The sequence below is a fragment of the Arvicola amphibius genome, chromosome 6 (genome assembly GCF_903992535.2).
Source record: "Arvicola amphibius chromosome 6, mArvAmp1.2, whole genome shotgun sequence".
Taxonomy (NCBI): Eukaryota; Metazoa; Chordata; class Mammalia; order Rodentia; family Cricetidae; genus Arvicola; species Arvicola amphibius.
In genome coordinates, this window is record NC_052052.2 from 155,997,851 (window position 1) to 156,142,029 (window position 144,179).

Below are 144,179 nucleotides of genomic sequence, written 5' to 3' on the forward strand. Positions count from 1 at the left end.
GAGGAAGGATTTAAATACATACTTATGCTTCAGAAACAGACCTGTAGTGAGGATTCAGAGCAATCGTCCAGGGTACCCAGAACTCCTGGAACAAAGCAGAAGCTGGACATGTGGAATGCTCTTTTGTTGGAGGAGGCTGCTTGGTCTTTCCAGCTGCTCAGCCCCGAAATAACCACACAGAAACTGTATTAATTAAATCACTGCTTGGCCCATTGGCTAACTCTTACATATTAATTTAACTGATCTCTATTAAACTGTGTATCACCACGTGGCTGTGGCTTAGTGGCTAAAGTTTGGGCGTTTGTCTCTGGCGGGGCTCCACGGCTTCTCTCTGACTCTGCCTCCTTTCTCCCAGCATTCAGTTTAGTTTCCCTGCCTACCTAAGTCCTGCCCTATCAACAGGCCAAGGCAGTTTCTTCATTCAACAATGGTATTCACAGCATACAGAGGGGAATCCCACATCACTCTTGGCAGTGGGTACAGTCGTCTTTGCAGAGTGCCAATGATGTGACATTTGCTTTCCCCCCTTAAATCTGAAGTACAAAGCCACCATCTGGCCTCACGCTGGAGCCATGCAGCACACAGCCCATCCACTGTCACACCTGCTTCTCTGAAGGAAATGTTTCTGTGTCCTGGAGCTCACACATCTTCAGTCTTGACATCTCCCACATCCCAGCTCCTAGAGGCTGAGGCAGGAGGATCTTGAGTTTGAGGCCAGTTGGGGCTGCCTTGTCACATCCTGTCTAATGAAAGAAAACATGACAAATGAGTAGGCACCTCAGAGGGGCCCTGTGTAAACTGTTTACACCCTGTTCTTCCCTCCCATACATGTTACATGCTGTCTTTATAGACTATGGATTATATAATAACCATCTAATGCGTAATAACTATGTAAAGAATTAACTGACTTTGTTTGTTTTATGTTACTATAACAAAACACCTGACGCCTCCTGGCACTTTCTAGAGAAAAGGACTTTATTATTTAGTTCAAAGTTCTAGAGGCTCAAGAGCATGGTGTGGCTGCTTGCTTGGCTCTCCTGAGGGCCTTGGGGCAAATGTGACAGCAATGGCAGGGATGTGTGTGTACAGCCCTGTGATGCGGAGACACAGGGGAGGTGGCAGCCTTTCTTATACAGCTTGTTCTCAGCAGGGTTAATCCAGCCTCACAAGACCTGACCCACCCTTGGGAGACAGCACCAATCCACTACCAAGGATGGAATGAGAACCGGAGTCCTAAGACCTCCCACGGAGCCACACCTTTTAAAGACCCACCCATCTTACCCCACAGCCTTGAGGATAAAGCTTCCTTGTGCGAGCCTTTGGGTGCAAACTCCACCCAAAGCACAGCTATAACCGGACCACTTGTTTGTTTTTAAATGCTGTAAGCTGAGCAACGCCCTCAGGAGGGGACACATTGGCTTCATCCCTGGATCCATGTCTAGTGTGCCCACTGCTGGCGGCACTGAGGGAGGGTGTACACGCATTTGAAGAATGTGTGATTGTTCCCGGTGTCTAATTAAGTCCTTATGGGTGTTGGAAAATTGTTTCACGATAGACACGCCTAACGGAACAATTGGATGTGTCCAAATACTGCCAGCATGTTAGTTAGTTAGGTGTGGTAACTCCTCACTAACTCAGAATCCTCGCCTAGGATATAGATGGACCTGGTTGGATGGATTCTCTGTGATCTCTGTCAAGTTTTCTGTCTCCCCAGCATTGACTTAGACTGAAGGAGTGGGTCTTGTTCTGGCTGATGGCGTCAGAGCCCTTCCGACCACAACAGGCAGGTTCCGCAGCTCAGCTGGGGGTTTCTCTTTTCTTTGTTCCCTATCCCGTGGAACCAGAGCAGCTTTCTCTGGTCCCTTGTTAAGGTCAAGGGATCAGAAGACAAGGGGAGCAGAGAAAGTGAACATAGGGTTCAATTTGAGCCCAGAGATGCGGCCTCTCCTGAAGGGCACTTTTGGCTGCCATCAGGAAGGTGTAGTCTTCTTGCCTCTGCTCCCAGGGAGTGACTGGCTGGCACTGGGAGAAGAAGGAACGTGTTTCCCTCTCTCAGGAAAGCAGGAGGCCTGTGAGTCACTGCTCTGATTCAGCTCTGTGAAGCAATGCTCATTTCCAGACCAAGGCTTCACTTCCTCCCTGAGAGATGGATTCAATTAGAGGCTCCCGCCTCCCCTTAAGAACTGCCGAGAGTATTCTTGATTTATTTTCCTGCAATGCAGGGTGTATTTTGGTGTTTTTCCTAAAATAAAGTAACAGTTGCCTGGAAGGCAGCATCAGTCTTCCATGAGATGATAGAGAGCTGCCAGGGAACGGGAAACACTTTGCACGCTAGCCAACAGCCCACCGGCTTCCTGAAACCTCAGGCCTTTGTCGCCTCATCCTAAGGACTATAGCCTTCTGCAAACTTCAAAAAGACAACTGTAATTCCTTCTTAAAGCAAATATGGTTTAGTCAGGATTGGCTCTGTCATGCGGCACTAACAGATATCAGCCAGACATTTCTGGCCTAAAGTACAATGGTTTGTTCCTCGCTGATAGTTCATTCCCCATGTCAGAAGCCAAGATGTACACTCTGAAATGCTGTGTTTACAGCATTTCCTCTGATACACCCTGAGCGGCTAACATCTTGATATCTTGCAGGCCACAGTGGTGCAAGGAGGAGCGGCATGCTCTAACCCTCCCATGCATCATGGATCAAATGTGCCCTGCAAGTGGCACAAGCCACCTTGATCTCCATCTCGTCACGAGAACTGGACAGAGTCTCACCCAGCAGTCAGGAAGTACAAACCACCTTCCCTGTTAGCCTGGGGGAATTGGCAGTTGCTGACAGTGACAGCCACAGCATTCTGGATAAACACCTGCTGGCTGGACCTTCCCCCTGGCCCAGGGCATCTGCAATCTCTGTCAGTCTCTTCTCAGAAGTTCTGAGGTGATGCAGGGCTGCTGGCTCTCGTTGGCTTCATTTGCCTGTGTTACTTCTGCTTCTGGGACCTGACCCTGTGTCCCCCATCTAGCTGTGAGGACATTGAGAACTGGAGCCGGAACCGGCCAGCGCTTGCTGTCAGCACTGGGGGGAAGGTACCTTCATGGTCGAGTCCTTCTCGGTCTCACATTTTCTTTCTCTCTCAGATATTCCTATGTTTTTATTCCATGTTCTTCAGTGTTCTTGTCAAAGCCTCATGGCCCCCTCTCCTCAGGTCTTGAACTTTTAACTCCAGAGCCTCCGCGGCCACATAAGTGTCACGCCCCTCACTGGAGCTAATGTTAGATTTGAGAAGATTCTAGCTCCTGGGTATGTTTTTGTGGCTCATGATTGCTATTCGCATCATATGGTTTTAGTAACCACAGAGACAAGACACTGTAGGGCCGCATGAGTACACACGCGCGCGCGCACACACACACACACACACCCCACATCCAGAGACGTTGACTATTACTTAATCTTTTAAGTTTAAAGGTGTAGATTTATCAGAGTTAAATTTCCCATGGTGAGACAGCTCACCACAAGGAAAAAAAAACAGTTATATTTATCTTGAAGTCACTTTTCTTAGACTCAACTGCAGAAGCACAGGGCTAGAGAAATGTCTTTGCAGCAGAAAACACAGCGGATACGGGAGACAGGCTAGGCAGAGCACTGAAAGCAGGCCGTGTGGCAGAGGAGGGACTTCGGTTAAGATCAAAATGCAAACACGGCTAACCCAGTGCGTGCAGACTTCTTTACGGAACATATGTGGATGACACTGTTTTGGAGGGAGAGTATGGGCAGTTACTTTCTTGTAAACATAATTTTCTGGGATTTTGGCTCAATCTTGGCACCACCGGAGAGTTTCGGGATGTGGCACGGGAAGTTTTTGCTGTGTGTGTTACAGCTCCGTTTCATAGACCATGGCCGTCCAGGAAGTCTGTCGCTCTCCTTCCCCAGTCAGGGAGTTGATCCTGAGATAAGATCAGCACAAAGGCTTCTCTGCAGGAAGAAAAGTGGTCAACATTTCCAAGACCCATCCCAAACTGGGCGCAGTTTAGCCCTTTAGGAAGGTGTATTTTTCCACCGTGCCACAAGGTGGCAGTGAACACATTCAGATAGCTATCTGCTTCCCGCGAACCGAAGCCTCGAATTGTCAAAGCATGATTTAATCTGCGGTGGGAGGTGACGCTATTGAAACCAGTATGAAGGCGCTAAAGACCCAGGGAGGGTTTCTGTGGGAATGTCCCTTGAAAACAGCTTCCTTATCCCTCAGGAGGGACATGAAAGTGAGCCGTCGCCACGCAGATGGACTTCCTGCCATGAGATCCTATGGGACTCTCTGGCTGAGACGGCAGGAAAGGCTTCTCTTCTCGGCCAGTCTTGACGTTGTACCAGGGATAGACAGTGAGCATCCTTTGGCTTGTAAGGTCGAAAACACGACGTTGTAACTAGAAGATAGACGAACTGGTCAAAAAATCCGGCAAAATATCCAGAAGCGCTGTGCTGACAGCAAGAGGTGACACTAGCCTGAGCCCATTTCGATCTGTGCCCAGGAGGAAGATCCACCTGTGTGTCACAGGCTGCACTTTAAATGTAGGTGTTTCTCCTTTGCACACTTGGGACGCGTAGAGACATGCTGGTGACTCCGTGGCCATCTTTTCTGACTCTATTAATACTTTCTGAGTTCTGAGGGGAGCAAAATGTTTCTAAACAAGGATCCAGGTTCCTCCTCTCCTAGCCTAGCTAAATTGGATTATTCTGTATGAATTATTCAGGACCCTCTCAGCGCTGGTGTCTGAGTCGGCATCTCTCCCTTGAAGGGTGTGGGTCAGGTGCTTAGCAGCACAGGGTCAATAAATGTTGACTGGAAGGTCAATATTTCACTTTAGGTCCCCAAGTGCCTTGGAGGAGAGAAGCCATGCATGTCCCTGCTCCACAAGCCTGCTGCAGGTGTCCTGTGTGACCTCAGGTGAAACATGAGAATACGGGATTGATAAAGATGCCACTCGAGGTTTTATCTGGGTCCCTGGATGGAAATGTAGCTATGTAGCTGGTGCCTACCCAGGGCTTTCTTTAATTGAGGAAAAAAAATTGTTTTCGAGACAAGGCTTTGCTGTGTAGATCAGGCTAGCCCCAAGATCATAATCCTCCGGACTCACCTTTCTAAGTGCTGAGATCATGGATGTGTGGGAGGTCCTTCTGTATATATGCGGCTTTTATTGGTTAATGACTAAAGCTGCTTAGGCCTACACCTATATAGAGGAGCAGAATGGAGTAAGGCGGGAATTCCAAGCAGATAGAGGAGGAAAGAAGGCAGAGTCAGGGAGAGGCAGTGTAGTCGCCGGAGGAGAAAGACGCCTGCTACCGGTAAACCACGAGCCTCGTGATAAAATATAAAATAATAGAGATGGGTTCATTTAAAATGTAAGAGTCATCTAGAAATATGAATAAGCTATTAGCCAAGCAGTGTTGTAACTGGTACAGTATCTGTGGGATTATTTTGGGTCTGGGCAGCTAGGAAACAAACGAGCAGCCTCCGCTTACGCGATAACATATCCTGGCTAGTGAGGCCTTCTGGAAACACAAACTCTCATTCATTTTCCTTGCCAGGAGGGATGACCTGTGTTTCTTCTCCAACTGCAGAATAATCTGTAGTGATAAGGAGCAAGCTCTCTCTTCGCACAGAGAGAGGAAGTAGATCTAACACGTGGCGACGATGTCACTGTGCCACTCTTTGAGGATTTTCTAGTCTGTCCAGTTTGTTCCTTACAACGATGATCTCAAGGCAGACACACAGAGGACACTGTTTCCATTTTACAGACAGGGAGACTGAGGCAATGACAAATTAGGAAGCTTCTCTGTTCTTGTGCCTCCTTCCAGGGACAGAGCTAGTGATGGGGACCACAGCATCTTCCCATGTGCCATTTCTCTACTCAGGGCCATTGATATTAGAACGCAGCTTCCTGGGGGGGGGGGGCCTGAATTGGTAGGAGGGGTGTGTGCTCAACTCCAGTCTCCACTAACTTCCCTGGGAAGGTTTATGCAGCATGTATCTTGCAACTTGTGTCTTTCACTGATCTCCTCTCCATACTTGGGCATAAAACGATTAAATGATTTGATAGGAACACCATGCGGTGGTCATGGAGGATGTGGCAGGTACTTGATGAGTGGGCAATGCATGAACTGGGGCAGGACCAGTCTCCCTGCACTGTTGCATCATGGTTGGCACGGGGCTCCCATGGCAATCTCCTCAGAGCAGAGCAAGAGGTTTCCAGATGGTCCCAGCTCTCACTGGACTGGGTCCTGTTCTATTGGCTGGGCCAGTTCTCAGTCAGTTTGTGTTCTTGCACCAACGACCATGTATCTATAGATGGGTGTGCTTGTTGGAGCCCCGCAAGGGGAAGCCAATAACAGTTGTCCCTCATGCATTGGGGTCTTAAAGGAGAGGCATATGGTGGTGGTGGCCACAGAAGGTTCTATTAGGTCCCACTGGGATTTTCATGGAGACCTCAGCCTTCTAATTGGGACATTTTATGGGAGCTAGGGACTGCTTCTTTCTTTTAATCGTGACTCAGGGACATTGTTAGGGAGGAGTTAAAGACAGCACACCTCTCTGATAGAATGGGAAGTGCCAGGCCTGAGAGTTATCAGTGGTAGAAAGCAGTCTTTCTTTCTCCTGGATCTTCCAGAGCCCCAGGTTTGTTAGATGGGGTTCATCAGATTAGGTTCCTGATTAATCTGTAGAGGTTGCTGATAATCTAGCATGGTCTGAAGAGGGTGTGAGCCAGGGAGTGGCTCCTTAGATAAGCCATCTAGGATTTGTTGGTTATTTGTGATATCATCTGTTGTTTTTACAACACAACTGCGAAAACAGAGTGATCCAGCCTTGCAAAGGAGACCCTTGGCTCCTGCGGGAGAAAAAGGACCCTTATCCTCTTTCCCGTCCCTTCCCCACGAGTTGTCACCCTTCGTGGGTGGCTTAAGGATTATGTCCACATACCTTATGCCCCAAACAAACATGATCTGTCTTCTGCATTTCTCCATTTTGGCTTAATTTTTAAAAATCTGCCTTTATTTAGTTATTCTGGATGTGTATTGTCTCTTTAGAGGGAGGTGAAGAACAGGTGGGACGCACAGGTGGGACGCGGTGACATCAGGAAACTCTACCCCAGCAGCCAAGCAGGAAGTGTGACCCGCAGTGCCCTGGCTTCTGAATTCTCACACACAGCACTTTTAGTGCATGCACGGTTGACTCGCTGATCAATGGGTCCTGGCAGCTATAAAAATTTTATGGCTGTCTGTGACAATATGACTCCTAGTCCCCTAGAGGAGTCTAGGCATACGGGGCCGTGTAAGAAGAGGAGTTTTACTCGTGGGGGATGGAGGGACAACTCCCAGAAGAACAGATCAAAACCAGGTGAGGGGTTCGGTTACACAAGGCCTTCATCATTCTGCAGGGGACAGAAAGGTTCCTGGTGTCCGGCAGTGTTTTCAGGCTGAGAGTGTTTATTTATTCTCAGTTGTTGCAACAATTCTGAGGATAATTTGACTAGTGTTCCTTTGGGGGCAGGGATGGGAAAGGTCAGGAGCTTGCCTGCCACCTTCTGCTTCTCCTAACCCTCTGTCTGTACCTGGGAAATCAGCCCTTGAACTCTGGTCGGTCGACACATGATCTAGGAGGCTGATAGAAAAGCAAACCCAACTGTGCATTTATTTTGTTAGAAATCTTGATTCTTTTCTGGCTGACCCTTATGAACTTTTGAGGTGTGTACTTACTTTTGCTCTCGACTAAAAAACAAATAAATAAGCAAAAAACAGAACAAAACAGCAACAAGTGTGTAACCTTAGGTTCCGCTGTGCTGTTCCAGCTGGAAGGCAGTGTTGTGGCTGCGGAATGACAACAGGAAGGAAAGAAGGGTGTGCTCTCGAGGTACACCAGCACTGCATTGTGTGAGCTGCTGCATTTTCCCACGGAAACCACGGAGAAAGCTTTAGAAGTTAATCGCTGAGCCACAAAGAGTCTGCTGATGTCATGAGCTTCCAGGGCCCAGTTAGCATGGCCGCAGCCATTGACATCTCTCTGTTCGTCTACCTGAAGGCTCAAAATGAAATGGAACAACTCCCAAGCTGTGTGCTCTGAGGAGGCCTTTTCTTTTAGTACCTGAAAGTCAAGAGTAGACGGTATGGAAAGAGAAGCGTCCTGTTTAGTTTAATCTGTTGTTGTCATTTTCTGAGATAGCAATTCTACAATTGTTATGTAACCCAGGCCGGTCCCGACCTCATGATCCTCCTGTCTCAGCCTCTCAAGTCCTGGAATCACAGGTGGGAGCTATGGAGCCCAACTCTGCACCTTCTGGATCTTTCCTTCAGTGTGTGTTTCTCTCAGACCTGTGTTATGTGAATAGTTTGGTTGAATAGGGACGCGGTGCTATGAACTTGACCAGACATCGGTGTATCTAACCTCCTACACTCAATAGGTAGTGGGGTGAACTTCTGCTCTGGAATGAGGCTCAAGCTGTAATTTATAGTCAGGCTGCAAATGTTGGATGGAGGGGGGGCAAGCCCTTTGGTTCCTCTTGGGGGTATTCTCTTTGGGGATCTGGCTTATGCCACGTTGTCCTGGCTGGCACATACAGTTGTATAAATAACAGGTTCAATTTGACTCATGCTTTGAAAAGAGACAGTGGTCAAAGAGCGAGTGCAGTGCACGACTTGGCACACAGGTGAGGAGGCTCGCTCTTCCCTTTCCTTGTTGCTGTCTCGCACCAGGCCTGGCAGGCAGGTGGCTCCTCATCAGTACGTGGATGCTGAGTGAGAGAAACAAAATACCACAGCAGACTCGTGTGTGCCAACACCGTGGGATTTTAAAATACTTACTGCATCTTTATTTATGTGTGTGTAGATGCTTGGACCAAAGTGCGTGAGCCATGTCTGTCCTAGGATTGAATTCGGGTCCTCAAGCTGGGAAACAGACACCTTTATTAGCGGAGACATCTCACCAGCCAAAGATTTTTTTTTTTTAATGTGCAAAAATTATGTGATGTAATGGCAGGTGCAATTAAGATAGTTTACCTTTATTAACATATCTAATCTTTGTAATAACTGATACAATAATTTTATTCTGATCCTTGCCTTCTAGGTGGGAAGTTGACTGTATTTGGAGATTGTGTGGCATTATCTAAATAAATCAGTGAGGGGAAGAATTGAACTCACTTACTCTGTGCTCAGGGACTGGGACTTTAACCACATGTCCAGAATGGTTTTGAGGTACGATATTGTCAATACCCCTCTTGCTGTATACTCAAGGAGGGTCACATATGAAGAGCAATTCCCTTAAAACATAGGTTATTATGGAACAAGAGAGATGGTTCAATGATGAAGAGCACTGACTGCCCTTTCAGGGGACCCTAGCTGGGTTCTGAGCGCCCACAAGGCAGCCCTCAACCTTTCCTAGCTCATCTTCTAGGCCTCCGTAATTACCTGACATTCTGATTTTAGCCTTTTCAGAGGGTGTGAAGTGTGATTGTCTATGCTCTCTGTGTCTCTCTAATGACCATGATGCCCGCCGCCTTTTCGTGAGCTTCCTATTCACGCACGGCTTTTCCCTGGAGAAACAGCCATTGCTCATATTTTCATTGCATTGTCTTTAGTTATTGAATTTTGTGGGCTTATATAGCTGTGATGTGAGTCTGTCACCCACAGCTTCCTCTTTTCTGGGGTTCTCACGTGTTTTTTTTCTTACTGTGCACTTGAGTGATGTGCCCATAGGGCACAAACGAACAGGGAGGAAACTTCTCTTGTATGAAAGTGTAATGTAGCATTGCCTTTCAACTGCTGTTAAAGATTGTGTTGTGTCTCTTTTCTCTGATAAACCCAACAGAGCTGGGACTGGTCCTCTCCGAATACCTCATTGTACAGGGTGACTTATTTGGCATTGGATTAATGTCTGAACCGGTTAGCTAATTAGTGTGAAACATGAAGCACCTTTATGTAATGGGGCTAGACAGGAAAACGAGGAGTCCAGGCAGATGCTCACCCCATAGGACCTTTGTGGTGGGCTTCCTTGTCTCTTCTTCAGTGCGGGGCAGCTGACTTCGTCGGAGGGGTCACTTCTGTTTTCTATAATTAATTGCTTCATGCAGAAATCCAAAGAGCCCTAAATTGTGGACTAATGTTGAACAATTGTATCTCATTCCAGAAGGAGACTTTTGTATGTAGCCCTGCTAAAGTCTGGATCAGCAAGGAGGCAAGACTGATAACAATGGTTTAGTGGTGACTGACTCTTTGTGAAAGAAGACATGACATGATCCTGCAAACCTCCCCAGAGACCCTTGAAATCCCCTGCAGGCATGTGATGTCCATATTGGTGTCTTAAGCTGTCATTCCAAAGACATTCCTTTCGGATGAGGTATCTGAGATTTGTCCTCCTTACAGAACCATGTAGTTTAAGAACGCACTGTATGATGATAATTTGCAAATGAGAAATCTGATCGTTTGGCACTGAGTCAAAGGTAATACGAATATTTGTTTTCACTGTGACGATCTGAGTAATTTTAGGGATTCCTGCCCCAAGGAGGACTGAATCAAGAGTGAGTCTTAATAATTTCAAAAGTCCAAGACCTTTGCCTCCATTTGTTGGGCACAAGTAGTGCTGGAGACTGCAAGTGGAGGGGTCAAAGGACCTCAGGCCCCAAGCAGGGCTTCTGGGGATGCTTGTGAAACCTCAAGTCTCCAGGGTCTTCTGTGTAGGCAAAGGCAAAGCGTAAGTCCTTCTGGTACCTTCGCTGTGCTGGCTAGGCACCACACACAACTCTGCCGTGCTCTGACATCTGTCTCTTGCTGAGTGCAGGAGAAGTTGCCTGTCATTGCTAAAACTGCCTCTCCATGGAGATCAGTTCCACTCTGTCCTGCAGGTTCAGTCCAAGGAACAAACGAGATCTGTGTACTGGGTGTCGACTCCCATATGTGGGCACTTAGGCATCTCCACTTGTCCCTTCCCTTTCCTGCCCTTTCCCTTCCGTTCCTTTCCCTCCTGGCAGACTGCATTCTGCAGCCCAGGCCACTTCTGCACCTGAGCTCTGGGGATCTGCTTCTGTGAGGGGGCAGAGTCTCAATGTCCAACTTCTTTCTTGGCCTTGGTGGCCTTGTGGGGAAAGGGGCTGTGCTCCTATTTTCTAGCTTTGCTCAGCACCTGCCTCGTTATCCGACTTCAGCCGCGCTTTCTACCCACTTCAGACACGCACACACACACCACAACACACTCACACACATACTCTACACACACACGCACACACACACGCACACACACACACCACAATACACTCACACACACGCACACATGCACATATGCTCACACACATACACACACACATATACACACATGCACACACATACACATATGCACGCACACACATGCGCGCACACACCCACACTCTCTCTCTCTCTCTCTCTCTCTCTCTCACACACACACACACACATGCACACACACACACACGCACACACACACACACACAAAGTTTTATTGTGCTGCATCTATTTTCTAAGTTGGATCCTGCATTTGTTTTCTTTCTCTTTTCATTTACCAACAATACTCAGGGAACATCCTCATAATCTAAATTTTCAGGTGTACACTTCCATTTCTGAAGGATACCACGGGCACACATACCCTGCTAGTTTGGAAAGCAGAGGCACCTACTCATCTCAATAGGTCACTCTAATGGCTAAGCGCACCGGAGCTTGCCACATGGTTTTCCAGAAGCCTGGTGACAGCTCACATGGCTCCTTGCCATGGGGAAGGATGTGCTTCCCAGTGTCTTCACCGGCAGCATGAAGGCCGGCACTTTGCACTTTGCTGTTCAGAGAGCTGTCTTTTTCCAGTTATTGGTACCTGCTGATCTTTTTCACAACTGGATCCTTTCGATGCATCCATCCGGTACCTGCCAATCTTCTGACTGAGCTGTCGTTCCCCACGCCTCCCTTCCTTTCTCCCAACACCTGGATACTTCCTTTCCAGCTTGTCATCTCATGAAGCACTTGTAGAAATAGAATGGTTTATTTTTTATCTTGTGAGCGTTTCATTCCCTGGAGGTTATGAGTCTATAAACAGCCTTGTTTGTTAAGTATCCAAACACAGGGCATTGATTGAAAATGCCTGGTGGGAATTTTTGATAAATACTAGACCACTTGCCGTATTAATGTTTATGTGTAAGGAATTTTTTTTAAAAATCTGAGAATTCTATATAGTTATAACCAGAGAACAGACATACGGCTGCAATGCCAGGTCCCAATTCTGCGTAGGAACCAAACATTCTTCTGGGGAAAATGCAGATAATAGGTCGGGGGCAAACACACTCTTTTAGTTAAGCTTCTGAAATAACGACCAGGTTTGCAGAGACCAAGAGCCTGCTCATCATCCAGTGATGTCCCCTGTGTGGTTTCTTACTTTCCCTTCCCTTTTGTAGGATGTTGACTCTATCTGTGATGGGGTCTAGCTCCATGGGCTCTGGTCACAAACTTGTGGTGCTGGTTCAGTCTCCTGAAGTGTAACACACTATTTACAAACCGATTAATTCTCTTCTTTGACGACTTTACGCGTGTATATGACGTGTTCTAACTGCCCACTCTCCCTCTCTATTCCTCCCTCTCATCCATATCAATGTCCCGGTCACTGTGGTTCCTTTCTAAGACTCACGACTTCTGGCTTTGTTTTGTGACGTACTGAGTCTAACTGGGGCCATCTGTGTAGCTGCTAGGGTACGAATGAGACTACGACCAAATGCAATGATTCCTGCTCTTCCCGAATCAATCAGCAGTCTATTACAGGGCCCGCTGAGTCCTTCCCCCAACCCAGCCTTATGGAAATGTTTTCCTGAGAGATGGTTTTTAAAGGTTGCCTTTACAAATCAGACTTTCCCTGACCCTGTTGTAACCAAATTGATAGTGAGCTTTGAAGTCACTGTAACTTATGTCCTCATTCTGCTTACGTACCGTAGACCCAGCCTGCTGAGAACTGTCTGACCTCTAAGGAAAACACTGTAATAAACATTACTCTGCTGTGGCCTGCCAATGTAATCCACCCCTACAAGCTCAGCGGAAGGTCCGGTCTCCATCGTACCACGTTTCCTACTTTTCGTTTGTGACCCATTCATGCCCCTGACTCAGAGCAGTGTGGTGTGTGTGTTTGGGTCTAAGACACTCACTGAAAGCAGAGAGGTATGTCAGGAGCAACTCGTAGGTGATGGCGGCTTTGTGTCGTGTTCTGAGACAGTAAGGACAGACAGACAGTTTTCTCCCTTACAGAGTCCCGTGAAAGACTGAGACAGAGGCTCCTCGCCCCTTTGTTAGAATGTTTGCTGTGCTGATCAAGGTAGAGCCTGGGCAGCGTTGGTCCAAGGCAATTTTAAATCAGATTTCTTCTCAAGGTCAACAGCAGAAACTCTGAAGACATCAGGCACAGTCTTGGGTCGATGACACCAAGACTTAGTCTTTCTTCTTTTATGCAGCATCCCCACGCTACTGACTGTTGATGGGCCCATTCTCGTGCTGCCCCAGTGCAAGCATCTGCAGCCGCTGTGAGCTTGCGGCAATGGCTATGGCTGTGCAGCCTTTCCTTCTGCTGGCTCTTTCATTCTTTCCTTCTTCCCTCCTGTGGTGCTTCTGAGCCTGGGAGGGGATGGTGCAATTATCATTTACAGAGGAGAAGTCATCTATCTCTTACTCCTAGCACCTTGAGCAGCCATGGACCTCTGCGTTCGCCGCTGTTTGGTGGAAAGAGAAACTTCCAGAAAGACAAAGCATGGAGGGCAGCTCACAGTTTATAATATTGTTTTATGAGATGCTTCAGATAATCTGTACCTGGCAATCACTTCCTATATGAGGAAATGCCATGATGATCATTAATTTATTTAGTCACGACAGCTAGGTTATGTTCTTGTGACAAAGAATTCTGACATCTCAGTAGCTTAACCCAATAGAAGTTACTGATGCTCACAAGAACCCGATGTGCAGTGTTGGGGTACCCACAGCCCATGAGTAGGAGGGACCGTGACTTGTAAGGCATTGTCTTTCTATGAGACTGCTGTGGGATGGTCTTTCTGTATGCTGTGAATGTGTGTGGCTATCATTGGTTGACAAATAAAGCTACTTTGGCCTATGGCAAGGCAAGATAGAGCCAGGTGGGAAATCCAAGCAGAGGTATAGGAGAAGGGCAGAATCTGGGAGACTCCAGCTAACCGCTGAGAAAGCAAGACATGTAAAAAATGCGTTGACCTCACAACCATGTGGCAACACATAGACTAATAGTGATTATTTTAGAAATGGCTGCTGGACTGGGTGGGACAGGAAAAGCCTCCAGATATAAGTGGCATACCAATGTGAGACTCAAATTTCCACAGGGCCTGAGAAAACTTTTTTTTTCTAGAACACATGAACAGAGCCCAAAACAGCTTGCTTCCTGGATGTGTTTCTCATACAGGACAAGCTACAGAAGTGCTGCAGCATGCTGACTTGATTCCCACCATGGTGCACAGAGGTGTCTCCAAGATGCACAGCATGCTATGTGGTGATTTAATCTTTGCTCATACAGACAAAAAAGGCTAAAAGATATGTAGTAAAAGAGGTCCAGGCAGAAAAACCTCCAATAGTTTTTAAAAATAAAATAAAGTCTTTAAAGAGACAGTAAAAGTAATATAAAAGAATAAAAATGTAAAGATGGAAAATACATAAGGAGTCTGGATCCTATATGTTGTTGTGTTGATTTTGAATTTTTTGATGGCATATGAGCAAGAGGCAGCTGCTGGGAGACATGGGTTTGAAAGAGAGTCTGATAAAATATATCAATGTAAATATTTTTAAAATGCCTTAATTATAAAATACAAGTCAAAAATATATTTATAAAATGGAACTTAAAAGATACATTACTTTGAAGAAGTAGTTTTGCTTTTTCTTCCACAGAAGACAAGAGGCTACGGATTTGTTCCAGGTGAAGTTGGATCAGACTGATCCTCCTGAACCTTGTCAGGTGATATCTATCAACAAAGGTTATAACTGGTCCTCCCAGGACTTGGCCATTATCTCATATTTTTTCAGGGATCCTAAAGACAACTTCATCCACAGACAGTAGGAAGCAGTTTGGAGAAAAACAATGTCCACATACTAAGAGTTTAGGGGTATGGATAGTTTTTGATTATTTGGTGAGTAATTGATATTTGGTATATTTAGGGTAATACAGGAATATAGGATAAAAAGACAGCTATTAATATCATATTTTGCATTGGCATGGATTTTGGTACAATGACACTAATTTAATTTTGTTACACTGTATATATATTTCTATTCCTGTTTAAAGGATTTTTGTATATTGATCCAAATTAAGTCTACTGCCATTATACTACATATCTGTTTCCATTTCTGTGTAAGGTATTACCTGTACAGCTCATGCCTATATAGCTTGCTTAATTATGCAATATGAAATTTTAGTTCTTAAAAGCAATTTCAGATAATAAAGAAACACAGGCTAATAGTCATCCATATCTTTTCAAGCTTATAGCCATGTTAGTTAGATTTTCAAGGTAATACAGAGGTATATTTCAGATATATATAGATAATCTTCAAATGCTTCAAAGACCTACAGAGTATGGCATGTAAAATATTTTACTAACTTAGATTTTTCTTGATGTGAAATGTGTCTGTTTCTGGCAGCACCAACTATTTCAAAAAGGATGATGGGCATGGAAGAAACTCATTATGGAGTTTGTTTACAAATGGCAAGGCTAGCCATTTGGGCAAGAAACTGCTCTTGCTTGGACTGCTTGACTGCTGTGTAAACTGGACATGCAGGACCCACAGAAAAGTGAACACTAAACTTTGTCACAACAAGGCAGGATTGTCTTTCAGATTCCTGCTTCACAGAAGAAGCTGTCTGACATTCTGCAGACACAGGAAAGCAACTGACAAACTTTGCCAATATAGGTGGGACAGTCCTTCAAATTTCTTGCTTCACTGAAAAGTCTGCCAGACACTTTGGGCTTCTATCTAGAAGATGGATGCCCTAATGTTGCAAAAGAACTTCGAGTGACTGTCCAGGCATCAAGATGCCTCTTTCATTTCTAGAGTTTTCAAGGTTGCTTACAATGCACTTCCTGTTTGCTCAGGTGTTATTATACCCTTATGGGGTCTTTGATGGAGTTGAAGACTAGATAATTATAAATATAGTCCTCCTTAGTTACGATAAAAGATAAATTAGATATAAAACTTTAGACTCATAAAGATAGGATAGATGATAGAGTATTTTCTTTAATTTTACCAAATAGAAATAGACTAGATGTTATAACTGTTATTTTTGCTTGACAATTGTTTTGTTAGAAAACCTTTTTTTTGATTAGGTAGAAAGAGGAAAATGCTGTGGGATAGTCTTTCTGTATACTGAAAACGTGTTGTTCTCATTGGTTGATAAATAAAGCTACTTTGACCTATGGTGAGGCAGGATAGAGCAAGGTGGGAAATCCATGCAGAAATACAGAGGAAGAAGGGAAGAATCTGGGGGACTCCAGCCATTGCTTAGGAAGCAGGATATATAGAAGCTGAGGTAATGCCACATCCATGTGGCAATACATAGATTAGTAGAAATAGGTTAATTTAAGTTGTAAGAGCTAGCTAATAATAAGCCTGAGCCATAGGCTAAGCATTTATAAGTAATATTAAGCATCTGAGTGGTTATTTAGGAACTGGCAGGCAGGATAGAAACTTCTAGCTACATGAGACATCCAGTGTGACCAAGGCAAAGTAGAGCAAGGAGGTTCACAGACTCCCAAGTGCTTTGGAATGACGATGGTGTGCCATACATGCTCTGTCCTGCTTGCCAAATGGAACTATAAGGCTAACCCTTCTAAGGAGAGGAGTGTGAGGGGTTTAGGGAGCCTCATGGATTCTGTGGGCACTGACCACCTCTGTAGCTCCTGGCTTTTAGGAAACTTAAGTGTGAATTAAAAGCAATGTAACATTTCCCACCTAAAAATATTATTTACTATTATTAGTTCATGTGCATTATGTGAAGTTGTGTGTGTGGGGGGGGCACATATGTGTCACAGCATATGTGCAGAGGTCAAGGACTACTATGCAGACTCAGTGATTTCCTTCTGCTCTTAATGTGGGTTCCGGGGATCAAACTTAGGCTGTTGAACTTTTATAACAAGTACTTTACCTGTAGATCACCTTGCTGGCCCAACACCCCACTTTTAACCTCACTGCCCCAACACCCCACTTTTAACCTCACTGGCCCAACACCCACTTTTAACCTCACTGGCCCAACACCCCACTTTTAACCTCGACCTCATTTTTACCAGTCCTGCAAGGAATTTTGCAGGGAAAATTTCATAGCCAAACGCATTTCAGACATGGTGTGCACTCTATGTATCTTACTGCACCTGTGAGGCACAATTTATTAAAAGTTCTGAAAAGCACAACATTCAGGAGACCTAGCCAAATGCAGAAGGTTGGAAATCAGGTGTGAATCTAATTTATTAACTGACTTGACAGACATTTAAAAACACCTACAATTTTCCAAATATTGAGGAAGACTTGGGGAAATTAGATAAGATCTTATCATTGTCTGTAGGAGATAAATCACAGGGGAGGGAGTTTAAGGTAATTCTCTGTGTGCTGCATCTACCACAGGAGACAGATATTTTCCTGTCATCGAGCACATCTTTCTATGCCAAAGTGAAAAACCTTACACCTCACTCAGGCACACTCGGCATGGCTCTGCACTCAGCCCTACAAAAGCTTCCCATTCCCAAAGGCAATGGTCCGAGTTTCCTTTCTTGTAGTTAAATTTGCTTTTTATATTATTATGTGTATGGATGCTTTGACTACACATATATCCGTGTCCTATTTGCATGCAGTGCCCATGAGGGCCAGAAGAGGGCGTTGGATCCCCTGGAACTGGAGTTAGAGATTCTTGTGGTTGCTGGGAATTGAACCCAGATCCTCTGGAAGAGCAGCCAGTGCCCTCAACCACTGAACCACCTCTCCAGCCCTCCTTGTGTTACCTTTTACTTCCTATTTGAAATGCTTTTCTGTCTTATGTTGGATGGTCTAGCCCAGTGACCCACCATCTATGGCACCAGCAAAGTTTAACTGTTATAGGTTGTGAACACATTTAACTATGTAGTGTTGCTTGGGGGAAGAATTTGTCTCAGTTTGGGGTTTCTGAGAGGGACCCCACTGTGTGAGAAATCAGCTCCTCTTTCCAGTGTAAGGTGCCCCAGCGAGCAGCTCATGGTTGGCTCCTATTTACCCTGGTGAGGATCTGTGTCCAGCATTGCACAGACCCTGGTCGGCACAATCAGGATTCAGGCCACAGTTCTTCCCTGACCCCTCAGCTGCCCTGCTTGCATTCAGATGCTTTACTCCTGAGCTATATCCTCAAGCCGCCTGCTTTCCACATCCTCCTGCAGACTTAACCAACGCCACCATGTGGACCTTGTCTTCAGGCCTGCAGGGAGTGAAGCTGAGCTAGATTCCATCTTTTCTGTGGCTCCCATCCAGTTAAATCCTCTAGTGCCCTGCTGGAATAGCTAGGTGCCTGCTGCAAGGCTGCTCAGAGTGGACCCCGTCTGGGTTGGCGGTCAGGCCTGGGTAGTGCTCGCCTTCCTAACAGGATTGTATTTTCCCCTCTCTGTTGCTGTTTTTCTTTCCATTCCTTTTTGAGAAGGGCTCGCCCCCACCTCCCTGTGACAGTGTATATTATCTGAGCAGGTTAACTGGCGGCAAAGCACTTTTCAGTAGAGGGAAAGTCAGTTTGACAGATGAACACGCTGCCCAATTAAAGGATTAGTATCACGTCTCCTGAACCCTACTGCGAGCTCAGGATCCTTGTGCTGACTTGTTTACGATAGAATTATTTGTGGTCATTTTGGAGGGAATGAGTGGAGGGTGTTGGGTTTGATATTTTAGCCTCAGAGGCAAGTGGGAGATGACACCCACACAGCGTGACCAGTGGCACATACCCGAACAGCGTGACCAGTGGCACATACCTGAACTGTCTCCAGCTTGTCAGCCCCAGGTGTTTTCCTTCCCCTTGTGAAACAAACGGCTCTCTCTTGCCCACTGGATCTTAAGGTGACCCGAGTCACCAGATGGGCTGGTCAGTCATGTTGGAGGATTGGGTCCCTGGCCCCAGCCACTGTGAATAGGTGGCGGGCAGCAGGAGGCTGACGGACGGGAGATTTGGGAGGCTGAGGCTGGGCTAACGGACTGTGTAGGAGGCCACCGCATCCAGTTTTCAGTCCTCGATGCCGTTTTGGTGCTGTTTTCTGGTTTCCATGGAAACAGAGATGACTGGGAAGGGGCGCTTCATACCCTGGCTTCATGGAGACCTTTGGTGAGGAAGATGGTGGTGTTTGTCTTAAGAGGAGGCTCAGCTGGGGTCTCCCGCCCTGTAGGCTGTGGGAGGTCATTTTCCTTCTTGAGACCTGGGTCAGCTCTACTGCAGCCAGGAAGCAGCTGAGCTGGACTGTGGACCTGGCTGCACCCTATGTTGGTTGGCTTTCCATTACTGTGACAGTCGTCTGAGTTGACAAAAATGCACATTGGGAAGACAAGAAAGCATCGTCAGTAGCTGGCGCTGGTCAGGGTGGACAGACACGTAGAGGAATGGAATTGAGACTTTTTCTTTTCAAAGGACTCTGTGGCAATTAGGCCAAAAATAACATAAGGCCTGATACCCCAAATCTATTCAAGGAGGAAGTAAGGTGTATGCTTCAGCTCATGGGCACCCAAAAAGGCCTCACTGAACAGGAGCTCGTGGTGCAAATGTTTAGACCAACAGCTGACAAAGGGCCCTCCATGGAGCCAGAGCACTCCTGCGTATTATTGGGCTGGAGAGGAAGTCTACATAACGGGGAGAATTCTTTACCGGTTATACATCTGATGTAGGGTTAGTGTCTAGAATAGATAAAAAAAACTAAAGAAAAAATAAAACACAAGAAAACAACCCCATTAAAAATTGGGGCATGCAGCTAAAGAGAAATGTCTCCAAAGAAAAACACCCCAATAGCTAAGACACACTTTTTAAAATGTTTGACACCCTTAGTCTTCAGGAAGACTCCAGTTAAAACTACTTTGAGATTTCCTCTTACCCCAGCCACAATGACTAAGAGAAGACAAAGAGACAGACAAATGTCACCCAGTGTGGTGGCCATGTCTTTAATCATAGTGCTTGAGATGCAGTTGGATCTCTGTGAGTTCCAGTCTACCCAGGGCGACATAGAGAGAGAGAGACCTTATCTCAAACAACTACAGAAGACCCAGAACAAATTACAGCAAACACTGGTATGGATAAAGGGGACACTTATTCACTGCTGGGGGGAGTGCAAACTGGAGGAGCTGCTGTAGATGTCCAGCATAGCCCTCTCGGGCACATGCCCAGAGGACTCGCTGTCTGCTACAGGGACACCTGCTCCTCCGTGCTTACTGTCACTCAGCTTACAATAGCCGAGGAGTCGGAACAGCCTGGATGTGCGGCTGAAGGACAGGTAATGAGAATGTGGTTCATATACCCTATGGATTACCAGTTACTTGTAATGAAAAATGATGTTATGAAATTACCAGCAAAAATGGATGCACGCCATCATTCTGAAGACGGTAACCCAGACCCAGAGAAACAAACCCTAAGTCCTCTTTCTCACACGTGGACGCCATCTTTGGGTGTTTACAATAGGAGTACTGAGAGGAGGTAGATGGGAGGGCAGCGTGGAAGGGGGAGTATGGGGAGGGGCGACTAACACTAAAGACCCTTGAAAATTCCATTTGGAGGCCCACTTCTGTAGTGGATGCTTCCTCAGTTAAACATAGACATAAATCAAGAGTTTAAATGGAATCACCCTATAACAGAGGGGCAACTATTCCCACAGACACCATAGGCTATCAGGTGAAGAGCCCAGAGCAAGGTAGTTGGTAGTCAGTGGTATTCTACTGATCCCTCCCCAAACCAATAGGCAGTTGCCAGTGCTCTTGGCTGCCCTCTAGAACTTGAGGGTAAGACCCTATTGCTGAAAGATACCACATGCTCCAGTCATAAGACGTGAAGAGATCAAGCTGGTACCAACACTGAAGCTTCATCCCTATTGACTAACTCAGCTGTGAACCCTGTAAGCGGCCATGAGAGCTGGCTTGGCAATAGTGGCACAACTATGGGAGCAACCAACCACTTCCTGATTGGGCCTAAGGCCTGCTCTATGAGACAGAACTCATCATGCCTGGTACTGTTAAACTGAGCCAAAGATCTGTGGGTCCTACGGTCCCAGTGCTTTATTCTGCCAAATGGGCACAGTAATAAACTGGCCCTCAGTTATTATCTTTATACCCATAGATTAGTGAACCTCTTGACTCTCCTCAGAGAAGCCTCTTTAGCAGCCGACTGTGAAAGCTGTGTTCTTACCGGTGTCTGGATGTCACTGCGGATTCAGCAGCTGATTGACAGGCATTACGAAAGGTGCATGGATGGTTCTATACTGCAATTCTGTGCTTCAGGCTCTCTCTTCTCTGTTCAGAGATGTCTGTTGCACGGCTCCCAGAGTGACAGACTCGGGGCAAAGCACAGGCACCGGTTGATTTTCCATCAGCACTGGCAGACTTGAAGGACTCCCAAAATATTCGTACCAAGGAGTATGTGTGGTTTGGCCTTTGTGCTTACTTCCTTCCCGAATTGCGTGCTTTAAGGTTGTCCTGGCTCCAGCTTTTACTGGTGTGTGTGTGTGTGTGTGTGTGTGTGTGTGTGTATGATTCCGAGCACTCACTGAAACCCCTGTGCATAGCAGTCTCTATATATTAGATGGGGACAACAGAAATGCCCACCTCAAGAGTCACCACGAGGACGTGCAAAGGCTTGCAATGACAGCTGGCATAGAAGGCGCTCAGCAGGCATGGCTGTCACGAATACCTGAGCGAGTCTGCCTGTCTGGAGTTGTGCGTGATTGAGCAGCGTAGAGAAAATGTCAGAGGATGCCTGGAAGTTCGTCAGCCTTAACTACATAGTGTCAAATAGGGGCAGGGAGCCTGGAATGTGATAAAGGCAGGAAGCAAAAGCTGAGAAGTGGAACACTTAAGACTAGCTGCCGACCCCCAAACTCCTAAACGGCACCACGCCGGATTACTAAACAGATAACCTGTGTGATAGCTAATCTTGGTTATCAAATGGATACACTAGAGGAAAGGGAGCCACAGTTGACAAATGGCCTACGTCAGTAGGGCATACTCTTGATTGCTAGTTGATGTGGGTGGTTCTAGTCCACTATGGGTGCTTCCATTCCTAGGCAGGTTATCCGAAAACTGCGTAAGAAAAATAGCCCAACTCGAGCTTGAAAACAAGCCAGTAAATAGTGTCTCTGCTTCCGTGACTCTGCTTCAGTTCCTGACTCCCCTCAATGCCAGAGTGTGACCTGGAAGTTGCAAGCTAACCCTTTCCTCCCCGTGTTGCTTTGGTCATGGTCTTTCTAACAGCAACCTGTAAACAAAAGGAGAGTATGGAAGCAGAGGAGCTGTGAGCAGAAGCAGGGTGCTCCCTAGTAGAAAACCCGAGCTAGACGGGGCTGTAGGCTGTCAGGTCCACAGTAGGCAATACAGCTATAAAGGTGAATCAGGAAGGGATATCATGGAAGTTCCAGCAGTGGTGAGTTGTTGAAGGTTAGAGGAGCCACAGAATAACCCTGAAGAGTTTGCTTTTGTCTAAGATAAAACAGACAAGAGATGGGGGAGCAAGTCACCATTTCTTGGCCCGAGCAGCAGAAATAGCAATTTATGGGTCACACTGGCTTTTTATTGTGATTTTCTTCTGTTTTGTAATATGTGTCTTAATGAACTGGCCAATATCTTCTAGTTGATGTGAAATAAAATGTGTATGTATTAATAAGAGCTGTGTTTATGTGAAGGTGAGTGCACACACAGGATCGCAGCTGCCTAGTGTGTATGTAAAATGGTCGCTGTGAGCTAGAGAAGGTTCTGGAGTGAGGCCACTGCCTGCCTGCGGCTCAGCAGGTTTCCTCCCGTTCCCTGTCCAGACACATGGAGGCAGGAAGGATTAATTCTGACGGTGCCCTTTACACATCTGAGTGATTAATTCTGACGGTTGACAGTTCTAGGCCCAACTGTTTGCAGTCCGGAAATTTTGGCAGGGATTTTATTTTTGAGGCTTTAAGTAACCAAGTATTTGCAGGAAGGGCTCTTTGGTACCTTGTTTAAATTAAGTAAGAGATTTTTGGAGAGTCATCTACCCAGAGGGGAGCTTAGAGTTTCAAAGAGTCCCTCCCTAGCAACAACAACAAAACAATACAAATGTGACCTTCCCATTAATTAGGAAAATAAGCCCTGTGGGCAGCTCTGGACCCACTGTTTTATAGAGCAGGTGCTGGGTGAATCTTAGTCTCCTGTTTCTCCTCCAGCCTCCCATCCTGCAGAACTGCCCCCTTAGCCCAGAGAACTCCTCAGACTACTGGGTCTAAAAAAATGCAAATATCCCCAGGAGAAGCTCAGGGAAGACAGCATTTAGACATTTGTACTGCGGAGAACAGAAGGCAGAGAAAAGGGATTGTGAATTCGAGGACAGAGGGAGGGACCATTGGAAGGGCAGGCGCTGGCTAGGAAAGAAATGAAGCCTGGAGTCTTGCCAGGGCAGACCATAAAAAGACACTGTGCCTCTGCAGGACACACAAAGGGGTTTTATCAATCAGCTTCTTTTGGTTTCCAGAGGCAAAACCCCCGTTCATTCAGGCTGAAGGAGAAAGGAGAGTCTAGCGATTCCTGATTGAAAAGATCCATGGTAGATTAGGGTGGAGTTTCAGGCATGGCTTGATCCAGGGGTCAAAAGATACTTCCAAAACCTGGTTTTCTCTGCATTTAGATCAGTGATTTTCAACCTGTGGGGTCACAACCCCTTTGGGAAACCTCTGTCTCCAAAAATATTTACATTACAGTCATAACAGCAGAAAAATTAAAGTTATGAAGTAGCAATGAAAATAATTTTGTGGTTGGGGTCACGGCAACATGAGGAACTGTATTAAAGGGTTTCAGTGTTAGGAAGGTTGAGAACCACTTACTTAGATGGGCTTTTCTCCCTCCAGTGTCCCTTTCTGTGGGACACCCACTGTTACCTCCCTTTGGGGTCTCTTTCTGTGGGACACCCACTGTCATCTTCTGTTGGGGTCCCTTTCTGTGGGACACCCACTGTCACCTCCCTTTGGGGTCCCTTTCTGTGGGACATCTGCTGTCACCTCCCTTTGGGGTCTCTTTCTGTGGGACACCCGCTCTCAGTCATTAGCCGTCTCCTTCCTGGTTTCTGGGTCTCCGCTGGCTTTGGAAGCAGGAGGACACAGTTGTTCCAGCTAGGACAGAGTAGAAATCTGTTCCCACATTTTCTGCTGGGCCTTTGGCTCCTTAACTTCCTTTCATGGTCCGCTCTGTGTCCTCTCCCTTGGCAGGGAGGGCTGTGGCATATGCACTGGCTGTACCAGTGTCCTCTAAGCTGACATTAGTCCTTGTGTGAATGCTAGCCGAGAAGGCTACCTTTGCTGAAGCCATCAAGGAAGCACGATCCTTATGACAGAATGCCCAAAGTACAGCATGCCTGCAAGGCTGCCTTGTGAAAGCAACAGGTGGGGACGGGCTGAGCCCAGGAAGTCCAGAGAGCCGAGGGACGCACGTCAGACTCTTGTCCCTTTCCCGGATTCTCCGTTTTCCCACAGCAAGCTTGGTATGTGAACACAGGCAGCACCCAGGTCTATAATCGCTCTCAGCTTAATGGTCTTCAGCGGTTGACACTGCTTTGAAAACAGGTCCCTCTCTCTAGATGGTAGACAAGAGCTGAAAGCAGGTTCAAGCTTGGGAATAGAGTTCCTTGTCTACATCCATGCATGTCTGTCGGTGGCCAAAGATACTCTGCCAAAAGACTGCTAAAGAGACCCAAGATGAAGGGCTGGGCTTCTCAGAACCCGGGAAGCCCTGGGAGTTAATGATGCTTACGACAAAATGCTGAAAGAGATTGCTGGGATGAAAGGCAGAAGGGTCTGCCTTGTCGGTGTTCTCAAATCTCCCGCTCCCCGCTGGCCATGCCCCTGAAAGTCAAAGAGTAGTGCGTGACAGACAGAATTTAAGTAAGCTTATTGTTGTTCTTCAGCCCAACTTTTAATTAAAGGGTTCTATGCTGGATTACCAGGACGAGGTCAGATCTCTAGAGCAAATGATTCACAGGTGTAAAAACCGCTAGACCAAGATAGCTATGGCCCTTCCCCATCGCCAGCTCGACCATGCTGACTCTTTCTGCTGCTCCTCTTTGTTGTTTGTGCTGTGCCAATCACCCACCCGTGTCCCTCAGTCAAACGGCCACCAAAACCTGGTGAGCTGGATTTCCTGCGGATTATTTCCAGGCTTGAGGGATCAGCTGCACAAGTGACCAGTGGCTCTGATGGAGACTCAGGGAGTTTGCACCACAAGGGTGTCAAGGACATCTGAGAGCAGAGACCATGACAGGTTGGGTTTCCTGGTAGACAGAGCCCCTCGGTAGAGTGTGGTGCATAGGATGTTTATTAGGGAGTGCCTCTGAGCAAGGAGAAACCACAGGGAGGAGCGCACTTGTCTTTCAGAGGCTTTGGCAATGAAAGGGTGTGGCACACTCTGAATGTGTTCGGCTGAGATGGAGTAGTGACTACCTGTGCCTGCCCCTGGAAGGGTCTAACCTTGGACAAGATGCCCCTGTGGCGGAGTTGGAGTCTGTGTGGAAAGGGGCTGGCAGTGAGTGCAGGTTTTGTGCTGGTAGTCACCCCAGTGGCGGGGGGGGGGGGAGGGGTTGATTGAGAATGCACTCCATTGGCTCAGATATTTGACTATTTGGCAGAGATTTTCTTTGGGTAGTTTTAGGCGTGGTCTTGCTGGACCACACATGCCACAGGACGCGGGCCGTGAGAGTTTAAAGACTCCTGCGATTCCCAGTTTGCCGTTTCCTGCTTCTGATCGAGATGTGAGTTCTCAGCTGTTGCTGCCACTGTGGTTGCTATCTGCTGCTACGATTCCCTGCCATGAGGGGCTATGAACCCTCTGTGACCATAAACCCCAATAAACCCTCCCTTCTATAAGTTATCTCGGTCGTGTCTCTAATCACAGTGGTAGAAAAGTAGCTAGTACACCAGGGCAGGCGGAATGCCAGGGAAGGAGCCTCCCTGAGCGTCTTTGCAAGTGCCCGAGGTGTTTTGTCAGTGATGCATCCTTTCAAGGAGTTCATAATGATTGGGTATCACTGCCCAGCGCAGCACACGCCTCCGGGTCTTGTTCCCCTGGTTTGCAATCATAGTCCCTGCTTCCTTCCAAGGATGTTCACTTCCAGTGCCAAGCAAAGAGCACACGGGCTGTTCACAGCCAGAACAGCATCTGGCAAACTCACACACAGGAGCTGGCTTGAGAGTTGACTTCCAAGCACCACTCGGACATCTATACGCTTTTCTGAGGCCCTGGTAGTATAGACAGCCTCCCTGTGATAAAGGCCCTTCACCCTTTCTGCACACTGTAGCCTCCTCCAAAGAGAAGGATCAGAAATAAGGTAGATCCCACAGGGACCACATGGCGTCCTCTGAAGCCCAACCAGACCGCCTCTCTGGAAGCATCCGCACACCTGTCTAGGGGCTTCTGAAAAGCTATTGTTTCCTTTGCTTTGCTCCCAGGCTTTGGCCTGCTCTTTAAGGGCATGTGCCTGAACTCAATGCTGCGCACTCTTTTACCAAGGCATACCAGGAAACGTCTGCACTACTCAGGACTTGTGGGCCTGTGGGAAAGATCTCTGGGCACAGTGGCGCTGGCCCCGGATGTCAGGAAGGGAAACAACAGCTGCATTGTGTTTGCTGGGAAGGGTTAGTTGGAACTCATCGGACATCTGATCAGGTGGGGGTCTTGGTCCTGATGACAATACTAACTCCACCTGATCAGATTTCCTCTCAGGCTGGTTGCTAAGCCCTTTGTCCTGTTGCTTCCTTCAGACCAGTATGAAGTGCAAGGTTTCATGGCTAATCCTTGGACATTAACCGGCAGCGTGCATACAGGCCTTCCCACTGAGTGTTTGCTGTGGGATGCTGGATAGTTCTGAGGTAATTTGTAAGGAATCAGGAAGTGCCCTCCACTGATTTAAACACAGAGAAGCCTCTGAGAACTTTTCCAAGTTCCCCGAGGAAAATAATCCCAGCTCATCGTCAGATGGTTGTCATGGGCACTTTTCTTGCCACTGCTGGTTAATTTGCAGGCGCAAAGGCTCTCTGGGAAGGAAGACACTTCTCCAGTTGGTTGGAACCGACTTTAACTGAGGTCTCTAGGGGGTCTCTGGCTCTTCTGTTGTCTTAATCATCATGCAGTAAGAGTTAAAAAACAAAAGCTATAATTAAATTTGAGCCCATTTTTGGGGACCATTTGGGCAACTCTGCTGAAATAGAAGTAGGTGCATGAGCTATGAGCAGGTCTGTGCTTTTTCCTGTCCACCGACATCAGTTAGAAATGTGTGGTCTTTTATTCCAAGTGGTGATTGAGCTTCATGTGTGTGTGCATGCATGTGTGTGTGTGTGTGTGTGTGTGTGTGTGTGTGTGTGTGTATTCAAGCACATTTGGATAGTTCTCAGTCTCAGAAAAACAGTGATGGAAATGAAATATAGTTTTAATTAGAGTGACCTTTTACAGTAAGAGAGGGAAGAGTTTTGTATATGTATATGTTTACTTCAAGAGATTATTTAAAATTTAAAAATATTTATTTTATGTGTATGAGTGTTTTGTATGTATGTACGTATGTGCGCCACATGCTTGCCTGCTGCCCAAGGAGGTCTTAAGAAGGCACAGAGTGCCTGGAACTGTAGTCACAAGTGGTTATAAACTGGGTGCTGAACCAGGATTCTCTGCAAGAGAAACAAGTGCTCTTACCCGCTGAGCCATCTCTTCCATGGTTGTTTTAGATGAAGGTGTTTTATTCCAGGTAAGATGTGATGCCATTCATATTCCATTCAGAGACTTGTCTAAAAGCAAAGCATACTGTATGCTGCCAGCTTTCCTAAGTGGGATGAAGGATGTGTGGGAGGTTTGGCTTCACTTCATGTGTTGCCTGGGATGGGAGATTTCTAAGGCAGGTGTCTTGTTCTTTCCTGATCTATAAGGCCACGTGTTTGTGAAGTGGAGCTGCTAGGGAGGACCTGGCTCTGGGCACAGGGAATGAGGAGGAGGCCTCTCCCTTACAGATGCTGGGCTGGAGAGACGGCTCAGTAGTTAGGACTTCTTGCTGGGCAACCACAAGGACCCCAGTTTAGATCCCCGCACCCATGTTAAGGCCAGGTGAGGACTTGATGTGCCTGTAACCCCAGGGTGCGGAGGACCAGAGGCAGAGATCACTGGGCCTTGTTGGCTGCCAGCGTAGCACAAAACCATGAGCTCCAGCTTCGGGGAGAGACCCTGTCTCAAAGGAAAGAGGTGGAGAGTGATGGAGAATCTATGATGCACACCTCCACCTCCTTGCCTGCACACAAGTACTCGCACCTGCTCACACACATGTGCACCCCACACATATGATAACAAGTTCAATCAGAATTCCAGATAACGGTTTTATTTTGTTTTTATATTTTGGTAATTGTTCATTGATTACCTGAGACTCAAATGTAAGGCGGTGCCTGGCATGTTTGTTTCCTATCTCTATGATCCCCACTTTGACTGGGCAATTATTTCTGTGATTAACAGTGAACCAGTCACCGAAATCTCATTGCTGTTGTTGCTATTGTCTTTTTCCTTCTTCTGTTTTTAAGAGACAGACTGCATAGAGAAGATTTAGACACACAGCAAAATTAAGCCAAAGGCACAGAGTGTCCACATCCCTCTTGAGGTCTAGCCTTCTCCTGTATAAATACTCTTCATCAAAACAATGCCCTTGTTACATTGTACCATCCATTGTCCTGTCCTAGCTGCTGGAGGCCACTGGGTAGGGCTCACTTTTATCAGGTGTGTTTTATAGACTTTGTAACCCTCTGATGCTATAACATTCCACTACTGTGGCAATACAGAGAGGAATCCTCTACTCTGGCCATTCTCCCCTCCCTCTCCTCTGACTCCTGACAGCCACGGAGACTGGTACTGTTCTTCTGTCTAGAGTGTTCCAGACTGTCCTTCTACAGAACATCATCTCTTTCCACCATGTTTTTTAACTTTGTAATTGGCATTTGAGCGTTCTCCATCTCTGGTCATCCCTTCATAGCTATATTCTTCTTTGCAGAGGTAGGACTCATACATGGATGCAGTTGTTCAGTTTTTGTTCATTCAGCTATGGAGAGACATGTTTACCCTCTTCAAGTTTTGTGCTTGGGTAAATTTTCTTGGATGTTCTATCCTGGTAAATTACTTTCCTGCTGGTGATAGCCCTAAATTTCCCAGAGATAACAAGATGGCATCATTTGCTTAGGAATTATAAAGGGAGTTGTTGTGGTTTTGAGCATCTAGCCTCCAGGTTGCTTACCTCTCAAGAGCTATGTCAGGGAAAAGGACTGGAATTTGTGTAAAGAAAATGTAGAAGAGCCAAGAGCTGCACAGATGTTCAAGCCCAGGGGTTTTTGGGAAAACACACAAAGTTGCAAGGAAACGCTGTTTCTCATTCACTAGAACAGTCATAACAGTAATTCTGAAAACAGCAGCAATTACTTTGTTGCTCATTCACTAGAATAGTTGTAACAACAATTGTGGAAACAACAGTGTGTGGGCTGGAGAGATGATTCAGCTCAGAGGACTTATTGCTCTTACAGAGAACTCAGGTTCCATTCTCAGCACCCACATGGGAGCTCACGACCATCTATAACTCTATTGCCCGGGGGTAGATTCTACACCCTCTTCTGACCAGGCATGCATGCGCTGCACATACATACCTGCAGACAAAATAACTACAAAGAAACCAAAGTCAGCAATAAAGAAAGATAGCAATCATTGGCAAGAATTTGGAGAACTTGAAGCGCTGTACATTGCTGGTGGGGATGCAGAATTAATCAATTAACAATAAATAAAACTGTGGAAACACTTTTGCATTTATTTCCTCTAAAAAATTAAACAGGGACTCACATGGAGTCTTGGAATTCTACTCTTGGATTATATGCTCGGAAGAGTTGAAAATAAGGACTCAAATAAATGTGTGCTAATCACAGTAGCTAAAAGCTGTGTGTAAACTCTTGAGGATGCCCCCAGATGGAAAAATGCACACACAGAGGATGGTACGTGCCTACAATAGAATATCCCTCTAGTAAATAAGAATGAGTTTCTGATTCTTGTGACGTGGGTGAACCTCAGGACTATGCTAAATGAAATAAGCCTCATGAAAGAATATGTATCACATGATTTAACTTATAAGAAACATCCAGCACAGGAAAGTGGATGCTATCAAGATCTAGAGCGTGTGGGTGGAAATGACTGCTTGAACGGTTTTTTGAGGATAACGAAAACATCTTGTATAAGTGATGCCTGTAGAACATTGTAAACGCACCAAGCACTACTGAATTTTGCACAGTAACACTGGCTAATTGTATGCTTTTTTTTGCCTCAAAGAAGACAAAATAACTACAAAATGATGTCCATGAGGAAATGATGCACGAATCCTGAGGAAAGAAAGAGATGCAAGGGTAAATGATCCAGTCTGGCCAGTTTATGCTCTCCTGCCAGGTTTTTCTCAGTTCTGAGAGGCAGGACCAGGCAATGGTGGGAGAAAGCAGGGGAGAGAGCTTGGCTCACTCCCAAGGGATAAACCCTTACGGTAACCAGAGTTGGCTCAAATAGGGGTCCCTACGCTGAGGCTCCCTGTGGCAGGGCAGACCCTGTGGCTGCTGACTCACAGCTGCGTCCATGGTATCCTGTGTCCTGAGCATGCGAATGGGAACAGTGAAATCTTTTCGCGTCATTCCGTGTTCCTGAAAGAACTCAGGTTGTGTGCTCACCTTTGACTGACTCTTTCCAGGGTACAACAGAGATGGGTGATCGAGGGACCCAGGGGGAGGGTTCCTGTGGTGTTCAAGGACAGGTGCTGCTTCTGCCAAAGAAGCCTATGCTCACTGCTTTATCCAGAAGACAGGACCGGGAGGTCCTTCATTCAGTAACAAGTTCTTCACATAGTGGGTCAGCAAGAGTCAGGAAGGCAAAGGGTCTCCGTTGTTTGCAGTAACTGGGAAAATGTTTAGAAAATGTAAATAAACGCACAGAGAAATTATCAGATTAATATCTGGAATGCAGAGTTCCTATGGAAATCTAGCTCTGAGGTCATGTGATAACCCTCTAAAGCATGCAGGTGTGGATGTTAGCCACCCCATTTCACGGGAGAGGACACCAAGGTTCAGGAAAATTTGTCACTTGCACAGAATTACAGCGAAGAGCATCAGAGCAAGGTGCTAGGCTAGTATAGTGTCAAAGCTGCTAGAATCCATTTTTCTGTTGCTGTGACTAAATGCCTGAGGCTGGGTGATGGATAAAGAAAATAATCAGTTCTGGAGGTTGGAAGTGCAAGAGCAACACTGCCAATCCTGGCATCTGGTGATGGTCTCTGGTTGCATCCTTATGTGATGGTTATTATATGCTGGAGAGCATCACACAGAAAGGCATTCTGAGAGGGCTAGCTTAGGCCCCCCCTCCTTTTATTTAGTGTGCGTATCTGTATACACTCATGCCGTGGTGCATGTTTGAAGGTCAAGAGACAGCTTCCGAGAGTTTGTCTTCTCCGTCCACTGTATGAGTTCCAGGGATGGATCTGGACCTCCAGGCTTACAGTGGCCATCTACTGGGTCATCTCTTCAGCTCTGCCTTCATCTTCTAAGCCATTAATTCCAACCCAAGAGTCTCACAGTCTCCTCTAACCCTAATTACCCACCAAACTTCACTTCCACGTGTATTAACACACACGCACTAAGGAATTCAGTTGACATGTGACCTTTGGACACTATCTCACCATAACCAGGTCCCAGACAAAGAAACCGAGGTTCACAGGCTGGCCACTCACACATAGAACATCTGTATTGCAGAGCCTTGGCCCCTTCTACAGCAGAATCCTAAATCCTGTGTCGTCCTCCAGACGGAAAGCACTGCCACCCATTTATGTGCGGGAGGATAGGTGTCTATCCCAGAGTGTGGTGAAATCTACAGCGAGCAGGTCAGGGCCTCCTGCGTGCGAGCTGTGGGTGGAAATCAGGAAGTGTCCATGCTGTGGAAACAGTTTGCTCAGCACTCTCTTTGGAGCTACAGAGAAAAGAGCTGACAAGATCTTGGCCCTGGGGCTGGTGACCACACATGCATGAACACTTGCACGCAGGCACGCACACACAATAAATAAATAAGTAAGCAAATGAATAGATTTTTTTTATTTTGAAAGAAAATGTTGCTGACCCAAAGCAGCACTCAGAGGCTAGATGAGGGCACAGCTTGCTGTGACTTCCTCCTGAGTCACGGCAGGAGGAAGCCTGGGCAGAAAGGAGTGCACTTTGTTTAAGAGGTGGGCTTCTGACAGTTTACCTACCTCTCAGAGGGCCTCTTTCCCCTAAGCCAACACAGGCACACGTATCCCCCAAGGAATGGGGCGAGGAGAGGACCAGCTTGCCCCTCTGCAGGCCTTGGTTGTTTCCGTCTCGACACCCTGCCCATCCTTTTGATTTCGTAGCAGCTCTGACACCCACAGGCCCCACCAACTCAGCAACCCACCCTCTGGCCATGGCAACGTGGGCAAGATTTTCACTTCATGAAATATAAACCCGTCCCTGGGCAGTCTGAACATTGATGGGAAAACGTGGAGACAGAAAGAGAAGAAAGCAAGACAAGAAAGCAGAAGTCCTTCATGTTTTACATGGACAGACGGATGGGTGGACAACAGGCTTCCTGGGCCGTTTGTATCTGTCTCTCTTGCAGACTGGGGTAATTAGGAGAAAAGAGCTAAAAACCAGAGTCTGGAAAAACAGGAAAACATTGCAAATGAGTTTGGAACCACTAAGACTAGTCTAGACTCTGCTTGGGTTCCCATCTCGGGCTGTAAACAGGAGGTGGCTTCAGGCAGCAGCTGCCAGCCAGACGTGGAACAAGCTGTTTGGAGGGAAACACTGAGCTAAATACTCGATGCCACGGGGGTGAGATGACTCAGATTATACAGATACTGGCGGATGGAGTGTCTTGAATATGGATCTCCCCTTTCCTGCTGTGAGGTGATTAAGGAACGTAAACTTGGCAAATTTATGTGTCGTGGGGACACTGTGTTGGTATACTTTAAAGAGGTTTCACAAGAGAAGTTTCTTCTTTCTCTCTTTCTTTCTTTCTTTCTTTCTTTCTTTCTTTCTTTCTTTCTTTCTTTCTTTCTTTCAGGGGAGGACAGCATTGAGGTCCAACATCTGGACCTGAATTGATCACAGTCCAATGGACTCATGACATTTTTGATAGCTGGCCTAGAAAAGAAAGACTATACACTAGTGTGCAGGTGACACCCGAGAGATCAGTGTCAGCTCTTGGTACAGGCTTGGGGAGGTGAGGGAAATCTTGCTCATTTTTCTTCACTAGGGTAAACAAGGTGAACCTTAGACCAGTTGACCTTTTCTGTTTTTGGAAAAGATGCTGCGACAGGTGAGGTCAGACCTGGCTGAGGACTGTGCCCACGGGGTTGACGCGTCCCCTCCTTAACATCGTGGGTGGCAGGAGGAGAGGCACAGCATTTAGAGCTGTGCTGGTTTAGAGGTGACCAGGGCTCTGTGTGATGGGTGCACTTCTCTGTGTGAGCTCTCTCCAAATCTCTCTGTCTGTGACCTGGGGATAGCCCCATTTAAACTCCATTTATAACACTTTGGGCTGCTGAGGTTCTTCATGTTAGTGCATCTTTCCCGATATTCCTTCCTCTCCCCTCCCCTCCCACTGCCCACCACATTTAACCTTTTCTGTTCCATTACTGACCCCTCCCCCCTCATAGCTCTTGTGTTCTGTCCCCTTTCCCTTGAATGCCCCTCCCTCAAGGCTCCTATCGGATTGGTGCCTCCTGTGGGTGCTTTTGGTTATCACCCTCACTCTTTGTTAGCCTCCAGGACTTGATAGTAAGGTTCTACTGGTGAAGACATTACATACCCGAGTCACAGAACATAGAAAATCAAACCGGTGCCAACCTGGAAGCTTCCTTTATACTGGCTAACTCTCATGGCCATGGGAGGCGCCACCAGGGAAGACCAATCAAGAAGCAATCTTACCCAGCTGTGAACTCAGCAAACTACAACCATGACTGGCCTGGCAAGAGAGGCCTCTGGTGCAGCGGTGGCATGAAGTCTGTGGGAGTAACCAATCACTTTCTGAACAGATTTAAAGTCTGTTTCTGGAAAACAGAACTTGGACCAGGAGAGTAGAGGTGGGGCTGACATCATGGCTCCTGGGGAAGGGGGTGTAAGACTCTAGTATGAGATTTGATATCAACTCTATGGACAAGTGATGCAGGATGCTCTTCTGTATGCTGCGGATACGTGTTGCTTTCATTGGTTGATGAATAAAGCTGCTTTGGCTTATGGGAAAACCAAAATGAATACAAGAAGAAAAAAGGCAGAGTTGGGGGAGACTCCAGCAGCCGCCAGGGAAGCAAGATGTAAGGTAACAAGCCACGGACCTCATGGTAAAATATAAACTAATAGAAATGGGTTAATGTAAGTTCTAAGAACTACTTAATAATAAGCCTGAGCTAATAGGCCAAACAGTTTGTAATTAATATGAAACCTCAGAATGGTTATTTGGGAACTGATGGGCAGAGAGAAACATCCAGTTATAGACAAGCAATCCTTACATAAAACCTGATAGAAATGACTTAAAACATGAAGTGTTAACCAGAAAAACAAAACATCACACTGGTCTAGGTTGACCATTATTTCCAGGCCTGGTGTCCTTAGCAAAGCATATCAGGAAAGCACCAACCAGCAGTTTCTGCTTCTGCCACCCATCCTTTTCTTCCTAAGGAGTAACCCAAGATGGAAAGACTCCTTCTACCTCTATGTACCTTTCTGTCTGGATCATGCAGGAAACTCTTTAGGAAACAGCTTCCCAAAGGGTCCTTGCATTTTGTGAATCCCACATGGGCTGTGGTGGGGTAGGAGGGGTTGTCATGGAAGGAGCTGGTGCAGGTCTGGGGGATCTCACAAAAGTCCTGTTTCTTGGGATTTGGAATTAAAACTACAAACACAAAGAACCAAGAGCTGAGTATAATTTTGGGTATGCAGAAGCCGGAGGCTGAGGTGGAATTACAAAAGGAATGTTGGCCAGGCCGTCTGCAGGCCCAACTTCCAGGGCAGCTGTTCTCTTTAGACCAGCCCTGGGCTGGGAGAATGCTGCCCTGGAAAACAGAAGGGCACAGGGGCCTCAAAAGGCCTCTGGCAGGAGGAAATAGGGGCCCTGCCATGCCCTGAACTGAACTGTCAAACTTGTAAACTTCCGGTTGAATGGGCGCTCAAGGTTCCTTGCAAAGAGGAGCCATCAGGTGGCTGGAGGGCATGCTGGCACAGCTACCGCCATCACCATTCTGAAGTGAGGCATTAGCTGTGACCTATCTGAGCAAACAGGAAGCCGATTAAAATGCTCATTGTCCCTTCCGGGCTTTTCTGAAAGGACTGTCAAAAGACCAAGTCCATGTAGCTCTTGCCAAGTCAAGAAACGCAGGGGGACGTGCAGCTGCTGGTGCCACCTGTGACTGATTACGGCTAGGAGATTTCCTCTTCAGGGCACCCCATCAGGGAGTGATGGAGCCTATGGTGTCAAGAGCAGGCAAAGGTACTGAATGAGCAAGGGGGTGGCGTGCAGCACAGCTCACGGCTACCATTGGCAGAAAGCACACAGCTCTCTCCTCTCTTTATCCTGCAAAAACCAAGAACTGGTTTCTTCCCCCTACCCCACCACTGAAATGCTCTGGCTGGGAATCAAATCCAGTAAGAAACACCTGCCATCCGCTGTGGAACCACAAGCACAATACACCACATGCCAATTGGCAGAAAAAGGCCTGGGAAGAAATGTCCCTGGTGGTATAAGAAGAGAAGCACCTGTATGGAAATTAAACTCCGAGCAAGAAGGCGAAGAGAAGAGCAAAGCAGATAGCAGAGAAGAGCCGGAAGAAGGAGAAGAAGAGAAAAGAGGAGAATAGAAGAGAAGCTCCCGAATCTCCGCTCCCTCCCCTCTCCCCTCCACTCCCCTCCCCTTCCCTCCACTCCCCTCCCCTCCTCTGCTCCCCTTTTGTTTCTTCTGCCCTCCCATCATTTTCCTTTCTGTCTGTCTGTCAAACACACACACACACACACACACACACACACACACAGAGAGAGAGAGAGAGAAACAGAGACAGAGAGAGACAGGGAGAGAAAGAGAGAGACAGAGAGAGAAGCCCTCAGGCCTCTGAAGTCTCCCCCTTGGCCTCTAAGTATGCATGTTTCTGGCTGCTTCTCTGTTAATTGGATACTGAATGAGCAAGTCAGTCTTACTTTGGGACACAGCTTTTGTGGATAAAAATGTATACAAGTTTGTATGAAGAGTAAAGGTGTGTGTGTGTGTGTGTGTGTGTGTGTGCGCGCGTGCGCATGTGTGTGTGTGTGTGTTGAGGTTGTCTGGTGGTTATAAATGTTGACCAATCTCAGGAGAGTCACCACCTGAAAAGGGAGGGAGTCCTAATCAAGATGAGAGAAGGCAAAGAGGATGCACCACTATTCCCATTTGACAGGATTCCTGCATCCGCTGTGTTTCTGTTGCAACCTCATGGCTCTTGACAGCCTGTGCATGTGCCTTGCTCATGGGAGATAGTGAAGGATCCTGGCCAGCAGTTGGGTGGCATGGGGGCTGGTACACCCTGGGAACAGTGCTTTCCTTTGCTTCAGGATGGAGCGGGGCAGACAGTGCCCTTGTTCTATCACATCACCCTTGGGCTGAAACAGTGGGTCCCTGCTCCTGTTTCTCCAGCTGGACAGGCACAGCATCTGTGCCCTTGCTCGCTCGTCTTGCTGCTGCTGGCTCTTGTGGCTCTCTGCCAGCCTTCCTTGCCCTCCTGGTCAGTGGGCCAGCCCTCGGAGCTGCACTCGCTGGCCTGTTGCAGACAGAGGGGCTCTGTGAATGTGGTCCCCAGTGGGCAGCTGGATGTTTTTCTATAGAGAGAAGTTGTCATTAGCAGAGCAGGAGGGCGAGGGGGTGGCACCTGGAGATATTTCCTTTCTCTCTACCTCCGTTTACATCCCACTCTGAGGGAGTGAGGCTTCCAGCATGCCCATGACTCCCTTGTCCTGGTGAAGGCAGTTTGACAGCTCCATAAATTACACCGAGACACCCCTGCTAATAGGCTGTCGCAGAGACTGTACTGGACCACCCAGGAGCAGCCTGGGCCCTCTAGGCTTGCACATAGATACAGTAATGCAAATTGCTTAAGCCTTTGTCACTCCCAGCAGCAAGGGGAACAAAGGGGCTTCATAAAGTCCCCTTCCCAATAGCCTGGTCTAAGTCTCCACTCTCCTCACACCCCAGACAATCACACCTCCCTCCTTTCTTTCTTTCCAAATGTCTGAGGAGGCTTGTGCCTAGGGCAGGTACAGAAAGGCAACTCCCTGGGGATGTAGCTCTTTCGTTGCCATAGGTAGTGTGGGCTGGGCCCTTGACGAGAGCAGAGGAGCTGCAACACAGTATTCACCACTGCCTGGGAGTGACAAGCCCCTGTGCTCACACCTGAGCTTCCACACATCCTCATGACTGACAGCTTAGGTCTCTGTCCCCATGCAGGAAGGAAAGTGAAGTCCTTGATAGAGTTGGGGAGAGAAACTCAAGCCTCATTTCCTTGCCTGGTGGGAAACCTTTGCTCAAGTTTTTTCCTCCGGCACTATCTGTCACATGCTATCTGGGGTATTAGCATCACTGGAAGCTGACGTGTCTTTGCTGTCCCGAATGCATGGTCCTTCATCGTCTTGTAGGCAGAATCCTTTGCCCACTGGGTCCGTCACTGACTTGATCTGCCATCTATAACTTCTCCCTTGCCCACCCAATGGCATTGAGGTAGCACACATGTTCTCTGGGTCAATCCATGAGTTTGCAATAATCCAGGAGACTGCTTCCCTTCAAAGTCCCAGTACTTGGTAAAGGAAGTCCTTTCTAAATCTCCGTGTCTGGCATTGACACAAACCTCGACTTGGCATTCCCTAATTTCCTTTCTGGATTCATTTTCCCTGATAGCACTTGATTAATTTCCAATATCTTACATCACTTGCCCCTTTGTTGTTTAATCTGAATCTTCTCTCAGAGTGGGGGCAGCTAAGCGATTTGTTCCCCCAAGTGTCCTGGTTACCTATAACATGGTTTCCACAAGGGAGGTGCTCAGTAACTATCTACTGAGTGATTAATTACTAAAACAAAAGGGTCCAAGGGACACCATGGAAAAGTAATGATACGTTAGCCTATAGGGGCTTGGGAGGCTGGCATGCACCCCGAGTTTCTGGGCCAGGGATCAGCCATTCTGCCAGGGAAGTGGGAAACAATGAGGATCACAGACCCCCTGTCTCGCGTTGCACCATGGCCTCCAAAAGTCTTCATTTCCCTCTAAAATGGTCACCCGTATTCTCTGATGGGCTGAAGAATGCCCCCACTCAATGTACCAATTACCAGAATCCTGGTAAAGGGGGTTCGCACATGAACCAAGAAACTTGAGATGGAGAAATGGTTTGATTTATCCAAATGCTCGTAAAGGAGGGACAGAGAAAGAAAGGGAAACGTGGCCACAGAGCCAGAGACTGGAACAATATTGGGCCACAAGCCAAGGAGTATATGGTGTTTCTAGAGACAGGAAAAGACAAGGAAAGGGGTTTCCCGCAGGATTCCAGAAATGTTACTACCCCACAAGCTCCTTCATTTCTTCACACTTTAGGCCTCTGGTTTCCAGGACTGTAAGGTGATGAACTCATGCAACCTTTCAGCCACGTGGCAATTTGCTGTGATGTCAGGAGGAGGTTAATACAGTATCCTCTCTGCACCATGAACATTTCCACGTCAGTTCTACACTGGTCTCAGGCTTTTGCTTTACTGACAGCATCCCTATACAGGTGGACACAACTAACCTGTCTCCTTTCTTGTCTTTGCAACGACCTCACCTGGAATCAGCCTGACAGCTCTCTGTGCCCTCTCCAGAGACAGTTTTAGGAAAAGGAGTTTTCACATGCCTTCCTCCTTGGGGTTATTTGAGTTTATCCACTCCAAATTTGTTCTCTCTCTCTCTCTCTCTCTCTCTCTCTCTCTCTCTCTCTCTCTCTCACACACACACACACACACACACACACACACACACACGCACACGCGCGCATGCGTCTTTACTATAGATGTTTCCTTGGCTTCTTTCATCGTACTGTATTTTTGCGTGTATGTGTGCATGATGTGTGTGTGTGTGTGTGTGAACATATTCTTGTGTGTTTATCTGTTAGTGCAGTCACCAATGTGACATATGCACGTGGAACTCAGAGAAGCCTCAGTGTGGTCCTCACCTTCCGCCTTGTTTGAGAAAGGTTCCCTGTTGTTTGGCACTGTGTATGTCAGGTTGGTTGGCCCTCGTGCTTCAGGGAATTCTCCTGATTCCACTTCCCACCTCCCCACAAGTGTGCTGGGATTGCAGATGTAGCTACACATCCAGCTTTACATGCTGTGTGTGTTGTTTTCTGTCTGTCTGCATGTGCACACACGCCACAACACGCACATGTAGGTCAGAGGACTACAGAGAACTCCTTCATAGAGATTCTGTGGGTCCTGGGGGTCAAACTCAGGTCATCAGGTTTGTAGTGATGGAGCTGCGGGCAGGCTGCTTTCCGCTGCCCAGCTCCCGGCCATCTGGCTCCTGCATGGCTAGCTTTACATGCAAAATAACAACACACAAATTGTATTCTTTTAAACACTGCCTGGCCCTTAGTTCCAGCCTCTTACTCACATCTTGACTAACCCATATCTAATAATCTGTGTAACACCACGAATGGTGTCTTACCGGGAAAGATTCAGCACGTCTGACCTGGTGGCTGGCTTCATCGCATCTCTCTCCCTGAAGAGAGGCACAGCAGTCTGGCTCAGAGAGCAGAGGCATGGCGATTTATTAACCTCCCTTCCCAGCATTCTGTTCTGTCTACTCTGCCCACCTAAGGGCTGGCCAATCAAATGGGCCAGGCAGTTTCTTTATTAACCAATGAAATCAACTCAAACAGAAGACCCTCCCACATCACAGGTTGGCAGCAAACTCCTTTACCTACTGAGCCATCTCTTCAGCCCAAGTGTTTAAGGTTTTTAATTCTTCATGTGCTCTTGTAGTATATCGTTATTTCTTCTGGACTGAAAAACTTCATACTGGAGGGGGGAAGGTGCCGTGGGATTATGCTCTTATACACTGGAAAGATTTGCCAATCGTATTGGTTTATTGGTTTAATGAAACACTGATTGTCTAGTCTGGTAGGGCAACCAGACAGAGAATTCTGGGAAGAGGAAAGGCAGAGAGAGTCAGTTGTCACCTAGAAGCAGAGGAAGTAAGATGAGAATACCTCACTGAGACAAGGTACCAAGCCATGTGGTTAAACATAGACAAGAATTATGGATTAATTTAAGTTGTAAGAGCTAGTTAGTAAGAAGCCTGAGCTAGTAGGACAAACAGTTTATAATTAATATAAGCCTCTGTGTGTTTCTTTGGGACTAAACAGTTGTGGGACCTGGTGGGACAGAAAGTCTGTCTATGGGAAGGAGGCTGATATGATTTAGGAAACGAAAAATGAAGGACTTAAAGCTGGTCCAGCTACAAAACTCAACAAATACACTTAAGATTCATGACGTCCCCCTAAGGTTCTCAGAGCAGTGAGTAATCGTGGAGGAGAGGGATCCTTCAGTGGATCTGCCCACAAGCTGCCCAGAGAGCTCCCAGGATATAGCTGTGTGAGTTACACATGCTTCTGGAAGTAACACCTTACCCATAGTCCTATAAGGGACCCCAAAAAACCTCATAGTTTATCCCAAAGAGAAAAAGGGAAAACACTGAAATTTCACAGAAAGTGTAACAGGAAAGCCAGAAAATATAAAGACATGGGGTGGTAGGGCTGTAGGATTGAAAGATGGGCAGTCCTATCCTAAGGACAAACCCACAGTCCTGCAAGCTTTTTTAATTCAGCAGTAGGTCTTGCTGATGACCACGATGACTTCTAGTGGGATTGCCATCTTTGGAGAAGAGTTCTCTTAACTCAATGAGTTGTGCCTAGCACCGTCTTGAGAGGGATCTCTTGTCTACAACTGAGATATGTTAGTCACATCAGAATGTAAACTTCCACAAAACTAGCGCAAGAGAGAGCGTCCTAGGATGCGTTAGTGGAGGAAAGGAGGGCCGGATGTCCACAAGCTGCAAATGGTAAATAACGCGAGACTTGGTCCACTGATGCGGTTCTGGGAGGTGAGCACTGGAGAGTAGGTTGTTCTCTACACTACACCCCCAAGTCTAGAAAAGGTAGCCAAAACAACAAACCTATGCCCTGCAACAGAAACACTAGAAACAAAAGAGTAACCTAGCAGGGCTCCTTTGGAAAAGTCGGCCTCAATATAAGAGGCAGTGGGTTGGCGCGTCTGTCCATAGAGTCCCATGGTTCAGGCAAGAGTTAATGCTTCTGGCTTCAGTGTGTTAATGCCTCTCAGGGAAGACTGGAAACTTGTGAAGGCTCTGGGGTGGGATGGTGTCTGCCAAGGATCTTGTGGTGGCAGGTGTGTCTAGCATCTGTGTTTGGATACTGTGAGGGTTGGTTTTAATATTCAACTTGATACAGTATAGCATCCTCTGGGAAGAAAATTGTAATGAGGCATTGTCTTAGTTACTTTTCTGTTGTTTTTATGAAACACCATGACCAAGGCAACTTATAAAAGAAAGTGTTTCACTTGGGACTTAAGGCTTCAGGGGGGTTGGAATCCATGATGTTGGAGCAAGGATATGGCAGCAGGAACAACTGAGTTCTCACCTCTTGATCCACATGTAGAAGGCAGAGAGCTAATTGGGAATTGCATTGACTTTTGAAAATGGAAAGCCCACCCCTGGTGATACACCTCCTCCAAATGGCCACACCTCCCAATCCTTCCCAGGTTCTACTACCTGGGTGGGAATCAAGTCTTCAAACACATGGGGGCCATTTCTCATTCAAACCACCACAGCGACTGTGTAGGTCAGGCTGTTTTCTGAGCATGTCAATCTGATCCAAGCTCCTTGCCACCTTGCACTGTATCCTTGGTTTTATCACCACTGAAGGGATCCCTATTCAGCTCAGGGTTTCTGGATAAGCAGGACCCGGATCTGGAAGGAGATTAGGACATGACTTGTCTCTTACATTTTTTTCCCAGGTGCTGTCAGATTGAGTTGTCAGTGGCCAGACAGGGAAATAAAAGATGGGGAGGGGACAGAGGGAGAGAGGAAAGGAGGGAGGGAGGGAGAGGGAGAGAGAGAGAGAGAGAGAGAGAGAGAGAGAGAGAGAGAGAGAGAGAGAGAGAGAGCACCTAGGCTCTCTATACTGGCTTTGGATATTTAACTTCAAGCTTAATTCCTTTTCCCAAACTTCGCTAACCTTCCCCGACCTCACCCTCTTGCAAAATGCTTTTAAAAGATCAAGGATCTTGTTTCCTTTTCCTTCTTTTTGATTTATGCTCCTTTGTCTGGAAAGCGCCTGTGATCAGCCTTATCTTCAGCCAGTTCCCCTCTGACAGCACCCCTATTCCACCCTCACCCCCATTCCACACTCCTAGCCCACTCCACTCTCCCAACCCCTCACTCCAAAGGTTAAACCATCAGAACTGGGCCCATTAACTACACAAACTTTCTTCCTAGGACCTTTCCTTATAATATTGGGAACACAGAATCGCTTCCTTGAAAAGCACACTCCACAGGCTCTGTCTTTTGGGAGCCTCTAACCAGAGCCATTTCTTCATTCTGGTTGTAGGAAGGCTGTGCACACAGTCCTGGAAACTTCCTTTATTCGGCTGCCACTGTGAGCCACTGGCTGGGGTGGGAGAGGTGGATATTGACAAGGAGTTTGCTGGTAAAGTAGCTGGGGCAATGCGGCCTCTCATCCCAGGCCTCTCAGGGCTGGGCCAGGCAACCCTCTTGTGTTTTTCCAATGTTGCACATTTGAACATACATCTCTGCATCTAATTCAGTAATGCCTAATGGCTTGCTTACTCCTGGGTTTTCAAGTCTGTGAGCTCTAGGAGGGCAGGACTGGGTTTGTTTTAAAATTATGCTCTATACTTGGCCTTAAGACGATGGCACAGCGCCCACTGAGTACTGGTCCACTGAATGCCAAATGGACAAATGGGTGAATGAGAAGGATAATATCCCAAGGCAGGGCTTCATCCACCTGCTACATAGGAAGTAGTATCCTGAGTGCAGAGAGGGACAGAGCCATCCAGGAAAGCCCTTGCCAATGCCTTGAGCAATATACCTGAGGCCAGAGCTGCTTCAGAAGAGAGCTAGGGAAGGTCTCGCGCTTTGGTCTCAGATCCCGGCTCAGCTGGAGGGTCATTGGTTCCTGAGGCAGCCAGGGCTCTCTGACTCCTAAGGGATGGAGTTCAGATTGCTGAATTCATAGCAGGCCTTCAGTCTGTGCTGAATTATGCTAGGTCTAACAGAATGCTTAGAGTCACCTCTAAGCCGACAATGTGAGAAATCAGGGAAGTGGGAATAGTATCAAATCCCCAGTCGAGTGTGTGGAGTTGATATAGCAAGGCTGTTGTTGACTTTGCTTCAACACCTGACCAGAAAGTCACTTAGAAAAGTAAGGTTGTCTGTGCGTGTTGCCCTCTGTTGGGAGCAACGAACCCCCAGATCCTGAATTTCTTGTAAACAACTTGTTTTCCCCGGATCTGAGTGCCTACAGCTGCTCTGAGCACGAGACCCTCAGAAGTTCCTGATGGCAGGGGAATGGTTTCTGGTGCGTTTGGCTGGGGCGTGGCTATCCCTATATAAGCTGCCCCTGGACACAATAAAGGGGGCACTCTTGGGGCATTCCTGTTTCAAGGATAACCTGTGTCTCTGTCTGTGTGTCTTTGTGTGTTTAAATCTCCAGGCCTTGCCCGGTTCACAAACTGTGTGGTAGCGCATAGAGCGCAGACGGGCATGGCATGCCACAGCCCTCAACTTCTGTGGCTCTACAATCATGAACAAGCATTGCTTAAAACAGTCACCGATTTCATGGACTCTAGAACCACAAATTAAAACTGGCCAAGATTTTCAAGGGCTTGGGAGATATAGTAAATAGAAACCTTCAGTTTAGGGAGGGGTTGTCTTGCAAGCTTGGACCTGAATCCAGTCCCTAGTACCTATGTAAAAAGGGGAGTGTGGTGGCAAGGGTTTGTCATCAACCCCAACACCGAGGAAGCACAGATATGTGGGTCCTTGGAGCTCACTGACAGACAATCTAGCCTAATCAGTAAGCCCAGGTCAGAGAGAGCTCCTGTATCAAAGCCCAAAGTGGAGAGTGTTTGAGGAGCAACATTGTATATTGATCTCCGGCCTCCAAACCCAGGCACACAAACCATATGCATATGTGCACACTTATACATAAAAGTTCTTCACACTGTATGCATAACTTTGTCTTTGTGTATTCTTTGGGTGTTTATCATCTATAGATTATAATGTGGATTTCAATAGCTTTGAAAACAAGTGTCTAGAAGTTGTGGAGACTTTATCAACCATGCAAACCCAAGGACTTGTTCTCCGGCCAATACCTGAGTTGACATGAACGTTCATCTTCTCTTATTCCTCAGAGTCCTTTACAGGTCCAGGGCCAAGGAATGGCGGGGGAGCCCAGCTGGTGCAGTGGAGGGCCTCTTTCCTCACTGGGAGAGCAGAATGGTAGCTTCCAATGTCAGGGCCCTCAAGACATGAAGGTTTCTTAGAGGTCTTTGCTTCAATCCACAGTGACCTGCCAGGTCAAACTGCTAATCACTGACTTGGTTGCAGTAATTACGGGGAACAGTTAATTCAGCTCTGGGGCCCACCTTAGGGTGAATATGGTTGAGAGATGCCTAAGTTCCTGATAATGTAACGGGCATGGATTTGAGCTTGGAGGGCACCCCCTGAAGTTTCAGGATCCTGTTCCTCTTTACAATGAATACTGACGGGGGCCTGTGCTGGTTGCTGGGGGATCTGTGGTGGTTGCCTGGGCAGATGTGAGAGATGGAAGGCTCCAGGTGCACTTGGTACCAAGGTCCTTCCTCTCTGGCATTCCAGTTGAACCCAGTCCTGCCACCTCTGGGTAAGGACTTGCCCTAATCATTGTCTGTAGGGCCTAAGAGCAGTCCCTGGATGTCCAGAGCAAGACACCTGAGGACGAAACATCCCTTCTGATTAGTTATCCTGTTGAAGACCAGCTTTGGCAAAACTCGTACGTTTCAGGGTAAGAGCATGAGAATTAGAATTGTCAGGCAAAAGGAACAGAGATATAGGAGAAATAAGAGAGAAACCCAGAACAGCATCAGGAGGGACATGCAGTGAATACTGAATACAGCTCGCTTATTTTCCACAGGCTTATATACGTCACTCCAGAAGGGGAGAGGGGAGGCAACAGACTTTAATAACATGATATAAGGAATAGACTTGAATTCACCAACCTTTAGTCCAGGTGGAGGAGATCCACCTCTATACCCAAAATACTAATTAACCACGCCCTAGGTCAGAATTTGTAGCCACACCTGTTGTCAACAACTTGAGCAAAAATAAGCTCAAACTCTCTGGCCTCCACTCAAGATGGAGCAGGCTCACATCTGTGGGTCCCCACATCACCCCAGGAAGAAGAGGTGTCAGTTAGCAAGCTAGTCTGGAATGGAGGCTCGAGGGAGAAAGGGCAGCGAGGTAAACCCTAGATCCAGGTGGCCGGGGTCCAGCCCGTGCTCCCGCACTCATTAGCTGGGTTACACAGTCTCTCCGTGTTAGTTTCCTTGGCTATTACCGTGAATATGGAAATAATATCTTCCCGTGTGGTCAGACTGATGTGTCAGTGAATAAACAAATGACCAACAAGGGGGGAAAGAGACACCTCAGGATAGACAGCAATGCTGCTGAATTATGCGCACCTTTCTTTGACTTTCTACTTAATTTTTTTTAAAGCTTTATTTGTTTATTTAGTTTTTCATGTGTCTGGGCGTTTTGTCTGCATGTGTGCCTATGTACCACATGTGGGCAGCGCCCTTGGAGGCCAGAGGGGGCGTCAGATTCCCTGAGACGCAGGCTTGTTGGTGCTGGGGATGGAACCCAGGTCCTCCGGAAGAGCAGCCAGCTCTCTAAGTCACCAAGCCATCTCTTCGGACCCTTGGTTTGTTTACCCTCACTTGTTGCTACGCCAGTCATATGTGAATGCATAGAGCCACGGTTGCCTCTAATTATATAAAAAAATAAGTCGTTTATTATTAATTGTATCAAGAGATGGAAACCAGAAGGGAAACAATTTTCATACTATGTGTACCACGCCCCTTCTGGCCTCCAAGGGCACTGCCCACATGTGGTGCACAGAACATACATGCAGGTAAAGCACCCATACACATAAACTCCTGCCTAGGGCAGGAGTGCAGTTTGATGATAAATTGTAATTTTATAATCTTGAAAATAATACTACCCCATTGGTATTTTGGATTCCATTTTAGAGAGAGGAAAAACTGAGACTCTGACAAACTATTAGGTCTAGATGCTGTGTGATCAGTTTGTGATTGGGCGCTGTCCTGTAGGTTTTCAAAGCCCAGAGTTCCCACCTGGTTTCAGCAGAGTGAATGCCCCCTTTCTAGGTCCCAACTGCATGGTGCATGGAGTATCCTGTAAGTTCTTAGTACACTGAGCACTTCCTCAGACTCCAAGTTTTTGTGCAGTTCCCTCTGCCCGGGGAATCCCCATCTGTGGAGGAATGGACGGGGGTGGGGGGCTGTGAGGTGCAGTGTTGGGGGTTTTGCCCCGGGTTGTAGCAACATGGATACCTGGGTAGGAGCAGGAAGGGAGATTGAGCAGCATTCGGTTTTTAGGAGGGCAGGACAGTGCCTGATGGGTGGAATGAAAAGGGAAGGCTGTGTGCGTGCAAGGGACTTCCTGAAGATGGCAAAGGATGGGGAGAATTCTCAGCGTGGTCCTTTCCTTTAATCAAGCTTGAGGTTATAACACAGCATCTGATAGAAGTGACGAGGCCCCACGTCGCCGAGATTCCTGAGTTTACCTAGCTCCCACTGCCATGGCCTGCACAGGAGCCAGCGTGGAGCAGCTGCGACAGCTCAGAGCACCAGGAGCCACAGGACTTTCTATTTTCAGTTCTCAACTCGAGAAACAAGACGCAAAGTTCCAGTTCCAGAAAAACCTCAAAATAAACCCCATTAGATGCTCAGCTTTTACTGTATTCCTTCTGGGACGTGACCCTCTGAATGAGTTGCCTCACTTCCTATGGGAACATTTGGGGCCACGCTGCTGAACCGTGCTGCGGCAGCGAGGGGCTCAGACAGACAGTTATTAACCACAGCAACTCAGTTTTCTTAATTGATTGATGGATGTGTGGTCTTTCAGAAAGACTTCGTGTTCCTTTGTTTTACTTTTTACTTAACATTTATTGCATTTATTTGTTAATGCATTTATTGCCAGGCGTTTTGAAAATAGAACCATAGTGAAGACAAGAAAGTCAGAAGACAGTATAGGGTGGGCGTGAATGGTCACCAGCAGGCAGTTACCGGGTCTGCATGGATGCCTTACCAGAGTCGGACCCTGTTGTATGCTTGTCATCGATAACTGTGTGGCCTTTAGTTCTGCTGATGAGGCTGTGGAGTTTAGGACGACGTACTGGAGGCATTAGCAAAGTTCTACGGTGTAGCATTCGTGCACAAGATGAGATCTAAGGGCTTGGCGGCTGTTTCTACGGTTTGGCAAATTTTCGGTGTTTCTTCTTTATGAAAGGGGAGATCTCACCTTCAGTGAGAGGAAGCTCATTGAAAACAAAAGCTTTAACTTCCCACCCTCCACGATTTCCGCACATGAATATTTGTTGAGTTGGGATACACATTCTATTGTCTGCCACACATTCCATTGGCTACCACTGCTCGCTGCAGTGGTTGGCAGTTCTGTTACCAGAAATAGTTTGTTTCCTATCTTAGTTTCTGAGCTCTAAGACCGTGTATTAGTTTCCTTCGCGATGCTTATGTCTGTCAAAATGCCTATGTTAAAGCTCTACTCTTCCAGTGATGAGCTATTTGGAGGCTTTGGAGGTCAGGAGGTACAAGGTCAGTTTCCCAGGGTTCAAATCAAAGAGGTCTGCAGGGCCTGCTTCCCATGGGTGCTCCAGGGAGCATTGGTTCCTTCCCATTTCTGGTCACATCTTCCCTGGGCTTGAAGTTTCCTTACCTGCCTCTGTTTCCATGGTTACACTCCTTCCTCCACTCCACCCCTATAACTTCCTGCCACCCTCTTCTCACAGGGAAGCTATTTTTTGCTCTAGGTCCTGCTTTAGTTCCCTGAGTTGCTGAGACAAAACACCTCAGGACAATATTTGCTTATCTTTATTCTGTGGGGGTGGGAAATCCAAGCCCAAGGTACAGCATGGGTAAGCTTCCTGTGAGGGACCTCATGAGGTTTGCCATTGTCTGCTTTCTTCCTCTGTCCTCCCCCGGCAGAGTGAGCAAACAGGTGTGTGTATGTTTTGTGTGTGTGTGTGTGTGTGTGTGTGTGTGTGTGTGAGAGAGAGAGAGAGAGAGAGAGAGAGAGAGAGAGAGAGAGCACAACACTGAGAGCTAAAGGGACCCAAATGCACATCTTCAGCAATAGGAGAGAACACGGTCAACATAAGAATTTAGGGGGGATAAAAACACAGTCCAAAGCAAAGTCAACACCTTCATGGAGTGGTATTTGAGGAAATGTTACCATAGATTGTGGTTAGCATGTGGAATGCCCCCAGGCACAGATGCCCAAGCACTTGGTCCCCAGCTAGCGGTGACTGGGAAGTTGTGGTACTGTGACCTGAGTAGCAGAAGTGGCTGCTGGGGTGGGCTTTGAAAGTGACAGCCACTGTGGGTTCTGCTCTAAGCATCTACTTCCTGTTTGGCCAGCCTATGGAGGGTACCACAACCAGCTGTTTGTCCAGTGCTCCTCACTGCAATGCATTCCGTTCTGAAATCACTGCAGAGAAACTTTCTCAAGGTGCTTCTGCCGGGCATTCGGTCACAGCTATGCCGACGCTAACTCCGACACCAAATGAACTGACTTCTTTGGGTTCAGAGATGGAGCACAGACTTACCTTTGAGAGCCATTCTGAACCTGATACAATGACCTTAAACCGTGTCCGCTGTTCCGCAGTGTGGACCCTGGTCTAGGATCTGAGGGAGCTGGAGCCCCATCAGAAAATGAATTCCTAGAGGTCTGAGTTTAGAAATTCTAGCTCCGGGGCCCCGCATGTTTTAGGGAGTCCAGCAGGGTTTCTTCTGGTTGCCGCTGCTTAAGGAGCAGGGTTTGCACTTCATACTTGTTTTTTTCAGTCGTGCTTGTCTAAAAGACTCAAGTAGAAATGGTTTTATTTAGACTTCATTCAGAAAAGCCTAGGCACTTTTCAGTTTGGCCTCTGCCTCCTTCCATGCTGTTTCAGATGGATGGGGAAGTACAAAGAGCGCTCGGTGGAGACGGTACGCTATCACTGGCAAGCGCCACACAGTACCAAGAGTAAGAAGATGGAGCAGCGCCCACTAGCGAGGACCCTCTCGGCCATCCCGGCACCTTAGTCTCAGTTCTCTGTGCTAATTTGTGAATGGAAATAGAAAAGTTCCAAGGCTTCGCATTTCCTTTGGGTTGTAGAGTTTATTTGCTTGAACTGCTTTATGTTGGGTTTAGAATCTTTAATTTTAGGAAGAATCTTGTTTTGTATTAGCCACAAATATCTACACAAAGAAAAGAAAGCATCAAAAAGATTTTTTTTTTTTTAAGTTCATGTATTTCTGTGCTAACAGAAGTTTCTGTATTTGGCAATGGACCCGGAGGGCCTGGGCTTGAGTTGATTCCCGTCCCAAGCTCTGTTCCTCACCCACAGAGGACTCTGTGGTTACTTTTCATAAGGGGCCACAATGTCAAGGCCCACAGGGCTCATGCAGATTCTGGAACGCTGCTCTCCCGGCCTTAGGAGGTTTTCCCTGAGACAGTGGTGATTGACAGCAAAGACATCCTTTTTTCCCACTTGGGGATAATCCTTTGTTTGGCATGCCTTTATTGTCACAGAGGAAGTTGACTTAGCTAATGTCCCCTTAGACCGACTCAGCCACCGCCCCAGAGCCCCACGGTGAGCGACACCTCCTTGTGGATGAGCAGATTTCAGGGGATTGTACAACTTGTCTGTACACATTTGTATTTGGGGACTGTTAAAGTTAGTCCTACACAGTCCTGGAGAACACAGGAAGTGTTTCCAGCTATGCTTAGTGAGAAGGTATTCCCCAGGATGAGATGGAAGAGGGCTCAGGCGCCCCTGTTTGTGGTGTTCTTACCACCTATCTCCGCCCGGAGAAAAGCCCAAAGCACCACGGTGCAGCTGCAAATCACACGCGTTTCTCAGTGTTAGCCAAGCGAGTCTCCACTTATCTGTCGACTCTGAGGCTCTTAACTTTCACACTCCGTGCCTACTGAGGCTCCAGGAAATGCTTCTCCCTGGTCATGTGACTGCTGCCCCTCTGGTCATGTGACTACTGCTTTAGGACATGCTCCTTGGTTTTTAGTGTCAAGTGTCTTGCTTCTTCTTAAATGTGTGCTTTCACAAAAGAGTAAAATTCTACTGACTGACTCCCTGCCCCTGTTTCTGTTAGCTGCATTTCTAATGCTGTGATAAAACCCCAGGACCAAGCCGGTCAGACTTAGGGGGAAGGGTTTTTGGGCTTTGGGTTCTAGAGGGTTAAGAGTCCGTCAGGGCAGGGAGTCATGGCAGCATGTGTCAGTCATGTGAGCAAGAACAGTAAGAGCTCACATTTCAAGCCACAAGCAGGAAACAGAGAAACTAGAAATGACGAGCATCTCAAAGCCTGTGTCCCTCTGTTCAGCAACACACTTCCTCCAGCGAGACCACACCTCCCAAACCTCCAGAACAGCATCACTAACTGGACACCAAGTGTGCAAATCCACGAACTGATGGGAACTAGTCTCAGTCAAGAAAACAATAGTGTTACAGTGGGCTCGCCCTCTTGCTGGAACAAGTTCTTGAAACAATCATTGTGTAAAGAAGAAAGGCTCGCGAGGCTCACTGCTTGAGAAACATCTGTCCCGAGTGACTGACCAGTTGGTTGTATCACTTTAGGTCTGTGGTGAGGCAGAATGGCAGAACCAAGCCGTTTATCACGTGACCGTAATGGGGGCAGGGAAGGGGGGAGAGGAGGGAGGAAATAAGACAGGAGAGGAGAGGAGAGGGAAGAGAGGAGAGGAGGAGAGGAGAAAAGTGAGAGAGAAAAGAAGAGAGAGGGAGGGAGGGAGGGAGGGAGAGAGGGAGGGAGGGAGGGAGGGAGAGAGAGAGAGAGAGAGAGAGAGAGAGAGAGAGAGAGAGGAGAAAAGAAGGGGTAACATTCCTTTAAGGACCTTCTCCAGTTGCCCTAAGCCTCCCATTAGTTCACATCTGAAAGTTTCTATTGCCTCCCAATAGTGGTAAGCTGGGAACCAAGCCTTCAGCATATGGGTTTCTGGGTCCCCATCGAAGCTATGGCTGTAGCTAACACTTACTGAACATTTATCTCACTACCTTCCAAGAGTTTTCTCTGTAATAAGTCTTTGAACCATGCCTGACTGATCCGTAGAACTAGTATAAGCTGCCCTTTGAAAGTCAGAATAGCTAGACTCCCAGAGGCCAAGTCACCTGCCCAGGGTCACAGGGACGTCTTAATTGCTTCCAATATGCTAATTGGTAGACCTTAAATTTACGATCATTTTTCTCTTGGCCAAATATCTTCTAAAAAGATACTGTTTGGGGATAATGGATAAATCTTCAGGAGAGCCACGGTAGCCTACTGTGATGTTTATTAATAACCAGACTGTGTGCGTCTTCAACCCTAGACCTGCATAATGAGATTTCAAGCTTACACAGCTGGGTTAACTGGCCAGCCAAGCATCACATATTTGAAAAAGGAAAATAAACTATCTTCCCTCCCAATGAGTAAGGATTTCATCAGCCAAATCCTATTTCTCGTTTCATGGCTCAGGTTTTCAAATCTTAGTTCATTAATTAGTGTGATTCTTCTGAATTCCTTTTCCCACCGAGTTTAGGATAGAGACCCCCCTCTTAATTGTGACTCTGCCCCACAGGCTGCCAACAACTTTAATTTGGATTTCTCATCTCCGTCCCTGATTCCCAATTCTTGGTTAGAGGCCAATGTTCTCATAACTGGTGGTCTCTGAACACTTTTGCCTCAGGTTTTAGATTCTGAGAGATTCATAAATAAAACACAGTCTTTGCTTTTGTTCCAAATGTACTTTTTAGGCTTCACTATTGTCTAGTTTTAATTTCGAGAGGAACCCCCCCCCCCTTCTTCAATCCATTTAAGTAGCTTTGTACAGTGGTGCCTGAAGTCTTCTTGGGTGACAGCGTGCATTCAGGTCCTTTCTCTTTTCACCCCGTGTCCAAGAGCTTCAGTGAGAAAATGTCTCGGCTTCCCCTGGGGAGAGTGTTCTGGCTGTCCTTCTCTTGTGTCTGTGAGCTGTCGGACAGGCAGGGCTGAGCCTCAGGGAGTGTGGACTGTCCTTCTAGTTGAGATGAGAGTTGTGTGCTTGCCTGGCTCGTGTCTGACTGCAAGAAGGAAGCGGGAAGAATGGTAACTTCCCGGGCTGAGTGAGGCTGGCCCTGTAATGCAGTCATCAGGTGCGGACATCTACAGCGGTCCAGCCACCTCTGGGGAGCAGAGCATCACAGACAGATGATTCTTTCTCAGTACCATGAGGAACCTAAACCTTACCTAGTGCCTGGATCAGGCAGCGAGAAGAGATGGTGTTTAATGGTTTTTTTTTTCTTTGAAAGAGTTAATTGCCTAGTCCTTGTAATTAGCACGGGTGTCCACTTCAGCAAGCATGTCTCTCCTGTATCTATCACGCAGGATGAGCAACCAGGCTCGAGTCTTTTTTCTCAGACTGCATGTTGCCCTTTTGGACCTAGCATGGGGTGAAGAGCTCACTCAGTATGGCTCCTTCTCTGGAGCTTGGCAAGGATATAAGCCTTTGACTGACAGAGCACCTGCCACCATGGGCTGCCTGATGCCCGCTCTAATAGCCGCTCTCCTCCTCTCCCGTATGCAAACGCTTGCTTTTCAATTAGGTCTTGCTTCATTTCCACGAAGTTACCAAAATAAATGCATCATTAGTGATCTCATAGGAAAACATTTCCCAGGTGTCCCGGCAAGTAGAGGTCACACTCGTTAGCCACCTACCCTCCCTACAGTTCTAGCGAACAAATTCTCTAAATGAAGCTATTGTGTTTAAGTGTCCTCAGGAATTTGAAGAGACTGAAATCACCTGATGCCACGGGGTTTCTGCAATGGCTTTAAAGAGCAAGCATTGCAAAGTGTGCACAGGTGGGGAAGTCCTTTAAGATGGCTCAACATTTCGGGATTCTAGATGTATAGTAATTAGTTTGGCAGGCTAGAGGCAGGTGTGTGTGTGTGTGTGTGTGTGTTTATGAGAGTGTGTAGTACAACTCCATCTGAAAAATAATTTATGTATACATAAATTATTGTGGTATATACACACATAAGTACAATGGGTATGATACAGACATACATAGAGGTAAATGTTCACCTATATATGTACCGCACTGCATTTCTTTCTTTCTTTTTTCTTTTTGATTTTTTTGAGACAGGTTTTCTCTGTGTAACAGCCCTAGCTATCTTGGAACTGGCTCTTATAGACCAGGCTGGTCTCGAACTCACAGAGATCCACCTGCCTCTACCTCCCAAGTGCTGGGATTAAAGGTGTGCACCACCACTGTCAGGCTTATATTGCATTTTTTTAAAAAAATTACATACATGCTCTATTGTACCAATGTATACCGTGCATTAAAATATGTTTAGATATAGAAAATGTAGAATAGGATGAACACTTAAAACAAAAGTGAGCTTATAAAAAATGGGACTGAATTGGTGATGTAATGCAATCGCTGATTCCATCCAGGCAGAGAGAAGCTGCTGGGGTTTGGTTCTCTGTTGCAGTGGCCGAAGCAGTGTGAGGGAGGAGAAAGTTTATATGCTTACAAGCTGTGGTCCATCATTAAGGGAAGGTACGGCAGGAGCCTGCAGGCAGGAACTGAAGCGGAGCCTGTGGAGGAGCTGGAGGGATGCTGCCTACTGGCTTGCTCCCAGGTTCACACTCAGCTACTTTCTTATACAGTGCAGGCCCACTGTGCTGGCACCGCCCACAGTGGGCTGGGCTCGTCTTCATCCATTAACAATGAAGAAAATGCCCCTACAGACATGCCTACAACTTGGAGGTGATTGTTCAGTTGTGGCTTCCTCTTTCCAGGCGGGTCAAGTTGACAGCCAAGATAAGCCATCACAGACAGTAAGTTTAAGAAAGAACCCAAGGAGATGAACAGGAGTTGGAGGTAGTTTAAAGAGATGATTACCAGACCCCAGAAGGAAAGCATCAACTCCCCAGATCCTGGATTGATGAGGGTACAGTTTAGTGTGGTTTGCCATGTTCTCGGTGCTTCTCACTAGCCATTAGTTTAGTCCAGATGTTTGATTAGTCTCTAGAGCACATTGGGACTGTTCTGTGTGGCAGGTGGGCTCTGTCCTCTACCCCAGGAGTTTCCTTCTGTTTGCTAACCCAGCTTCTCTGCGATGCTGTTACTGATCGGTGGTTTTGGGGTGTCACCACTCTCCAGGCTCACACCAACTTTCACCTACTGGGTTTGACCAGTACCGAGGACCCTCAAAACCCAGAGGTGACTCTTCATACGCCTTTTGACTAGAGTTCTTGCTGCTATGTGGTCACTCTGAGAAGCATTGAACAAGAGAGGTGTGAGCATGAGAATCTCCTTGTTTATGAGTTCTCAGCCAGACCGGGGCCCACCAAACAGTTTTCTGAGAAACCCTGCGTGTGTGAGCTGGTGATCTAACCCATGAACGGGCACTTTGCAGGGTCACCTGAGCCCTGCCATTCCTCTGAAGTCTTGCTGACAAACCTGATACTGTTGGGGAAATGGAGATCAGTTTTATAAAGAGCGCAAGACTCTGGGTCTTGCAAAGTTCTCTCCGGCAGTTATCAGTAACCTAGCCTTCTGCAAGTCTTCTGTGGAGCTCCTGAGCGCTCCTCTCCAGGCGCTGTTGTGAATTATTAGATGATAGGAAAACATGTGGCACACGAGAGAGGGGAATAATGGGGAAGGGCTATTTTTAAAAACGTTAAAAATACTCCTTTAGAATGGCATAAAGCTTTTTTTTTTCTCTCAAAGAATTCATCTAATTATAGAAACTCTAAAAGAATGGAAAACTCCCTAAATAGCACCAGGATGGGGACTATGTGTGCTCTTGGACGTGTGTCAGTGCTCAGAAAGAGAATTGAATGCTTCTGCTGCACACATCTCCTCTCAAAGTATGGCATGTCACTGTGTGCGTGTGTGCCTGCATGTGTGTGCGTGTGCATGTGTGTATGTGTATGTGCGTGAGTGCATGCATGTGTATGTGTGTGTGTGCGCGTGCGCACGCTGAGAACAACGCTGGGTGTCTTTCTCAGGAATACTGTCCACATTCATAACGATGGAGTTTCTCATTGGCCTGGAGCTAATTATTCTAGACTGGCTGGCCAGTCAACCCCCCTGTGTCCAGAGGACCAGAGGATGGATGTGCTATGCTCCATCTCCCCGAGAGACTGTGCCTTAGATGCTGAAGGACCTGTGCACGTCTTACTGTCCCATGTGCCCTGTGATGGTTTTGGGGTAGAACGTGGCAACGACAGTTAGACAAGCTTGTCAGGAACCTAGAATGCCCCTTCATTCGCATCTTCATGACAGTTTTTGCAGAAGAAACATGACCAGCTGAGGGCCTTCTAGAACCTTCAGCAGGTGAGATCTACTCATTGGTTTGCCTTGATATTTTTTAAAAATAATTTAAAAATGTTTCTTCTTTAATACTTCCAGATGTGTATCCTGAATTTTTGTGGGGTCATTTTCATCTCCAACACCGTCTCTCACTGTCTCTGCTCTCTCACAGAAACCTTTCTTTCTTGCAAGCCCCTGTTTACTTGGATCTATGCCCCAACACCATGCTTACTAATGGTTTCTGGCATGAGCAGCAGTGGAGATTTACTTGCTGGACTACGGGCAGCCTATCAGGGGCCACATGATTGACACCCACTCCAGCAGTCACTGATGAGGGGTGGGGCCTGATGAGCCCCTCCCCCAGCCATCCCTGCATGATGAAATGGTGGCAGGCCCAATCTTGTGTGCATGCCTCTGATTCTTAATCTCCTCTCTGGAAGGAGTTCCCATAATTCTGAAACCTGGCTTCTGTCTGCCTTGCCGGTTCTGTGGTCATCCTGGCTGGTTCCAGAGGCTCGTCTGCCAGCTCCTGAAATGACTGGGTTGGACATGGATGATTCCCAGAGCTACTAGTGGCTTTACCCATATGTGTGACTCCGACAGATTAAATGACCCAGTTCCTGTCACCATCAAATCTCTCTCCATGCAGTCAGGAGGCCTATTTATGGCTCCATGTGGCCTATAATCAGCTCTTCTTACCTTTGTCTCCTTTTCATCTGCACCTTTCCTTTCTCTTTATGACTTCTCTCATCTCCTTTGGTTTTATGGTCTTTCGCTGTGCTTTCTGTTATCTGTGAAAACCATCCTACACATCCGTCAAAAAAGGGGGAAGCTATAGAAACATGCATACAAATTGACTACTGAGTCATCTTACAGAATCATGACAAAAATTATAACAATGAAAACCACTTTGCAACCACAGAATATAAAATGAAGGGTTTTCGTTCTTCTAGCGCTATCCGAATTGCCCGCCTGCTGCACTGGGAAAAGACAGTCCGGTGACAGGTCCTGACGCGCCGGTGGCTGCGTAGGCTCTGTCTCACCAGCAGCCTTCTTTCCTGCAGGTTTCAGTTCTGGCTTGCTTCCTTGACTTCCTACAAACAGGCTAAGCTCCTTCCCAATTTCGGAGTTTAACTGCTTGCTTTTCTGTGCCCAGCAACCTCACTTTTCCCTTCCCTAACTCACAAGACAAGACTCTCCATACCTTAGGCAAACACTTGTTGAAGCACAACTAATAAAACTCAGAGAGAGAAACTGGGGTTCAACCTGAAGGTCAGAAAAGCAAAGCATCCAGCCACTGGCTCTTACCTCAACCTCAGTCTGAAATGGCGATCTTGCCTCCAGGAATCTCAGAATGAGACTGAGACTGAGAGCTGTCTCCTCCGTTTTATAATCTTCTCTAGGGCTGGGATTAAATGTGTGCACCACTGGGATTAAATGCATGCACCTCCAAGTTTCTATGGTAATTAGTGTGGCTACTGGGTTAAAGTGTGTGTCACCACTGTCTAGTCTGTGAGGCTGGCCTGTGGGGCTATTGTATCTCTGATCTTCAGGCAAGCTTCATTTATTAAATTATAAATGCGTGCCACTACATTTGTCACGCAACTTTCAAGACTCACTTCGAATCCCACCTCCCTAGCTCCAGTGCATGCTGGGTAAGACTGGATTGTAGGCTTGAGTATCTCCATAGATATGATGCTAAACTTTTAAAAGGGTAGTGTGGAGTTTCTTCAATATTGTAAAAGCGAAGCTTGCTGTGTTAGCTTTTGCATGTGCTAGAATTTCCTTCGTAAGAGTTGAAGCTCTGTGGACGTGCCTCACTTGGTCAACAGTCGTAATGAAAGCTGCTTGCACAAAGGCGTAGGCACCAAGGGTCTAAACATATTTTGCAAAGAGCAAACAGTGGAGCAACAGATGATTTAGTGGGCACTGCCAACCCTGAGTGTTTTCACTGAAAATATGAACTCAGCCATTTGAACATGGCTGGTGGGTTTATTTTATGTCTCACCTGGATCTCTGTGAGTGACAGATGCAGCATGGCCTCTGGTGGCCCTGAAAACCGCAGCTGATGCTGGCTGTTGGCACCACAGGTCCAGAGCCAGCTTCCCTCCTGAGCTGGCACATCTGTAGTGAGCTGCCCCTTGCCTGGAACATGAAGAAAGCATAGCAGTTATGTGTTCACCTCCTGCCATGCTCCATGACTCAGGTCTCTGGAGTGTCTGGCCCATCTCCTCCACAAGCCTTCTCCTGAATGAGATCCTCAGAGCCAGGGCATTGCCTCAGACGGGACGTTTGACTCACAAACCACACACTTCAAGAACAAAAGGCATCTTTATTTCTCTGTGTACTAGTCTGACTTTTTTTCTTGGTTGTTGTTGTCAAGCAAACAGTTGCAGAATGTCACTTTGAAGCAGACACCAGGGGCTGTGCGCTGTGCCCACCTCTGACATCAGAGTTCTTATCAGGGTGAGTGCTGATGCCCCCAGTCATGTTAAGGTCATTGCATGCTGTTCTCTTTGCCTCGGAGACTCGCATTCTTAAGCCTAGAAAAAATGCAAAACCCAGTAGTTTGGCAAACAGAATTTTCAACAATTAAACTACGGTATCTTTTGAGACAGGACTTGACTCTGTATCCTGCCCTGGAATTCACATTGTAGCCCAGCCAGCTTTGAACTGACTACTCCGACCTCCAGAGTGCTCGGACGAAAGGTCGTGCCATGCCATGCCTAGCTTCAAATCACACAGTTTAAGCAGAAGAAACTCATTTTTAGGTAGAATATTACTGTAACTTTGTTTCTAAGACAAACGTAGCTTGTATGTGGGCATGTGTTTGTATGTGTGTCTGTGTGCTTGTGTGTAAAGAAGCATGTAGATGGTATGTACACATGTGCTATGTGGTTTTAGACCATCATGCTACCAAAGAGAAAAATAATAGTCTATAAATGACAAGAGAAAATATGTTTTATTAAGTATGTCATTTATTTGAAACTTCTTGGCATATTGCTGCCAAAAGACATTTGAAGCAGCTCATTAGCAGCTGCGAATTTAATAAGTTTTACCTAAATTGTGCCAGGCAGTTTTTCTCCCTTAAAATTAGAGTCTATTAATATCTTTACAAATGTATTCTGTTTGCATGCATTAAATCATTCGGCAGCCCCTATTTCGTAGGCGAAGAGACGGAGGCCCAGGGAGATGACGTGGCTAACATGTGTAGTAGGGACAGTGTCTGCAGGTAGGGCCTCTTTAGAGCCCACTGGCAGGCTCTCTGCAATTAGGATAAACACTGGAGTACACCTGACAGTCTCATGCTGTGTTTAAGGGATGAAGAAGGACAGTAGCGTCGCCAATGAGGTCACACGTCAGCAGTTCAGGTACAGTGGCGCCTTCTCAACACAGGCTCTCCTAGTACAGTTCCAGCTACCCGACGCCAACCACTGCCCAAAAAACGGAAGGCGAATTCACACGTTCTAAACTAGGTGCTTTTCTGGGCAGCACATGAAATCTTGATCTGCTCTACTCCGTGCAGCCCAGGTGTGAACAGTCCCCCATCCCAGGTATCCAGGCTGTACACTTTACCCACCCATCAGTCACCCAGTGCCTCTCATTGTTAAACCCACCATTGCTCTAACTCAGCGTTTGTATTCAAGCAACCCTTATTTTACTTAATGTTGTCCCCAAATCATAGGAATAGTGATGTTTGTTAATATCTTGTTATATGAAGCACAATTAATAAAAACTCAGGGTCAGAAATCAGGGTTCAACCTGAAGATCCGAAAAGCTAAACAGCCAGCCATTAGCTCTTACCTCGACCTCAGTCTGAAATGGCGATCCTGCCTCCAGGAATCTCAGAAGGGGACTGTGTCGGAGAGCTGTCTCCTCCTGTTTTATAATCCTCTCTAGTGCTGGGATTAAAGGCATGCACCATCGTGATTAAAGGTATGCACCACCCTATTTCTACGGCAACTAGTGTGGCTACTGGGATTAAAGGTGTGTGTTACCATAACCTGGTTTATAAGGCTGACCAGCGGGACTATTTTTCTCTCAGATCTTCAGGCAGTCTTTATTTATTAAAATACAATTGAAATGTCACTACAGTTATATACTGGTATAGTTGTTCTATTGTTACAGTTATTTTCACTTTGAATGTGTGCACAGTTGAGTGCAGGTGCCCAGAGGGGAGTGTCAGAGCACTGGATGTGAGCTGCCTGATGTGGGTAATGAGAACTGGACCCAGGTCTTCTGCCAAAGCAGTATGGGCTCTAGCTACTGAGCCATCTCTCCAGCCCGTTAGTCTGCTTTACTAATAGTTTCTGTTATTAAAAGTCAACAATGCCTAACCTATCCATTAAACACAGGTGTGCAAGCACAGATGGGGGCTTTCAGGCTTTCCCTGAAGGGTCTGGAGACATAGCTTATGAGGATGGGGTGGGAGGTAGGGTGAGAGGAGACCGAGCAATGAATTTAAATTCTTGAAGCCAAAGCCAAAACGGAATCTTAAAGAAGTCTGTAGTCCAGAATTCCTCACACCGAGTTTACAGAGAACCAGCACGCCAGTGTTTGGGGGGAATGGAATGCGCTCTACAACCAGGAGAGTTTGGCCCGCCTTTCTGTGGGAAAATGGCGGTGCAGACTGAGCTCCGAGTCCACCTGCTCAGGGCTGCTGTTCCTGCTGCGGGGGAAGCAGAACTATGAGGCACAGAGTTGCTGCCTGAGGGGACATGAGCAGAGAGATGAGCTTCCAAAGGAAAGGCATTTGTTGCTCTCAGACACATTCTTGGCATTTTATTTGAGAGAGATGCCTGGTGGCCAAAAAAAACGCCAGGAGAATGCTTACAAACGGATTCCTTGGTTTTGCTGAACACACCTTTTTTTAAAATGTGCTGCCTTTTTGTGTAGCACTGGCACATCTGGGTTTCTCTTGCTGAACACAACAAGGTTTTTACCTTCTTATCATTTGACGCATAGTGTAGACTTGTGTGTGCTTCTGGGACCTGGGTGTGCATTGACAGGCTCTTCAGGCTCTAAGTGTGCTCTGGGAAACATCTGAAAAGCCCTCCACCCCCAGCAGAAGCACAGTGGGACTCACAAAGAGAGTCATTTACTCATTCAATGGATAGTTCTTGATTAGTTCATGGGTTAGGCTTGGATTTATGTTGGGGTCTTAATGAACTTACCATCTCTCAGGGAATCCAGAGCCCACTGGGGAAGTCTGATGGGACAGGAACACTCATAACACAAGGCTATGTAATCCAATCAAATTAAAGAGTGGAGGGTGGGTAAGTTCCTATTTTTTTGGAGGGGGCAGATGCAGACAGTGGAAGCTCTCTTGAGACATCTGAACAGAACAGTTGGTCTGAACAGGAGAGCAGAGAATGCTAGAGGAAAAGTCTACAAGGAAGCAAAGGACAATACAGCCAGACAGCGTGGTGCTGTAGGAACCTAGTTGTTCAGAATGGTGGTGGTGTCTGCAAGTGGATACTGAGAGCCATAGATCTGGATCACGTAGCTAAGCTAAGATCAGATTTTCTCCCTTAGGAATTGGGGAGCCAGTGAAGAATGTAGGACAGGACCTACACCTCCAGTGTAGCTGGTATTCTCTTCCCTATAACTGTCCACATGCCAGGCTGTGCGCTAAGGGTTCCCCCAACAATTCGGGTCTATATAATTTTCTGTCTTTTCAATGCAAAAGACTGAGCTTTAAGCAGGAGGATATGTGCATCTGTCAAAACCCTTGTAACCACAGACCTCAGGTCTGTGTGGCTTAAACAACAGAGATTCATTTTATTTCTCTTCTTTAACCAGGAGACCCGAGATCTGGGTGTCATCCGGGCCAGGTTCTTCTGAGACCTGCCCTGCCCCCTGGACTTTGAGATGACTGCCTGCTCCACATGGGCTCTCATGGTCACCCCATGCCTGTGTCTTAACTCCCTCCTCTTGTAAGACAGCAGCTATTGGGGGTCAGGATCCATCCGTGCTGGTGGCTTCATTCTAATTTGGTCACCTTGTTAAAGATCTGAACTCAGCCCACAGAAGCGACAGCATTTTCACAGCCAGAGGGGTTGGAAGTGGTGGTGTGTGGGATTGGAGCCAGTGGAACTCAGTCATGGCCTGAGTTCTTACCGCTGTAAACCTCAGATGTGCGCTTTAGAAAATGCTCAAATGGCTGGTGGGGTGAGCTTGGAGCCCGTGGAGGACCAGGGAATGGCTTTGACAAGAGTCTACCTGATAGATAATCTAAGCCCCCAAAGCTGCTAGCAAGGATATCCATGAGTAGATAACTGTGGTTCGTTTTTATGCTGGCTTTTATCAACACGACACAGACCTAGACACACCTGGGAGGAGGCACCCTCAGCTGAGGAATTGCCTCCATCAGATTGGCCTGTGGGCATGTCTGTGGGGCATTTTCTTGAGCAACCCAGAGGGAGCAAGCCGGTAAGTAGCATCTCTCCACAGTCTCTGCTTCAGCTTCTGGGTCCAGGTCCCTGCCCTGGCTTCCCTTGAAGGTGGACCGTAAACTATGAAGTGCAATAAATGTTTTCACCTGTAAGTTGCTTTTGGTCATGGTGCTTAATCACAGGAACAGAAAGCCAGCTAGGACAGTGTTTTCAACTCTTTTGGGTCTATATCTATCCAGTGTCTGACTTTACTGTGTGCTCAGCATTTTGAAAGACCCCTCAGCGGTGGCCCCATTTTACACTCGGACAGGGTGTAGGGTTCCAGCTCTCCCTCATCTTTGGCCATTCTGCCACCCGCTTCTGCCTTGCTCTCAGTGTCTTAACCATCACAGTGGATGTGAAATGGAGTCTTACTGTGGTTTTGATTTTCCTTTCTCAAGCCATTGATGTTTTTGAGCATCTTTTGGTGAGCCTGTTACTCTTTTTTTTTTTTTTTACAGTTTCATTGAAGAAAAAAAGAAAATTCCTTCGCCATTAAAAAATTAGATTGTCTTTTTATTGCTGAGTTCAAGGATTTTGTTGTCTGTATTTTGTTTCCAGCAAGGTAGAGTCTTGCTGGAAGCACAGGATGAACCGACAAATGTCTTCTCTTTCCTGTTCATTTAAAGATTCACTTGTTTACTTATTTTTATGTGTCTGTGTGCCTGTGTGAGTTTATAGGTGCCATGCGTATGGAGGGAACCTTGGAGGACAGAGGGCATCAGATCCCTTGGAGATGGAGTTAACAGATAGCTGTGAGCCCCCATATGGGTGCTTGGAACCCCACACAGGTCTCTGCAGGAGTACTCTCTAGTCTTCCTCTCCTCTCTCTTCTGTTGATTTTGAGAAGGATTGGTGTTGATTCTTGCTCAAACATTTACCTCTGGCTTTCTAAACAAGGTTTTGCTGGAAACACAGCTGTATTCATTTATTGCTGTATTGTTCATGGCTGGTTTTGTACTCTCGATTACAGGGTGGAGTTATTACAACAAGGACCGCATGGCCTGCGCCATGGCTTAAAGATGGTCTGAGTGCGTCCTGCAAGGTTTGCGTGCTGGAAACCTGACCTGAGTGTGTCAGGGCTGGATCTAGCACGGGTGCGTGGGTCACTGGAGGCCCCGCTCTTGGGAGGGCATAACTCCAGACACCTTGGTTAATTCCGACCGCGTGAGTTGCCATAGGAAGAATGGAAAGGAGCTCCGTCCCTGAGTTCCTGTCTTCAGTGGTCTCTTTTCTTCGTTTGTTACCCTCTGCCATCGGAGCCCCAATAGAGGCCACAGAGATGGGGCCACTTCATCTTGAGTCGTGGTCTCCAAAAACTGTCAGATAAACAGCATCTGTACAGGGTTAGACACTTTGTTCAAGCAACGGAAAATGGCCTAACACCATTCACAGGCCCACAAGACTACACTCCTGTTTCTTCCCCGATGGTCTCTTTTCTATGAGAAAACCTGAAAGATCTGTTTGGGGGGTAAAGAATGGGTGATATAATTAAAAAGTTTCATGAGAGGCCATTTCATCACGTAGCTGTGGATCCCTGGACATGTTTCTACATTTTGGAAAATGGATGGAAGAGAGGCTGTGACCTGTCACCCTCAGGAATAGTGGTGGTAGGTGTAGTGACATGGGGGAGACCGCAGTGACGTGGACATAGTCTGTCAGAGAAGGCCAGGATGCGGCTGGTCTGCGGCCCTGGGGGCAAGTGTGCCTCCTCACATTACCGACAAAGGTACGTGGGAGCCCCTCATGGGGAGATGCACTTCAGCTCTCAGTAGCCTGAGTCTGAAGTAGCTTCAGTGTCTGAGCACACAGTGACGAGGAGATGTACAGCCACCGTGTATGGAACTCCTTACTTCAGTGTATGTATCTAGCACACCACGGCTGGCTCTTGGGTGTGTGCTCCTTGAAAAGACCTCTGCTGCCCCCCCCCCCCCCGTCACTTCTGAAGAGGCTAGTTAGAGCTGGCCTCTCCTCTCTCCTCCATGGGGCTCCTCATCCTGTTCTCTGACAGCCCTACCACTCTCTGCATCTTTCCCTCCCGCAGATGGCAGCTCCGGTGTTTTGAAGTCTAAGACTCCTGAGACCATGATGCTATTCCTCTTGTTAAATGCACAGTTACATTTTCTAGACTTCCATTCTTTACACCAAATGACACAACCCATAATATATTGTAAAGGGAGATTGCTCATTCATTTCCCAGCTGCCCAGACCTGAATAATCACACAGAAACTATATTAATTACAACACTCTTTGGCCAATAGCTTAGGCATGTTCCTAGCTAGCTCTTATATCTTAATTGACCCATTTCTAGTAATCTATGTATCACCATGAAGCTGTGAGCTACTGATAAGGTTCCGGTGTCTTTCTCCTTCAGCAGCTACATGGTGTCTCTTGACTCTGCCTTCTTTCTCCCAGCAATCAATTTAGTTTTCCTGCCTAGCTCAATTCTGCCCTGCCATAGGCTAAAGCCACTTCTTTATTAACCAATGGTAATAAAACATACAGCATACAGAGGGGAATCACACATTATATATTAAATATTAAAATATTTTCTATTTGTTTTCTTTGTTGTTTCAGTGATGGCATTGAACTCTGGGCCTTCGGCATTCTGCTGTTTTCTTCCTTTGTAGGCTAGGGTGTAGACCCAGGGCCCCATGCATGCTAGGAAACTGTTTTACCTCCAAGTTACATCCCTGGTCTCTGGCTGATCATCCAGATGACCTGGGCTCAGTTCCCAGCCCCGACATGGAGGCTCACAATTGTCTGTAACTCCAGTTCTGGGAAATATGAAGCCCTTTCTGGCCTCCCTGGATACCAGGCACACACACAGCAAAATATACATGGAAATTATTTTTAAATATCATATCTCTATCTATCCAAATTATTTATTTCATCTATCTGTCATCTACATGTATCGTCTGTCTGTCTGTCTGTCTGTCTGTCATCTCTCTCTCTCTCCCTTGTCTTCTGTTTATCCCTCTACTCATCCAGTTTCATTCTTGTCCATTTGTATACCAGTTGTGATCCTCTGATAGTAATATCTTTAATCACTTAACGTTGCTTATTTCTGGTTCATGGATTTAAGGATTTCACTTGAAATTTTCTAAATTGCTTTGTTTCCTTTACTTTGGCCAAAATATAAGTATTACTTTAAGAGGACAAATCTAAGGGCTGGGACTGTAGCTTGGTGGTACAGTGTGTACCTAGTATGCTTGAAGTTCTAGGTTCAGTACTGCTACTGACCAACCCCTACCTCCACCAAAAAAAGACAAAGTTAGATGACAGTAGGAAGACTTCTGTTTGCAAAGACAGCATTTGTATAATTAGGAGGGTGAGCCCATTTATTAAATTTCATATCATCACTTAGTGCTGGTATTAGATTTATACTTTTAATACAGGATCCTAGCCCAAAGGGAAGAACATCACATCACTGGTTTTATTGACCTTGGAAAGCAGTGAGGCCATTGAAAGAACTCAGAAGAAATCAGCGCATGTTGTATGTGCTGCTTGGCTCTGTTATCGCAAAATAACTTGAAAGTTAAGTATAAGCTGTGTGTTCAGATAGTCAGAGCCCAGGCTGAGTTCTTAATAGGAAATTTACTTCAAGTCTGAAAAATGTGGTTTCATATATTCCTTTATGATCAGGTTTACATTTGAATCAAAAATAAAAATCTTAAAAGGGAAATTGGCTCATAAAAGTTGTGAGCAGAGCGGTGGTCACCAGATGCTTCTGTTTATGAGTAACTCTGGTGCCTTTTCATCCAGCAAATAGCAAAGTTTCACCGATGTTATTAACTCCTGTGCTGTCGTCATCCTAGACATGGCTGATCATAACTCCTACACCTAGGTCCACAACTCTGCAAAGTTTCACTTGACCCTTTTGTTCTCTCTTGGCGATCATCATCCTTGAAGCTCATTCAACAGAACGTCTAGGTGTGCCCTGTCAGTAGACTTATGTTCTCAATGGCACACTAGGCTGGGCACCGTTGTTCACACACTTTCAGATACATCTCTTTGGTCTCTTTACTGAGGTGACGTGTTTCCTAAGGGCCAAGGCTATACCTGACACCTCCCACGCCCTATTCAGAACTGAGCACATTGCTGGCCCTCGAGTGATCATAACTGTTGTTTTTGAGGCAAGTGTGATGGCCATTCTTGCTTGTCAACTGGACCACATCTGGAACTGAAGTGGCAGAGCACACCTATGAAGAATTTTTTTTCTTGGTTGAATTGTCTGGAGCAGTGAGACCTACTTTTAATCTTGAGCTTTGGAGGTAGAAGGATCCATCTTCAGCTTGGAACACACCTGCTGGCAGACTGTATAGAGGACATGGAAGAAGGAAGAGTTCTCTCTCTGTCTGCTTGCTCTCACTACATTAGCAAGCCCATTCCTGCACTGGCATTAGAGCCTGTTCCTTCAGGATTCCGGTATACACTGAAAACCAGCTGGACACCCAGTCTCATAGACAGAACAACTACTGGATTCTTAGACTTTCCATTCCTCTATAGACAGCCATTGTTGGACTAGTAAGACTACAGCCTGCAAACTACTCCAATAAATTCTATCTATCTATCTATCTATCTATCTATCTATCTATCTATCTATCTATCATCTATCTATCTATCATCTATCTATCTATCTAGTCTTTCTTTCTATTCATTCTACTGTTTTGTGACTCTAGAGACCCTGATTAATACTTTAGAAAAAGCCAGGCAGTGGTGGCGCACGCCTTTAATTTCAGCACTTGGGAGGCAGAGGCAGGTAGATCTCTATGAGTTCAAAGCCAGCCTGGTCTACATAGCAAGTTCCAGGACAGGCTCCATAGCTACAAAGAAACCCTGTCTCAAATAACCAAAAAAAAGAAAAAAAATTAAAAAAAGAAAAAGAAAAAGAAACTTTAGGAAAAGATGCCAGAAGTCATCTACCACTTTTTGACTGAATTTGATTGGTTAATTTGTATTTGTTCAAAGTCTTTTATATGGACAAAAAATTTGTCCACTTTTACTTATACATCACTTCTCTAAAAGTTACTCATGGATTGTCTGAACAAGATCCTCTCGTGCCCCGGGTTGCAGTCGCCACATTGTGTCTGAGTGCTTCCTAGGCTGGGTCCTTGCTCTATTTTCCGGGTGTACTTTGTGGGGCCTGGGCTCCTTCCTGGCTGTTTCCATCATTTTATGTCTAATTGTTGGTCTCCCCACAGCACTGGGAGCCCCTCTAGGAACAGGACTAGACTACTTCAATTTTGCAAGCTAAATGCTGAGACCTTCCTTAAAGGAGCCATTGAAGTTTTTTAAAAAAATTCTTTAACAGCATTCAAGGGTTGGAGATGAGAAATAGAGTAGGCAAAAGAGTTGCTGCCAAGTTGCTCCTGGTTTATAGGAAGACGGTAGTCAAATTAAGGGGGACACAGTCTCTAGGGAGAGCCATTGGTATCATGAGTTTCTGCCTTAGATTGCACAAAATCCAATGTCTTGGTCTCTTTTCCATGGCTATCCCAGGATATGAGAGTCTGCGATATTTATAAAGGAAAAGTGTTGTATCTTGATGAAGATTCTGGAGGCGGAGAGGACCATTGGCTGCCTCATGTTATGGCACAAAGATGGAAGGACAAGCAACCAGAAGAGAACGCAAAACACAGAAGGTGCCTCACTTTAGAGCAACCCATCCATTTGGTCCAGAATGGGAGAAAGAAAGAGAAGGAGGGAGGGAGGGAGGTAGGGAGGAAGGGAGAGAGGAAGGAAGGAAGGAAGGGAGGGAGGGAGGGAGGGAGGAAGGAAGAAAGGGAGGGAGGAAGGGAGGGAGGAAGGGAGGGAGGAAGAAAGGGAGGGAGGGAGGAAGAAAGGGAGGGAGGGAGGAAGGAAGGAAGGGAGGGAGGAAAAGAAAAATTAGCCTTATTCCACCAATCCCTAGCGACACAGACATCTTTGAAAGGTCCTTCTTCTCCACCTATTATGAAAGACTTCCGCGTTCACCTTAGAGAGTCTAGTCCACACGAAAACTGTAGTATTCATGAGTTTTGATCAAAGCAGCTTTTCTCTCTTGGGCCTCAATCTGTTCAAGCCCTGCCTGCTCTAGCTATCTCTCCATTCGCTGCCACGTGGGTTTGTGCACTTGTGAGACATTTTCTGAGCTGATCATCCAAAGGAGGGCATTGGGGGCTCACACACAGCCTTTCAGAGAGCCCCGTGACTGTTGAGCCGGGAGAGGTTTGAACACAGCGAGCCAGTTTCCAGATAAAACAGGAGCGACTTAAAGGCTTAAGGCTGCCTGGAAGTTTGATCATTGTCTCAAGTTCTCTCCCTTCTGGCCATTTCCAATCTGCGATTGTTCAAGGACGTTTAGATGAAATATCAGGACTGAAAGAAGTAACTCAACACTGCCACTTGGCAGTGCCACTGCTGGTTTTTTCCTCCTCAGCGTGGGTCACATTTGCTAATGCTCTTCATGTTAAAGAGCAAAGGAGAAGGGCCCTGGGGAGAAGCAGCAGCTGGACAGTGGGGGAAGCTCCGAGAAGAGGAGTCGCTTGAGGATGCAGGAGATGAGCTGGGACACAGGCAGTGACTCCGGGCTCGTCGGGTTATTAGTTAACCTTGCTTAGGTGGTCTTAAGTGGCTCTGCTTTTTATCCCTTGGAACAATCTGTGTTCTTTGCCACTGGTTGAAATATTGTTTTGTATCTGAGCCAAATCCCATCGAGGCGTCTCTAAAAATAATGAGGAGCAGTCATTTTCTTTAAAGGGGACAAAGAAAAGACTAATCAGTAAACGCGATATGAAGGGAAAATTGGCATGCACATGTCAAGGGATTTAAGCCCCTCGCCATGAGGGCTTTCTCTGTCAGGCACCCACCTCGAATGACATATTTAATTGGGAGCTGGGTGGGGGAGTTTGGCAGCAGTTCAAGCCAGAAAAAGCCTGGGGGAGAGGTGTGCGTGAGAGGGGCTGTGGGGGCAGGCTGAATACCTGAGCACTCAGAATCACAAAGGTTTCCAGGCAAAAACCATCTCTGCCCCGGACAAGAACCAATTAGGGAGAGTGGCAAAGGACACATTGCTGCTTCCCCAGTCATTAATTTCTGCCACTAGAGAATGCAGTTTTTCCCTTCAGTCTCAAGCCCCAGGCAGCCATGTAGATGCCACCAAATGGAAGCCTCGCTGCTGGGGGATGCCAGCGGTGCTGAGTGCTGTGTGATGTGTCTGTTTTGTTCGTGAAAGGAAATGGAGTCACAGAGAATGTCAGAAGCAGCTTCACAGTCACAGCAATGGCGGTGTACAGAGACCTTGCTCTTCTGGAAACTTAAGTGCCTTGACTAGACCCCCACACCTTCTCATTCCAGGGCTAAATGTCTCTCAGGCTCTGTTTACAGGGTTCATGCAGGTCGGCATTGATTTGCTTGGGGTAAAGAATCACAGGCCGACGGCTCGTAGAGCAGACATCCATCTCACAGCCAAACCCAAGTCCAGTTGTTAGCGGGATTGGCTTTTCCTGAAGCTTCTCTGTGACTTGTGGATGGCTGCTCCTTCCTGTATCTTGAGCATCTCTGACTCTTATATGCATTTGAATTTCTTCTTTCTGAGAGGATGCCAATCAAATTGAATTAGGGCCTATCCTAACTTGATCGTTTTTCAAAGTCCTGGCTCTAGCTAGGAATGGACCTCAAGGACAGGGTGCCCACTTCATATTCTCAGGAACCTGAGTTTGATACCTAGCTTCACACACGCATGGACACACACACACGCGCGCGCACACACACAGACACAGTGAATAGATAGAATTTAAAAATACCACTCTTCTCCTGTATTTCCTACCCCACTCAGTGTTCCATTCTTGAAGCCATGAACAGATTTGTACCATTGTCTGAATATTTGCGTTCCTCCAAAGTCCATGTGCTGAAGCCTGAACCCAACACAGTGTGACCTCAGGATGTAGTGCCCTTATGAGAATAGGAAGAACTTCTATTTCTCTCCCTATGTCACAGGACCACAGGCAAGAAGCCATCTATGGGCACGGTGACAGGGCAGCGAGCTGTAACCCAGGAAAAGGTTCAGGAGGCCCTGCCTCGGCTGGGAGATGGAGCATAAACCTGCAGCCCTGTGAGGAAATGTGCAGTTGGCTGTCAGAGCTGTCAGAGCTGCCCAGCTCTGGTCACCCAGTAGGGAAGTCAGAGCAGAGGAATGCAGTTTCTCCAAAAAGGAGCAGAGCATCTGGAAGACAAGTAGAGCGAGCCAAAGCAACCCGCTCAAGGGACACGGTGGACATGGACACGCTGGACACTCTCACTCTCCCCGAAACTTCCAGATTCGGTCGAAAGCACTGATCTTTTCAGTTTGCCTTGTTTGGGAATGGAGATGTCTAGCAGACTATACTAGCTCAGCTGTCTTACATGTGGCAGGGTTATGGGGCTCAGGTTACTTTGGGACACTAGAATTTGTCACCCTCGGTAGCATTCCTCCTTTGACAAGGCCACATCCGTTTGATTGAGACCATACCTCCTAACCTTATGGAGCAGTTCCATCAACTGAGGACCAAGCATTCAAACATAAGAGCCTATGGGGGCCATTCTCATTCAAACCACCATAGTCTGGGTCCTGCTCTGGGCTCACTGTCTGTGACCTCATTCACCCTAGTGACTTAGTATTCTCATGGGCATAATGAGAAGACCTTCTGGCCTGCTTTCAGGGTTGTTGAAAGGATGATACAAGACTCTATCTATCCATGATTTGGGAACATATTCCAATAAATGTACATGTATGGGCATTGCATATATACATAATATATTTATATGTACATAGGCACATGCAGTAGATAGTAGCACCACTTATCCATAGAAGGAACGTTCTACAGCTCAGCCTGGATCCACAGAACTCACCAGTGACCTGTATACTCATAAGCTTGATGGTTTTCCTATATGTTCTGATATGTGATGTTTTCGGTGCTCACCCCCTGCCCATCTTAAGTTCCCTCAGTGAGCCAGAGAATCTGCTCCTCATGAGATAGTCAAAGAAGCAAGAAATTGCCATTCTTGGTAGGCAGATTTCTTCTTTCCTTGTATACTCCCCGAGATGATGTCAGTAAACACATGGAAATACATGGGGGGAGTTAAAAGGGCTTTGCGGTCAGGCAGTTGAGAAGAAAAATTGGATTGGCTGAAGGTAGAGGGTGTCACAGCTCTGACCTTCTAGGGCAGGGCTAGATAAAATTGCCCATAGATCAAATCTGCTCCTGATTTCACAAGCATGGTTTTGTTGGGATGCAATCAAACCCATCCATTCATGTCTTCTCCTCAGTTGTGTTCCTGGCACAGTAGACCTAACTACCTACAGAAGATAATGTGTGATATTCAAAGCAGCAAACACCAATCATCCGGACCTTCCAAGGCAGAAAGAATACATACAGATATCCACCTTCTTGACTTCTCTTTCCTTCCTTCCTTCCTTCCTTCCTTCCTTCCTTCCTTCCTTCCTTCCTTCCTTCCTTCCTTCCTTCCTTCCCCCCACTCTCACCTCTCTCTCTCAACTTGAACCACCCATTAACATCTTGAGATTTCCAAGTAGTTTTGGAAAATTGCCACGAGTGGTCCAGAGGCCCTCACAGTGCCGTCTATCCTATGGCTTATGGGTTCCAGGAGTTAGACGTTACCTTTATTGTGTCTCTCAAGCCTAGCTTTCTGAAGAACTATTGTGTTGAAACTCTCCCTCCCTCCCTTTGCTGTGTTTTGAAACATGGTGTATCTAATAACGAAGCTCCTATTGAGACCTGACCTTCAGTGTGATGGGCTGGAAGGTGCTGGGACCTTCTGGAGGTGTTTGACCACAACGGCTCCACCTGGGTGAAAACAGAAATGCTTTTCTCTTAGGAATGAGTTAGCGGTGGGAGTGTTTGCCCTCTTTCTCTCTGCTCTCCAAGTACCTTCATTCCTTTCCACGTACCCATCAGTCTTCAACGTGGTCCTCACCAGAAACAAAGGGAGCTGGTGCTCATGCCGTGCCCCCTACCCTCCAAAATCATGGGCCAAACGAACCTCTTTGTAAAATACCCAATCTTTGTATTTGGTCACAACAACAGACTGACATGTACTTCTCTTTAAGGGCTCTTCATGGCGTGTGCCGCAACCACTCAGTCCTTCACAGTGGCTGAAGAGCCAGGGACCTGACAGACAGGGAGCTCCAGACACAGCGAGCCTGCCTGGCCTGTGTGCAGGCCATGTATGGTAAAGCGGGCTATCCCCCAGGTCTCAGGGAAGGCTCCTTCCTAACCCCCTGACTACTTTAGGTGTGCAAATAGCTCGGAGAAGGATCATTTTAAATGCCTTTAAAGTCCGATTTGTAAATAATCTAAGACGGAAGACAGAGCAAGTTAAATATTTATCTGAAGACTATGTCTCTAAGGAGAGATTGCCGAAAACCAGGGAGTGCACCACCATCTTGCCTCCCCCTCTTGCGCTGGAGGGCATATTATTTTTATGGCTGTGTTTGACAGCTAGAACAAGCCTCGGTAGATTTAGTGGTTGTTTGTAGTGGCATTTATGTGTTTGAGTGAGCTGGGCAAACAGGAATGAGGAGGTGCTGCTGGAGAAAGGCTGGTAAAGAACCATTCATGGGACTCCTCCTCCTCCTCCTTAAGAATAGCGACAGAAAATCCTCCCCTGAGCACAGCTGACACCCCTGGAAAGCAGAAAATCAGGGCGCTGGCTCTATGACTTCTGATCTGTAGGGTGCAGAGCCTTGCTTGGGACCCGGGTTTGTCTGGGCACAGCTTTCTCCATGAGAAAACCAGCAGTCCAGCCGGCTCTGGGATGGTATCAGTCACGTGTTTACCAGCTGTCTCTTTAGACCGTTCTAGATCCTACTACCTCCATCTATATAAATACACCCCAGTTTGGCTTTTTGTGGCTTCTGTCACCCACCCTGGTCAAGTTAATCAAAGCCTCAAAGTATTACATGGCAAATTCCAAAAATAAATAATGCACTAGTTTTTTGTTTTGTTTTTTTTTTTTTTTTTTTTTTTTTTTTTTTTTTTTTTTTGGTTTTTTCGAGACAGGGTTTCTCTGCAGCTTTTTTAGAGCCTGTCCTGGACCTAGCTCTTGTAGACCAGGCTGGCCTCGAACTCACAGAGATCCGCCTGCCTCTGCCTCCCGAGTGCTGGGATTAAAGGCGTGCGCCACCACCGCCCGGCTAATGCACTAGTTTTAAATGGCTTTTCCTGTAGTATATTTTCCTAACTCTCCTATCTTGTTATTAATTTTGTCGCTAAGTTTTTTGTTTGTTTGCTTGCTTGCTCGTGGATAGGTATGTGCACTACACTTGACCTTGCTAATTCCTTTTTCTAATTAAATTTTTTTTACGTCTTAGCTGCAGTTTCCGCTTCTCTCCTCCCACCCTGCTCTGTTCCCAATCCCAAATCCATTCCTCCCCCGTTTCTGTTCAGGAAAGGGCAAGTCTTCCATGGATATCAACAAAGCATGGCATATCAAGATGCCATGTAAGTACTAAGTACTACCTTATGTATTAAGACTGGACAAGGAGATACAGTATGAGGAGTAGGGTCCCAAAAGCCAGTAAAAGAGTGAGAGTCCCTGCTCCCACTGTTAGGGGTCCCACAAAAAGACCAAACTACACAATTGTAACGTATGTCCAGAGGGTCTAGGCCAGGCCCCTGCAGGCTCTGTGGTTGTCAGTTCTGTCTCTGTGAGCCCCTCTGAGCCCAGGTTAGTCGATTCTGTGGGTTCTCTTGTGATGTCCTTGACTCCTCTGGATCCTCCAATCTTTTCTCCCTCTCTTCTGCAGGATTCCTTGAGCTGCGGCTAACGTCTGGCTCTGGGTCTGCATCTGTTTTCCCCAGGAGCTGGATGAAGCCTCCTGATGACAGCTGGGCTAGGCGCCCGTCTATATGAGTTGGCAGACATTGTCAGGCATCATTATATTGACATTTCCCCTCCAGTCATAGCTGGTTCTGTTTGTTTGCTTACTTGTTGATCGGGGCACGCATTACATTTGACCTTGTTGCTAATTTCTTACTGTGCCCAATTTATAAATTAAAACTGACTACAGGACTAAACAGGGAAGTAGCCTGCAGGACTTGGGACTGTCTGGTTGGAAGCATCTACAGGGTGTGTAAGGTAGGGGAGAGAGGATTGCTATCCACAGAGAGAGATCTGAAGAATGCTGGTACCTTGTTCATTTTTAACGAACAGATAAATTTGAGGGGAAACAATGCTTGGTCAGTCAATACTGTTTTTCCCCACCTACCATACTTTCCTTTACTGGAATATTTTATCAGAAGGTAAGCTGGACTGAGGGCCTGCATCCTTGGACCCCTATCCCAATTCTCAAATAGACCATCGTTAAAGTCTTGGGGAAGACTCTTGTGTCTCTAGGTTTCATCTTTGAAATGAAGAGCAGAAAACCAGACTTCCACCTACAGAGCCTCCAATTCTGGAGCCCTAGGCAGAGGCTGGGAAACTTTTACTTCTGATAAAGGTCTCAGTTGATGCTTAAGACTTGGAACATAGAGAAACATGGTGTTATACCATCTTTACAGTATCCTTGGGGTGTGACATTTTTATGTGGATATATGGATATTTTTCAAGAACACCCCCAGCCCCGAGTTCCATGGCTCACTATGGGGAAGCCTTAATAAGACTTTATTAATATTGCTAGATTGTTCAATCAAGGAAAAGAGCAACAGCTCAGATACATTTTATAGCTGTGGATGCACGATAGCTCTGGGATGCTTTCCTTGGATGGGGAAACTGATATCAAAGGGGAAGCTTCTCTCTGGGGCAAACAGAACAGTGGAGAATTTAAGTGTGTCATGCAGTAGTGGGGTGAGGGTACGGGAACCCTCCGCTCCCCAGTTTTACTATTGGTGCGGTAACGGAGAGGGTGAGAACAGGCAGACACTCGGTGTCCACCCACCTTAGCTCATTCTCGCCAATCTGGGAGTCCACAACATCTGCTCTTCGTCTAGCCCTTCTCCCACATCTTCTTGCACTCACAGCAAGCCGTGTGTCTGCTCACCAGCCCACTCATTTAACACAAGGGAAAGGCTAGAGGGGCTCTCTCAGGCTCTACGCAGCCTCCTCTCCTCTGGTGCTTGTGGCCTGGGTCTCCGCAGTTCCTGCTGGACAGCTCAAGTTTTGGGCTCTGGTGACCCCTCCCCTACTTCTTGCCCTTGTGGCCTTAGAGCTAGGCCCTTCCTGCTCTCCTAATTCTGTGCCACTTCAGCACCTCCTGGTCTGCCTCTCCGTCCTCCCATAATTTTTGGATCAATTTCCCGAGTCAGATTCCCTTTGTCTATGATATCTACATGCATCTTTGCTTTCTTGCCTTGACCGCAAATCTCTAAACCTTCCAGGATTCCAGACTTTGTCACCGTACTCAACTCAGAGCTCCGTTTACAATAGTAGCAGAGAAGAAGCGCCTGCTCAAACCCGCTTCAAACACTTCCTCTGAGACAGATCCCTTCCATTTCCTCCCTCCATGGGCTAAGACAGGGCAGTTCTGGGCTATTGAATTTCCTGTGCTCAGCTCCCCAGGGTCATCAACAACTTGCCTCTCTGTCTGTCCCTCCCACTCAATGTCCCGCAATGACAGTTCTCTTGATAGTTCCATGGGCTTCCAGGTGTCCTGCCAACTCTGTCTCTGTCTGCCATTTGTTCTCTGCTGTAGAGATTTCTGGTCCCTGGTTTTTGGGGTCTTCCCATCTCTGCTGCACTCATATGCTCATAGACAGTTTGCTACTGACAAAAGGTGCCCCACTTCCACGGATCTCCTGCATGCCTAGCTCTGGGCAGGCAGGGTGACTTGCTACTGCTCAGGCATACTCTGTATTTTCTACATTCACACCGTCCCCTCCTCTAGCAAGGTTCTTTCTACCTAGCTTGAGCCTTGGTTTGGTGCCAGCTCCCACCTAAAGCCTCTCCTAATCCTCCTATGTGGAACTAATCTCTCCTGCACTGGTGTGTCCTCCACCTCTTTGTTCAGACCCTTTGCTTCTTACCACATTCTGCCTCCGAGGGCCGTGATGTTGCTTGTCATCTACCGATGCCGAGTTCTTTAGACCCTATGCTTGTGCGTGTCTAAAGCTTCTACATATTTACTGCATCTACAGAAAGCTGGTCGGTAGTGGGAACTGGCTGGATGCCCTGTTTTGATCTCAGTTGATGTACACCACGTTTGTGATTTGATGCAATGCTTTCATTTTGCACCCCTACATATTTAAATAGATCCAGCTATTTGTCTTGTCAATCAATTGCTTTGCTATTTTCTTTGGGAACTGTGTATTTCCTTTTTAGAGTCTCTCAGGTATCAGACATGGATGTAGATACAGTCTTGGAGGTTGATTTTCCCATAAGGGTCATTTGGGTAGGACAAGCACATTGTTAAGGTATTTAGATACATAATTTTATTTAATAGTCAGAAGGAGCTCAATGGCAAGGGTATCAGGAATTTTAGTAGTTGGAAAGAGCTGGACCAGGATCTGAACCTAGGTCTGCAAGACTCCAAACCCAACAAGGTAAGAAGCATGGGTTCTTGACCACCAGCTAACGAAAAAAGATGTACTGTGTATTCAAGAATATGAAACCTGTGTCTTCTGTTTCTAAAAGTCCTGAGATGTCCTTCCTGCTCTTTGGAGACCCTAGTAAGGCACCTCTCTTGGCTCATTTACCTTGGTAAGATCTCTGCAGCAAACCTCACTCTCTCCCCCAGGCTCACTGGACATCTTAATTCTGATTAACTCAACAACTGAAAAATCCTTTGTCCAAACAAGGAATGCATACGACATTCACCTGGGCCTGCCTGGAGATAGACCACAGCATCCATGTCACTGATATAGCTTGCCTGGCCCAACCTCCACCTCAGGTCCCAGAAGGCAGGAGCAGTTGGCAGCCCTTTCCCAGGTCCCTCTGGGGCATGAAGGAAAGTGTAGCTTTCTGATCAGCTGCTTTCCAGGGCCTTTAGAGACTTTTGCTTCTCTTTTTTAGAGTTTTATCTTTTCAGGGAAACCCTTCACTCTCTTCAGGAGCCAAAGCCACGGAGGTACAGGGCCTTGGGGGTGCCCGAGGCTCATTAACAGGGCTGCACTTGCTAAATCTGCAAACAGAACAGATGCAGAGATTCCCCTTCATTTAAAACAACTCTGGCTGTTGTTGTCTAAGGTGCAAGCATTTGATTCTGTCCTGTGCCCTCCACCCCCCCTTTCCCCCCTCCCTGTTGCCTTCACCTTGGTTTCCCTCTTCTTCTCCCCACCTTTTCTCTCTTTAAAGGCAAAAACAGCTTCTCAGTGTATGTCTGTCTAACATTTTGGCCTTAGGCTGAAAGTGTTCTGGGTTCTCAAAAGCCCAGCTCCTCCGCCTGTTCCCCCTGCCCTCCCCCTCCAGGCCCACTGATTCCAACACTCCTCATCACTTTACCCCCACACCCGCACAGTCTGAAGTGGACCAGGTTGGGTTGGGTACGGGAGCCCTAATTACCACTAGAAAATTAAAGAAGGGCAGTAATTGCTTTGAAACACTTGACAAAAGCGGTTCTCACCTGGCGGGTCTGTGAGTTTGCAGTGAGGCCTGATTAGAAGGCCCTCTGGCACTGCCCTCTTTGTGTTTGATTTGTAAACCAGAAAGCACACGCCCCCATATGCATAATTGGATCCTCACGGTCTCCGCCTCAATGTGGCCAGGCAGTAGAAGTTTATTTATCCAGTGCCCATTCAAAGAAAAGCTGAGGGAACACGAAAACTCCCACTTTGCCGTAGGATTAGATACTATGGAGTATTCCTCCCCCGGACTCTTTCAAAGAATTTTTTTTTTAAGTTTCTAAATCTGCTTGGGAAGAAAAAGTAAATTGCCAGAAGTGAGATTAGTGGGGAATATTGTTCTTAGGACAATGGTGTCTTTATGGCTTGGCTGGTGTGAGCTCCCTGCTTCAAAAAAACGCAAGGGTTGGAGGTGTGGGGGTTCTTAATTGCCTACATCTGATCAACTGTCGGCAAGAAGAAGAAAGAAAGAAATCTCATTCAGCTCTGCGCTGGCCTGGATCAAGTCCACTTGCTAATCAGTGTTTAACGAGGATGCCACTGGTCCTGTTGTACTTGCTGATGCCGCCACTAAGGTCCCTGGCCTCCTGTTTGTGCAGGGAGCCCTCGAGTCCTGCCGCCCCACGAAGCAGGATGCAGGCAGCACTGGAAAAGTCCCGGCTTGGAGAAGTTAATTAAGTTTAGGCCCTGGGCATTCCAAGTCACCGGAACCGAGGGTGGGAAGCCTCACCCACTGGCACAAAGGACAGCCACATAGAGTCTGAATGGCCTTCCCCGGTGGTGGTAGCTGGGTTTCTGTGTGTCTCGCTGCCAGCTCTTAACCCTGGGAATTGTGCCCCCTCCCCTCCACGGCACAGAATGAAAAGACCTACAGGACTGGGAGCTGGGCACGGCTCAGAAAGGGGGCGGGGGGGGGGGGATGCAGGTTAAGAAGTTTCTGGAAACACATGACGGACATCTGATGTATCCGGACCCAGAGGCTCAGATGTGTACCCACACGCTGGTAGGGACTTGGGAGGCGCTAATGAAAGGCGGATTTGGTTTCTCGAGCTTCATCCTGACTGGTTTAAAAGATATCTCTCCCATGCAAACAGTGGCTTATTAACATAGCTAACTACTCTTTTTTAAAAATGTCTTCCAAATCTCCACGGAGGAGACTGAAGTGGCAGTGGCCCTCACAGAGATGCTGAGGCGTGCAGGCCTGCTTCGGTGTTCTGAGAGCCCAGGGATAAGCAGAACACTCCCTCTCTGCCATTTATGTGTTCGTGATCAGCAAAGGCATGAGACGGCAGAGCGTAGGGACGAAGGCGAGCAGGCTGGGGCTTGAGTCCTCTGAAGCCCATGTCCCTTCTGAGAGGGGAGGGGCAGGTGAGGGCCGCAGACGTCCAGTCCCTTGGATATACATAGATTTCCTTGTTGATTACATTTGCCCTCTGAACAGCCCCAATATTAGATACATTTTAAAAAACCAGAGTCCCTGTCTCTCCTCTCCCTCTCTTCCTCTGAGTGCTGCTCGTTGGATCCCTTCCGGTTCTGCAGCGTGTTCTGCACATTCGCCGCTCAACTAGCATGCACACATAATTTAAAATAAAAATAAAAGAATTGAACTGTGCTCTGATATACCTAAGGATCCCGCGAAGTCGTTAGAAATGCCACAGGGTGCTTGGATCAGCTTCGCTCAGTGATCGAAGTCCCCCTCCATTTTTACAATTTTATCATTTAGATAAAGTTAAGTAAGTGCCGTCATATGGGCTGGAACCTATTCGGGCTAAGGAGCCATGCCTGGTTGGAATCTTTGTGCCTTCTGCGTGTGAACCCTCAGTCAGGTTTATTTTTTTGGAAATATGTTCTCCTGCCCCATAGCTCATCTTTTCATTCGGTTATTAGGTGAGAGACTGAAACTTCTTGATGAAGCTCGGTTATTAAATTTTCCTTTCATCCATTAGACTTTTGACATTTAAGATTTCCCCAAAGCTTTTAATGTTACAATTTTATAATTTTTTTCTGTTATACACTTTGAAGTAAGCTGTCTGGTAGATTGGCACTTACACGAGGTTAATCGTGCTCCATCTACGCGTGTCTGGTTACACCAGCATAGTGAGCTGATAAGACTCTCTTTCGCTTCTGTGGATTTTGCAATGCTGCCAAAGGTTGCATCAGTTCGTCTCTGTTCAGTTTCTTGATTCTGTCCACTGATACGTGTCTGTTTCTCCACCAAGCCCACAGAGTCTTGAGGAAGCTTTGAACTCTGGCAGGCTGGTTCTTCCCCCGTCTTTATCTGTTTTTGGAATTGCTTAGCATCTTCAGCTCCCCCGCATTTCCAAGGGAGTTTTAGAACTGATCTTCCTGGAATGAGAATCATCTTCGTAGTCACGTGCTCCAGTCTGTGCCCGTGCGAGGCACCTGCATCCCTGATTTCTTTAAGTTTCGTGTTTCCAGTTCTACATGTGGTTCATCTGATCTATTTTCCTTTTGTTTTGTTAAGAAACAAAACAAAACAAACCCACAACTGTTGTGCACACCGCTGCTCTCTTAACTTTGCTCACCAAGTGTGCATTATTAATAAAATAATGGGTGCTGTATGCTCTGGCCTTGCTGACACTGCTTAGCTCTGACATGTGTGTGTGGGGGGGAGGGGTGCAAGCGAGTGTGAAGTCCTTGCACACACACGTGGAAGCTAGAGCAGTATGTCAAGTGTCTTCCTCCACCACGTTCTGCCTCAGACCTTCAGTGAGCTGGCAGCTTGCCGTTTCTTCTAGGTTGGCTGACCAGAGAGCTCCTGGGCTCTGCCCTCCAGTGCTGGGATTTTGCAAGTATGAGGACTCAAGCTCAAATCCCCGGTACCTACATGGATAGAAAATTATGTACACTCACTAGATTCACACTCTCATGTGTTGGGGTGGTGTGCTACCTAACCATGCAGGAGTGATTCTGGCTTAGCCTTTCCTTTCTGTATAGGCAATTACCCTGGCCAGCCAGAGTCTGGCCTGTTGGGCTTCAGGGGCCTGATGCTGGTGTGTACCTTCCTCTGGGGTTTTCCAGATCCCAGTTCCCTGAAGGCTGGAGGTAAGCTGGAGACACTGACCTTTCTCTGGGCCCAGAAATCCCACTGCAGCAGTCACCAGCTCTCCTGAGGAATCCCGTCCCTCCCTGCCAGGCACATGGAAGGTTGGACCTCACGCGTCTGCTGCCTGGGGCTGGGTGGGGCCTTCTGTGGAGCTCTGGTTATAACTTGTGAATGTGATGTGGGTTCCAGAAGCAGGTAATTCCCTTCGGGGTGAAGTGGGGAGGTCGGGAGGGGAGGGCTCCTGGGTGAGGATGCTAGAAGGGCAGGATGAGTTCTGCGCCTTTGCTAGTAGCCACTCTTACTTTTGTGGCCGTCCCTTCCATGACCTGGCAGAGGCTGTTCTCTTTCAGTTCAGGCAGAAGCGCAGTTCAGACCAGTGGGGAATAGCTAACACAGTCACACTCTATGGGCATGGTGGGCTTTACTAAGCTGAGGCTGTTATTAAAGCTGTGCACTGGCCTTCCTAGACCTCGGGAACTAGACCTGCTCTTGGTAGGACCCAGCACAGCGGGGAAACTTCAGCCAGGAGCATGTGGTGCAGAACAGAACTGAAGTGCCGGAAACTGCCTCAGTGTTAGGCCCTGCACAGCGTGCAAGCACACCTTCAGTCTCCCGGGAAAGTGTCACCACCACACAGCGTTAGTGTGGTGGTGAGGTATTAATTCTGGTCCCTACACCAGTCTGCAGAACCTGTGAAGTCAGCTTCACGTCTTTTAGTAACTAGAGGTTAAACATCCCTAACTCGAAGACGCCAAACTCCGAATTTTTTGGAGCATTCATACGATGTTACAAGTAGAAACCTGATGTCCCGTGACAGTAAACACATAAGTACGCTAAAAATACCATGTTTAATCACGTGCAAGCTGTGTATAAGGTGTGTCTGAAACACACACATTCTATGCTTAGACTTGGATCACATCTGTAACTAACATTAAGACATAGACACACAGACATAGATAATCAATCATATGTTCACATGCACACACACACGCGCGCGCGCACACACACACACACACACACACATCTCAGTGTGTATATGCCGGTGTTCTCAGGTCTGGGAAAGCTGTAAATCTGAAGCACTTCATTTCAGACGAGGGCTACTGAACCCTCTCAGAGAGAGAAGGAAAGCATGCAGGTGAGTATTGACGGGCACTCCTTGAACGTTTCAGTGTGGGTGTCGGAGAGGAGAGAGGATTGCTGGTGTGGTCCACAAGCCACAACCAGCAGGTTTCTTGACTGAAAGCTCAGAAGGAAGGAAAACAATTGATTGCGATCTACAGACAGAAGACAGTTATGCAGGAACACAGCTGTAAAGTCAAGTACAAAAGCACATTTCAGCAGCATAAAAAGTGGTGCGTGCATGTGTATGTGTGCATGTGTGCGTGTGCATGTATGTGTGTGTACGTGTGAGCATGTGTGCGTGTGCATGTGTGTGTGCGCGAGCGTGTATGTGTGCATGTGTTTGTGTTTGTGTGTGTGTGTGTGTGTGTGTGTGTGTGTGTGCGTGAGTGCATGTTTGCATTGGCCTTGACTACAGACCAGAAGGCAGGTTAAAACAGCATAGCAGGCTGCCGTGCTTGTGCTGGGCTATTCAGAACACCTGCGTATTTGTATTTTTTTCGAAGACGCTGCTGTCACCAGTCACCCACTACACAGCAGCATGAGTGCACTATCTGTGAAATATTTAATATTTAATATTTAGTGAGGGAATCCAGACCCAGAAAGACAATATCATATGTACTCACTCATAAGTGACTTTTAGACATAAAGCAAAGAAAAAACCAGCCTACAGTCCACAACCCCAGAGAACCTAGACAACAAAGAGAACCCTAAGCATACATGGATCTAATTTACATGGGAAATAGAAAAAGACAAGATCTTCTGAGTAAATTGGGAGCGTGGGGATCGTGGGAGAGGGCTGAAGGGGAGTGGGGAAGAAGGGAAGGGAGCAGAGAAAAATATATAGCTCAATAAAAACAATTTTAAAAGAGGTTTCTAAAGTGAATTTTTTTTCATAACTCTACTTCAGGCTTGCCTGGATGTACTCCGTAGCCTAAGATGGCCTGAAACATAGCAATCCTCCTGCCTCAGTCTCTCCAGTTACAGGAGTGGGTCACCACACCCAGGTTAAAGCAAGTGTTGACAGTAATTTATCACAAAGCACTACTATTGTGCATATTTAGATAGAAAGAATGGTCTTTAAGTCCCAGCCCTGTGCCTGGCTGCTGTTTACTTAGTCTTGGGTTGTAGCCCCAGCTGACTTTAGGTGATAATTTGGGGCTGACCCTTTAACATCATTGGGATCCCTACCCCAAAGCCATGAGTGTGTAGTTGAGAGGCAAGTAATTAAGAAACATGATAGTATTGTAAAGTAATTTGGAAGTACTTCTCAGATAGTAGAGTGATGTGTTTGTATATTTTTTTCAACCTGTAAATAAGTAAAGAGTCCCAGGAACTGATCTTTGCTGTTGCACCACTCAGGAGGCAAAAGAAAGAGAGGAGGAAGGCTTCTGACGATTGGGTGTTATTCAGTATCTTGTGTGTATGATAAAATTATAGGTGCTAGAGGAATGTGTAGAAGTGAGAGATGAGCTTCAGGTGCACGTGCCTGCTTGAGTAGTGTGGTACCCTGGAGATAAAGGGGGTGTTAACTAGACAGGGGGATGTGGGAAAGAGCACACGTGTGTGTTCCACTAAGATTGGAGGGCATTTAAAAGTTGTGGGCTGTGGTAGGTGGGCATGATGGGGCAAGATTACAGAGAATCGAGAAAATTATTGTTATATGCTTTGAAATGACTTCAGTCACCTGTGTGGTTTCTTATATGACAGACAGCATGTGGCTATGACAAGGACGTGCTGAACTCTCTATTACACTTGATTAGACTGCATGTGTCAACCACTGACCCAAGGATTCCAATGCACTGACGTGTCTTACACAGTGCAACGTCCTTCGGGTGAAAGGCTGATCCAGATACCACAAAAAAACTTGAGTCCCGTAGCTTTAGAATGTGATTTCTGGGATGGTGTAGCCACCTTGTGACCACGAGGAAAACTAGTCTCAGCCGAGCCAATATAAAGAGATTGAAAGAAAATCTAACCTAGGTCTGGTGGTCCGGACTTCCACACAAAGGCTTGATATATTTTCTCCCTTCATTAAAGCTACTCTTTCCAGCAGGAAATTAAACATGTTTCCAATGTGTCTAGAAACAGTAGAAGATTCACCCATACACATATATTGAGTATAAATTCAGCAGACTGTGAAACAGTGTGCGAGCCCAGTCATGACTTTCAGGATTTGATCGTCACTGTCATACACCCCAAACATCTAGCAGTTCCTAAATTTAACTGTTTGCTTTCAACCCCTGTGGATTCACCTTGAAGCAAGGACAGAAACACATTCCACTAACCACAACCTAAATGTATCCTTGGTTCAACTTTACCCTGTGAGTGGTATCATTCACACCCCACCCCACCACACACACACACCATCCATCCAGCACAGGGCGGTGTGAGGAAGAAAATGGGTGAAGAATGTCAGGCTCACAGCCAGTAGTGGTTAAGGACTCACGTGAGCACGCACCTTCAGCAGCTTCATCGTGAATCTGTGTCTGACTCCTGGGTGGTACCCACCACAGGTTGCTATGGCCATGAAAGAAAATTAGGAATCCCTTTTCTGTAAAGTCTGTTTTTGAGAATTTCATATGAGGAATGCGTTTATAGTCTTCCCCCTTTCTTTCTCAAATTCATGCATATACACATAAGTATATAAATACGACCCGCTGAGTGCACTTAGTGTTGCTTGTATATGTAGTATTTAGGGCTAAGCACTTACTATTGGATAGTCTTAGGGGGTTCATCTCTTAGGTGATCACTTAAGGGGGTCCTCTCTGGGGAAGACTCAGTTTCTCTCTCTCACAGTCATTAACTGCCTGAGCACTTCATCTAGGGTTGGGATCTTGTGACATGTAGACACGTCTACTGGTGTTGCCATTGCTCAGGTCTTGTTTAGGCAGCCGTATTGTTGAGATTTCAGGAGTGCATCTTTTGAATCATATACAGAAGACACAATCCTGCAGCAGATAGTCTGATCCCCTGGAACTTGCAAGAAAGGCAGAATTGTTTAGCTGGGGTGGGGGGACAGGGGGAGAATCTGGGGTCAGAGGTGGCAGGGACTCATTTGTATGGTGTTCAAATGTCCCTGAATGTGGGAGCGTCCGTGGGCTTACCGTGGAAGTGGAATGCAAACACTTTGGGGGCCGCACTGCAAGTGGTGAGCGTTGGGTGGATGTAGAAGGTAAGAGAAGGACTCAGATTAATGGCAGGTCTCCTGTTCTCAAAGCTGGATCAACAGGAAGTGTGGCTATTACCGACAGAGATGAAGAGGTTGGAAGGCTGGAGCTGTCGTATGGAATAACAAGGCAGAGTGTGGCTTAATTAGGCGCATCAGGGGAGTCCGGAGCTGAAGCTGGCTGTATCCTCAGCAGATGTGGGGGGCAGTTTGGCACAGGGGAGTCACCTGAGCTCAGGGTTAGTCACCAGAGCCTGGCATAGCTGAAGGGAAGGAAGCTCAGGTTTTCTGACTCTGTAGTCTTCTGTTTACCCCTCCCTGGCTGCCGGCCCCAGTCTGTCCTTCACCTCACATGAACATTCCTAACTGGAAGATTATACTCCCTCTCGCCTCGGGAGAGGCTTCCTGGGAGGTGTCTCCCTGAGTCTTGGTGGGTGGCTTTTGTTATTGATGATCTTTATCAGTTGTAGGAATCTGTGTGGCTAAGAAGATCTATAACTCAGGGGATGGGTGGGGAGACCTATAGTACAAAATCGTCTTTCTCAACTCAACTCACTCCGCTCCCTCTGCCTCCCACAGGTCCAGTGTTGATGAGAGACCCCGTCTCAGGGAATAAGGAGGAGAGTGATGTAGGAGGGTACAGAATATCTTCCACACCATGAGTGTGCGCACACTTGTTTGCCTGTGCTACACACACACACACACACACACACAGGCAGACACGCATGCACATACAGTTTTAAATGCATTTTATTTAGTGTGTGTGTGTGTGTGTGGTGTGTGTGTGTGTGTGTGTGTGTGAAGTGTACTCCATGTATGTCTGATGCTGGTGGAGGGTAGAAGGAACATTGTATTCCCTAGAACAACAGTTACAGACAGTTGTGAGCTGCAGTGTAGAGATTCTGGGAACTGAACCTGAGTCCCCTGTAGGAGCAGACAATGCTCTTAACTGCTGAGCCATCTCTCCAGCCCCACAAATTTTTAATAAAAGAAATAATTAGGATATTTAAATTTTACCATTTCCATCTCAGCGAGCGGTATTTAGTAAGTCATGGCTGCCTTTGAAGAGCCTTTTAAACATCATTAAAATGATTAATGGCAACATTTAACGTAAGCCTTTAATTTAGTATTACAGGAATTTAACTATAATTATATATTAATTGTATGCTAATGGCGAAGTGTGAGTGGACGTCAGCTTTCTCACACAAGCGGTTAATAGTGAGCTACTTCCCGCTGGAGCAGCTTGTGTTTAAATAAATAATGTTTACTTTCTAACTTAGTTAGGGTCTCTATTGCTGTGAAGAGACACCACGACCACAGCAACTCTTCTGAGGAAAGCACTTAATTGAGGGAGACATTATAGTTGAGAGGCTGAGTCTATTATCACCATGGCAGGGAGCATGGTGGCATGCAGGCAGATGTGTTGCTGGCTACGTCTTGGCTTGTAGGCTACGGGAAGTCGACTAACTCACTGGGCTTGAGTATAGGAAACCTCAAGGCCAACCCCCACAGGGACACACTTCCTCTAAGAAGGCCATACCCACTCCAACAAAGCCACATCTCCTGATTGTGCTACTCCCTATGAGATTATGGGGGGCAATAACATTCAAACCATCACACTTTCCTTTGGGTAATGTTTGTGCCTGTCCACATATACTTGGGACAGGGAAGGGTTTTGTCTTTGAGGGGCAAAGTGTTGAGTCTATGTTCTGACGTCAGTAACTGGTATTGCTTTCTTGTTTCTAAACCTGCATTCTAGATGCTGAAGTGAGGCTCTTCTTTCAGAGTTTGAGCACACACTCAGGGAATAAGGTGACAAGTGGCACAGACATCTGTGGGACAGGCGGCTGGTTGCTGTCTGTCAGTGCCATCTCCAGTGTGGGAGACTTAGGGTACAGGTGCACTGGGTGGCTGCCGCTTTCCAGAGTGGGCTACTGCTTTCAACTTCAGGAAAGGAAGTCGGTGGAAGGACACTTAGCATATGCATGATAGCCCATTGCTGATTCCCCTCAGCTCATCTGGGATGTCGGAGTTCCTGCGCATGTGCAGCCCAGCTTCTTCTGACTCTGCGTCCTGGTAATAGCGCCATAGAAAGCGGGGGAAGTAGAAGTGTGAATTCAAGAGTAGTCACTGAGCCAAGGGGCATCCCAGGCTCTCAACCACCAGTGCTTACGGTGCTGGCCTGACTGAGGGGACAAGTTCTTGTGGGGCAGTCCTAGGGTCCCTCTTGGTCAGCTTGAGGTAGATGCTCTTAAAGAGGCAGGGTTGTTGAATTATCTTTGGGAATGTATGCAAATCATGGAAACAGGGTTGAAGAAAATGAAATCAGATAAATTTATATAAATAGACTCATCTTGAGCTGGGGCAATGAGGGTACCGTGAATAAATTTTAGGACATGTTTGCCAAGTAAGTGTGTGTGTATAATACATACATGTAAGTGTGTATATATGCACATATGTGTATATGTCTTCATGTGCAATCATGTGAATATGCAGAGCCTCTCTCCAGCCTGCTACACATCACCGTCAGTACTCGTCATGGCTAGCTTTGGCTGTCAGCTTGTCTCCATCAGATGGGCCTGTGGGTATGTAGGAAGACCTAGCTCCTTGTGGGCAGAGCCATCCCTAGGCAGGTGGCCTGGGCTGTTTAAGAAAGGTGCTGAGCGGAAGCTGGATAGCAAACCTTTCCTCTGTGCTCTCTGCTTTTGTTCATGCGGTAAGTTCCTGCCCTGGAACTTAAATGAGGACAGACTGTGACCTGGAAGTTGAAATAAACCCTTTCCTCCCCAAGTTGTTTTGGATCACGGGATTTAGCACACAACAGAAAGCAGAGTAGGACAGTTTCCAGCTTCGTTCTTTTACCATTCTTGGTGCTAACGTTTGTGCACTGATTTGTTTAGCGTGTGTGTGTGTGTGTGTGTGTGTGTGTGTGTATGTGTGTGTGTGCACACACACACCTGTGCTAAAGTGTGTGTGAAGTCAGAGGTCAACTCTTGGGCATACCCTCTCCTTCTCTCCTGCCACCTGTTGGGATCTGGGGTCAAACTCAGTCACCCAGTGTATACTCCTGCACCTCTACCCTCCGAGCCGTTTCCTAAACCCGGCACATGTTTGCATGCTTGTTATGTTTAATCTAGGAAAAGTGGGAGGGGGAACTCCTTAGGGATTGGTTTATATTCTTAACTCAAATAAACCTTATAAATGAAAATGTTTATAGTTTGAAATATTTTTGAAAAGGTATAAACTGGTTTATTTGATATAAATTCTTCTGTTGGCCACTCGGAATCCAGTTAAAGCACCTTTTGGTATGTCCTCTAAGGGTAGTATTGCCCGTAAAGGGCTTAAGCAGCAACAGATTGCTGTTTCCTGTTTCCTTTTGTGCATGTGTGTCTGTGTATGTGAGAGAGTGTGAAAGTGTATGAATTTGAGTGTGCATGAGTATATGTGTGAATGTGTGTGTGTAGGAGTGTGTGATTGTGTATATGGGAGTGTGTGTATGAGAGAGATAGAGTGTGTGTATGTGTGTGACAGTGTGTATGTGAGTGTGTATGTGAGTGTGTAGGAGTATATATGTGAATGTGTGTGTGAGTGTGTAACTGTGTATATGGGAGTGTATATGAGAGTATGTATATGTGAGTGTGTGTGAGAGAGTGTGTGTGTGAGAGAGAGAGATAGAATGTGTATGAGAGTGTGTGTGTATGTCTGTTGTACATATGGAACTGGTTCTCTTCTCAATGAAAAACACAGGTGTAGCTCCCTCCTCCTCCATGAGTATGAAACCCTGAACACACAGACAATGGGCAGCCCAAAACTCGGCTAATTTGGCAAAATATATGCAAACATATATTTATTAGCTGACTGACATTCAGTCATTCACGTCCAAGGGCCTTCTGACTACACTGTTAACAGCTGCAAATGAACAAAGAACATGGTTATATTTAAGTCAAAAGTTATTGTTTTTCTTTTTTCTGTATAGTGCCAAGGGAAGGATGGGGGGAAGAATAATTTAATCTTAAGGTCTTCTGATCAACAGTATTCAGAGGCTAGATTATTATGTTGTAAATTCAGGATATTTATGTTTATTGTGTCTAGTGGTCACCTAAGAAAATAGTGTGCATAAATATTTCATACAACACCCAACACTTAAGTTTTTTGTAGAACCTGCTTAGGGCTGGATGAGTTTGCTTAAGAATTTTCCAGAAGAATTCATGGATGCAGACAACCTTCTGAGTTCTACCCCTGAACGGTGGTGGGAAGAGAATGTAACCTTTCTCTCGTGGAAAGCCTTCCTCACAGATTGTCATCACCAAAAGATGTTTAGGCGGTGGAGCCAAGCTGCAGTGACCTCCAGACGGCTCACTATTCCTGCCAGGTGGGAGATCTGAAATGCTGTTATCAGCCAAGACAGTCCAGATTCAGACACGAATGCTGGGCTATCAGCTCTGGAGATGGAAGCCTGGATATCTAAGATCAGAGACGGCTGTGGGCAGAAAGAAACTCACCCCTCTCTCTTCTTCCTTCTGACATTCCCATGGAAGGGAGCAAGCTGGGGCTGAGCTGACGCAGACACAAAGGAGTCAAAGCCGGAGGGTTTATTGAAAAAGGAAACCCCATACTGACCCATCTTACAAGAGAGCCTTTAAAGCTGCAAAGATGACTGCAGTCCAAATCCTGCCTGTGAAGCCTGGCAAAGAGGGGGCCATCGTGATCAAGAGACCTTTAACCCACATGCAGCATTTGCTGAACTTGGCTCAGGCTTCCTGGCAGCTGGGATCCCCTGGAGGAGACCACATTCACCCTGGGACACAGTGGGCAGGACCCACTCTTCGGGGTGGTGGGAATTCTTGGGTGGAATATAACACCTCTGGGGCGAACCACAGTGGGGTGTGGGAAGGACTTAGAATGCTTTATTTGGCACCTCCACTCCCTAATTTATGCTCATTTATAAAGCCCTTTAAAGATGGACAAATTATGTCATTGGCAAAAGCTTTTACGGCCTTTGACATTTCTCTTTCCCAATGGGAATGACAGGGCTGTGGTGGGAGCCGTGGTGAAGGAGGTTAGGAAGATGCCTGTGGGCGGTGACCGGGGCAGTTCTGCGTGGAAAAGCTCTCATGCTCTCTGTAACTGAGGCAGGGGGTCAGGGGACCACATTGTAGCTCCACAGCAGTCACCACCCTAGAAGACCATCGCTGTGAAGGATGCTTGACCAGCGAGTCAGCATGAGGCTCACTGCACGGAGGTGTGTGTGTGTGTGTGTGTGTGTGTGTGTGAAGCAGGCTCAGCATGGAGACAGTGAGTGCCTCTTGCCGGCTTTTGACCTGCAGTAGGGTGAGGCTTTCTCTGGAATTTTAACTTGGAAGTTGCCATCCTGGTACCCATTTCTGGCTCTGCTGCTGAATGGCTGAATGGCACATCACTCAGTGAGCCTCAGCTGCTCTTGTCGCCACTGTGGGAAGTGAGGAGGACAGTGAGGGGATGGCTTTGAAGACAGTGGCAGCCACTGAATAAGGACTTAAAATGTTAGTGGACACGCTAAGAACAGTAACTGTGGAGGGGTGAGAGCTTCCCTGGCTACCCAGCGGAACAGTTCTGTGAACAGCCAGGGGTGATGGGTAGTCATGGCCACCTGGCTTCAGCTGGGGAAATGGAGAGTGGACCCGTGATTGCTTTCATTTGCAAAATACTGATTGAGTTTGCCTTATTCAAAATGCCCGAGGCAAGAAAGAGAGAGAGAGAGAGAGAGAGAGAGAGAGAGAGAGAGAGAGAGAGAGAGAGAGAGAGAGCTAATGATGGCCCCTCCAGCTTTTAAAAGCTACCTAGTGCATGCACACACAGGGTTGACATGGCTACATTATACACAGATGATGGGACTCACGCATGTGCGCAAGGGCTTAGCTGAGTCATACATGGATTATGTAATCCACGCTGCACATGGGTCCTGGAGGGGCTTTTAACATCCCCGGGGCCATTAGGCACTTTCGCCTGAGGGCTTGTCTGCCCATGCATGGCCTAGAACCCAGAAGTGTCAGCCTTATTGTGGCTGAAATCATAACAAAGGGCACTTGCTGCTCTCAGGGAGGACTCAGGTTCCATTCTTAGCACTGCACGTCCCCATTGCTGAGGACTGTATTTCCAAAGTCCCCCTTTTACTTGCTTCAGAGTGCACAATTTCTGTGGACACCTGAATTAGCATGTTAGTAAAAGCCCCATCGCGCAGACACTTTGTGTACGATACCGTATTCACTCCTCTTGGCAACTGGGACACAAATATTGTCATTACCTGGGACACAAATATTGCCATTACCGTTTACAGGTGAGGACATCAAGGTCCAGAGAGGCTGAGTTGCTTGCTGACGCAGCTGGTGAGGGGTGACCTCTGGCACTGTCTGTAGAGTCATCTTGTGCTAAAATCCCATTGTTTCTTACACGACGCCTCCCTGTGTGATTCTCCTCAGTACTTCATCTCTGGACAGGGAGGTACAGGGAGCATGTGGGGGCAGAGGGAGGATCAGACGCACAGGTAGCATGCCGGAGCGGCTTCTCCACCTTCCCACCCACCACTGACAGAGGTCACAAGAAGGAATTTGTTTCTGGAGATCAAACTGGTGAACCATCCAGTTCCCTTCCCTGCCTCTCTGCTCAAGTCTGAGTCATGACACTTGAGCAGGAGGCAGAAGGTTCTGCAGCCCTCAGGCGAGCAAACACGGCTGCGTCTTGAAGGGAGGATGAAAACTTGCCAGCTGACCCCAGACCCATATGTGCCCCAGAGCAGCAGAGTTAATGAAGCAAGTGGCCAGGTGAGGTCACAGACCAAATTCCAGGCATGTTTTGCCCACACCAGCTTAGAGGTCTCCTTGTCAGATTTATAGGCACATCTGAATCTCATTTCTAAGATTCCAGTCTCTAAGCCTTGATCTACTCCTTCCTAATGCTTTTCTGATGTGGGCTGAGGAGCAAGTGGGGGGAGGGGTGGTGTCCACCCTCCTATCTGCCTTGCAATTAACATGAGCGCAAGAAGAAAAATCCCCCAATCTCTAAAATTCATTAGCAGTGCTGGTGTTTTAGGGGGCAGGGAGAGGGGTGGTAATTTCCGTAAAAACATTTCTTGCATTAAATGCCATACGTTTTATGTGGTGTCTAAATTATCCCCTCAACACTTCAGCCCTGCCAATTGTTGTTAAAAGCACACGGGCTCTTATGCCCTAACCAGCTGATGGGTCAGGAGCGAAGCTGGTCAGAGGGTCCTGGAAGTAGAGGTTGTAGCTTGGGTCAGATAGAGCAGGGTCAGGGGTTCAGAGGCCCTAAAACTCTAGCTCAGTGCCTGCTGGGGACCTAATGGGAAGATGGCAAACTGAGTCAGAGGTAGGGCTAACAAAGGTGCCTGGAGCCAGCCCCAGAAGTGGACAGGCCCTGGGGAGGAGGTAAGGAGCCTTGACAAGAACAGGCTAAACCAGGCATGATGGTCGCGAGACTCTTGCAGCCTGAGTGACTGGCAGCCAGAGTGTTTCTCAACTTATATGGAATCCAATAAGCAGGGGTAGATTCGTGTTGTTACAAAACATAGGTCATATCACTTTTGGTTTTGGACGTGTGTTTCACGTCCTCTTGCACGTCTTTCAGTCTTCACTGATGAACTGTGACAGAACAGAGTTACCTTTTACACTCATTTTCCCTCAAGGTTAATCATCACTGATAAACAGTTATCTTTTATACTACTTTTACTTATCAACCCCATAAAGCAATTTTTAAGAATCTCGAGGCATATGACAGCCTGTTCTCAGTCTACTAACTTCTGTGGCTTCATGGACACCAGACCTAAACAAAACCTCCAGGCCAGTCTGAGCAGATTGCCATGTCTCCAACAGCTTTGTTATTAATGGTCACGGTGCCCAGGAAAAACCCTCAGGTCAAAGTTGCTGCAGTTATTATTCAAATTCTGGCATAATACAATGTTTGCATTTCATATCTTTATAGAATTTGTTTATATGTCTAATCCTGGAGTTTTTTTATTCTTTGATCTTATGACATCCCAGTGACTCTGTATGAGCTAACTTTTCTAAGAAAGGGAGGACCTGACATCATATTCTGTTTTCATCTTTCTAAATCATTCTTTGCCCATCGGTATAAGTCTGCAGAGGGCACAGGTAACTTCAGCTAGTCTAACTTTGTTGCTGTGTATGCCACGTAACTGCCTGAGTGTACAGGGGGAAGAGGCTTGTAAGCCTTCTGCAGTCAGGTCCTCCAGCCCACTGAATCTTGTTGACCTTTTAAATTTTGTTTTGATTCTCTTGTTCCTGAGTAAGTATAGGGACAGATATCTCAGTCATGTCTCAGAGCCTTACAAAGAGACCCGTGGCTTCTTATGTGTGTCACAACCTCCAAGGCATAAGGAAGACCTTCAGGTAGATAAGGATATCTCCCTAGAAGCGGGAGAGGCAGTAGCTTAGGACTTTCCTGGGGAAGATTAGAAGCAGTACTCCTGAGGGAAGGCATAAACGACTGCTAAGAAATTCCCCACCAATCCAGTATCTCCAGATTGTACAATAGTAAAAGTCCCCCAGGAATGCAATAGGCAGAGATCAACACCAAAGGCGGAACAGCTACCCTCATGGAGCTCAGCCTGGCTGGGTCTTTGTTGAGCACCGTGCTGGCTGAATGACTTCTGCTGTTCCCATCAGAGATGGCTGTGCCACAACGGTGGCAACCAAAACCACAACCAAGAGGTAGACCCCAAAGCACATGCGTTAAGGATGATCTAAGCTGCGGTCCCCATGTCCAGGCCAGTGGTGGCCTTTGCTTCTGCAGGAGTTCCTCTGTCGGGGACACCAGGGCAGCTTGGGAAGGCTAGCATCTCCTGCAGGGTGTGTGAGTACCTGCGTTGGGGACAAGAGGTTGATGGATGGCACAGCTGCTGGATCTTGTCTTTTGTAAAAAAAAAAAAAACACAACCAACCATAGAAATACCAAAATTTCCCCTGTGGTTTCTTGACTGGAAAGTGTATTGTCACCAAGGGAACCACTTCTACAGAAATACATTATTTTTTTTCCTTTGCAAAGCAGAATTAAGTTTTAGTTTCCCTTTTCTTATGTTACTATATTAGCACTTTTTTAAAATTTAAGGCTGAGCCTGGTCCTAAGGAGCTATACAGACATTCTCTCTCTCTCTCTCTCTCTCTCTCTCTCTCTCTCTCTCTCTCTCTCTCTCTCTCTGTCTCGCTCTTCCTCCCCATCCCTCCCTTTTCTCACTCCCTCTCTCTCTTCCCCCCATCCCCTCCTCTCATTAGAACAGCAAATGTGGATCAGTGCAGTTTTTCTCCCCTGACTGCCCGATGCGTTCTGTTCTCAAGCACTCTCCAGTGGGCCAGGCTTGCAAACTTCACTCTGGAATGGAAGGGAGCCCAGAGTTAGCCCACAGGATTGAGGAGAAGGGCGAGTGATCCTCCCTAGAGCGGTAGAAGCTGTGGTCAAGAGATCAAGTTGATTACATTGGCATTTTTCTTTGGAAAGTTGCAAAGCATTGACATTAAAATATCCTCCCTGTTAATTAAGGGTTTAATATAGCCGGCGTAAAGAACGTTAATGAGTGCTATGGCACCCCGGCTGCTGAATTAATGGCTGAGCAAAGGGTCCCAGACTCTGGGCTTATCTGCCATTAGGCATCTCGGAGCTGGCAGGAAGAGCACGCTGACAGGAATCACTGTGGAAATGATTGAGTTTCTCAAGCAGCCTGTGTTATTTTAATGAGAGTGGGATATTGAGAACATGGTGCATTGATCAACTGGATGCATAATGAAGGTTGTTTCTTCTCCCCCTCTCTTCCCACCCCCTTCAAATGAAGCAATTATTCCCCTGACCTCAGGAACTGCATTTCAAAGAGGTCTGAAGACAGGCTTAGGCCTGCTGCTTCGGTGAATTCTGTGGTGCCCAATTACTGACCTCAGGAGTCAGCATTCTGGAGATTAGAGTCACGGGGCGTTCGCTTCACAGACTCACTTCTAATAATATACCCTCCATGCGGACACCATTAACCTGCCTTTTCCAGTTAGCCAATAACGCTGGGCTCAAGGCAAAATTGTTATCAGCTCTCCAGGGGTCAGGCCCTTGCTTTAATTAGAAACAGGGACACCTGCAAGGGAAAGTAATAGAAGCTGACAGTGAAGGGGACAAGGTGAGAAGTCACTGGGTCTTGGGACTTGCAGGGACAATATTTTTTGAGACTTAAAGAGTGGCCACTCACTTAGGCTCTCTCAAGGCCGAACTCTCGATTCCCTGGTTAGTTTATTTCTAAAAGCTGAGCAAACGGTATCAATCAAGCTGATCATACTATATGTTCCTGGGCACGTCAGTCAGCTGCCCATTGCTGTAACACAGTGCATGATACAGTAAGCAAAGAATAAGAAAAAAAGTTATTTTGGCTCATGGTTTTGGAGGTTCCAGCCCATGCTCCCTTGGCTCTGTGTTTGTGGCCCTATGGGATGGGGAGCAGTGGGGCAAAGTGGCTCCCTTCATGGAGATAAAGGAGAAAGGAGTAGAGTGGAGTCCCACAGCCTCTTTGGAGGGCCTGTCCCCAGCACCTAAGGACCTCCCATGGGCCCTCCCCAAGTTTGCCACTGGGTGTCCAGCTAAGGACCCATCCAGCTTAAGTTTTAAAGTCCCCAAGTGACATTTATGATTACAGCTGAAGAGCGGGCAGTTTAGCAAAGCCTTCTCCTGACTTCCAAACCTGGTGATTTGAATTAAGCAAAGGTTTGCTGAGCAGGACGTGGCCTGTGGCTGGCTCTGCCTCATGGGGTACTGTGAGAGGACTGAGCCCCAACGCCCAAGAGATCTTCAGTTCGTTCCAGTGTCTTTTGTTCATGGGAAGAATGGTCCTACCTAGATGGACATCAGCTTCTGGGGATTCAAACCCAGGTTCTCGTGCTTACCTGATGAGCTCTTTAATGCACTGAGCTGTATCCCCAGACTCCCACCTTTTCTATTTTGAGACAGGGCCTGTTATACCACTTAGGCTGACTTCAGCGTCCTCCTGCCTCAGCCTCCCAGTGCTGGGATTACGGGTGTACACCCCTATGTTTGATTCAGTTCATTTCAGAAGGAAGCTTTTGTCACTTGACCTCACATTTGAGTCTAACGAAGTTTGAAGGGTGATGTTTGAGCTGGTTCCTCACAGGAACCACGTCCCTTGGAAATTTCCTATTAGAGGTGCTGATTCAGTGGGTTTGGACTGGGGTCTAGGAAGCAGCATTTTGTGATGCAGAGAGAATATGGGTAGAAAATCTAGACAGCCATCCTTACACTTGGAGAGTAGCTTTGTTCAAATTCATCACAGCAGGAAAAGGTGAAACTGATAACCAATCTGAGTTCCTGGACTGATCCATTCCTGCTTATCCTCTTACCAAGTACTGGGGAGCAAGTGTGGAATTCAAGAAGTGGACAAGCCATCTCTAGCATCTACACCAGCACGGCAGAAATGGTCTTTTTTTGCTCTCTCTCTTAGAAGCTACTGATCTCTAACAGGAAGTAGTTACACATTCCTTCATGGACGGTTGTTTTGTGGGATGCACCAGTGTCTGTAATTCAGTCTTGCAAATGCATTGGGATGGTCAATAAGCCCGAAGAGCATCTGGATAACCAAACTGTTTCTTCCTGGGGGTTTCCTTCTCTCCCTGAGCCTTGTCCGTTCTTCAGCTTAGGGTGCCCTTTAACCTTGTTCTATCTTGTTTTTGTTTTTTTTGTTTTGTTTTTTTTTTTTTTTTTTTGTTTTTCGAGACAGGGTTTCTCTGTGGCTTTAGAGCCTGTCCCCTTTCTATCTTATCCTCAAAGGCTTATTGCAAATGTCATGGTCCCCAAATGTCTTTCCCGACTTCCCTCTTTTACTTCTTTTCTCTGGTATAATTGCAAAGATTTCCATCTTTGAGGCTACAGAATTAATAAGTGTACATTTTTGTAAAATGCCTTGGTTGTGTGTGTGTGTGTGTGCGAGTTTCAGGACAGCCTGGAATACAGGATGAGACCCTTTCTTTTCCTTTCTTCCTTCTTTCCTTCCTTCTTTCCTTCCTTCCTCCTTCCCTCCCTCCCTGCCCTCCCTCTCTCTTCCTCCTCCCTTCTTCTTTACTTTTCTTTAATCTCTAACTGTTCAACAGTGAAAACAATTTTGAGCTTGTGAGCCACACAGTGCCACACATGTGGCTGCTGCTTTGCTTTAGGAACCCTAGCTGCTGACCACGCTGTCTTCAAAACTCAGTTTGTTTCTGCTCCTTATGAAGGAAATAATAACTTTCCGTTCCTCTCTTAAGGGAGAATCTGAAGCTGGAGGGATTAAGGTGGAAGAGGTCCCCAAACTGCTATAGGTTTCTGTTGGGAGCTGTGAACCCCCCAGATCCTGAATTTCTGGTAAACAGCTTGTAATGCTTGCAGCTGCTCTGAGCACGAGACCCTCATGAGTTCCTGATGGCTGGGGAGTGGTTTCTGGTGCTTTTGGCTAGGGCGTGGCTATCAGTTAAGGATCCCTATATAAGCTGACACAATAAAGGGCATATTCTTGGGGCATTCTTGTTTCAAGGAAGACCCGCATCTCTGTCTGTGCGTCTTTGTGTGTTTCAATCTCCAGCCCCTTGCCCAGTTCATGAACTGTATGGTAGCGCATAGAGTACAGACAGGCGTGGTGTGCTACAGGCTTCATACAAAAATCCAAAAGGCAGCAAGCAAACAAGACGCTCACATCCCTGCAGGTCTGTGACCATCCTCTCAAAGGATCATTCCTTGTTGTTGGTTTTTGTTTGGATTTAGGACAGGGTCTCTCAGAATGTAGCACAGGCTAGCCTCTAATTTGCTGCATTCCTTCCATCTCAGCTTCCTGAATGCTGGGGTTACAGATATGGGCCACCATGTTGGGCTCCATGATAGTCTTGAGTAAAGAGGGCCGGCTACAGGTTGACTGGGGACACACAGGGCAAATGTGCGCTACAGCAGAACCAATCGGGCCGTGGAGCTTGTGTGCCCAGGGAGTGTCTGGGTGTAGGGTGGGCGGGTGGTGGTGATGGTGGCGGTGGGGCGCTCAGTCTGGCGTGTGGGGTTCAGATCCCGTGGGTGCCACTTGCTTTGAGAAGTCACGAGAGTCTGTTAAGGGTTCTCAAGAGTTTATTTAGGTATAAAACAGGGGTAATCACTGATAGAGAACGGTTCAGACGACGCTGCTGATCGGCCACCTTTGTCTAATCATTCTCTCCAGGGAAGAAGAAGCTGCCTGCTCCTCTCTGACCACCCAAGAGAGGGTTTGTTGTGCATATTGTATTCTGTTAGATGAGTTTTGAAAGCCTGGGGCTGGGCTGCTGTTGGGGGGACTCACAGACGAGTCTTTGAGGGGCTGAAGAGATGGTTCTAGGGTGAGGAGCTAATCCTGCTCTTGTAGAGGACCCAAGTTTGGCTCCCAGCATGCATGCTGGGATGTTTTCAGCAACCTGTAACTCCAGCTCCTGGGGATCCTACACCCTCTCCTGGACTCCTTGAGCATTGTGCTCCCATACATATACCCTTACACCAGCGACATACGACACACACACACACACACACACACACACACACACACACACACACAGAGAGAGAGAGAGAGAGAGAGAGAGAGAGAGAGAGAGAGAGAGAGAGAGAGAGAGAGAGAGAGAGAGAGAGAGAACAAATTTTTAAAATAAAAAGAGAAAACAAGACTTTATCTTTGTGTCATCCATATGAAGGCCTGGTTGTTTAAGTGGTCAGACTACATGAAATAAATTGCTCATGATAATTACTGCCAACAATACATTTTTTGGTCAGGACTTTACCCTCTGTGGTGGTTTAACTGTCAACTCAACACAACCTAAATTCACCCAGGAAGAGTCAGTAAGGGATTGTCTAGGTCAGGCTGACCTGGAGCCATGACTGCTTTAATGGACTCTGGAAAAACCAACCTGAGGGTGGGTAGTACCATCCCTGGGTTTTGGCCGTGGGCTTTGTATGGGTAAAGGAAGCTTTCGATTGGGTGTGCCTAGCCGCCTCTCTTCCTGCCTGGGCTTCCCCAGAGTGCTGTACTGCAGGCAGGAGCCCTTTCTCCCCAGGATGCTTGCCGGGAAGGTGTCTTCTCACAGCGACAGAGCAGAGACAGGATAACCAGCTCTGTCCGCTTCTACCTCTCTGTTGTGCATTGTTAAAACTCAGCAAAGAGGATTCTGCATAGGGAAAGCATCATAATTATTTCAAAAACATAGGCCATCTTATAAATCTGACAAAAAAGCAAGGTCAGTTTAGGGAAAACATATCTGCCTTTAAAGTTTGATCATGCTCTTGAACCACACGGTGCCATTCATGAGGGACGGAGGGCATGGCTCTTTTCCCTGAGTGCATCTTACCTCAGGGACTTGACTGTTTCTTGGACTCAGCAGTCAACTCTTGAGGTTTCGTTTTCTGTCAGCATAACTGTAGGATGACAAGGGCACTTCCAGAGCACAGAAAAGCCACTGAGCGTGGACTCCACAGCTATAACCTCCCTGTGCATTCTTTACTTCCTTCCAGGACTAGTCACCAAGGGTGTGTGGCCTTGGTGACCACAGGTACTAGTCTGACCTGAACTGTTGGTGCTGACAGGTGCTCTTTTCCAATTCCCCGGTCCCAAGCAGGAAGCCACTCATTCGCTCCCATCTCAGTGTGATAACTTCCCCAAACTCATCAGACTCTTGAGTACTAAAGTCATCAGCAATGTTTGATGTTGAGTAGCTATTTTCAGACCTGTATGTTTGATAGATTTAAAAAACTTTAAGATGAAACTGGGTTTGCTTCATCTTTTAAAAATCATTTTAATTAATCCCAGCACTCGGGAGGCAGAGGCAGGCGGATCTCTGTGAGTTCAAGGCCAGCCTGGTCTACAAGAGCTAGTTCCAGGCCAGGCTCTAAAAAAGCTGCAGAGAAACCCTGTCTCGAAAAACCAAAAAAAAAAAAATCATTTTAATTTTTCTTGTACAAGTGTTTTGCCTGTGTGTACCATACACATGCCTGCCTGGTGTCTACAGACGTTAGATGGGGCCACTGGATCCCCTGGAACTTGGTTATAAATGGTTATAAGCCTCCATGTAGTGCTGGGAACTGAATCTAGGTCCTCTGCAAGAGAAGCAAGTGCTCTTACTCACTGAGCCAACTTTCCAAACTCTCTGCCCTTTATCTTTTTAAATTTGTTGCAGTGAATACAATTTTAAAGTGGAGTGAGCATCTATTCTAGGCAGAGCTACACGCGGACTCTGAAGGGCTTCTGAGCTTCAGGGGTGGGTTAAACGTGAGAGATTTTAGTGTCGCCCAATGGTTCTTTCTGAGTGTGGACAGCTGAGAGGATGCTGCTTTGCTGGGTGTGCGGACACTAGTCCAGTTAAGTGTGATTTCCTCACGCAGTTCGAGCCTATTGCCCGCCAAGCTGTTAGCAGATGAAGTAGATAAAGAGTGAGGGCCCAAGACGCACGCCCGCACCTTCAGCCTGCCAATCAGTCTAGACAATACGGGTGGATCTTGCTGATCATTCTTGACGATAGGAATGCCATAAGGAGCACACGTTTATATGTGCAGTAGAAATGCGAGTGCAGTCATCACCATGTTCATTAACAAAATGATTCTAAGATGCTGAGAACAGGAAAACCTGGGTTTATTTTCTACTCTAGAAATTCAGCTTGCTTTCATGAGAACTCTAAATGTCTCTCGGGAATAGCATGTAGGTAAGAGTTCATTTATCCCTCCCCTTATGTTCTTTAGTTTTGGGAGAATTATTGAAGCCATTCCTTCTTGGCACCAGTGCTTAATACTTAAAATTATAAGTGAATGTGTGTGTGTATGGTGCATGTTTCTGTGTGTGGTGGATGCTTGTGTATGTGTTTGTATGTCTGGTGGATGCTTGTATGTGTATATGTATGGTGGATGCTTTGTGTGTGTTGGGATGCTTGTGTGTGTGTGTATGTATGTGTATGCACGCACATGACGTTTGTGTGTATGTGTGTGGTAGATGCTTGTGTGTGTATGGTGGATGCTGTGTGTGTGTGTATGTGTGCAAGTGCTGTTTGTGTGTATGTGTGTGTATGTTGTGGGTGTGTGGGTGTGTACACCTGCACAGAGAGGTATAGAGACCAGAAGCTGTTGTCTGGATGTCCTTCTTCTCCACTAAGTTTTGGCATGAAGTTTTTTCTTGAACTGTAGTTTGCTGTTTTGACCAGACTAGCTGCTCCCCAGCAGGGGTGGTTTGGATGTATGCTGCCATGCTTGTAGTCTTAGATAGGTTTGGGAATTTGAACTCAGGTCTTCACGCTTGCACAGCAAGCAATCTTACCCGCTGAGTGACTGACAAGGATTTCTCTCCAGCTGCATAAATGGAATTCCTGTAGATATTTATTTCAGTGTTTCCCTGTGGAGCTTGTATGCCTCTGGTATTAAAATCACAGTGATCATTCTCGGGTCTCCTACACTAGACATGTTTGTCACCCTTTGTAACATGTACACAAAGCCAGTGTGAGCAAGTACATGCTCATGTGGTCCAGGACTTTGGAAAGAACATGGAAGAAGCTTCATTTCTGCCATTGCAGTGAGCTTCTAGGAGGAACAAATGGGGATGCCCTACTTTCACTGTCTCCACCTTCCCTGGGTCCCAGCAGACCTCAGGCGTGCCACGATTAGAGAGAATGGCAGAACAGACTCTACCTGTTGATGGAGAAGTGCCGATTCTTCCAGTGGATCTCTGTGACAGCAGTGAGAACAGCTTGTAAATGCTGTCCCCAAATTGTGTCGTTGAAGCTTGTCAACACTGCTGTGAAGCAGAGACTATACCTCCTGTCCTCAGATAGCAAAGTAGAAGCTCCCGGAGTCAAACAGCTGGCCTAGCGGGCTCACAGTTTTTAGTCAGTACGTGCTCCTTAGAGTATGTGATATATGAACACACAGCTGTCAGTTGTACCTGCTCCTTAGAGGATGCGGGGTGTGGGCATGCAGCTGGCAGCCGGTTGTGTTCCTTAGAGGATGCGGGGTGTGGGCGTGCACCTGACAGTTGGTACATGTTCCTTAGAGGATGCGGGGTATGGCCATGCACCTGGCAGCCGGTACACACTCCTTAGAGTATGCGGGATGTGGGTGTGTACCTGGTAGCCGGTCACGCCTTAGAGGATTTGGGATGTAGTAGGCAGGTGCTGTAAATCTGCCTTCTTAACTGCCAACCTCTATGTATTAAAACCGAGCCTGTGCATATTCCAGTGTGTATAACTAACCAGATCTTCTCTCAACACAAGGTATTTCAACACTCCATGTTAAAAAGCAGGGAAGTGACAGGCGTGAACCCCCTCCCTCAGGTCACCCAGGATATGTTGGAGGTGATGTTGGCATCTGTAAAGCCTAGGATAATGCCACACACCCAAGTGTTTGCTGAGGACTGAAGGAGAAGGAAGGAAGAGGATGATGCTCATGGCAGCCTGAACACAGTTCTGAAGGCGCCCAGCCTTTGCATTCAGGATTTGCCTGAGATCTCCTCCTGCCTTCTGCATCCTGGGCATCCGGGGAAGAGGTGCTGAACCCCTGTTGTTCTCTGCTCTGTGATTTGGCTCTGGATTCAGCCTCAGAGGTCTCTTTACTCTGCCTCAGTGTTGGCTGAATCAAGTCAGTGCTCTAGCTTTGCCTTTTAACCCCCCACAGTTGCTTCCTCTGAATGTCCCTGGTTTGGCTTGCATCTCTACATACAAACTCTCTGGGTATATGCATTATTATGAATTTTGTAAATTCTGCCAAAAGCCCCCTAAAGATTTTTTTTAACCAATTTATAACCTTCCACCAATGCAGGAGAGGTCTGTTTCCCATCTCTGCCAACCATGTGATCTGGAGCCCTTTGATCTCTGCCAAATTAGTCAGTGAGCCATGCCACTGAGGTGCAATTAGCATTTCCCTTATTGGGAGTGATGCCTTTTCATGTATTTGAAGACAAGTTGTGTTTCCTTCTTCATGAACCATCTGTATATATCGTTGCCAACAGTTGTGTGCTAGAATATTTAATACATAAAATTCTCTTCCTACAGCATATTTCATACTAGGAAAATGAAGGTTATAGCTTCATATGCACATTTTCTAGCTTTTTTACACATCTGTTTGCTTTTTTTAGGATTATTTCTTTCAAAATTATATATCCAAACTTAATAATTGTCTTTTATGCTGGGCTTTCTCATGCTTAGATGTAGTTTCTTCCTTCTAAGTTCCTCCTAAGCTAATCACCCATGCTTTATTTTTCTTTGTTTTCATTTCTATGAATTATTAGTTTCTCCATCCACTTGATGGCATAGACTGATCAAATCGGAAGAATTTATATAAAAATATGGACTGTGGGTTTGATAGTCTGGCACTCTGGTCTGCACCGCCACATGGAAATGCTTGACTGGAGACAAGAGACAATCCTTACCTCAGGGCAGGGCCAGAAGTCTTGTCTTTGCCAGGTCCTGCCCTTTGTGCAGACTGGCGGTCCAGGCAAGGCCCCCCGGGCAATTAAGCTGCCTCTGAATTCGAGCCTGATGTGAGGTGAGGGCATGGGAGCGGAGCTGACAGAGGAGTTAGGTTCTCGTCCCACAGTGTCCTGATTTCTGTAAGCTTCCACGTGTTTGTCGCCAAACATGGGGTGCACTTTAATCTCCGGGAATAGGCAAATTTTCTTCTAAATGAACCTTTTCTGAAATACAGTTTAATTCTAAAATTGGTGTGATAGTGGTGGTATGTTGTTTAACTGAAAGATACTTAAAATGTTGCTAAAGTAATCATGGGCTTGATTTAGAGTATAAACCTATGCCCCTGCCCACCCGAGGAGAGCGTGAGGTTTGCACCTGATCTGTTGGCTTCTCCTATGTGCCCCATCCAAGGAGAGCGTGAGGTTTGTGTGTGGATCTGTTGGCTTCTCCTATGCCCCCCACTCCCAGTCCTGGTCTTGAGAGACCTGGATGCAGATGCACACGGCAGAGAATGAACATGTACTTGGAGCAGCTGGACTGCCCACCAGCAAACCTAACCCAGACGCCAGCCTCTGCCCATATCCACTGCAGCCCGAAGTCGGCCATAATCGCTTTACAAAGCCTTGCTGACTATTGTGTGAAATGTGTTGAACACTTGGAGCCCCAAATACAGGCAACATGATACACTATTGAAGGCATCCCAGTGAAGATATAAAGATTCAGTGAAGGAGAGGAAATACCCTAGATTTCTTGTTCAGTAAACACGGTGTGATACAATGACCCAGGTAGGCACCCATTACCACCAACATTACGTGCAGTGGTAACTCTGTTACTTTCATAACGCATGGTGGGTAGGTTTACCAGGAGGCAACAGACACACCATCGGCCTGTGCTCTCATCCTCCCAACACCTTCAAATTCTACCCTTTCCATTCTTACAAATAATGCCTCCGATTCTCATAACGTTGTATCCCTAGCAGGCTTCTTGGCAAAAAGCCCACAAAGTTGTCTTGGAGAAAAGGAAGTTGGGTTGCCCACAGCATATTGAAGGTGGGAAGAGAAAACCCTACAGGCTGAAATACTTGGTGCTCGAACTGAGAGTGGTTTCAGACTCTTCCTTGATTGCTAGCGCACTTACATCTGCTAAAACATGGACCGTATTCACCACAGTGAAGAGTGAACGCCTGTGAGCTCCTCTCACTGGGGTCAGGGATTGAGACCGTACTAGTAATTTGCTGCAGCTCGTTTGCCTCAGCAATTACCAATAGTTCTTCCCAATCTCATGGATAATTGAACACAGAGCAGAGTTGGCCCTCACTGCCTCTTGGGTTCAAGTCTGGTGGGGATAGGTCATCCCAGGCACGGGAAGGGCAGGCCTTCAGGAGTTGGTTAATCTGGCGGACTACAGGTGAGAATAATTTACCAGAGACACCAGGAAGACTGTAGACATAGGCAAAGCTGCTGCTGCTTCTTCCTCTTCTGATGTATAAGGAAAGTGGTTGGGGGCACTTATTTGTTGTTTGAAAAGAATGTTGTAGAAAACACTGTGGCATGCAACACAGGCTTGGTTTTCACAGAAACTCCTCTCTGTTTGGATAGAAAAACATGTGGGAGAAGGACTTGGACTGTGGGGAAGAACAACTGTGCAAGAGAACCTCCGTGGACCCTGGCAGAGTGTCTTAGTGAGAGTTTCGGGGGCTGTGAAGAGACGCTACGACCACAGCAACTCTTACAAAGGAAAACATTTAATTGGTGTGGTTTAAAGTTTAGGGGTTTAGCCCATTATCATCATAGTGGGACACGGTGCCATACAGGCAGACACAATGCTGGAGAAGGAGCTGAGGTCCTACACTTTGATCCACAGGCAACAGAAATTGAACTAAGGGAATGGGCATGGCTAATATGAGACCTCAAAGCCCACCCCCACAGTGACACACTTCCTCCAACAAAGCCATACCTCTTAGTTGTGGTATTCTCTGTGAGCTTATGAGGGCCAGTTACATTCAAACCACCACATGGAGTCTCAGCCCACAGTCCTCCCAGAAGCCAACATTTCAGGAAACAACCTGCTTCTGTCTTCTGGGCCACACCCTGAAGGTGGTTTCAAACACAGCTCTCCTGACAGGAAAGCTGGCTAGAAAAATAGATTTTCAGTTGCTGTCTTATAGAAGGGATTCCATGGGCTGCGAGCCGGGGGAGTCATTAGATACAAGCACACATACAGGCTTTCTGCTCAGAGTTTTCAGAGTCCACGCTGAGGTGCCTGACTCTGTTCCCTTCCAGCAGTGGGTTCTGGGCTCACACTCAGCCAAGGAAGGAAGACCTATGCCAGACACTGAAGCAGCAGGGTGATGGGCTGCTCTAGTGTACCAGAAAGAAACATGGCTCTCAATGTTTTGTTCATTGAGACCATGTTGGCTTTCTAAAACCAGCAGATACCAAGTTTCCAGCCATTTGTTACAGTAGCTGAGGGTGTGGAAAGGAGAGATGACTCAGTGGCTAAAGCCCCGGCTGTCAAGTCTGTGGACTTGAGTTTGGTCCCTGAGAGCTACAGGGTAGAAGGAGACAACTGACTCCTGACCTCTACACCCTTCCCCTCAGCTCATACATGTGCCATAGCACACCCCTTCCCTCAGCTCATACATGTGCCATAGCACACCCCTTCCCTCAGCTCATACATGTACCATTACCATAGCACACCTTTCCCTCAGCTCATACATGTACCATTACCAAAGCACACCCCTTCCCTCAGCTCATACATGTACCATAGCATGCCCCTCCTCCTTGGTGTAGGAGTTCCTTCTGCTTGTGTGTTGCTTTTATTGGTTAATGAATAAAGAAACTGCCTTGGCCTAGTTGATAGGGCGAAACTTAGGTAGACGGAGAAAACAGAACTGAATGCTGGGAAGAGGAAGGGCAGAGTTAGAGACGCCATGGATCATTTGATTAGAATCTCGCCAGTAAGCCACAGTTACATAGCAATACTCAGATTAATAAAAATGGGTTAAGTTAAGATGTAAGAATTAGCCATTAAGAAACTAGAGCTAATGGGCCAAACAGTGTTTTAATGAATACAGTTTCTGTGTGATTATTTCGTGTGTAAGTTAGCCAGGCAGCCAGGACAAACAAGAGGCCACGCTCTTCTTACAACACCCCCTCAGATCACACATGTATCAGAGCATGCCCCTTCCCTTACCTCCCACAAATACATGGATAAAAACAGAATAAAATATTATCTTCAAAAGCTAAGTTTAAAGGCAAAACCAGTAAGAGGGTGAGGTGAAGAACAATCTGGGCTGATGTTTATCTGTTTAACTCATTCTCCTACAGGCACTGGGAGGCAAATAGCCTTCGATTACTGTATCGGACAGTACAGAAGAGTTTCTAAAGTTATTTTATTTAGCTAACTTTTAGAGAGTTTTCTTACTGTATCCACAGGTCTGAGGATGAGGCAGTGGACATATTGGGGAGAGGGTAGAGAATAATATGCTTATAACTCTAATTTATCTATTAAAAGTCACATATCTGAACAGCTACTTTTTCATCATTTCTTGAGAACTAACTATATGCTGCTAATGTGAGCCTATTTATAATCTAATTCTCTTTTCAGTGTGTGTGGTGTGTGGGCACACACGTGCATGTGTGAGCACAAGCGTGCATGTGTATGCACACTTGTGGGGAGGCCATGCCCAGCTGTTTGTATTGGGTGCCGGGCACTGACCTCCAGCCTTGCTTCTTGTGTGGTGACTACTTTATGGGCAGTCACCACTCCATCCCTTAGGACCTACTTATTATAATGAACCTCTTACTGGGGACAAGAAAAGTGAGGATCAGGATCCAAAGTGCCACAGCTGGGATGTAGGATGGGGTCAGCTTGTTTCTGGAAGCTCAGCTCGATGGGGCTTCACTGTACTCACAGCCGTGGACAGTGGCTCGTGTCTCTGCTCTTCTCAGCCACTGCTGTCTAGAAATGGCCCTCGAAGAGTCTCTTGGACTGAGCTACCCTGGAAGCAGACTTCTACCCATTCCTCTAAGCTCTACGCCTGAGTTTTCTCATTCTTGGAATTCAAAGGACTTCACATCTCCAGCCTCTGGATGTTCTAGGAGCTGAAGACACCTGCAAGAGCCCATCCAGGGGAGGATTGCAATTCTTGTCCTCTGAGAAGGTTCTGAAATCCTCATTGATTGTCTGAGATTGCTTTGACGTCACACCGGCAGTTCAGTCCTTGCTCGTTGTCATTTGTTATGAGAACTACAAACGATGACAGGCTGTGGAGTAGACTCCTTGGTTCTATTTCTGTGCTGTCAGTCACAGCGAAGCATCTTTCACAGAGATACCTCTGGTCCAGCCGAACACACAGCCTTCTTCTGGGCTCTCTGCTCCTTGACGGCTCACCGAAGGTGGTGTCTGCTAGACCCGCTTTCCCCTCACAGAACTTAAAAAAGCCATGGACGAGGAGGCTACTCTGAGATTGTATTTGTATCTCAGGGCACTTCAGGTTTTCATGATGGAAGTTCTTAAAAGAATTATTTCTCAGCATACAAAGCAGTGCATTCATTATGATATCTTCACATATGTTCACCATTGTACATTTTCCATATTTGCCTTCCTTTCCTTGATGATTTCAACACCTGTCAATAACATCCTGCCGGTAGCAGCTAGTGCTGTGTGCAGAACACTGGCTTTCTTCCCGTTTCTTTCTTTCATGTTTATTTTTATAACCAGGAAGGAGAGATGTGTCGAGAAGAAAGAATCCTATTCCCTGATCAACTGACTGATCCGGTTATTGATGTCCCCACAAGCACTCCTTGGTAAGGGTTTAACTATACGGTTCATAATTGGGCACCATCATTACTTATCCCTTTGATCTGACGTTCATAGCCCGCCCCTGACAGCCCACCTGACTGGGTCAGAGTTACCAAATATGTATATACACAGATACATTTGTACCTTTCTGTCTGTCTGTCTTCTGTCGATCACCTCTCTATCTACCTATCATCTATCAATCTATTTCTATCTATGTTTCTAGTGAGCTAGCAATTGTCTGTCTGTCTGTCTGTCTGTCTGTCTGTATCTACTCATGAATGTCTGTTGAAAGTAATTTCATTCTGATGCACACACGTTCTCCCCAGCTTTTTTTCCTCATCTAATCCTGCTTTCTCTCGTGGAGGGAATTTGTCTCTTTCTATGGACTATTATTGGCTCACCAAAGACTAAACTGACTTGCTGTTGATTTAAGCCATACAGCTCAGACCTCTGTAGCAAAGCTTTCGAAGTCCTGTTCTTACAGTGTGAGTTCTCGGCTCCCCTTCTCCATGTTCCACCCGCAGCCCATCCATTCCTCTTGCTCCCCACTGATCCTCCCATTTGGAGGGCCGGTAGCTTTGTCCCTGGGATGGTTGTGGTAGAGTCTGTGGCAGGCTGTGGCAGCAGGGGCCAATGTGACAAGTCTCCCATAGGTGTGTCTCTAGGGGAAGGATGGAAGACACTATTGTTCTGGTTAATTTTATCAGATATGCCCTGACTGCCCTCCTTAAATTAGAGTTAGTCAGCTGTTTGCAAAAGACCAACGTGAGGAGGGGAGATGTCACCAATCTCCTCAGAGCTAACTATGCCATCAGGGAGTGTCTTGTTCTCACTTCATGGTGCTCGTGTCTCATTCCATGGACTTACCTCAAGATGAATTTCATCTTTCAGGCAAATTCTTAACTGATGATGAATGTATTTTTCCCTTTTAGAATAGTTCAAAAAATAGGAAAGTTCACACCTGTAGGAAAATTAGGACCAAATTGACAACCTATTAGCTATATATTCTATTGCAGTTTCAATATACTTTTATACAGTAAATGGCAGAATAAGAATAATTCCTTCAAGTCAGCTGAACAAATAGCAATGCTTTTTGAACCACCACCAAATCTCCTCAGTTAGGGCCAGCTACAGTGTGAAACTCTAGAAGAGGGCCGGGGTCCTTCCCAGATGCCTTTCCTCCTGGTGAGGCTGACAGCCCCTGACTGTAGCGTGTGGCCAGGTGCCGCCGTAATAAAAGGTGGCAAGCGTCCAGGAGCATTTGCAGCTGCGTGGCTCAGCGTTATTAAATATCTAACTGCAGTTGGCAGGCCCCGGCCAGCCTGTAACTCATTCCTGGCTGACACATTCCAGTCCATAATTAGTGCCGCGCTAATATGGCCCTGGCTTTTTGTTCTCCTGTGAAACAGGCCTGTTCCTGGAGATGCATGTATTTCTCGTGGTGGTTAGAGGCTGCTTCTTCTGGTGTTTGTGTGTAGGAGGGCTCCATGGAGGAGCGAGGCAGCTCCCCAACAAGCAGCAGAGAGACTCCCAGCTTTCGTTCAGCCTGTGTCATCAATCTCTCCTTCATAAGATCGTGTTTCCCTTCGACCTGCACATGTGTAGACAATGGGTCGCATGCCTCCCGGGCAAGAGCAGAGGCCGCCTGTCAACCTAAATATGTGGACTGTATACTTCTGAGACATTCTGTCTATCACTGTTAATTGATGTAGTTTGTGCCGCTGGTAGTGTGTGCGGTGTGTGCGCGTATGCGTGCGTGCGTGCGTGCGTGTGTGTGTGTGTGTGTGCGTGTGTGTGTGCGGTGTGTGTGCGCATGTGTGCATGCGTGTGTGTGCATGTGTGTGTGCGCGTGTGTGTACATGTGTATGTATGTGTGTGTGTGCGTGTGAGGTATGTAAGTGGGGCATGTGGAGGTCAGAGGACAATTTTGTTTTTTATGTGGGTTCAGGGATGGAACTCGGGTTTTCAGGAGTGTATGGCAGGGGCACAACCCACTGAGTCATCTCAGTGGAACCCACCCCCATCAGCAATATCAATAATCATAATTGGAAGGACAATTTGGCATTTACTAAGGTTTGAGGATTCCTGTCTGTAACCCAGGAAGTTGATTTTGCACTACCTACCCTAGCGCACACTGCCATGAATACTAGAAACTTCAGTAAAAGGGGTGAGCTTCAGCTGGGCTGGGCGTCTGATGGGGTCCACTGTAGACTGAGGAGAATTTGCCTTTGCTGACATGGAGACAACGGGTTGCAGAATGATATGTTTCATGCTAGACTATTCATGGGCAAACAAGGAAAACAAGGCTATATATTTTCCATGAGCAAAGTATGTCATTAAAAGCCCCTTAAAAATAAAAAAAACCAAAATAATGAGTTTGCTTATAACGATGGGGGGGGGGCACTGGAATTAGGATAAATATGTTAATATTTTGTGTGCTTTTTATTATTTTATAAAGAAAATGTTTTCATTTTTGTGTCACTAGTGACCTGTGTAATTAAAATTTTGTTGTTAAAAATTATGGCCACATGTTCGAAAGAACAGTCATATTATTAAGAGGGTATTAAAAGTGGAATGATATCTTTGAGGAGAGGAAATTGGTGCCTGGAGACAGGAAATGATTGGTTGAAGGCAGAATCCAGTAAAGACTTAAAATCAAGAGTGTCCCAGAAAAAAAGAAAGAAAATAAAAAGAGTAATGGAGTTTCTGAATTAATCTGCTAATAATCCCTGGAAACACTTTGAGGACACCAGTTTGTCCTGTGGGCTGCTAGGTGAGGACTCTGGAGCAAACGCATCTGGTGTGTTGCCCACTGTCCACGCTGGTACCTGTGTTACTGTTAGAATCAGGTAGTCACTTGACTGCCGCTTTGATGCTTACAGTCTCTGGCTAACTGAATACATTTGTCTAATATTTCCAACCTTCCTGCTGCAGGTCAGAAGCATCAGGCTTTGTCCTTCAGTTCTGAGAGTTTTGAACTCACACTCTTTGTCCTGTACGTGTGTAGTGAGGCAGCTGACCTCAGGAGTTTTGCCTCTGAATTCCTGAACTTCTGAGTGGACAGGAGGACCCCAAGCTTTCCTGTTGAATTTGCTCCTCTGAGAATTGATGTCAGTGTCTGCAGAAGAGCAGACATCTCTCGAATGGTGTGAAGTGAGAGTTCCAGAGCATACACTAAAGTGTACAGTGAGCCACCGAATGAGCTGCCACACTCAGTGGCCCCGGAATTAGTGACTTAGGCTCAGGGACTAAAGATCAACCCCGAAGTAGGAGCCAGCTCAACGCTGCCTACAGCTCAAGCATCTGTCCTTAGCTTGACGGGTGCTATCCATACTATCCTCCGGCTCTGAGGCTGCAAGGCAGGGAGCAGAGAACAGGCTTATTCCCACCCTCCTCATGAGGGCAAGCCATGCCTCCTCTTCTCTTCACACTTCTGGTCGCCTCACTGTGTGCAACTTATAACTCCATGAGCCCAGGGCAAGAGACCAACATTTAGGGCAAGACCTACCCAGAGAGGAAGAGTTTCATGGAGGATAAAGATCTGATCCTCAAGGCTTCACTTCATCTTCATAAAACACACTGATGGGGGAGAGAGGAGAAGGGAGAGAGGCAGGGAGTGGGAGGGAGGAGGGAGAGACAGTAGGGGAGGGAGGACTGTGTATTCACACTGATCAAACCAAGCTTGTCTTATTGCTGGGCCTTGTGAACTGTTGTGGTCACAACTGAACTGATCAACGGGACTGAATGACAGATGCCTTTCCTAGCTGGAACCCCCACCCACAGCACAGTTTCCCAGCTTAGGAATGCAGGGGGGGGGACCTGCAGGGGGGGGGAGGACCCGCACGGGACGCAGGGGGAGGAGCCAAAGGCATATGAAGAACAGTTGGGCCCAAGCCGACAGGGAACAGCTGTTCCAACACAGACTCCCTGAGCACTGTCTCCAGCACCAACAGGGACATAGGACTATGCCTAGAGCATGCTACACATGTCTGTGGATCTTTCCAAGTCGCTGCCATTCCACCAGCACGTGGACAAAAGCTGGGGCTGATGTTCACTGTCCTGTCTGATCATATACTTCACCTAGGTTAATTAGGAACCTCAGTGAGCTCTGTTCCAGAATGGTCTCTAAGGACGGGGCTCCCAGAACCACAGCACAGCCTGGGGAATGAGGAGCAATGCTGACGTTTGCTACCTGTGCACTGGGTCAGTGACAAGTTGTTTAGAAACCAGCTATTTCCTTTTTTTTTTTTTTTTTTTTTGCCTTGGTTATTTTCAAGGCTTTAATAGTTCTTAGCCAGTGATTTTCCTTTCCGTAGCACAAATTCTAATTGGTCTTAACAATAAAAATCTGGAGTCAGCTATCCAGGACAAAAGCTGAAAGATCAGAGAAACAGAGTGGCCAGTCACTAGTTCTTACCTCTACCTTAGACTGAAAGGGTGAGCCTGACTCTACAAATCCTCAGACTGAATGCTTTCTCTTACCGTGACACCTTGTTTTTACAAATAAAGCTTGCCTGAAGCTCGGAGGGCGGAGCTAGCCACTAACTAACCACAGAGGTCTGGAGGTCTGTACAGACAAACAGGAAGTGATATGGCTGGGTGGAAAGAGGAAGTGAGAAAGTGGGAGGAGACAGGAGCTCAGTCTCTTTTTGGCTGGGAAGTTGAGTAGGTAAGGTGGCTGTGGATTTGCTCCTCCGTCTCTCTGATCTCTCAGCATTTTCCCCAATATCTGACTCTGGGCGTTTATTATTAAGACCTATGAGAACTTGTGCTACAGTCTCTATGAACCCTCCCACTAAATCTGGGCTCCTGTCTCCTCCCACCTTGTATTCCTGTCTCCCCAGTCTGCTCACTCCTGTCTCCATCTCCCTAGTGCTGGGATTAAGGGCGTGGGATCTTAAGTGCTGGGATCATCCTTATATGAGCTCTGTTTCTCTTTTAGACAGATTCAATCTCTCATAGCCCACGGTGGCCTTGAACTCACAGAGATGGCCTGCCTCTGTCTCCAGAGTGCTGGGATTAAAGGTGTGTGCCACCACTGCCTGGCCTCTCTGGTCAACTAGTGGCTTAACTCTGTGATCTGATCTTCAGGAAAACTTATTTGTTAGGTCACAAACGAAATATCCCCACACCTTTCACGATTGAAAATGGAAGGCAAGTTACAAGCACTTCTACAGATGTGGTGCCTTGGCGAAAATTCTTTCTGAAGTGTAAATGACTCACCAAAATAGCATTCTTACAGGCAGAATTTCCGTGGGACAGGTGGGGAATGTCACACTCTGAGGGCATATGCTGCACGGAGGAGAGAAGAGGGTGCAGCACCCAGCAAGGCTTAGAAAGATGACTGAGCTGGAGAAAGACAAACTTAACTTATTACACTTTAATGCATAAAATTTGTTTTTGCTGATCTATGGGAACTAAAGCTGTCATTGGCCTTCGGCTGAAATCTGAGCCCACCCGTAGGAACCTTGAGCTTACTTACCCGGTATTTTTCAAATTTAGGCACCTGGATCGTAACCTCTAGTCTTGCTGGACACATTCTGTAACTCCTCCAAGCCTCATTTTTCAGTTCATTTAGAGAGGTTATAGTCAGAGAGTTAGATACGATGGAGCACTGGACGTGGTAACTCCAATCGATAGTCTTAACCCACACTGTCATCTACTGTGTGGACAGGCACCAACTTCTGCAGCATGCCACCAGAGGGAAGACTTCTGTATTCTGGATTTGAAGGGACAGCTCTTGAGGGATCAGTCTAGCTATTGGCATTAGTTACTAAAGGGAGCAATTCACCAGGACCAATTGCTATCCTTGAGGGACAGCAACTTTGATTTGGCCCTAGCCTGGGGGGGGGGGCATAGAAATGAACTGGTTTTTAGTTTAGTCATAATGCCATAGGCCTTTCAATCAAAGACAGATGGGAACTGGGCAGAGTCAAGAGGAAACTCTTCTGTGAGCTTAACTTTGAGTTTGCATTAAGCTTTTGCATGATCCAGTCTTAGGCAGTTCAAGCCCCACCCACCCAAGGGGGAGAGAAAGCTACTTTTATTTGGGCATGGGCACACAATCCCAGGTGCACTTCGCCTTCTGGTGTGAGACAGACTCCTAGTCTCTCAGAGTTCAGTAGAAAGTGATGGCAGCATGCTCTGAGATTTGGGGAAAACACACCGGTTTAAGGTCCTGAGCTGGGAAATACTGTTCCATTTCCTTCTGAACAGAGCTCTCAACAGAGCTCTCAACAGTTCTGGAAAACCATCTGGAGAAACGCACCCCTCCTCCATTGCTTGCATGCTCTAATGCTCTTGATTAAAAGGCGGGAAGGGGAAAACATGGTGTGTGTTATCCTCATGCTGGGATTGGGGAGCAGGCAGCCTGCACCGTGTGGCCCATGGAGGGTTCTCCTGGAGAGCTCGAAAAGCACTTTGCCGAGGCAGTCAGATGAAAGGCATATGTTTCTTCATCAGGGAGGCCTTCTCTTGGGGATATTTTACTTGCAGTTCTGTAAAGAGGCAAAGCCTCTACATTTTTAATCTTCTGCACAGGAATGTCTAAACACTGGAAAGTAGCAACTGAAAGCATGAGTTTGGAAGTCTCTGAAATCCTGGTGAGTCTGGAAACCTCTCCAGCCTCTTCGGCCTTTGCAGCTGGACTGCGCTGACCTGTGTCTGGGACAGCAGGTGTTGTTACAAGGTAGACATTTCTCCACCATTTCAGTGTTTTTGTCTAGGGTTGGTCAGCCTCAGAGGAGCCAAAGTCATGCTGAGAAACTCAGTCTTGAGTGTTGTAAAGATGCCCGAATATCTCCTGCAACACCAGGATCCCAAAGACATTTAAGGGACACACTCAGGTCATTTCTCTGGGAAAGGTTCTCTATCAATCAAAAGTGACTTCAAGGGACACAAGTGCCAGTGTCTAGTGTTTTCAGTCAAGAGGTGGCAGCCCAGGATGATAATCACGTTAATTAGGATTGGCGGAAGGAGACTTCCCAGTTCCTGATGTGAAGGCTTCAGGAGGTTAAAACCTGGATTCAAAAAGCAACAGGAATTTGTACCTGAGTTTGGGTCACAGGAAACAAGGTGAGCTCCTGGGTAGCCAAGCGTCATGCTCTATGATTCTATGCGTAGTCAAAGTAGCTAGTCACAAAGTTTCAGAGCATGTGGCATGTCTCTGTGTCTTGAGAAATGTGGAACGGGACTTTCCTTTCCTTGTTCTGAACAGTTTTGTGAACTGCTGGATACACATGGACCGCTGGAGTTGCTCTCTAGGAAACAGGTCTTAGAGAAATGTATCAGTTACTGCTTTGTAACAAATTACCCTAGAATGTAGACAATTCAAGTGACAAATGGTTTTTATCTCATAGTAGATCAGAAACCAGGAGGGACTTAGCTAGGCAGTTCTACTCAGTGTCCCTAGTTGGTACCAGTTATCAGGTGGGGGGCTGCAGCCACCTGAAGGCTTGAATGAGGATAGAGAATCTGCTTCAAAGGTGGCTCTATTGTGTGACTGTCACAGGAGCCCTTGGCCCCTAGCTTAATGAGTCTGTTTTTCTGCAAGAATTCTTGACTGTATGACCTAGAAGCTGGCTTCCTCAGGGGTAAAGTGTGTGTGTGTGTGTGTGTGTGTGAGAGAGAGAGAGAGAGAGAGAGAGAGAGAGAGAGAGAGAGAGAGAGAGAGAGAGCAGGATACTAGATATTGACAGACTGACATCGTTTTGGAAGTCATATGCTGTATTAATTACTTTCCTATTGCTGTGTTAAGAGATCATGACCAAAGAAACTTAAAAAAAATTTGTTTAATTTAGTTTATGGTTTCAGAGAGTGGGAGTCCATGATGGCAGAGGAAAAGACCAGCTGCAAATTGTATGCAGAGAGTACAAAACTTTTTGAAACCTCAAAGTTTGCCTCCTCCAACACAACAACAGCTCCTAATCCTTCCCAAAGAGTTCCACCAGTGGGCCTGATTATTCAATCACATGAGTCTATGGGGGCAGTTCCCATTCAAACCACCATGTATGCTGTCCTAGCTTCTTTTGTTCACAGTCAAGAGCAACTTGGGGAAAAACAGTTTATTTCCTCTTGCAGACTACAGTTCATCATCTAGTGGAATATACTTACTGCCTTCCTCTCTGGTTCATGGTTAGCTGTTTTTCTTATATAGCTCAGGCCTACCTGTCTAGAGATGGTACTGCCCTTAGTAGACCGGACCTTCCCATGTCAATTGTCAATCAGGACAGTCCCTCACACGCATGGCCACAAGCCCCTCTTACCAGGTAAGTCTAGGTTGTATCATTCGATAATAAAATCTCACCAGGATATTTGTATACCTATTTGGTTTTCAGTAGTAAAGTGAATTGCTATTACTTGTAAAGAGATAAAAATTGGTGTTCAACTTTTTTATTAACTAAATTGTTCTTTGGACAATTCATACATGTATATAATGTATTCTAATTACTCTCCTTCTCATATTCTCTCACTTCCCTCCCACTCCTGTAATCTCCCTTTCTTCCCACATATATCTTTCCTATATTTATGCTTTTTGTTTTGTTACTGAGTTAACCAGCACCATCTTTGTGATGACAGACTTGGAGACTTGCCTGTGGGCATAGGTCATGGTGCCATTGGACATGTCTTAAAAGGAGTGTCTTGGGCTCAAGGGACAGCTCAGTGAGTAAGGAACTCGCCATGAAAACAAGAGGACCTAAGTGTTGATCACTGGTACCCATACTAACAGCCAGGTAAGTGTTCATTTATTGTCCCAGGGCTGGGGGACTGATGTTAGTGGAAGTTTCTGTCCCACCAGCCAGCTACCAAATAACCACATAGGGATTTATTATTAATTATAAATGTGTCGACGTGAGACACAATTGCTCCTGACAGCACCAATCTATTCCTGAGAGAATGTCGAGCACTGAAGACACTCCACTTGGAGTTTGTTTTCTTTTTGGCACAACTGGCCTTTGGGCAAGGAACTGCTCATGTCTTGACCACTGACAAAGTACATGGTGTCCAGACTGGATAAGCAGGACACAAGAAAAAAGACTGTCAAACCTTGCCAAGACAGGGTAAGATGGTTCTGAAAATTTTTCTGCCTCTGAAAATAGTCTTTAAGTTACAGTAGGCCTTAGCCAAAGTTAGTTGCATCAACATTGCAAATGATCAGGTAGCCAATTGTCTCAGTCATATACTGTTTTCCTTGGAAGCTGCTTGATTGCACTTCCTGACTGCTCAAGCAATATTCTCTTTCTTCTCAGGCCTTCAATGGGGCTGAAGATTAAATAGTCTTAGTTACCTTCCTCTTATGATTTAGCCAAACTATTTCCAATGCAAGACTTAGACTCTTTAGAATAGAATGTTTGTTAAATATCTAGCATGTGTTCCTTGCTTAATATTATTTATGTTGGTTGTAATTTTTATACTTGATATCTGTTTTTTTTTTTAAATATTTATTTATTTATTTATTATGTTTATAGTATTCTGTCTGTGTGTATGCCTGAAGGCCAGAAGAGGACACCAGACCTCATTACAGATGGTTGTGAGCCACCATGTGGTTGCTGGGAATTGAACTCAGGACCTTTGGAAGAACAGGCAATGCTCTTAACCGCTGAGCCATCTCTCCAGCCCCTTGATATCTGTTCTTATTGTATAGTTTTGTATTGGGTTTGGATCACTCTTGTTTAAACAAAGGGGGAGATGATAGGGAATCTTTGTCAGCCAATGATCTTTAAGGGTTGGGATCAGGTTAAGGTGTGACCTTTGGGTACCCAGAGGAAAACGCTTTCATTAAATGCTCAGCCAATAGCTTAGGCTTATTACTAGCTAGCTCTTACATCTTAAATTAACCCATATTTCTTATCTACATTCTACCATGTGGTGGTACCTTTTTTCAGCACAGGAATTTCATCTTACTTTTTTTCATGTCCTACTCCGCCCTTGCTCCCAGTGTTCTCTTAGTCTGGCTTTCCCACCTAACCTTTTCCTGGCTAGCTGCTGGCCCGTTGACTCTTTATTAAGCCAATGAGAGCAACACATCTTCACAGTGTACAAGAGGGTTATTCCACAGCAGGCTGAGACAGATGGCTCTTCCTGGTCAGCAGGCCAGCTGAACAGATGAGCCCCTAGGTCCATGGGAAACCCTATCTCAGAATGTGGTGGGAGATGTCCTGCGTACTTCCTCATGAGACCACCGCCATTAGTCATGGTGACTTACAGGGAGGATGGTCCTGACAGGGTGTGTGCTCATGTTCCTGGTTCTCTGGAGAAACAACCGTGAGATGGGATTTTGTTCATTTTTTGTTGCTGAAAACGTTTAAAATGGAAACATTGGCTGCCCTGCCCTAAGTACTAAAATTGTTAGAGCACACCCAATAAAAATGGAGTTGCTTTAACATGTCTTCATCCAGGCAAAGGCAGGTTTCCTACATGACTTGGTGGTCTGCGTTAGCCAGCTTCTTCAGGACAGTCCCTCCGGGTGGCATTTATAATGCCATTTGAATGCTCATGTGCTTACGGACACACACCCCACCCTGTCACGAAGACTGACATTTAGTACATTGCTGTCATCTGAAAATAATTACCCCATGGGTGGTGGTGTGATTGGATGTGAAGAAGGATGGAAAATGTCACAGAGGGAGGGAGGGAGGCGCTTGGGGGAAAGGGATTTTTGCTCCTCCAGAATGAGCTCTGGGAGGCCAGAGGGACATTTGGTATGACAATAGGGAGGAACACTTGTGTGGATAGAGTTTTTCCCAGAGCAGCAGTCAGGTCTCAGACCCCAAGCTCAGAATGGTGCTAGGGTTGGCTCAGGCCCCTTGCCTCTCCAAAACCATTGAACTGAATTGTGCAGATCCTGGCCAGGATCCTCCATGTTAACTTCAGCATTCCTAGACGTTAAGGTAAAGTTGGGGAGCGTTCTTTTGGGGAACAAGGGAACAGTCATGCAAGTGTAGGAAGAACAAAGAACAAAGAACATCTTCCAGCCCTGGGAAGACACGGATCCCCCCCCCCCACCACCACCTTCCACCTTGTTAGTCCAGGCCAGAGAGGGTGGAGGGGGCTCCAGCGTTCCCTGGAATCAATTGTCAAAACTTTCCCCTCCAGGCTTGAGACCAGCTCCCCTCTGAGATGCTCAGCATGTCGTCAAACCAGTTTCTGACTGGAAAAGCAGATGGCATCAGCATGAAGGATGTCTTCTAAGTCCCTCCACCACCAGTGAAATAGTTCTGAAAGATGTTACATCCTGCTCTGGGGGCGGAGAGCAGAGCAGAGATACCACCTGCAGAGGGTCCTAGCTGCTTGCCGCAGAGCAAAGCAGAAGAAGAACCCCCGCCCCCCCCCCCCCCCCCCCCCACCGAGTGTGCGTGCGCCCCGGGTGGGGAGCACGAAGCAGGCCATTGGGAACAAGTTCATTTTTATGGAGCTTGCAAACCTGAATTCAAATATTAAAAATGCTTTCATCAGTCCTCTTAATCCAGAGAAATTCTTTTGGCTTAGATGGGAGGAAAAAAATCAGTCCCTTAAGGGGAAGGCAAGAGGAGGAGGTAATGAGGATGTGAGTCAGAGCCCGGGAATTGCTGGCAAACGCCTTGGCGCAGGAGGCCAGGCTGAGGGGGCCTGCTTGCAGCTGATCTCACGTTGCAGACCACGGATAGCTCTTGCCTGCTTTTTTTTTTTTATTATTGATTTCTCTCTTTAGTTATTAAAAATGCTTGACTCTGCTAAGTGGGGGAAAGGTGAGAGAGAAAAAGAACAATTTCTCTCTGGCTCGCTTTTTCTTCCTCTGGGGAATGAGGGCACTTGGTCTACAAAGTTGTGTTTTTCTTGGGGTTTTGCCTTTTAATAGGGGTTGAAGAAAGTGGTTATAGACATTTGAGGGGAAATAAAGCCTGCGGTTTATTAACTGCCCTGGTTTTAATCAGTGGTGCTTTGACTGGGGTAACATTAGGTCTGCAACAATGACAGCCGATACTATGATTTTCTGTGCTTTTAGCCTCAAACTGAAGGCTTGTGGACTCCCTGACAAAAATGCATTTGTTTCTCTGGCCTGGCTGTGGTGAGGGAGGGCTTTGTGAGGCCAGCAGGGGAGGGGGTGAGGGAGGGCTAAGGGACAGGGGAGGGGGGGGGGGCGGACGGGGGAAACAGAGCTGCCACGGGGCTTCTTCTCAGCTGGACTTACAGCTGGTAAAGTGCGGGACCTGATGGCTGAAGTCATCCTGGGCCAATAGGAAGGGACGGGAAACAGTGGCCAGGGGCTCTGTGGCTGCCCCAGGTCACTCTGCAGGGCATTGGATGCTCATGAACGCATCTTCACAGACTGAGGCAGAAATCTCCAGGCAGATGCTTTCCCTGAGTGGACGTTATAAATGATGCCATTTCTTCTATTTAGAAAGCCAGAAAGGAACAGGCCTCTCGCAGCAGCAGGCAGCTTTCTAAGGTGACCCAACTTTGTCCCAGGTTGGATACAGTCTTTGAGAGCTTTCCCACCCAGCCCATGACTTAGCGTGACCACTGCTGAAGTCGTCCCCAATAGTCCAGCAAGGTTAAGCTGTTATGAAATCCAAGATCAAGCTCTGACATTCTCTATGTTGATCTTGCACCCCAAGTGTAGCCTGCGGGAGCAATGGGAACCCTAGGAGTGATCTCTTCAAGAGCCTTGACTTTTGAGGTATTTATCTGTTCAGGAAGAAACAGGCTCAGCATTAACCGGTCTCCTGCTGTGGGGCCCCAGTGCTTCTCAGATGAGTGAGATATACCTGAAAGCTCATAACTGGGGATATATCTCTACCTGCGATCGTGGGTTCAGTAACATGTTCCCGTTTCTATATTAGCATGTTCATAGTGGCAGACGGCTCTTTAGTTTCTTGTTCTCAGGCCTGAGAGTCACCCTGGTGTCCCTGGTGGAGACAGGTGTTAACTGGAAGACCCATGCCCAAGGTGGTCCAGGAGCCAGGTAGATGGCCAGGAGGAACCTGTCAGAGGAAGCTGAGCTATTTCTCCCAGCACCCTGGCCATGGCTGTGTCCCCAGCAGCTTTGGCTGGGGCTTCTTCTGACTGTGGCCCTGTGTAGGGCAGCTCTCTTAGAAGCAAATGCATAGCTCACAGCACCAACTGCTTCTTGGGGCCTGCTCCTGACTCCGTGGGGTGGCTCTGTAGAAGCCATACCTTGCTGTTCTTGGCCATGGAGTTAAACCCACCTTCTTAGCAATAGATTCTCTCAGGAATATGAAATCATAGCAGGAGTCATGGTGACTTGTGTTTTGTTAGGACTGGTTCCGTCAATGGCAATATTTTAGAGCAAAGTTGCCAAGAATTTTTCATTATGCAGGAGTTAAAAATGGTCCACATGCTTCTGATATATTCCTATATATTTACTTGTAGATAACACACATACATAGCTATTGCTAGCTAATATCCAAAGGTACCTTATATACCCAAGAATTTTTAAAATGAAAAAAACATGGTCCCAGAACAAGTAAGCACATTCAGTGCCCAGCTCCTGGCATCTCCATTCCATGCTCCAATAGAAAGAACCATGATTCCATGGGTAAACAACTGATTCTAGAACTAGGCAGAAAGTGTACAAGATAAATCCTGAATATTTATCTCTAAGTGACAATGTACTCAAAAACTGGCCTGACACAGGGATCAAAGTGGGAGAGACTTTTGAGCAAGAAAATAAATGAAATAGTATAATATACAGCAAAAAAGTATACAACAAGCATCCATGAATGACCATGTGAGTCAAGGGCTTGAGTAAATGAATGAGCAAGAAGAGACGTATTGTGTAAGAATCCAGTGGCCAGGTTGGAAGTTCATCATCATCAAAGTAGAACATTTACTCTCCACTGGAGTTGGGCTGTGCCTTTCAAAGGGCAAGGAATGAAGGTGGGGAAGGAACCTGGAAATCATGATCTCAGCAAGGCCACCTGGACCAACGTCGACAGTGGGAATTCAGGTGTGAAGAGTCTGTTGTGGAAATAAGCTGACCAAGCTTTGGTCTGTGTGAACTTTCTTCTGGCCTAAGGACTAATAAAGAGGAAACACAGGGCAGGTCCCAGATGGAGGGTGTCAGATTCCATATTGCAACAACAGCCCTCAGAACCGACAAGGTTATCCAAAATCAGGGAAGTCTGAGAAGCTGCTGTACTCAGAGGGACCATGGGGAGACAGAGCCTCACAACTGGATAGAATACTGTGTGCTGGTCATGACTTGGTATTAGAGGTGGGCATGAGGCAGAAGCCAAGGAAGTCTGAATAACATGCGGGCCTATGTTAATATAAATGAGCAACTTTGATTAATGTACTACATTGGCTAATTAATTGCAACAAATAGAGCATGCTAATCTAGGATGTTAACAGATGATCTGAACACAGGGTATATGGAAACACTATGCAAGCTGCAAGGTTTTTATGTAACTCTAAAACTATATGTATTTGTTATTTTTCTGTTGCTGTGCTAAAAAATGAAAGAGGTTTTATTGTCTTACAATTCCAGAGAGGGTGGGGAGTCTATAATGGTCGGAGAGACACAGCAACAGGCCGCAGGGAAATCATATCTTCAACTGAAATACTAACCAAAGAGTGAACTAGAAATTCAGCAAGACTGTAGGTGCTCAAACTCAAAGCCCATCCAGAGTGATGTTCTTCTTCTAGCAAGGTTCCTTTTCTAAGGATTCAACAAATAGCACCATCGAATGGGGACCAAGTTTTCAAGTACACAGGCCTATGGGGGACATTTCTCACTCAGATCACCACACTGTTCTGAAAATAGGGAGTAAACATAGGGCGTGGTTGACAATGGTTATCTCATTGGTGATGCCTGTGGGATTTTATTTTTGTTTTGTTTTTGATAAAAGAGTCTCACGTAGCCCAGGCTAGCCTAGAAGTCACTATGTAGCCGAGGATAACACTGGGCTCCAGTTCTTGCCTCCACTTACCCTCAGCTCACCTGGTATAAGTTACTGCTGAGAATGATCTGCTATGAGTCTGTACAGCGCAGGTTATGTAAAAGCATCCCTGTCCTGTCCGTGCCCAATGTACCTTTCCAGATAGGACAACCAAGAATATCTTCAAATGTTGCCAGACGATTCTGAGAGGACAAAAATCACCACCTACTGTGTGATTTTGAAGCCAGATTGTTTTCTAGCAAGGCCACTCAAGGCTGAACGTTTCCCTGACAGATGTGGTGCCGGCAGGGAAGAAGTGTCTGCTTGTGGCACAAGGCACTTGATCTGAAGAAATGCTAGAGCTACAGAAAGATGTGCTATAAGAAACAAAGCTAAAGAATCTTCTTATGTATGAAAATGGTCATCCTCATTCTTCCACATGTCTATGCTTCCTGCAGCCTTGCTCTCTGTCTAAGCAATGTAACAGAGGAAGGGTTCATCCCAGCTCACAATAGAAGGACTCAGACACTGGGACGTCAGGGTTGCAGAGCTTAAAGCAGCTGACCCCACCACGGTCAGAATTGGGGAACAGTGACGAAAGCCTGCTGCCCCTCAGCTCCTTTCTCTCCATACACGCTCGTGATCCCATCCAGGGAATGGTGTCATCAATGGTAGGTGGCTCTTCTCATCTTAGTTAATGCGGTTGAGACAGTCCCCCACAGGCACGGCCAGAGGCCCAGCTCCTAAGTGGCTCTGTGTTCTGCGGAGTTGGTGATGAATCCTGAGCTCCACACCCTCTTTATTTCCTCTATCGTTACCTGAAACAGAAGATGTCAAGGGATCTGAGTGTTTATTGCTTCTCGTGATGTGCGCGCTGATACACGGGGTGAGAGAACCATCCTGGAGAGATGAGCGGGCCCTAGCAGCATAGTCCTGAGTCTTCACTGGGAAAGCCAAAGCAAGGGGATCACAGGTCGGAAGCCAGTCTGGGCTGGAAAGTGACATTCTATCTCAAGACAAAAATAACCGTGACAATGAGTAAGGAAGAACGGGAACAGGTGGAAGGTAAAAAACGCAGAGGAAGCTGGAAGTGGAATCCTAAACCTCTGGGATCTGGCACTGGGCAGTGAAAGAGCCTTGTGCCAACTTAAAGCTTTTGTGTTGGCTTCTGTTAATCCACATATTTCCTGATCCCTTGGATCCGGACAGGCACTCTGTGCCGGGTGTCCGTGTTGCTCTCCTATGTGTGCTCTCAGATGCTTCATTCCACACTCATCCATTCTCTCAAAGTCCTTGTGTTCCTGCAGATGCCGTATTTGGGAAGGAGGTTATTCGTGTTTGGACGGATGTGGGAAGAATAGGGCTTCCCTGGTGCTGAGGCCACCATTTCCCAGCTACGGTTGGAAAGCTGTGGCCGCTATATTGAGATAGCTTCATCCTCCAGCTGATATTCTTTCTCTCCTCTCCCATTTTCTGTCCATTTCTGTGCTTGCACAGAGTGTATCTGAGAAGTGGAGATGTAGACGTTTGAAGCCAGATTGTTTTCTAGCAAGGTTGCTCAAGGCTGAACGTTTCCCTGACAGATGTGGTGCTGGCAGGGAAGAAGTGTCCGCTTGTGGCACAAGGGCACAATGTGGTTAACTCATTGCTTCCATTCCTAAGAGACAGACTTGATATTCTGTTTCCTAAATACATATGCAATATATTTATATTGTAGAAATTGGGAGAACTGAAAACGTAAATGAAATGAAAAGTGTTACTCCCTGTTATTATTTGTACAACATTAAATACTGCCTATCTGTAGTAGGCAGAGTAAATACTAGAATATAATACTATCTGTACATATATGTGTATATATGTGTGTGTGTGTGTGTACATATATGATACCATATTGTGTTATGGAATTATAAATCTTGAAAGAGGTAGTGGGTACCATGGTGGGTGAGGAACATGGCCAGGAAACAGAATACACCAAGCAGAGAGAGCTTGGGAATGGAGAATTTATTTAGAGGGTAATGGGAGAGTGGGAGGAAGAGAGAGAGAGAGGGGGGGGGTGAGGGAGGGAGGGAGGGAGGGAGGGAGGGAGGAAGAGAGGGAGAGGGAGAGGGAGAGGGAGAGGGAGAGGGAGAGGGATTAAAGGGGCTAGCAGGTGGGACAGGTGTAGGGGGCCAGATTCTCAAAACTGCTTCCTGATGATTTGTGGGTGTCAACATCTTGGGAGACCTGAGAAAGCTGGGATACCGGCCACGTCCTGGGGTATCTGGTTGCTTCACTGCTGTCCAGGCTCTGTGGAACTGTCCAGTGTCTCTTGGACTTGGTGAGGTGTTGGCAGAGCAGAGGACAAGGTTAAATTTAGGAAGAAAAAAAATTTCCTTTAGGTCCTGGTGATTGAAGGGGAGGTGTCAGGGCCAGGGAAAGGTGGGAAGACTTGGGCTTTTAGGGTCTAGTAATTAGGGAGGGTACATCTGACCTGTTTAAGGTGAGTCACTCCAAGTTGGCTCCCTGTAACTTATAAGAGCTCTTCGTGTTTGTGAAAACATAAGTTTCAGACACATACGTTGTATAAATAGTAGCATATTTATGCCAGAAACGACTGTGACAGATGTTTTTGCACAATGAAAAGTATCTTCTAGGTAGAAAATGACCAAAGAAAATTTAAAATCTTAATCCTGCCGTATAATAGTGGCAGTACTCTGCCAGAGTTAGATTAATAGCTGATCATAATTTTATTGATAATGTTATATGTATGAATGGCAGCATAATGGGAGGGAAATCTGATAATAACTTTATTTGTATCCCTTAAAACACTTCCTTGTACCCCGAAATTTTTATCCTCAGACCTTCATGACTTGCAGGTACACACCTTAATAACTTGTATTTGTATACCTTAAAACACCTTCTTGGTTTGAACTGTGCATCATAAAACCCCTTTTATTTAAGCATGGTAAGAGGTTATGCTGAAATCCGTTTAGTGAGGTTGTCCCTTTTAAACTGACAAACCTCCCAGCCATCAAATTGCATCAGAGTTCTTAAGAAGGATAAAATTTTACCGGAGTTATTGATTAAAAAAAATGACCAAGAACTTATTCTATTGGCTACCTAGACAGCCACTCCCCAGGGTCCTCCATGGTTGTTGAGGGCAGGGGCTTCAGGGCAGCATTTGCCTTTTGCTGTTGGTATGGGGCCTGCCAGGCTTCAGAAGATCCTGTGGTTTAGGAATCTGTAGGAATATCAGCCACCTTGCCCTGGGTAACCAGGAAGTGAATTCCAGTACAACTAAAATGACATATATTTTCAGATGCTCTTCAGCCAATGAACTAACCCATGGTGAGACAGGCATCAATACTGGCTTTCCTCTGGTAAGAACAATTTATGAGTCTTCACAAAAATTGAAAAACTTAGAACAGGATGGATTAGAGACTCTGATCTTCTAAAAAAATGAAATGATATTTTAGTTCATACTGACCTCATCTCCAGAACACATAAACACACACACTTATATACACAGAGAGAGATGGGCATAGACACATATATACAGACACACACATGAACATATACACATACATTACACACAATCACAATTCACACACAAGCATTCATATACACACAGCCAGAGAGACACAGATATAGACACACACATGAACATATATACACACACACAACATGTAGCACACTATCTCTTACACACACACACTTTATCACATACACACCCTCTCTCTTACATGCACAAACATATACTCTCTCTTACACACACACACACACACACACACACACACACACACACACACACACACGCAGCTTCTGCACAGTGTCCTTCCCCCATCATAAGTAAACCAACCACGTGAGAAGCCTGGTGAATCCAGCAGTTTTGACATTGCTTAAGTCAGGCTGGGTCTTAGGTGTTACCTTCTCTCTTCTGCTTTTCTTTCTGGCAGCATTATCATCTTTCTTTTCAGGGATAAACTCCAATTCCACAAAGCTTTACGTGAAAACCTGCCAAGTTCTCTTGAGGCCAACTATCTCTGAACTAACTCAAGAAAACGTCAAATTGCTTTGAGGCTAATTGTCTTCTTGCCTTCCAAACACTACAGACAGAGAAAAACACTGAGAAAACAAGGATAAGCCAAAACAAACAAACAAACAAACAACAACAACAACAAAGGGACTAGGAGCCAATCAAATCTCACTGGAGGCTGAGAGATGGCTCTGGTATCTGATTTGGCTTGAGTCCTGACTTGGCCATGTGGCCTCGAACATTTATCTATCATGTACTCATTAATAATAATTCATCATAAACCACTTGGCCTTGTTGTGCAGCAAAACATTGGCCATCTAGTGAAATGGGGTCCACAACAGTCCCATTTTGTAAGACTTCTGTCAGATGAAGCAAGATAAAATGTCTTCAGTATTCAAAGGAACAATTACCCCTTTAATATTATTACCTCGTTCTCTCTCTCTGTGTGTAGGTGAGTACACCCATGTTTTCATAAAAGGCTGTTGGCTGATGTTGGGATGTCTCCCTACCTCTAAACATTTATTTATTTGTGTGTTTGTGTGTTTGTTGCAGGGGTGTGGCTGTGCCTCGGGTGGTCAAAGGATAACTTTTGGGTGTCAGTCCTCTCTTTCGGCTGCCTGGGTCTGGAAGATGGAACTCAAGTTTTGGCAGCAAGTCCGTTTTCCTGAGGACTCATCTCTTCGGCTCTCCACCTTACAATTTTTGAATCAGGGTCTCCCACTGAAGGAGCCTGCTGTTTTGGCTAGACTGACTAGCCAGCAAGCTCCTAGGGTCTGCCTGTCTTTGCCCCCAAGTGCTGGGATTATAGATAACCAAAGGCAATGTTTACCCTTTATGTGGGAGCTGGGGTGATTTTTACCCACTGAGTCTCTCTCCAGTCTTAGTACTTTCTTAATGTCAATAATTTTGTACTAATATTGAATTCAAAACAAAATTTAAAAATGGGTTGAGAAATTTACTAGAAATTCCTCTTCGGATAGATATTCAATTTTTGTTTATTTAAGATGATTACTAACGTGGATAACATCTGAGAAGTTGGTGGGAAGCATTCAGATAATTATCTGCTTTAAAAGGAATATAAACAGAAACAAACACACACACAGACCTTCTCAGGGTTCTACTTTGTCTTGGTACCCAGTGCAGCCAGCCTTACTTCTTCAGGGTGCTTGTCAGGCGATCCAGTTCTGCTGGGGACTTGGTTACAAAGACTTGCATCAACGGCACTGGGTGTGACGCTGTCATGGGACTGGGGTTGAGCACCAGGAAGCTGAAGCCTAGGAGTCATTCTGTCCTTTGATATGGAGAAGGCGCGTAGGACTCCCAGGTAAAATAATAGAATTTATGAATATTTTGGAAGCCATGGGTGCTGTGTGTTTTGCTCAAACTCTATAACCCAGGGAACAAAGGCATTAGAGTTAAAGGGGTTCATTCTGTTTTCTGGGGTGTTCCTGCTACCAGAGTCTGGGAAAGTGTTATACATATGTGGTTGAGTAAATCGAGCGTGACAGCAGAATGGTGTGGGGTGGCTTTGCCCTTTCTACATCCAGTCAAGGATCCAATGGTTGGTAAGGGGAATGGGCATGGGGTGGGTAGTGTGGAAATACAGAACTCCCCAGTGTTCCCTAACAGTTGATAGAGGACTTAGAACAAGAAAAAGCACTAAGGAAAGGAGCAATGCAGACCAGAGCCTTGAAACGCGCCCGTTACCAGGGGACGCGCAGCTCCCGTGATTGTCTGCAGCATTCCGCTAGGCCCTCTTCCTCGAGGGAAACCACCGTGTCTCCCGTTACAGACATAGCTCAGACGGAGCTGCACGTGACATTGTCGTTACTCGTGATTCTCCTTCATACACATGTCCTTGCCCTTTTGGCCTCTGTGGTCTGCTGATGTCACCCTTTATCTCAGGGCTGCCTCCCACTATGCCTTTGGCAGTTAACTGTTCCTGGCGTGGGCACGACAGAAACCCCTACAGACCATTCTATTGAGAATGTAGTCACAATGCTGGTGAAAGGGAAGATATCACAGTTTGAACTGAAGGACCGTGTCTTTGTGGGCACAGATGTGTGCATTAGCATTCTTGAAGCTGTATTTGCTGCCGTCACAAAAACCCAAACATCCCACGCACTGGTGAGGGATGGCCAGCTTATGGGTCTGTTGGGAGAGTGCCTGGTTTTTACCATGGCTTTCTCATGTGACTTCACAGTTGAGCTACTTAGCTTTCTGGACTCACAGGTGATGGCAGGAATAGAATGCCTCTCAGCTGTACTTTTAAGCTCAACTGTTCCAGTTTTAATTACTGTTCCACATCATGTGTGTGACTACAAGTATGGATAAATGGATAAACAGATATAATGTCACTTTTTTTAAAAAAAAATTACTTCTTGTTGTATTGAGAATTAAAGACGTATGTTTTTCCAAGCAAAATGCTTGGAAATTTATGACAAGTGGGTTATAATTATGTTTATCATAGACACCCATATGCTCAAGTCATCCTGAGCTCGGTCCTTGTACCTGAACGTGAGGACCGACAGTCCAGCCTCTTCCTTTGACCATGGATACTGTTGCTGTGTACAGGGCTGACTCCTCAATGCCCCACATCTGGTTCCATGGTAAGGTTTGGTGAGCCTGTGTGGTGGGGTCATTTGTCCTGTCACACTACCCCGTCAACATGCGAGGGTGTTGCTTTGATGTGCAGCACAGTGGTTGTGCCTGATCCCATCACTGCCACCATATCTCCTCTCCTCATCCTGGGAGAGCCTTCGTATCCTGCTGCCTACTCTGCTGCCTCCATGCAGGGAGGCGAGTGTTGTTTTAGCGAGTCTCTATCTTTTCGTTTTACCAATAAAGACTCAGGAGCCAGAAGATCCTGGGGGAGAAAAACTGCTAGCCCAGAGAAGCAGAGAAAGCAGCTGGCTGACCTTTCTCCACCTCAGAAAGAGAGTTTTCTTCTATCCCATATGAAACAAAACTCCTCTAACTGGATGTCCCTCCCTTCTACTTCCTGTACTTCCCACCCTCCCCAATCCTCCTGGATTCCCCTCACGCTGGTTACCTCCAGTCAACTGGTAGCTTGCTCTGCCTCTTTCCCTATGTCTAATTTTATTTTAACGATGCAATCTCAGGGTTCATTGTGTGGTCAGATATCCCTCAACATTCCTCCTGCTGGGAAAATATTGGGAGTTGATTTCTTGGCAATCTGAGTTTTCCAATGGGGCAGTGTTTTGCATGGCACTTAGTGTTTTGAAGTAATCTACTCCACAGTCTTGTATGAATCAGGAGGGAAACACACGGCTCTACAATTGGGCAATTCCATAGTTGTATGGAGGAATCACTTACAAAGATGGGGGCAGGATAGTGAGAAGTCACAAGGTGTAAGTCAATAACCTGGAGAATGGCCATGGCAGGGACAGTTACCAGAATATGGGCAGCGGCTTTGTGGAAAGGCAACCTTCAGTCGTGTGAAGCAGCTGGGTGGCCGTGCTTCCTCAGCTTGGTCCAAGGGCATTCTGTGGAGTGTTTTCTTGATTAATGACTGATGTGAGAGGGCCAAGCCCAATGTGGGCAGTGCCAACCCTGGGCAGGTGGTTCTGGGCTATGTCTGAAAGCAGGCTAAGCAATCACTCCATCCATGGCTTCTCTAAGCAATCGCCCCAAGCTTTCCATTCCTCACCCACAACCAATACCTTCTCCATCTGTCTTAAATCTGGTGGAAAAAAAAAAAAAACCCAGAAACCTTGGAAGCTTTTACCAAACAATGGTCTGAAGATCTTATCGTATCTACCAGTTTTCTTCCCTGCCTCTTGGACTGTCCTGTCTTGAATCGACTGGAGATGGGGCCTAACCGGGAAGATCTCTGGCTTGCCTGTGCATGGGTTGGGAGGCAGAAATGAGAGTCCTCCATCTCTGGGCTCACCTGCCTCCTCCGTCCTCTCTTTTGCCAGACTCACCTCTCACCGTAAAAGCAGTCACTGCTTCCAAGACTCTGCTTGGCCTTGAGTCACATCCAGTATTTCCACCCTGGAGGGTTCTCCGCCGAAGGTGTCTGGCTTCAAAATCTAGGCTGTGTTCTCAAATAACATGTCAGCACCTCGGGGAATGACATCATGGCAAGAGTGAGTGTTAGCTCAAGTGTTGGTCCAAGGGGCGACGGGGAGAAAGCACACACCCCGCAAGCTGGCTGCTCAGTGAAGGGCAGCAGAGAAAGGCTCACCTCTCAGTGATGTTTTTCCACAAAGATTTAATTAAACCACAGCTGGGTCAGTATTTATGGCATGCCTCTTTCTCTGGATGGAACACTGGAGTGTTGGTCAGGACTCAGGGGCAGCTGGAGCTCCTGGGGTCAGGGGACAGCATGGGCAGGCACTGTGGAATTCCTCCCGGGGTGGGGGCTGCGCTGAGTGTCTGTCTGGGGAAGAGTGTGGGACACTTATGCACAGGGGCTTGGCACATCAGGAGAGGACTTCAGCGGGTGCCATCAACTTTCTAGCCGGCTTCTTCTTTCCTCTCAAGAAAGAAAGGTCACGGTGGACAGTGGTTTCTACCATTACCCAAATACACAATTACTTGAATGGGTTTGAATTATAATTCTTCTATTGCGGTAACTATTAATAACAACATTGCTGGCTTTGTTCTCATTTATTGAGTATCCATCTTAGGGGTGAGATTTTAAACCTTATCTCTCACCTCTACAGAATTCCCAGGGAGGTGGCGTTCCTAGCTCTGTTTTAAATGCTTGAACAGATGGAGTAACTTGCTCTCAGCCATTCAGCACCACACAGGAGTTTGACTTGGCTGGGTTGCTTTTCAAAACAACAGTAATAACAATAAAAAATAATCACAGCGATATATAGTAAGTACCCAATAAAAGGAGCTGTTATTCACAAATTAGATAAATGCACAAGGGCATGAGGGTGCCTTGCTCTTCTTGATCTAGGGCCAGAAGGGCTATCATTACATAGACTAGGTTTACATTTTAATTGGATAAAAACAGATTCTCAAGGAAGCCATGTCTCCTTTGGGTGCTATTGATTCTCAATACTTGATGGTGGAGGGCCAAGTCCTCAGGGGACAACACAGGGTTAGGACATGAATTCACACAGCACATGAGAACAAGAAAGAGGGCCTCAGGTTTCCAGGTAGGAATAACACAAAGGTCCCCTTCCATGCGTTTGTTTAGATGAGACCCTCACACACTGTGGTGTAGGTTGCTTACTTCTCACTGAATTTTACATGTGTCCACTATATTTTCTGGCCACCCTTTAAATCAGATTAAGTCGGTGTGACATGTTCCAGTCAGTGGAAATGGGAACACTGTGTATTTCTTCCTGGCCAAGGGGAGGGGTTTGTTTTCTTCTCTGTTTCCTTCTGTCCCCATAGTTCTGAGAGCACAGAAGGCTGAACCTGAGGATGCTCACCCAAATCCCCCCAAACATGATTGTATGATCCTTCTGAGATTCTGGGCTTATCTGTTATTGCAGCAGAGCCTGGCCAGTTCTGACTTATACACGTGTGTCTTAGCTTTCAAGTCACTTTACAGTTAGCATTTTCAGAGGCCTATCTGGACCTGGCACCAATTTTGCGCATACTGTCACAACCATTGTGACTTCATCTGTTCAATCTCCATGCTGTGTCCAGAAAACACTACTTTTACTGCTTCTGGCTCTTAACCGTCTTTCTGTGCCCTCTTCTGTGACGATCCTTGGGCCCTGGAAGGAGGGAGTGTGATGTGGACATCCCATGAGGAGGTGAGCAGTCCCTTATCCTCCGCATGTTGACCAGTTGTGGGTCTTTGTGTGAACCACCGTCTGCTGCCAGAAGAAAGCTCACTTTCAGGTTGACTTCACCTCCTTCTTTGAGACTCAAATTTGAGGTACTCTAAGAGGATATACTGAGACTCTCTGGGGGCTTGTTGGCCAGTCAATCTAGCAAAACAGAGAGCTTCAGTTTCAGGGAGAGGTTCTGCCTCAAAAAAATAGAGAGGTTCTGTCTCAAAAATATGCTCACACATGCACAGACACACACATGTGAAGCACACACAGAGATGAGATAGAGATGCTGTCCTTTAGTGCATCCGGATCCAGAGGGTATATGACCCTTCTAGAATACCCTTTTAAACGTCCCCTTTGAAGGTCAGAATCCCTATCCAGGCACTATGGACTCCTTCCCTCATCCTTTCAAGGACAGAGCAGCATCGAAATCTCTGGACCCGGTCTTGGCCTAGGGTCAGGCGCACAGAGTTGGCTACAGGTGGGTTATAGATGCGTCCGCGGGCTCCGCCCGTTGGCATCCGAGGCATCTTGCACGGTAAAGTGGGGCCTGGAGTTTCAGGAAAAGAGAGCAGGAAACATGAGGGCTGCCTTCCCTTTGCCAGTTGCAGCATGAACTCTAAGAAGTCTGCAGATTCCACCCTGAGCCCCGGCCTTCTAATACTGATAAAGGCAACAGGGCAATGATGTGTGGAGACAGAGGCAGCTCTTTTTTAAAACTGTACTTTCCCTTCCCAATCCCCTTTTACGGTCATGGCCTTGATGAACAATGATTCAAGCAGATGAGGTAGAATTCTTACTTCCAGCACTCGGATTCAGTGGTCTTTGGTAATTGATCTCAACCCTTGGATGTCATTGGACACATCTGCATAAACTCACCAGGGTAGAATGCTGCTGCCAGGGCAAGAAGGTTTGGGTATTTTGTTTAATGTTGAATTATGTGTATGTGTGTGGAGAAAGTGTATGTACATATGAGCACAGGTGCCCATGGAGACCAGAGATGTTAGAACCCCCGGAGCTGGCGTCACGGGTGGTCGTGAGCTATCTGATGCGGGTGCTGAGACCTGAACCCTGGAAGAGCAGCAAACATTCTTAACCACTGACCCATCTCTCCAGGCCCTCAGAAAGGTTTTGAAGAATCCATTGTTGAGAGTAAGCCACTCCAAGTGCTTCCTTTGTCCATAATCCAGCAGGTAATGTCGTGGGCTTTGAGGAATTTCAGAAGAGTTGATCTTTCTAGCTCTTATTGCTTGGCTAAATCCCAACCTGGTGTTGCTTTCTTTGCTTTATATATTTCAATTAGTCCTAGAAAGTGAAATAAGCCAGGAAGACTCAAATGCACAAGTTTTTCAAATGTAGAAAATTTAAAAAAGCAAATTCCCAAGCTTCCAAAATTGTTGGTTTATGGTGTTTCTGAACCTACAGTGTTTTTGGACCTACTGGAGACCTTCACCTTCCCTGAAGAGCTTCTTGGGACTGCAGTGATGTCAAAGGAAGGGTTCACTGTGTCCATAAAGGAGATGCCAAGATCGTCCATCTCAAATTCACTGTTTAAGATGTTCTTGGACTTTTTCAAATCTGCATAATGTGTAACACACTGACTTCTTGGGTGTCAGACAATAAAGTCCCACCTATCAAATCTGTGAGCCTGGTCCATAAAGTACACTTATAGACTATAGTTTAGAGAGTAGATGGTTTAGGGGCTGAGGCAATGGTAAAGTGTTTGCCATGCAAACCTCAGAACCCAGGTTTGATCATCAACACCCATATGCAAAGCTGGGCATAATAGTGCCTGCTTACAATCCCAGTGGAGCAGAGAATTAGGAGTGGGTGGAGCAGAGATATGTGAGTCCCCTGGGCTTACTGGCCAGTCAGTCTACCTTTATCTGAGAGCCCTGAATCCTGGGGAGAGACCCTGTCTCAAAAAGAAAACTGGATGTATCCTAATGAAAGGCACCAGAAGGTGACCTCTGACCTCCATATGCACACAATGTGTGTGTGTGTGAGAGAGAGTGAGAGAGAGAAAAAGAGAGAGTGAGAGAGGAGAGAGAGGGGGGGAGATTAAGTAGCTTAAGTTTGGTTCTGCCAGTTTTATGGTATAGGAAATTCAACCTCATGATATATGTTATATGTTTTAATGCAAAACACAGCATGAAACACAAGTTGCCTCTGGCAGGAAACAGCCATGTAATTAGCTGTAGAAAGAACCCAGTTTTACCTCAGGCTTTGCAGAAACTGGCCCAGGTTCAGCATGTCTTTACCTAGGTAGCACACCTGCAGCCAGGGTACCTCCACCTTCTAAGTTCCTAGGAAACCCTGGACAGAGCCCTGAACAGAGCATCCTGCTTCCTAGCAAGCCACTCCCACCCTTCCCAAAGGCCTGAGGGAGTCTTCTGCCTTATCACTCTCCTGGGAGCTCTGAGGGACATCTTGCCCTCACATCTTCCCGTCAGAAAGTAGTGACTTTGGTACCTAGTGGATGGAACTGGTGTGTCTGTGTGTCCCTGCAAGGAGGAGGGTATGGGATTGGTTCCGAGCATGCAGTAAGAACTGTGAGCTGACAGAGCCAACCTGCAGACTCCGCTGGTAAACACCACCACGTCTCCTTTTTCCATTCACGTTAAATACTGTCAGAGCACAGGACGGACATCCAGTGGGAGGCTGACACTGTGTAAACCCTTCTGTAGCAGATGCTCCAGCGAAGCTTGGCTGCTTTTTCTGGTAACAACGGTGCGACAGAAGGATTTTGCTCAGGTGATGGCACATACAAAATCTCCCACCTCAGACCTCCACCCTGGGGACTACTTTCTGAGTGCTGAAAGAAATCAGAGTCCCCATCACCCCTGGATTGTCTCAGTGCCCCATAATCTGACTGTTTGACCCATGGTGAGCCCATCTCGAGCCTTTCATTTCCCATATGATATCATTCCTTCTTGAGACTCTAAAGGAGAGGAGATGCCTTGTCTTTGGAGATGACCCTGGCCTCAGAGCCGCTGAATCACCACTTGGCTGGTTCTGGGACATCCTCACAGGGAGAGAGAGCTTCCAGAGCAGAGGTGACAGTACCTGCCCCACTTTCCAGTGCTATGTCCACTGGGACTGGGACTGGGGGCCTAGTTCTTAACAGAGGGCAGAGGCCAAAGCAGGTGACGCTGTTTCCGCACTAAAGTGTCAGCTGCCCGTATTGGTGTCCTCTTCCATTTCTGTGGGGCCTGGAGGTGTTGTTTAACTGGTTTCTTGGAGAGCAGCCTCCCCCATCCCTTTCAGTGGAACATATGGCAGAGTGTTGTGTCATTGGGAGTTCAGAGTTCTGCTACCACTGCAAGGACCGGCCTATTTTGACTGATACGTCATATTTTTTTCTTTTAGTAATTTTCAAAATGGGCGCGTGTGTGTGTGTGTGTGCGTGCGTGTGTGTGTTTGTGTACTAGGAGGCAAACTTAGGGCCTTGAGCACACGAGGCAGACCCTCTCACTAAGCTACCCTTCCAGTCCTGATCATGTATTTTAAGTTCATCTTATTTAAACCATTACCTTTTAAAATATTTGAAACCATCTTACATATGCAATTTATTGTATATGTATAGAATATAAGATTAATTAAACTTTGGCTCATGAGAAGTCTTTGTGTGCAGCAAACAAAACACAAATTAGCATCTCTTTGTCTCCTATCCTCTCACTCTCTTTACTTCCCAGGGCGGGTGGTGAGCTAAGGGGTATGCAAATCAGTTGTTCTGAGTCCTGAGAGAAGGAGCCTAAAGCGGGCTATGATCTCACAGAGCTCAGTGAGGAAAGGCCTGGGATAGGGCTCTATTCAGAATCCCACTCTTGGTGGAGGCTTAATTCATACCCTCTGTTCCTCCCCCACTCAATCTGGTGTTGGTCTGTTCCAGGCTCAGCGTGGGAGGGTGGGGTGGCTCTGCCTGTCTCCACAGTCACGGTCTGCCTGTTCAGTGCAGATATACCCTGGGATCCCAGGGGCGGTTCTGGGAACAGAGATCCTAGCCAGTCCTTAGAGGACCAGGATCTGGAAAGAGGATCGTGCCCCGCCCCTTCTCCTCCTGGATCCCTCATTGTTAGGCTTGATCCTTGCTCCTGGGAAGACTTTAGTCTTGCATTTCCCACTGACCAGTCGCATGCCCGGCGCAGGACTGGTACTGTGGAGGCTGCCTCCGAGCTGACGATGCCCTGGTGTTTCCCTTGGTCACATCGATCGCTCTTGATCCGCACTGAAATCTATCCCCGAAATAGAAAGGTTCCTCTGCCTCCCGTTTAGATTCCTCTACCATTTGCGATGCCCATGACCCGCGTTGACTCATTTCCCACGGTATAACTCGGACAGCCTTCTTTATTTTCCCACAAACTCGAAGACAGCCAGGTCTTAGACCCCAAAGCTAGCAACTGTGGAAGGGGGTTCGTGTGGCCCTTGGGAAGGCTTTAAGATGGAAAGCCCTCAGCAGAAGTCCAACCCGCTTCCCACCCTGCTCTTTGAATGGCTGTTTCCACAAAGGGTAGCCTTTCCTGGTGCCGAGCATCCGCCTTCTGTCCATCGCTGCTCACCTCGCGATACGTTCCTTCCATCTACAAGTTAAAGCAAGACTTACAAGTGTCAGCAATACAAGCTCAAGCTGGTTCTTGGCAGCCATCTGGGTTTCTTTTGCCCCTGGCAGAGAATTAGTAACCCAAGAACAGCTTCCCCAAGCAGTGCTCCACGGGTGGAACCTCCCAGGTGCCAGAGAGCGCAGGGTCCCAGCCTGCCCGATCCTCTTTAAGACATCTATCTGCTCCTGGTCCCCAGGGCTCAGAGTGTGTAGTCAGGAATGACACGTCTGCGGTGATTATTTTTGGAGCAAAGGCAAGTTTGTTCTCTCTGTAGCCTGAAGAGATGTGTGTGTAGCAGTCGGGCAAGCAGTATCAGTCGGAAACTGGACCAACAAGAAGCAGAAGAGACCCGCGGCAGAGGAGCCAGCTAAGAGATGTGCTGAGCCTCATCACGTATTCCTTAAGAAACCTCTGGCAGTCAGTGCCACCCACGGGCACCAGGTGCCAGTAAACACGCCCAAACTGCTGGCCACATGTCCCGAGACAGAACATCTGCCATTTGCCTATACTCCTGACGACTGATTTCAGAAATGACTCTTAAGAAATAACTGTGGTGCACGATCCCCCGCCTAGAGACTGCCAGAATGCTTAATTATGGGGGGCCCTTTCTCTAGAGCACAATAAAATATGCTAAATGGAGCTGTTTTCCCCGGTCTCCTGCCCGGCTGTGAAACGGTGCCGCGCTCTACGCTGAGAACGCGGCTATTGTTTGCAAACGTTCAATCCGGCTTGATGGAGGTTTCCAAGAACCAAAGGGAAAAAAGTCCAGAAAGAATTTACACAGAGTGAGACTGCTTAGTGATTTACTTTTCTGTTTTTTTTGTTTTTTTTTTTGTTGTTGTTGTTTTTTTTTTTTCTCTTTGGGCAATGGATCACAAGATGGCAATTCTAAATAATCTCACAATCAATTCTTGAGCTAGGCCATCAGATGGGAGAGCAAACGCTCCCTTTCTGGTTTAATTGTGCAAGAAGATGCTCTGTGAGCTTATTTGGAGAAAATAAGTGACCATTAAACTAGGCTTGATAAAAGCCATGAAAAGGGATGCTCTCTTGGTGTCTCTGGTTCCTTAACCCCTTCTGTGTCAGACTGAACTTCTAGGTGGTCTCCTGGAGCTGAGGACAGACAGGTGCATTGTGCCATCTTTCAGCTTGTTCCACCGTCTTTCTCTAGGCCACTGTCAGCAAAAGTCAAGTGGGGGTGGAGGGGTTTGATGAAGGACACCCCAACTGTAGACAAAGAGGCTTCTGGGTCACTCCTGTGCCTTAAGGTCTCAATGCTTGGAGTGGGGACATCTCAGAGCTCCCTGGAGATTCAGAATGTCAGACCAAGGATGCGACTCAGGCAGCGCAGTGTCTCAAGGTCTGGAGTTTGATCCTCGGTGCCACATAACCTGGGCATGGTGGGATTTTCCTGTAGTACCGAACCCTGGAATCTGAGACAGGAGGATGGTAGGTTCAATGTCACTGTCAGCTACCTTCTCAGCTCTGTTCCACACAAAGCCTTGGTTTACTCCTAAGCACGGATGGGAAGCAGTTGTCTGCGGGGCACAGAGAAGGCCTGTGGATTGAACCCTGGCTGCTGAGGGAGAAGGGACACCAGAAACCAATGAAGGAGCTGGTTTGACCTCTATTCTCATCAACAGGCTGATCGTGAGCAGGTTGGAGAGGCAGGGTGGTGGTCACACCTGCCATGAGGCCCACCTGTGCGGCGTTGGCCTTGCTGTGGAAATTTTCCCGGGGCAACCTTGTAGGGAAATACCAGAACCTTCTGTTTCATGTTTCACTACAAGTGCCCCCTACAGTGTGGAGCTAGACAACAACAGAGTCTAAATACTGCCCTTTTTTCCCCAGACCCTGGGACTAATGTCATTACTCAGTGAGGGACATCAAAGGAACCAGACGGGTAAACAGGGTACGTTGACATGGTACCTTGGTCCCACTGCCACCCTGGTTGAAGGCAGGGCCTTCTACCTTTAAGACACCCTCTCTGCTGTCCACTGGCTGCCTGTGGTATCTGTGCCTGAGCCCAGCTCCTGGGGGTGTGAATGAGAGGAGCACAGATCACTCAAGTGCAGCTACCCCCGAGGTGAGAGGACTTGGGAAGGTGCATCCCTGGAGCTGCTGGCCCAAGGTGCAGGCAGTTCCACTGAAGAGACCCCCCCTCCACAGCAGCTGTTTCTCATGGGCGCATCCATACACACGTGGTGCCTGGGGCTGTTATCTGTGCTCTTTGTCAATTCCTCTCTGCATTTATTATTATATTATTATTATTGAGACAAGTTCTCTCGCTGAACCTGGAGCTTGCTGATTTGGTTAGACTGGAGAGCCAGTGAGCTGGAGGGATCCTCCTGTGTCCGCATCCCCAGGGCAGGGATTGCTAGTAGCTGTGGGTCCAGATTAGCTCTTTTTAAACTTCATTAATTCATTGTATGTGTTTGAGTATTTTGTCTGCACGCATGTCTGTGCACCACCTGTATACAGTGCCCTTAGAAGCCAGAAGAGGGCATGGGAACTGGAGTTACAGACAGTCATGAGCTGCCGTACAGGTGTCGGGAACTGAACCCTGGTCCTCTGGAAGAGTAGCCGGCGCTCTTAACCACCGAGGCATCTGGGCAGCCCCTGAGTCAGCTTTTTGTTTGGTGCAGGTGCCGGTCCCCATGCCTGAGCAATAAACACTTCACCAAGGGCACCATCCCCAGCACCATCATCATGGTTTTCATTCTGCTTCCCTGAGGATTAATGGGATTGAAATACGCTTCTGTGCCCACATGTCTTCCTTTGAAAAAATGTTTCTTTCGGTGTTTCCCTCTTTTTCCTGTTATAGAGCTGTGTGAGTCACATCCGTGTACAGGCTGAGATCAAATCAAATCTAAGTTGAGTTCTTGCATTTTGGCTTTGAGTCCTTATGAGATGGGTAGTTTGTGTTTTTACTCCCTCTTCTGGGAGGTCTTTTCTGCCCACCAACCATTTCCTTTCTTAGTCTGATAAGCTGCCATTTTCCTGTCTTGGCTTTCCTTCCCTGGGCTTTTGAAGTTATATCCTCCTCCCCCCCCCAAAAAAAAGCATAGCAAAAACAACAGAATGGTTTCCCATGCTGATGACAGGGAACCTCCCTCCATGATATCTTCTCGTAGTTTCATGCCTTCAAGGCGTGGTGTATTCTAAATGAGCAAAAACAGTTTGAAAGAAAAGAGTGAAAGAAAAACTTGATGTAGGTGTGAAAATGCATAGATGTGTTTTTATCTGTGTAAACTTGAAAACATCGTGTGTGCATGTGTGTGCATACAGTTGTGGGTATGTGTTGTGTGTGCATATAAACGGGTGTACTCCTGTGTCTGCAGGTAGGGGGCGGGGGATATGATGAAAACATTTATCCCAGCTACCTTGAAGCAGCAATGGTGATAGCATAACTGGTTTGGAATGATGCAGAGGACATTCTTGCTTTATGTCCATCATATCCTCGCCTAGAGTAACAAGCACAGAACAAATCCGTAATTCAGATGGAGACTGATTCTAATCTATGTAGTTGAGGGGCCTACATATTAAGTCCAGACTAGGGGTGGCGTGTTATGTCCGTATTGCATATTATACCTGGTTGCCTTTGTTCTGTGCACTGTGGTAGTGACTGAGAGAATGGTGGCTTCTGGAAAGATTTGTGTCCAATCTCTTCACTCTACGGATCTATAGACTCTTGTTACTTTATTGGAAAAAGGGTTACCCAGAGCTGCAATCAGTGAAGAACATTGAGAAAGGAGTCCCTGGCGGCCCTAAGTCCAATGGCAGCTGTCTTCATAAGAAAAAGACAGTTGAGACATACATAAGAGGGAATAGAAGACAGAGACTGTGGTGGCGCTGCCTCAAGCGGGGGAAACATAGACAGACCCTTCTAAGGACCTGCATGGGGAGCGTGGCCTTCCAAGGCTGTTATTTCTGAGTTCTGGCCTCCAGAGCTGAGAGGGAAGACAGAGCAGTTTGTTGTCTAGGTTAATCAGCTGGGTTTGTTTCTCTGTCACAGAGAAATGATACAGAAGGGTTTTCTGATGCTCTTCTGGGACAGCTACAGCAGGCTTCCATGGGAGCGTGAGCCTGTGCCATGCTACAAGGGAAGAGAGAGGAAGGAAGGAGGAATTCAGGAGGGCAGTTGGGCTCAGGAGTCTTTCAAGGAGGCAGAGTCAGTATGCCAGAAGGGTCATGTGTGTGTGTGTGTGTGTGTGTGTGTAAAACATGCTTCCTGCTGACCTTGTTAGCTACAGAACTGACTAACAGTTTAGGGATATCGTGAGAGGGATTTAGCACATTCATGTCAGACAGAGAAATGTGTTTTAAAAAAACCTCCCTCATGTTTATAAGAGAGAAAACTGAAGCCCTGATGAGGCCCAATTAAAAAAAAAAAAAAAGGTGAAGCGCTGACTCACTTGAATGGGAGCAGCTTGCCTGGTCTTGAGGGCTCCGTTCTTAGCCAGTCTGCTCAAATTCCAAGGCAGCCCGAGTGCTCTGGTGTCTGCATCACCTCTGCCAGGATGGCAAGCCCCCAAGCTATATGGAAAACAAAATATTTTCATCATTTTACGTGACAACGCGTGTGGCTCTTGAGAAAAAAAGAGCTGGCACTGTCTCCCCTCACCCACTCTGTCCCTCCTCCAGCCCATGCAGAGGACAGGAGAGGACTCATGAGAGGCCAGGATGCCCCTTTCCTAGCATCCTGATTCAGAACTTCTCCCGTGGAGGACTCGGCCACCTGAGCACCATGCTCTCCGTAATCGAATGTAGCTTCTTGTAGGTACTCTTGAGGGTTCCCAAGCCAGGCAGAGCTCACCCAGTAGAATGTTCTCATGTGCATGGCTGGAGCATTTGCTTCCCAGAACTCACACTATAAATAAGCTTAGGATTAACAAGAAGACAGCGTTCCATGGGTGGCCCTGTCTTCATGGTGGGGCATTTCCCTGCACTACCGGGCTGCCTCTGGATTCAATGAAGCCATGTCAGCTCTGCGACTGGGCTCACAATCCCTCCATGCTAAGCCCTCCCCCTCACTATTAAAGAGACGTTTTCTGTCATCTCCAGAAACGACCATGTAGGACTTGGCTCTCTTATCTATTGATGGATCTTGGTGCACGGGAAGTTCTGTCTCCTTGGTGGATGGTGCAGGATTGTGTGAGTATGTGCAAGTGTGTGCTTGAGCAGGGTGATGTCTGTGGCTGTGTGTGAATGAGTGTGCCTACGTGTGAGCATGTGTCTTCATGACTGTGTGTGAATGAGTGTGAAGGTGTGTATGCATTTATGGCTGTGTGTGAATGAGTGTGTCTGTGGCTCTGTGAGAGGTGAGTGTGTGCATAAGGAGAATGTGAAGTGTGTTCATCTGAGTGTATTCTTGTGTGTATCTGTCTGTATAGGTATATTAGTGTATGTGTGTCTGTGTGAGAGCATGTTTGTGTGTGTGTGTGTGTGTGTGTATGCGAGCCTGTGCGGATATGTGATTGAGTATGTCAGTGTACGTGTCAGTGTGCCCACATTCAGAAAATCCCATTAAGTAAACAGAGGCAGGAAAGTCCCTGCCTGCTTTGAGGAAAGACTGAAATCTGCCTGTCCTACAGGTCTGCAAGGAGTGAGACAAGGCACCCCATCCACCATGGGCGGGGAAGTGACAAAGAGAGAGGTGAAGGAATTACGTGGCCCCAGCAACCAATGTACTGGCAAGGAATAGAACGAGCAGGGAGTTGGCCCCTCCCCTGGGGAAGAGGCTGGCTTAGCCTAGCAAACCAAAGCCTTGGAAGCTGGTAGAGATGAACTGCCACTCTGTTGGGAAGAGACCACGAGCCTCCTCTGTGTACCCACAAGTCATTTCCCGCCCATTTGTGTTTGGGAGTAGATGAGAGGGACAGCCTCTGTTGGTCAGGGTCTCTAAGGAAAGCCACACTAGTGTCTGTGTTAGCAAATGAGAAGATGAGACCCACAGCGGTGACAGGACGTGACAGTCACAGAGTAGGCCAGGCCTTGGTGACAGGAAGTCCCAGTTGGGTTCTTCTCGTATGGCAAAGGCGGGAGTCTTCTCAATGCCAAGGGATCCCCTCACTACAGCACCGTCTCCAAGTGAGCCTGTTCTCTGAAGACTGCCCGAGGTGTGAATGTACCATTTCACTGGCATCTCTCCATCTTGTAGGAAATGATTTATCTGTGTGGGGTGGGGAGGTGTACTCATACACACGTGTGTGCATGCATCTGGAGGCCAGAGGTGGGTGTCACGTGTCTTCCTCAATCACTTCACCGCCTTATTTTATTTGGTGTGTGTGTGTGTGTGTGTGTGTG